At 38.2% G+C, this 144,179-nt stretch overlaps 2 protein-coding genes across 2 annotated transcripts; one reads left to right on the top strand and one right to left on the bottom strand.

Annotated features, from left to right (window-relative positions):
• Positions 1 to 53,041: 53,041 nt before the first annotated feature.
• On the bottom strand, positions 53,042 to 69,763 carry ANXA1 (annexin A1). Its single transcript, XM_062641150.1, has 13 exons — positions 69,667 to 69,763; positions 66,116 to 66,194; positions 63,907 to 64,000; positions 63,006 to 63,100; positions 61,349 to 61,462; positions 60,678 to 60,768; positions 59,600 to 59,679; positions 58,590 to 58,646; positions 57,228 to 57,321; positions 56,532 to 56,627; positions 55,421 to 55,479; positions 54,744 to 54,866; positions 53,042 to 53,415 (listed from the first exon to the last, which is right to left on the bottom strand). The coding sequence occupies exons 2-13, from the start codon at positions 66,179 to 66,181 to the stop codon at positions 53,356 to 53,358; spliced, it is 1,029 nt and encodes a 342-aa protein (XP_062497134.1). The 5' UTR covers positions 66,182 to 66,194; positions 69,667 to 69,763; the 3' UTR covers positions 53,042 to 53,355.
• A 12,455-nt stretch (positions 69,764 to 82,218) lies between these two features.
• Positions 82,219 to 106,093, top strand: LOC134174728 (uncharacterized). The gene is made up of 15 exons (XM_062639946.1): positions 82,219 to 82,255; positions 84,364 to 84,468; positions 91,627 to 91,836; positions 93,368 to 93,472; positions 94,254 to 94,378; positions 96,437 to 96,517; positions 98,160 to 98,282; positions 98,940 to 99,032; positions 100,473 to 100,533; positions 101,006 to 101,154; positions 101,601 to 101,804; positions 102,202 to 102,368; positions 102,783 to 102,934; positions 104,526 to 104,603; positions 105,871 to 106,093. Exons 1-14 carry the CDS (start codon positions 82,219 to 82,221, stop codon positions 104,588 to 104,590), a joined length of 1,677 nt encoding a protein of 558 aa, XP_062495930.1. The 3' UTR covers positions 104,591 to 104,603; positions 105,871 to 106,093.
• The last annotated feature ends 38,086 nt before the right edge of the window (positions 106,094 to 144,179 follow it).

The following is a 144,179-nucleotide window of genomic DNA, read 5'->3' as shown; positions in this document are numbered from 1 at the left end:
ATATATTTGTACAGATCATTTAAAAGTCGAGATAATAAAATATTTCATAGAACTCCATATCTCATTTACACTAATTCTCATCATTATATACTTTCAAGGTAAAGAAAAAGCTAGCTGTTAAAAGCTACTTTCTAAGATATTAAAAGTTTATCAATGTAATGTAGATAGAATTTTAACCATAAATTATAATATTCCTATATTTATTTGTAGATTTTTGGATCAGTTTCAAATATTCAAAGCTTTAACTCTTAAATACTTGATTTTATCATGGTTATTTTTAACAAAACTGGTTTTAAATATATGAAAACACTTCTGAGGAATTTTGTTGAGGTCAATTTTTACAGGATGTTGAAACCACTCTTTATTTAAAGCATGCTTTTAAGCAACAAAACTAGCAATAATCTTGATAAAAATCTTAACTTCTCAATTTGGCAACATGAAAGTATCACGGTAATTTTTGTCCTCTGGTTTGTAAAACAACCACATTTTACCACTCCTGATACACACCAAAAGTTTCTGGTTAATTTTTGGATAACTTCCAAGTGTATTCAAACCTTTCTCTTACTATTAAAAGGCTCTTCTAAGGACTTTGGCTCTCCATCACATACATGGTATTTAACAAAGGGCATTTATACATCCAGTTTTCACCATCAATGTCAAAACAATTGTCATAAACTGGCCCAAACAGGAAAGTCTCAAAACCAAAAAAGATAAAATAAATAATAGATAAAAGAAGTAACGAAGCAGTCCCAAATACATTGCAAACCAGTGATTCCTTCTGGGAAGGCATATGGACAAGCTACAGACTGGCTTGAGTTTTGTGATCTAGTGCTTCCAGACACCAGGCAGAACAGGGTAGAAGGTGGCTGCTCCTTCCTGAAAGTCTTCCCAGTCTCTTAAGAGCCACAGGGTACAGTTAGCTAGGTTGTAGGTAGTGATACACAAATTGAAATTGAGCAGCTTCAGTAGTGCTTGACTGTGTATGAGCAGTGCAGTTGCAACCAAGAAAGGAGTTTTTCAATAATTTCCAAAAGCATACAATATCTTTTTATCCACCTGTATGTTTTTTACACGAATTGTGTGAGACTAAAAAATATTTCTTATAAGCTGGGACTTTGATATTCTCAGTTCTTGCAAGGGTACTGGTTGCCCCTGTATGTGAATCATGAAATAATATGGCAAACTTTGAAAATCCATCCAGACTAAGGAACAATAGCTCTTGATGCATTGTCTTTCAGCATCCTAGATCAGTTCACAGGTCTGAACTTCTGAGTTCACCCATGATTCTTTCAGTTGTCTCTGGGAATAGGTGCAACAGCAGCTCAATCCAAACCATTACAAACAATTTACATTACCAGTCCAGGAGGAGATTTTCTTTCTTTTCAAGGTGAGATAGGGCAGGTCACTAAGACTAGGAATTCTATGGTTAGTGGTTGCACTGTAGTGTGGTGTTTTTTCTAACCCCAGTGAAGGAACAGAAAGCTTTATTCAGTGTGCAGGCCAGTGTGCTGCAAAGCTGTGTGTCCAAAGGACCAGAGAATGTAGTTCACATGAGGTGGTAAATTCCACTGGGAATTACATATTATTATCATTTAGGTGCCTGTTGCACTTGGAAAGGATGAAGTAAAAGCACAAGTTTTTACTTATCTCTTTGTTTGTGGAAGGGTCTGAAGAGACAGGATTTGCTGAAGATAGTGGCTTTCTGTAGCTCTGATGTCTTCAAACCATTCCATGATGACTCTTCTGTCTTTACTTACAGGTGGTCAATAGATGTGTAATTGAGGCTTTGCCTGTAGCATTATGCAAATTTTTTTCTGCCAGGGATGGTCAGTCCTGTTGCACAAGATATTGGTCATGCATTTGAAGAAAAAATTCTACTTTAGAAACCCTCCTTCCCAAGAAGAACATGGCAATACTTGAAAGCTGAGAATTGGCCGTGTCTTCATTAATCTTCCACAGGTATGTCCCACCTAGTCACTGCCATTTCCATTTCTAAGCTCCTCTAGAGCATTGCTGCTTGTGAGGAAGGGCAAAGCCTAAACATAGACCTTACTCCCCAGCCCCTTCCAGTTCCTGAACATTGTAACAAGGTCTTACATGTTGGTTTCAGTATGGTGAGGACTTCATCCTAGCAGACTCAGGACTTGTGTTCATGCACATGGGGCCCTGTGTCTTGCTGCAGTCAAAGGAAGATGAGGATGCCCTCTCATTCCACACCCTTATTTCATGAATATAAGTGACATGAATATAAGTGAATATAACAGGTCATATATATAATTTTAGAGATAGATATATGCAGTGTGTCTATCTCTAAAAAGTATATCTCAAGAAAGTTTTATGGAAGGTGTGCTGAGAACTTCATAGTCCTTGTCAATAAACAGGCCAGCCTTGGAAATCAGTTTTTAACAGTACAAAATGGGAAACTTATTCCTGCATTACATATGGGTACCAATGTGATCCTGCAAATAGAGTGAATCCAAACATATTCTTTACAAGACATACAATAATAACTACAATCAAAACTAATATTTCCACAACTGTTTATGCTAATGTTTTCTTACTGTTTTCTTTCTTAGAGTTATTGGCAAAGAACAAAATAAAACCATATTTAAACAGAAAAAGACAACAGGCTTATCATAATGTGGTGCAAGTTATCCTTGTTTGTAGCAGAATTTGAAACCCCTTCTGAAGTCCTGAAATACTGTATTTAAATCATAGTGTTCCCTGCTGGCTTCTGTCAGCAGTGTTTACATCTCAGTATAACATTTGACTGAACACTGCACTTCTGTAGCTTGCATAACTATGCATTCAGACAGACAGATCCAGTCTAACAAAGACAAGTGTCAGGACTGTTGGAAGAAAATTCAGCACTTACACCAGATCTTTGGAAATATTCAAGAGTCAGGGGATGTCACTGTGCTTCTTATACCCAGTTTTTACAGAGCAATGAGTGCACTAGGGATAAAATCCCTCCAATGATATCAGCAGTACACCTCCAAATTTCACTACGGCCTGGGTCCCAGTCTCTTTGAGAATTCAGCTGTGGACCTTGGTTCTAGCTGAAGAGAGATGCATTGAAATGCTAGTCCTTTATTGTTTTACATTCTTTTTTTCTAAGTCTGTAGTGAGACCATAAAAACTTCAACAGCACAAATCTTATGAGTATCCTATTTATCTTAAGCAGTGCTTTTAAATAATCCGCTTTTTATCTTGTTTGTCAACACTGTGTTTGATGCCCAAAAAGATTTACTCGAAGTGCAAACATTATCAGATACCTACTGTTCCTCTGTAGTACCTCAGGGGGGATTCAAAAATGGCCAGCTTAGATCTCTGTACTTCAAAGTATTTCCCCTGAAACCTTGTTTACAGCATAAGCAGAAAAACAAGGTCCCTTTCCCCTTTTGTACTACCATTAACCACATTAAAGCACAACACTCCACTAAATAATTCCTCTACAACATGCACACAAACTCCACCACCATCTAAAATAGGTCAATTGCTTTCATTTTAGTATGCTAATTTACCACCACAGAAACGTGATACAGGGAGAGACAAGAATGTTTTACAGTAATTTCTGCCCCATCCCCTGCTGATCTCCTATGTTATTTCACAGCTTCCCAGAGCTTTATGGTAAGATACAGTGATACCAATCCTGCTTTAAAAAATTACACAAAAGTAGAAATTTTAAAAACTTCCTCTCTTGTTCTCATGTCTTGAACATGTCAGAGAGATTTATAGCAGTTAATCCAGTATTTTATTGATCATGTCTTTCTTTTGAGTTGTGGTTTCTTTGTTTTGTTGAAGTGGAGGCTATGGCTGAATTGGATTAAACAGCACATCCTAATGTGCTTCAATAGTTTTAAGCAGAAATCAAGAGGTGTGTACATAAATATGTACACTCTGCGCTCTCGCCAGGTGTACACACTTTCCAAAAGCCAATTACAGGAGTAACTATTTTGCTGGGTTGACTGTGGCAGGCTACCAGAACCCTGTGCAGGTGCTCTCTCACTCCCTCTCCTCAACACCACAGGGGCAGACACTAAGATGGACAAGCTCACTGGTTGAGATAAAGTCAGCTAAATAACAAAAGTAAAAGCCATGCATGGAATCAAAGAAAAGGAAAAAAAAAACAAACAAGGAAAAAAATTTAAATTAAATTTAGTCTCTACGCGTTGTCATCAAGCAGATGTCCAGTCACTCATTGGAAGCAGGGCCTCAACATTGCTTGGGAAGACAAACATCAGTAACTCCAAACTCCTCCTTCCTTCTCCCCAGTTTTTATTGCCACTCATGACATGGGGTATCCCTTTGGTCATTTGGAACCCCACCCAGCCTCTTACCACCCTCACACATCCTAGCTTCGTAAGGGAGAAAGAAGTGTTTGGTGACTCAGGGTTGATGCTGAGGGGACACTGCTCAGCAATGGCCAAAACACTGGTGTATTGTCAACACTGTTCTAGCCACAAATGCTAAGCACAGCACTATATGAGAAAAGTTAATTCTGTCGCAGCCATACCCACTACCCTGTTGAATGGTATCACAAAGTATATTTCTTTTTTAGCAACAATTTGTAGCCTCATCCTTCTCATCTGCTTGTAGCAATCCAAAATTATTCTAAGACATAAATGAGGTTATACTTAGGGTATGGAACTAAGGTAGATTAAAAAAACATAATGTAATTTGCATACCTACAAACTTGCAAAGTTCCAGCAACATTAGAAACACACTTTAAAAAAAAATTATCTTCTTTTTTTAATTAGGTTCTCAAGCTTATAAAGTGGAAATTCATGTCTCGAAAGAGATTTCAAACACTGCTGTTTACATTCTTTCACAGCTATTTTCTGGGTTGCAAAGGTAAGTATAATTTTAATGAATGACTTTGTTTTCATAGTGTTCAGTGTTTTCATGAAGTGTACTTAACTTTAAAGGAACCAAAACCTTTGAAAGACCCATTAAATTAAACATTTCTGTTTCTATTTCTCAATTTTATACTTGATTGAACCTTAAAAAAAAAATTGTCTTATACCAAGGCAAGTATTTGCTGAATTTATCTTGTTTTGTTATGCTGCAACAATAATATTATTACACCCTCAAAACCCAGTGGCCCTTCTTACAGACCACATAGTTTGTGAAGATGAACTCAGGACAAATCTGTAACATTTCTCATGGTTATCTTAAGTATTATTTGAAAGCTTGTTTCTGCTGTCTTATGGATATGAAGGGAACTGTTAAAGGCAAATTAATGCATCTATTAAGCACAACAAATCATAGCATAGGTAAAATATATCATTCTATCATTCATTTATGGCAGATGAAAGAATTTGAATGCTTTCGTCAATATTTCTGTGGATTTGGAAAATACAAATTTTTGAGCAGGTCGCTGCCAGATAAATCAGCTTATAAAACAGCCTTGAAACTCTTTGTCCTGGGTTCAGCAGCAGCAGTCATTTTCCTCCTCCTTAGTAGCTGGTGCAGTGCTGTGGTTTTGACTTTTGGCCTGGGAGCAGTGCTGATAACACCGATGGTTTTAGTTGTTGCTAAGTCATGTTTACTCTGACCAAGGACTTCCTGAGTCTCATTCTCTGCCAGGGAAGAGGGGAATCTGGGAGGAAGCAGAGACAGGACACCTGACCCAAACTAATCAAAAAGGTATTCCATACCACAGCACATCATGCCCAGCATGTAGACCTGGGGCAGTTACCTGGAAGGGCTAGATCACTGCTCAGTCAGGCTGGTTATTGGTCTGTGGGTGGTGAGCGGTTGTATTCTCTTCCTTTGTTATTTCCCTTATTATTATTGGTGGTAGCAGCAGTGGTTTGTGCTATACCTTAATTACTGGACTGTTTTTATCTCAACCCATGGGAGTTACATTCTTTTGATTCTCCTCCCATCCCTCCAGGAGCCAGCTGGGGGGGGGCGGGGGAATGAGACAGAGACTGCAGGGTCTGATTTATGGCCAGGGTTAAACTATGGCAGTTCTTTTTGGAGCCCAACGTGGGGCACGAAGGGTTGAGATACCAACAGATCTGACCAGAGTGTATCTAATCATATTTGTGATAAGCATTCATTGTTTCAGATTAATGGTCACTCATGACAATGCTGATTTTTTGGCTCTCAAAGTTGTTGCTCTTGATCTCACAGTTTCAGCATGTCATACCTTACTTGCATCTGGTATTTGCTGTGTTAGTGTTTATCAGCTGGGGCCTTGGGCTAAGATTCTTGTTTCATTGTACTTTATGGTAATGACTTGTAATACAATAGAATCATTGATCATGAAACTGATCTGGCTTAGGTTCCCATTGTGGACACCACCTCTATACTTTGGGAGGTATATAATGGAAGTGTTTAACAATTACGCATCTTTTTTCTCTTCCTCGGGTGGTCAACCCATGAAGGATACATTCCCTCACACTCCCAGCCCCACCACCAGACTGTTTACTGCATTGTTTGAGAGTTCTGAAGGTTTTGAATGGCCTTTAGGTACCCTTGAGACCTGCCTGCTCATTGTGATGGGGATCAGCATGTTGGCACACATACAGAGTGTGTTTTACCCACAACCATTTTGTCTGATATCAAGAGCTGAGCAGAGTTGGGTTTGGGCCTTGTCTAGGGTTAGACAGTAACATAGGAGGAACAGGATATTTCACCTGAGGCTGAACAGTCATGAGTGCAGGATGTGTGGGATAGTATGGGCAAGTATCTAGGCTAGTGGGCCCCTCCAGTGCTTTGAAATTTCACCACTGAGCAAGTGCAAAATCCAGAAAAATTAGTAAAACACTTAAATGAGGTGTGTTGTCATTCTGGTCATATCAGAGAGGGACAAATCATGGCAACATGGCCTATGCTTACAAAGCCCTGTTCAACACTATCCAGCACCTTCAAAATAATAAAAATGTCCCTGGATCTGATGGCAGAACAGCTACACCAGCCCCAGCGACAAGTACAGCAGCTACCCAAACTTCAACCGCAATCGACAGCGCAGCTAATCCAGCTCCAAGCACAGCAGCTACACCAGCCCCATTGACAAGCATAGCAGCTACCCAAACCCTGACAACAGATACTGCAGCTAAACCAGAGGACCAATTCGTACCAATATTGGTTACTCCTGTACACAAGGGGGAAAGCAAAACAAAGACAAGATGAAGGAACAAGATGAAGAGGCAATGGCAATGCACTTTCTACCTAGGACAGCATCTGATCAGGAGTCATCATCACATGATGAAGAAGAAGAAGAAAAGGTGACTTCTCAACCTCAGACCTCCACCGAGCTATGGAATCTGAGAAAAGATTTTACCTGTCAACCAGGGGAGCACATCATCACCTGGTTGCTCCGATGTTGGGACAATGGGGTTGACAGTCATGAATTAGAAGGTAGGGAAGCCAAGCAGCTGGGATCACTTGCTAGGGAAGGGGGAATTGACAAAACAATTGCAAGACAGAAACAGTCCCTCAGCCTTTGCAGGCAGCTCTTGGCAGCTGTGAAAGAAAGGTTTACATGCAAGGATGATGTTAGGAGTTGTTCAGTCAAGTGGACTACTCTAAAGAAAGGCATCCAGTCTCTGAGGGAATCAGCCATCGTAGAGATGATCTATCACATCAAGCCGAATAACGGGGATGTACCCATAGATCCAGATGAAGTCGAATGTACATGACCCATGTGGTGGAAATTTACACGGAATGCACCGTCATCATATGCCCATTCATTGGCAACAGTAACCTGGAATGACAGAGTACCACTAACAGTGGATGAAATGGTTCAGAAACTCTGAGAGTTTGAAGACGATCTCACCCCTTCCATCATTTCAGCTGTGGAAAACCTGTCCCAGGACCTCAAACAATTGGGGGACGATCTATCTGATCTATCCAGCTCCTCACATGTACCAATCCACATCTCAGCTATGAACAGAAGGCGTCCTACTGAGAGAAGATACAGAAGGCCATACGCCACGGGTCACCCTATGGTTTTACCTGCAGTATCCTGGAGAAGGCATGATGAAGTCAGATGGAAAACCTACCTCAGCTTTGGAGGAACTGGTGCATGAATTGAAGAGGAGAGCAAGGGTCAAGGCTGATCATTCCATGAAAGCTGCAGCTTCAGTCTCTGGTGAGCAGTTTCCCAGATGGAATGGAAGAGCTGATTTTACTCCAGCTCCTGTGATAAAGAAAAATAATCCCTTTCTACAAAACTTAAGTGTCCAATGCTGTGATGACTATTAGAGGGGCCCTGCCTCCAGACAGGTGGAGGTAGAGGACAATCAGATTTACTGGACTGTGTGAATCAGATGGCCTGGCTCATCAGTCCCATAAAATAGTAAGGCTCTAGTAGATACTGGTGCACAGTGTACCCAGATGCCATCAAGCTGTCAAGGAGTGGAACCCATCTGTATTTCTGGAGTGACAGGAGGATCAAAAGAATTGACTGTACTAGAGACTGAAATCAGCCTGACTGGGAGGAAGTGGCAAAAGCACCCTATTGTGACTGGTCCAGAGGCTCCATGCATCCTCGGCATAAACTACCTCAGGAGAGAGTACTTCAAAGACCCAAAAGGCTACTGATGGGCTTTTGGTCTTGCTGCTTTGGAGACTGAGGAAATTGAGCAGCTGTCCACTTTGCCTGGTCTCTCAGAGGATCCTTCTCTTGTGGGGTTGCTGAAGGTCGAAGAACAACAAGTGCCAAACTATCTCGACCACAACAGTGCGCCGGCGGCAACATCGCACCAACCCAGACTTCCTGATTCCCATCCATCAGCTGATCCGTACACTGGAGAGTCAGGGGGTGATCAGCAGGACCCGCTTGCCCTTTAATAGCCCCATATGGCCAGTAAGAAAGTCTGACGGAGAGTGGAGACTAACAGTAGACTATTGTGACCTGAACAAAGTCACACCACCATTGAGTGCTGCCGTACCAGACATGCTGGAACTTCAGTACGAACTGGAGTCAAAGGCAGCCAAGTGGTATGCCACGATTGATATTGCCAATGCATTTTTCTCAATTCCTATGGCAGCAGAGTGCAGGCCACAGTTCGCTTTTCTTGGAGGGGTGTTCAGTACACTTGGAACCGACTGCCCCAGGGGTGGAAACACAGCCCTACCATCTGCCATGGACTGATCCAGACTGCACTGGAACAGGGGCAAGCTCCAGAACACCTGCAATACATTCATTGTGGAGGCAGTGTTCTCACAGGAGAATGGATAATTGGTACATAAACTCTGAAAACCCTGAAAGATACAGGAAGGCCATGAGAGGCCCAAGGAAGCCTAAACAAGCAAGATAAGAAGAAACTAGATTTCACCAAGTTAATGAGAACTGTGGACTGTTGGCAAACTTTCGAGGTCAAGTTCCCACACCTGTGCTTAACCAATTACATGCTAGTTGCAAAGGCTCTTCAAGACATGTTCAATCATAATATGCCAAATCACTGTAAGTGCATGTAAGAAACAGTATTTAAGGGGTTAAGGCTTTGTAATAAATGGCTTTTTGTCTGATCATATTGATCTCTGACTGAGTCCATATATATTCTGTAGCAACTGGGGCCCGAACAGGGACCCCCCTATTTTTTCATATTGAAGCTGAAAGAATTAAAGCGCGTGGCACCGAAGAAAGTGGAAAATGCAGAGCCGCAGGGACATCGGCTGGATTCGATCCGGCAGGACCAGGATCGGGAGGTAAATGCCTCAGAACGGACCCTAGTGAGCCTGGAAGACACTGCACAGTGCAAATAAGGTGACAGCCTACTGGGTCTGGAAGAGGGTTAGGATGGGGAATCAATTAAGTAAAGAAGAAACGACCATCCTTAATCTCTTCCAGCATATCCTCTCCGCGAGAGGGATAGAATATGATGATAATTTGTTAAGAAGACTATTGCTCTGAAGTAAAGAAAAAGAGCTGATCAAGGGGGTTACTGAAGCTCTTGATCTCGGGACTTGGGAAAAAACTGGGACATGCCTGCGGGATGAAGTTACCTGTGGGTCTAAGGAGGCGAAATCTCTTGCTGCCCCCTGGTGATTAATGAAAGAGACTCTAGCCGCAATAAAGGCTGAGAGAGAGGCTGGAAAATCTGCTTTTACAGTGCTCTTTGACTTGCCTTCACAACAGCAGGGTGCAGCATCTGCATTAGATTCAGCACCCGGTGCTACACCCATGGTAGTGTCGTCTGTTTCGGGCACGAAATATTGTGGCCAAAAACTGGCACGCAGTAAGGTACGAATGTTTGAGGACCCTGTGCCTTTCCCCTACCCTATGTCAACAACGCCTTTATAGGTGGTAGCTCCAGTTGATACTCGGGAGCCTGTAGGGGCTGCTGAGCAACCGAAACAAACTGATGTTAACCCTTTTCGTGCTGCTACTGCCCCTAAACTTAGTCCCCAAGAATTTTTGCAGGGGTGGGAGTCTCCTAAGGAGGAGAGTGTAACTCCGAATAAATACCCACCTCCGCCACTGCTTACATCGCTCCCACCAGAGCCTCAAAATGAGTGGAACTGGGGACAATGGACAAAATCCTTAGATAAACAATTGCAGAACTTGCAGGACTGTCTGGACAAACTGGGGGAGGAGAGGGTCAAGCCCCAGAAAAAACGGAAAAGACAGATAAGATCAGTCCATGTGATATGCCGTTACCACCGACTCCTACATCTAATAAAGCTAATCCGAGTGCCATGAGATGGCGAGGCTGCATTCAGGATGCAATTATAGACGGTACTATCTTACTGATAATTGGTGCATTCTCTGTTATTATAAATTCTCAGGGACAGTCTGTCTGGACTCCTATGGACTGGAAAGCTATGAAAGAAATTAAGGGAGCAATTACTCAGTATGGGTTGTCTTCTTCATATACACAGCAAATGTTATCTGCTTTCTTTTCTAGTAATGTTCTAACTCCAAATGATTGTCTCAGAGTGGCTGTAATTTTATTAACTCCTTCACAGCTCCTACATTTTAAAAGTGGGTTTGAGGAGTTTGCTGCAGGGGCTGCAGACGAGAATTCAGAGTGTAATCCTCATCACCCTTTGCATGGTGTTTCATCTGAAATGTTATTGGGAAAGGGACAATTTCACCCTGATGGGAGTACAAGCTCGTATGAAAATTGAAATTTTACAGCAAGCGCAGCAATTGACTTTAGCTGCTCTGAAAGCTGTGCTGGAAGCAGGAAAGCCTAATCCTTCATATACATCAGTAAAGCAGGGACCTACTGAGCCCTATATGCAGTTTATTGACAGATTGACAGAGGCTATCAAAAAGAATATTGATCTGGCATCTAATGCTGAAGAATCGATGCTTATGTCTCTGGCTATGGAAAATGCTAACCCAGCTTGTAAGCGTATTTTGCAGGCTTTGACAAAATCTGCTGGTCTTCAAGAAATTATGGATGCATGTTCTAAAGTAGGCACAGCAGAGGAAAAGGCTGGATACATGGCTACTGCCTTCGCCGCTGCTGTTAAACCCCTCCTACAACAAGGTCAGGGTGATCATGGGGGTCCTAAAGGTATGAGATGTCATAATTGTGGACGGATGGGACATTTTAAAAAGCATTGTACTGCAAAGAAAATTAGTTCAGCAACCTGCCCCCCTCAGTGTGGTGTTACTGATTTTGCAGACAAATGTATTAAATGTGACAAATTTGACCACAAGACAATTGCCTGTCATTCAAAGTTTAAAAAAGACGGAACCCTGTTGGGAAACTTGAATGTGAGCGCGATGCCACCCCATGCGACAACACAAAATCAGGGTGTCTGGACTGCATCCCCTCCACCACTGCAGGGAGTGCCGGAGTGGATGTGGTAACAGCAATAGATTTTATTATAACTGATACTTCTATTCATTGTATTCCACCTAAATTAAATGGGCCTCTTGGTCATGGGTTATGTGCTTTGCTGCTGGGATGATCATCAACATCAAGGAAAGGAATCTTTGTATTACCTGGTGTAATTAATGCTGACTATACTGGAAATATTGGGATCATGGTGCAAACACATGCTCCTCTGGTCAACATCCCTGAAAATTCGAAAATAGCTCAATTAATTCCATTTGAAGCAAAAGTCCCTCAGACGGGGCCAAAAATTAGAGGAAATCAGGCCTGGGGTTCCATGGGAATACCACAAATTTTATTTGCTTTACACATAGCAAAGTACAAACCTGAGGACAGTCTCTATAAGAAGTTGTGATAATCAAACAATTAAGTTGCTTATGTTAATTGATACAGGAGCTGATGTCACTATTACACCATATCACCAATGGCCAAAGACCTGGCCTTTGGAACTTACCACAGCAGGAGTTGTTGGAATAGGGGAAATGCAATCAACTCAAATCAGCAAAGAATTGGTGGATGTGTTTATGTCTGATGGAAGTCATACCCGAATTAGACCATATGTTATGCCTTCTCCTATTGCATTGCTTGGACGAGATGCTCTCAATCAAATAGGAATGAAACTGACCACAGGAAATTTTTAGTGGCGGACATTGAGGGATGGCCAACCTATAAATTGCAGTGGCTTACTGAAACGCCTGTCTGGGTTGATCAATGGCTGCTGACAAAAGAAAAGCTGTCCCATATTCACCAATTGATCAATGAACAGTTAGAAACAGGCCATATTGTGCCATCCACTAGTCCATGGAATACTCCAATATTTAACATTCCTAAGAAAAATGGAAAATGGAGACTGCTACATGACCTCAGAGCTATCAATGCAGTTAGGAAGGACATGGGAGCTTTGCAACCAGGCTTGCCTAGCCCTTCAGTGATACCTCAGGGCTGGGATTTAATAATAATTGATTTAAAAGACTGTTTTTTCACAATTCCTCTACACCCAAGCGATTGTGAGAAATTTGCTTTCTCTGTCCCAGCAATTAACAAAGGAGAGTCTGCTAAGAGGTATGAATGGGTTGGTTTACCTCAAAGTATGAAAAATTCTCCTGTTATTTGTCAACTGTTGCCTGGGCATTGCAACCAATCCGGTAAAAACTGCAAAAATGTGTTATCTATCACTATACGGATGATATCCTAATTGCAGGCAAAGATCTAAATAAGGACCATCTGCTCTGCCTGCTACAATCAGAATTAGTGAAAGCAGGACTGGTAATTGCACCAGACAAGGTGCAACGTGAAGCCCCTTGGAAATATTTGGGGTGGATCATTTCCAGAACTGCAATTAGGCCTCAAAAAGTTAAAATTACCACACAGATAAAAACCTTGTCTGACGTGCAGAAATTGATGGGTGATATCCAATGGATCCACTCTTTGTGTGGAATCACAAATGATGATCTGACCGATCTCATGCCCCTTTTAAAGGGTAACTCAAAGGCAGAACAAAAAAGAGTTCTATCAAAAGCTCAGTATGAGGCCTTAGATCACATCATGACAAAAATCACTACCTCTTATGCTTCTCAATGGAATCCAGATTTACAGGTTATTCTGTTTATTGTCAACAGTGAGTATCATCCATTTAGTCTACTAGCACAGTGGGATTCAAAAGACTGCTCCTTTATGCCTTTTAGAATGGATTTTCCTGTCTTATCGATTACGTAAAACTGTAACTACTCAGTTAGAAGTATTTGCTCTTCTGATTGTACAAGGTCTTTCACATTGTCAGGAAATTATGGACTGTGATCCATCACAAATTTGTTTGCCACATACGAGGGTATGGTTAGACTGGGCACAACAATCTAGCTCTGCTTTTCAGTCTGCTCTGATAGGTTTTGTTGGTCCTGTTAATATACATTTTCCACCTCATAAGATGTTTACAACGCTAAAGAATAATCAGTTTGAAGATGTTACCTTTCATTCTAGTAAACCTGTTGTAGGATTAACTGTCTTTACAGATGCAAGCAAAATCAATCACAGAGCCGGATATGTTTGGCACACAGATGATGGCTGGAAAGAGCAGAAAATACTTGGTCATTTTTTCAATTCACTACAAACACTAGAGCTAGGTGCTGTTATTGCAGTATTTCAGCGATGGCCCCTCTTAATATTGTCTGTGATTCTTTATATGTTGTAGGCATTGTTCAATGTATAGAAAGGGCAATTTGACAAGAAGTCACTAATCACAGGCTGTGGATCTTGTTAAAAACCTTATTACATCTTGTGAATACTCGTAAATGTACATATTTCATTATGCATATTCACAGTCATTCAGGCCTTCCAGGAGCCTTAGTGAAGGCAGTAACAAAGTGGATAAATTAGTTGCCCCAGCATGGGCAGGACCCTCTGTAAATATTTTTCAACAAGCTCGAGCATCTCATGCCTTTTTCCACCAATCAGCAAAAATGTTAGTTCGACAGTTTGGACCGTCCCTAACAGATGCCCGAGGCATTGTGCAGTCTTGCCCCGATTGTCAAGGCCAAGCAGTAGGTATAGGCCTTGGAGTCAACCCTCAAGGCCTCCAGCCTCTTCAGCTTTGGCAAACGGATGTGACTCATGTACCCTCTTTCGGGAAATTGAAATATGTCATGGTACTATTGATGCTTTTTCTCACTTTGTCTGGGCCACTCACCTGGCTGGTGAGACTGCACGTGCATCTACGCGGTTGTTTTGCAGCTATGGGAGTACCTTTACAACTAAAAACAGACAATGCACCTAGCTATACCTCTTCAACACTTTCGAGATTTTTGAATACTTGGGGTATTTCTCATGTCACTGGTATTCCTCATTCTCCTACAGGACAAGCTATTATTGAGCGAACACATCAAACTTTGACACAACTGTTGGGAAAAAAAAAAACGGGGGAAGAAGGACTTAAACCAGTAGCAAGGATACAGAAAGCTGTAAAGGAGACTTTAATGACCACCTGCCATAATACATGGTCAAGCATTAGGTTCAGGTTATATGACTAAAACTCTGGGTATTCTGGTCCAGGATAACAATTTGGAAACCGGTATTTGGAAAGGTCCTGCAGAAGTAAAACTAACTGGTTGAGGTTATATGTATATGATTACAGATTCTGGTCTGTGGTGGGTGCCAGCTCCATGGGTGAAACTGTGGAAAGAGCCAGCACCGCCCCAGGGCAACCCCTTGTCAGTGACTGAATTAATTGAAATTTGAGCTTAGGACTTCCATTTTATGGATGTTTTCAGTCCTTCTTAAAGTGAAGGGAGCAATCTTTTTTATGTTAAAGTAAAAAAAAAAAAACAAAAAACAAAAACCATCCACACACACCCCCCACATCCCCCCGAACCTACAGCAGGACAAACACGGGATACAGGCGTATTGTGTGCATTTCTGGTGGTGGGAAGGTCTTTTGTATGCTCTTATCGGGGTATTGGGCACACTGTGACTCATTTAATACAGTCTCTCTGTGATACTCATGAACTAGAAGTTGGTAAAAATAAGTATGTCCAGGTTTCTATCAACCTTTGGAGACCTTTATAGATATTGCTGGCCAGTTCTTCCAACATAGGCTGGCCACCAGTGTCGGAATGAGTGTGCCTTTTGGTCAGTATAAAAGCCGAAGCCTCATGAGCTGTGGGGGAGGCAGAGCCTCTGTGGGGATGCCCGCTAAAGTTGAGCCTGCCACCTTGCACTGCAATGATGCTTCTCGGAGCTGGTTCCCTGTTAAGTCTCCACAGGGTCCTTGTGCCACGTTCTGTACGTGGGACTGTGTAGTGGGAGTAATAATTGTCTTTTTGTGTTTCAAACATTGTAGTTGTGTGGAGTGTGCTTGTGGGATCCTGTATGTGTGTGTGTGTGTGTTGAGGGCAATCGGTGTTTTGTGTATGTTTTTTGTTGTTGGGTTCATGTAAAAGTTTTTAACGGGCAGCAGTTTAACATTTCGGGCAAGAAAGGGTTAATGCAAAAGTGCGGCTGCCGGCAGGTATTTATGGCTGCTGCTGAAGCCGGCAGGCTGCGGTAGCTGCTGCCGAGCAGGCCGGCGTTTGCAGGGTGAGCAACTTTGTGTCAAAAAAAAAAAAAAAAAAAGAGGCAATGATGCAGCAAACTCCTAACAATGTGCAGTTTAACCTGTCTGCTTCTCAAGAACTGATAACCTGGGGGAGGGGGTATATTTGTGTCCTCCTGCCTACAGGTCCATGGTGACTGCCTGCAGTTTGTCAAGCCTTGCCATGAGCTGGACAGACGAACGGAAAAACCTGATGCCTCAGCTACAGGAGCTGACCGTGAATACCCCAAGCAGAATAAGTTAGAGGAAGAGAAAAATGAATGACTGCAAAACATCACTTGGGGGCAAATGAAAAGTAACATCCTGAATATGTGTGCTTGTAAAGTAGCTATTATTAGAGGCTGTAATTTTGTGTATAAAACCACCTGTATTTACTAGCCAGTTGCTAATAAGAAACTACACTTTGTATTGTATAGATTTGTCACTTGTAAAAGAGATGTTAGAGTATGGAAATTTGCAGTAGCTGCTAGAAAATGCTAAGGCAAAAGCTGGAAAAATTCTAATACAATGGTAGTGTTATAAAGCAGGTGATGGAACAAACTAAGAGGGTGGGAGAATTCCACTGGTAAGAAATTTCTTTGGCTAGTCCCTCGCTGCCATCAGCATCTTCAACATGCTGCTGCACCCTGTAGTAGTTACTCTGCTAATGTAAATTTGTGTGTGCCTTGCTGTAGTAGCGACTTGTTACTGGATGAAGCAGGTGAAACTGTGCATTGACAACAAGATGCAAGGACTGAGGCTGACAAAATGCCTGCTACCACAGTCAAGGGCAAGACTGGGTTGGCCTCTGTGTTTGCCACCAAGAAGAACCTTTAGCTCCGCTGTTGGCTGCGACCCAGCAGGCGTGGAGCGGTGGGGACACAAGCCATGCCAGACCTTGATGTGAAGGATGGCCTCCCCTGTTATCAGAGAGCCATACAGCAGAAAAAAGGGGCAGGCCCAGCAGCCTGTAGTTGGCATATATCGGAGATATGATCTAGCCCAAATCCCCTGCTTAATAAGGGTCATCCAAAACATATATAAAACAAAAAGGGGGAGATGTGGAGGCAGTGTTCTCACAGGAGAATGGATAATTGGTACATAAACTCTGAAAATCCTGAAAGATACAGCAAGGCCATGAGAGGCCCAAGGAAGCCTAAACAAGCAAGATAAGAAGAAGCTGGATTTCACCAAGTTAATGAGAACTGTGGATTGTTGGCAAACTTTCGAGGTCAAGTTCCCACACCTGTGCTTAACCAATTATACGCTAGTTGCAAAGAGTCTTCAAGATATGTATCCAATCATAATATGCCAAATCACTGTAAGTGCATGTAAGAAACAGTATTTAAGGGGTTAAGGCTTTGTAATAAATGGCTTTTTGTCTGATCATATTGATCTCTGACTGAGTACATATATATTCTGCGGCAATTCATGACATTATCGTGTGGGGCGATACAGCGGATGAAGTCTTTGAGAAAGGGAGGAAAATAATCCAAACCCTGCTGAAAGCCGGTTTTCACATAAAACAGAGTAAGGTCAAGGGACCTGCATGGGAGATTCCATTTTTGGGAATAAAATGGCAAGATAGACATCACCAGATCCCCACAGATGTGATCAACAAGATAACAGCAATGTCTCCACCAACTAATAAGAAGGAAACGCAAGCTTTCTTGGGTGCTGTGGGGTTCTGGAGAATGCACATCCCAAATTACAGTTCGATTGTAAGCCCTATCATGTGACCCGGAAGAAGAATGATTTTAAATGGGGCCCTGAGCAACAACAAGCCTTTGAGCAAATTAAACGCGAGATAGTTCATGCAGTAGTCCTTGGACCAGTCCGGACCGGGCCAGATGTAAAAAATGTGCTGTATACTGCAGCTGGGGAGAACAGTCCTACCTGGAGCCTCTGGCAGAAAGCTCCAGGGGAGACTTGAGGTTGACTCCCCAGCTTTTGGAGTTGGGGATACAAAGGATCTGAGGCCAGCTATACCCCAACCGAGAAAGAGATACTGGCAGCCTATGAAGGGGTTCGAGCTGCTTAGGAAGTGATTGGCACTGAAGCACAGCTCCTCCTGGCACCCCGGTTGCCCGTGCTGGGCTGGATGTTCAAAGTCAGGGCCTCCTCTACACATCATGCAACTGATGCTACATGGAGTAAGTGGGCTGCACTAATTACACAACAAGCTTGAATAGGAAATCCTAGTTGTCCAGGAATTCTAGAGGTCACCATGGACTGGCCAGAGGGCAAAGATTTTGGAATGTCACCAGAGGAGGAGGTGGTGCGTGCTGAAGAGGCCCCACCATATAATAAACTGTCAGAAAGTGAAAAGCAGTATGCCTTGTTTACTGATGAGTCCCGCCGTATTGTGGGAAAGCATCAGAGATGGAAGGCAGCTGTACGGAGTCCTGTACAACAAGCTGCAGAAACTGCTGAAGGAGAGGGTGAATCGAGTCAGTTTGCTGAGGTGAAAGCCATCCAGCTGGCCCTGAACATCGCTGAACAAGAAAAGTGGCCAGTACTTTACCTCTATACTGACTCATGGATGGTGGCAAATGCCCTGTGGGGGTGGCTGCAGCAATGGAAGCAGAGCAACTGGCAACACAGAGGTAAACCCATCTGGGTTGCTGCACTGTGGTAAGATATCACTGCCTGGGTGCAGAACCTGGTGGTGAAGATACTCCATGTAGATGCTCATGTACTCAAGAGCTGGGGCACTGAGGAACACCAGAACAACCAGCAGATGGATAAAGCTGCTAAGATTGAAGTGGCTCAGATGGACTCAGATTGGCAATATAAGGGTGAATTATTTTTGGTCTGGTGGGCCCATGACACCTCAGGCCATCAGGGCAGAGATGAAACATACAAATGGGCTTGTGATCAAGAGATGGATTTAACAATAGACACTATTGCCCAGGTTATTCATGACTGTGAAAAGTGCTGTAATTAAGCCAGCCAAGCGGTTAAAGCCTCTTCGGTATGGAGGACGATGGCTGAAGTGCAAATATGGGGAGGCCTCGCAAATTGATAATATCACACTCCCACCAGCCCACCAAGGCAAGCGCCATGTGCTTACCATGGTGGAAGCAACCACCGGGTGGTTGGAAACACAAACTGTGCCTCACGTCACTGCCCGGAACACTATCCTAGGCCTTGAGAAACAGATTTTGTGGCGACACGGCACCCCAGAGAGAGCTCAGTCAGACAATGGGACTCATTTCCAAAACAACCTTATAGACAGTTGGGCCAAAGAGCATGGCATTGAGTGGCTATATCACATCCCCTATCATGCACCAGCCTCTGGGAATATTGGACAGTACAAGGAGCTGTTAAAAACTACACTGAGAGCAATGGGTGGTGGAACTTTCAAGCATTGGGATTCACACCTACCAAAGGCCACCTGGTTGGTCAACACCAGAGGTTCTGCCAACAGGGCTGGCCCAGCCTAGTCAGAACTTTTACATATTGTAGAGGGGGACAAAGTTCCCGTGGTGCACATAAAGAATTTGCTGGGGAAGACAGTCTGGGTTATTCCTGCTTCAGGTGAAGGCAAACCCACTCATGGGATTGTTTTTGCTCAGGGACCCAGATATACTTGGTGGGTAATGCTTGAAGATGGGGAAGTCCAATGTATACCTCAAGAGGATTTGATTTTAGGGGAAAACAGCTAATGAACTCAATTGTATGCTGTTGCCTGCTATGTAGCACTTTTATAGCCCACCAACTAGATGTCTTCAGGTCACCAGCAATTGTCCCTGACTTCCTTCCGACCATCATCCCAACAAAGAATGAACTTTGATGAACCTAGATGAGTTCTGCCGTAAAAGAACGATCAGCATCAGCAGGCAATGAACCAACACTGCACACAGCCTCTCCTGCTCTGAAGGACTGTTACAAGAGATGGAGCCCAACATCATGGACTGGATGGACTCAGCAGCTTTACAGGGATCGGTCCATGCACTAAGGAATGATATCTCTCTCTCTCTCTCTCTCTGTGGATGTATATATATATATATATACATACATATATATATATATGAGACAAGAGTGATAGTATAATGAAAATGTGGGATCTGAACATGATGTGAATGATATGGAATAAAGGGTGGATACTCTCCTGGGTTCAGCAGTAGCAGTCATTTTTCCCCTTTTAGTAGCTGGTGCACTGTGGTTTTGACTTTTGGCCTGGGAACAGTGCTGATAACACCAATGGTTTTAGTTGTTGCTAAGTTATGTTTACTCTGACCAAGGACTTCCTGAGTCTCATTCTCTGCCAGGGAAGAGGGGAAGCTGGGATGAAGCAGAGACAGGACACCTGACCCAAACTAATCAAAGAGGTATTCCATATCACAGCACATCATGCCCAGCATGTAGAACTGGGAGCAGTTACCCAGAAGGGCTAGATCACTGGTCAGTCGGGCTGGGTACCAGTCGGAGGTTGGTGAGCGGTTGTATTCTCTTCCCTTGTCATTTCCCTTATCATTATTATTGGTGGTAGCAGCAGTGGTTTCTGTTATACCTTAATTACTGGACTGTTTTTATCTCAACACGTGGGAGTTGCATTCTTCAATTCTCCTCCTCATCTCTCTGGAAGTGAGTGGGGGAAGGTAGGAGTGAGAGAGGGACTGCGTGGTTCTGATTTACGGCCCGTACTTAAATGTTGGGGGTCAAGCATGGACAGTCGGACAGGTCTACAGCAAGCTGTGAGAATATGAACTTATAACCCCGAGTCAGGAGAAGAAGCAATGTCGAAATCAGCAAAACAAGAATGCAGTAACAGGATACCAGTAACCGCAAAACAGGATATAATGCCAAGCTAACGCAAACACCTAGGGCCAATCAGAAAAGGAATAGCGGCGCGTGAACACTTCATGGACAAAGCGAGACAGCCAATCAAGTAGTGCGTGATCGCGTGTAAGGAAGTTTATAGCAGTATATTAAGAGCAGCCTTGTAAGCAATAAACGGAGCTTTTTGCAAATGTACATCGTGTCGGTGTTTGCTCCCCTTCACCTGGCCGCTGCATTCTGGTGACCCTGACGTGATACCAGCAGAGAAGAAGCGGACGAGAGAAGGTGGAGATCCCGGCTGCTCGAGAGAAGCAGGCAAATAAGTTGAGTTACGTGGCCACGGCTGACTGGTGAGTCAGGCAGACTGCGGTCTGGTTCGGGATGGGTTCCGCTGTATCAGCGATAGAAAAGGCTATGATAGAGGGACTGTTAAGCATAGCAAAGAAGACAGGGTATTCGATACCCCGGCAGGAGCTTGTGGACTTTCTTTTTTTGGTGCAGGCGAAGGGGATTGCTAGAATCTACAGGACAGTTATTTTCGAAGGATCAATGGCGCAAAATAGGGGAAGAATTATGGGAGAGCGTTCAGACAGGGCACAAGGAGGCAAAGAAGCTAGCACGCACTTATCGCTCCGTTAAGCTCATGATCGACCAGGTGCATGCAGATGCAGAAATTGCGGCTGCATTGCAGGATGCGTTGAGTGGGAGCATGAAAGACTCAGACTTAAAGGGCTCGGATTTAGTCGAGTGGGGTTCTTCCCCCGACCCTGTGCCTCCCTATAGTCCCCCTGAACAGAAAGTTGCGGCTCCAGTGAATAAGAAAGGGGAGTTTGATGACATAATCATCCCCTGGGACCCTTCAGAAAGGTCTCACATGCAACCATCTGCACCCCCTGAGCCCGAAGCTATGGAAGTGCAACCTGAGAACGTACCGCTACCACCCGACGAGCACGGTAACCCTCAGGAAAAGTCACCTTATGCCGAACTTTTAGAAGAATTACGACAACACCACCGCCAAATGACAGAGTTAATGACAGCCATGCAGGAACTGAATAAGGATGGGGACAAAACCAGACGGCGAAACTTGTATGAGAAAGCTATGGAAGCAGTTAAGGAAGGGATAAAAAACATCGAAAGGCAACTAGATCAAAAGGAGAGGTTGGAAGGGGGAGGGCGAGAAGCAATTAAGAAAGCGATAAGGCAGGGGAAGCTTTCGATTAAAGATGGGCATGAGGAAATAAAACGTTTATATGCGGTGGGAGAAGGGTTAACAGAAAGAAAGGAATTGCAGGATGAGTTAGATGAGGGAATGATGGAAGATGAAAGAGAAAAGGGATATATCCCTACTGGACAGGATAAATATATCCCTACGGATCGTTCTTTTGATATGGGGCGAAGGTGGAAAGGGATTGTTACACAAGCTAACTTGAGTGGAGAAGTCACTTTAGAACCATTGATCTCGGCCCCGATTAGAATTACGCAAAACGGGGCAGAGTGGATACCCTTAGAATGGAATCTGGTTTCGAAATTGCAACAAAGTGTCATGGCCTATGGAGCCACTAATTCTGCTGTAAGGTGACAAATGACAGCATTTATGAAATATCAAGAGCTTATTCTGGCAGATATCAGATTACTTACGGAGACCCTCTTGGGGGCTACTGCATATACCCTGTTCCTGATGAAATGGCAAGAGAGGTTAGAGCTAAAACAATTGGATAATGTCCACTTGCCAGATGGAGATCCACTAAAATTTGCTACCCTAGAGATGTTGATGGGGAGGGGAGGGTATAGGGATCCACAACGGCAGGCTGCCCTTCCTCCCCGGGTGCTTTCACAAAGTAAAGCTGCCGCCCTGGAAGCATTTCATGGGAAAGCAGATGGGAAAGCCAAACCCTCCCTATTTACAGATAAAGCAGGGGGATAATGAATCATTTTTAACCTTTATGGATCGAATAAGAGAGTCAATCGACAGCACCCCCGATATAGATCCGGCTATTAAGACAACCCTGTTAAAGGAGGTGGCTACTCAGAATGCTAATCACACATGTAAAAAACTCATTGCTACTCTGCCACAGGGAGCATCCTTGGTTCAAATGATTGATATATGTTCGAAAGCTCCCTTGGAAGAGGAAAAGCAACGAGATAACATACATGCTGTTGCTCTAGTGGCGGCACTTAGGCAGGGTGGCTTAGGGAAAGGAGACCGGGGCCCTGGGGAGGGGAGATGTTATCAATGCGGGCAAATGGGACATCTGAAAAAGAATTGCCCACAAAAGAAAAAAGGACCATCTACATCTTTTGCAAATGTGTGTAACCGTTGCGATAAATTTGGTCATAAAGCTGCAGATTGCAGGTCAAGATTCAAGAAAGACGGGACGCCGCTGTCGGGAAACGCTCAGTGCCGCGAGTTGGGCGCAGCACCGAAATACCCAACAACACAGCGACATGCAATGGCTGTCTCTATGAACTCACAGCAGCAACCAGTGGAAGTGCAGGCGTCGATCTGGCCGTGGCAAGAACAGTAACTATTTCTAATGGAGAGGTAACGGTGGTAGACTCTACTGCCACTGGACCCCTAGGGGGAGGGTTAAGTGCTTTATTAATCGGTCGTTCCTCCTCGAGTCGCCAAGGTATTTTTGTCCTGCCTGGATTAATTGACTCTGACTATGAAGGCATAATTAAAATTATGATTAAGGTGTTTGCCCCCCCAGTTACTATCACACAGGGAAGTAGAATAGCACAATTAATACCATTTTATTCCCAAGTGCCTGTATCTCACGATCAAACTAGAGGTACAGGAGCTTTCGGTAGTACTGGAAGTACGGCAGGACCCGTAACGATGTTTTCTACTATTATCCAAGATACAAGACCCATGCTTAAGGTGCTCATATCCTATGGGGAGGAAACCCTGGGTAATGGAACTGTGGAAATGATGTTAGATACAGGGTCAGATGTTACCATTATTCCTGCTGTATCCTGGCCAAAGAAGTGGCCATTACGGAACACGTCTGCGCTTGTTAGTGGAATAGGAGGGGAAGTCAAAACACTACCAAGTGTTGACCCTGTGTGCTTTCGGGATGTAAGTGACGGAAACCGGGCTTGGGTGCGACCATACGTTGTGCATACTCCCCTCTGGATCCTAGGAAGGGACGTTATGGCACAATGGGGAGTAGCTTTAAGGACACAGGATTTTCATTAGTGGCTACTGAGGGGCAGAGGCCACCCGTTTTAAAAATTCAGTGGCAATCAGACTCTCCTGTTTGGGTGCCTCAGTGGCCTTTGATGGATGAAAAACTTGAAGCTGTTGAAGAATTAGTAAAAGAACAATTGCGGTTAGGACATATAAAGCCCTCTGTTAGTGAATGGAATACTCCTATCTTTGTTATAAAGAAGAAGTCAGGAAAATGGAGATTGTTGCATGATCTTAGAGCTGTCAACGCTACCCTGAAGCCTATGGGAGCATTGCAGCCCAGTTTACCCTCCCCAGTGGCCTTACCCAAAGAATGGCAATTATTAATTATTGACTTAAAAGACTGTTTCTTTTCTATACCACTACACCCCTCGGACACAAAGAGATTCGCTTTCAGTGTACCACAGAAGAATGTATCTCGGCCTTCTCCGAGATATGAATGGGTTGTTTTACCACAAGGTATGCGTAATTCCCCCACCATGTGTCAATGGTATGTTGATCTAGCTCTGCAAGAATGGAGAAAGAAATACACAGAACCACTTGTGTATCATTATATGGATGATATTCTAATTGCCACCCCCGACAGTTTGTCAGCAGAAGCAGAAAAACACCTTATAAATATACTACAACAATATGGTCTACAGGTAGCACCTGAAAAAGTACAAAGACAGAGTCCATGGTTGTACCTTGGAATGATGGTAACAGAGACGTGGGTAAGACCAGGAAAGCTGAAATTACATTCGGAAATTACTACAGTTAATGATGTACAAAAACTCGTAGGTGATATAAAATGGATACGCACCTGGTGCGGGATAACAAATGAAGATCTTGAACCATTATTTGAACTTTTGAGAGATTCTGTGGATCCATCAGAACCACAACAACTCACAATTAAAGCAAAAAAGGCCCTTGAGAAAATTGGGTATCAAATAGGACAGCAGCAGGTCTATAGATATGACCCTAGCTATCCAATTATGGTTTTAGTATATGGATCAGAACAGAATAGGTCGGCAATTATAGCTCAACAGATTGAGCAAAACTTGGCCATCCTAGAATGGGTGTTTCCCACATATTTACCCTCTGCATCTGTTACCACATTCCAAGATTATATAGGATCACTGTTATTAAAGGCCAAAGAACGTGTAAGACTAGTGTTTGGTGTTGACCCTTCTGTATTTGTATTACCATGGAAAACAACTAACCTAATCCAAGAGTGGTCATTGTGTTCTATGACCTTTGCTCTCGCGGTCTATGGGGTGCAGCTGTCGGTACATTATCCTTCTCATCCATTATTTAAAACAACCTCTGTCATTATGAGGGAACCCATTGTAAAACAGAAACCAATACCTGGTGCACTTACTGTCTTCACTGATGCAAGTGGACGATCCGGGAAGTATGGCTTCGCATGGCAAAGCAATCAAGTCTGGGAAAAACAGCTATGGGTTGACACAGGGAAGTCAGTACAGATTTTAGAATTACGGGCAATTGTTGAGGCCCTTATTTGGTTTTCTTCGGAATCTTTAAACATTGTATCTGATTCAGCTTATGCGGTTAGTTTATTCAACCGCATTGACTGTGCGAAAATTGGTAAGATCGGTACAGCAGAAATTGAGGAACTGCTAGTCCGCCTAAAAGGCATAATTCAAGAACGAACAAAACCCATACGGTGTTGTCACATGCGCAGTCATACTAACTTGCCTGGTATATTTGCACGGGGTAATGCTGTTATTGATCAAGCGGTGGCAGGAGGAGTTATCTTGCAGGACCTCGAAGCAGCTCGACGATTGTATGACTTTTTCCATCAGTCGTCTCGAGGTTTACAGGAAGAATTTAAGATATCCAGGGCCCAGGCCCGAAGCATTGTAGCAGCCTGTCCAGACGGTGCCCGAATTGCCCCTCTACAACATCAAGGAGTCAACCCACGCGGATTGGGCCCAAAGAAGTTATGGCAAACTGACGTTACTGAATATCCTCCTTTTGGCCAACTGAAGTATTTACATGTTTCGGTCGATATTCATAGCCATGCCGTATGGGCTACCGCTTTAACGACAACAGCCTTCAGGGCAGTTAAACAACATTGGCTACAGGCCTTTGCTGCCCTTGGAGTTCCCGAGGTCATTAAAACTGACAATGGCCCCAGTTATGTAGGGCACTGGAGTGAACAATTCTTGAAACAATGGAATATTCAACATATTACAGGAATACCCTATAATAGTACTGGTCAAGGTATTGTCGAAAGGTGACACCAAGATATAAAACGTTTACTTCCAGCATTGAAAAAAGAGGGGGAGATAACCCTCTCACCACATGATATGTTAGCTAAAGCATGCTATGTACTAAACTGGAAAAATCCTGTATCGATCAATGATAAACAAACCGCTCTTCCGATAGACTTACATTTTGCCACCAAAAATGCTGTTCTAAATGTGCCTGTTCACATTTGGGACCCACGAAGAGGGGTATGGGGATCAGAGAAAGAGATCCTATTGACCTGGGGTCGGGGCTATGCTTGTGTCTCAACAGGTGGCGGCTCACCTCAATGGGTACCGGCTAAATGGGTAAGGCCATGGTTGAAAAAGGAAGGGGATTCGAAGGAAATTCCGGAGGAGCATCAGACGGATCCTTAAACTAATGCTCTGGGAAAAGGGATGTCTCTGTGCTTTTGTCTTAACAGGAACAACTGATTGTCGCTGATGCAACATCATCTCCCTCAGCCAATAACTGGGGAAACGAAAAGGAGAATCGAGCAGAAGTCGAAGCTTATTTTGATACCCTTACTATCACAATTGAAGGGTTATCACAAGCGACTTGATCAGGATATTGTGCGATGTAAAAATTTTGCCAGCCTTGTTAAACTGCTTGACTCTTTACAGACTCTTAATAGGGAAGGACCAGCATATTATCGTTGTCTTGACTGTGGTCGAGAAAGTTGTTCTGCTTGGGTGGCGTTATTGTGTGGAGGATGTGCTCAGGCCTTTTGGATTGAGCAATCCTTGTTACAAAATTTTTGGTGTGGAAGTTGTAATTTTGATTATAATTTTGAAAGTTGGCAAGGAGAGTTGCGACAATCGACTGGTCTTGGTCTCTTCGAGGCTTTGCAGCTATTTGAATCCCCTGAACAAAAGGTTTTGGCATATTATCGGTGGGAAATAATTCACATCTTGAGACGAGCTAAAGCTCAGAACGAATCCCAGATCCTATTGGTGCGATGCCGATCGGTAGTGCCTTTGACCCGGCATTCGCTATTGGGACCATTAATCGAAGATCTGGATGAGGAATTAGATAGGTGTCTAGGAGCTCTTGGACGGCTAAGCTTGCAGGGGTCAAGAGAGGTCCAAACAAAGAGAAACAGACCTATCGCACATAAGCTAAAAAGGAATAAAAGGAAGAAGTAAAGCTAACTGTATTTCTGATCTGTGACAGAGCAAGGAAGCATGATGTTCCACAATATGTTAATTTGTTCACTTATGTTAAATATGAACTGTGTAGAATCTTGGCTCCTATCACAACCAAAGACTAATGTGTGGGTGACCTTGGCTAACATGACAGGTCAAGACTCCATTTGTTTGGCTACAGCATCTCCAAACAATCCCTTTTCAACATGTTTAGTCGGAGTTCCACTTGACTCCTGGCCTATTCCTCCAGAAGTTGCCGTCTTACACCTCAAAGGTCAGAATATAACAGATAACTGGGATGGATGGGTTGTGCATCTTCCTCAAGGAGGCTTAGAGCCTCAAGAAATTGAATTGTTAGGATCAGTAAAAATGGATTATTGTGTGTATTTTAATTATTCAGGACAGAATTCCTCTTTTATGCAAATAGTGAACGCGTCCATTCCGCAATACCACAATCAAAACACTTGGTGCAATTATACTAGCAGGAACATCTCAAAGTCTGCTAATATGCCTTTAAAATTACCCTATGGGGTGTTTTTGATTTGTGGCGATAGAGCATAGCAAGGAATCCCTTCACATATAAGAGGAGGACCATGTTCTCTGGGGAGGCTAACGCTGTTAACTCCCAACATTTCTACAATCCTGACGCAAAGAAGAAAGAATAGAGAGAGACGAGGTATTCATGCCTTTAATGAAGATTGTAAAGACAACATAGAGTTCTGGGGAATAGGTGTGACTGTAGTGTCTTCACTGTTAGCCCCAGGAGTTGCCTCTGCTCAAGCTTTAGCAGCCCTAAAAAATTAGGATGTTGGCTAGCAAAGCAAACTAATGCTACTTCTGCCATGTTATCTGAGCTTTTAGCAGATGTTGATTCAGTTAGGCATGCTACGCTTCAAAATCGTGCTGCCATAGATTTTTTGTTATTAGCACATGGCCATGGGTGTGAAGATTTTGATGGAATGTGTTGTATGAATCTGTCTGATCACTCAGAATCAATTCATAAAGCGATAAAAAGGTTAGATGACTTAACTATGAAATTAGCTGTTAATGATTGGGGTTTGGATACATGGCTGAGTGGCTGGGGAATTACGGGATGGATCAAAGATATTATCAAGGGTGTTTTAATGATATTTGTATTTATATTTTTATGCTTAATGATTATTCCCTGTATCTTGCAATGTATCATGCAGCGTGTACAACAAATAACTAATGTCTTATTTGAAAAAAGAGGGGGAGATGTTGGGGGTCGAGCATGGACAGTTGGACAGGTCTACAGCAAGCTGTGAGAATATGAATTTATAACCCCGAGTCAGAAGAAGAAGCAATGTCGAAATCAGCAAAACAAGAATGCAATAACAGGATACCAGTAACCGCAAAACAGGATATAATGCCAAGCTAACGCAAACACCTAGGGCCAATCAGAAAAGGAATAGCGGCGCGTGAACACTTCATGGACAAAGCGAGACAGCCAATCAAGTAGTGCATGATCGCGTGTAAGGAAGTTTATAGCAGTATATTAAGAGCAGCCTTGTAAGCAATAAACGGAGCTTTTTGCAAATGTACATCGTGTCGGTGTTTGCTCCCCTTCACTTGGCCGCTGCACTTAAACCACAACACTCTTATAAACCAAAAACCTGAAGGTTGTGTCTGCATGTCAGCTCTCTGCCTTATGCATTTCACAGAATCATAGAACAGGTTGAGTTGGCAGGGACCTCACAGATCATCTAGTTCCAGCCCCTCTGCTGTGGGTAGGGACACCTTCCACTAAACCAGGTTGCTCGAAGCCCCATCCAACCTAGCCTTGAACATTTCCAGTCATAGAGCATCCTTGACTTCTCTGGCAACTTATTCCAGTGCCTGAGCACCCTCATAGTAAAGATTTTTTTCCTTATGTCTAATATAAATTTACCCTCTTTCAGTTTAAAGTCTTTCCCCCTTGTCCTGTCACTACAAGTGCTTGTAAAGATTCCCTCTCCAGACTTCTTATAGGCCGCCTTAGGTACTAGAAAGCTGCAGTAAGGTCTCCCCAAAGCCTTCTCTTCTCCAGGCTGAAGAAGCCCAACTCTCTCAGCCTGTCTTCACAGGACAGGTGCTTGAGCCCTCTGCTCAGATCTGTGGCCCTTCTTTGGACCTGCTTGAGCGGATATATATCTAATATAATGTTATGTAATCAAGTCAGTTGTTTGTTCATTTGTTCACTTTTCCTAGAAGATTCTCATTTTAGAATTATTTTTTCCACAACAGCAAATAATTTATCCCATCTTTTGAGTATATTATATATCATAATCTCTTAATTTTATTTTAATCAAAGCTTCATATTTAAATAAAAGTCATTTCTCCAAACACCTTCTGGTTACAATGTCTTTTTTTTCATTAACAAATCCACGTAAGGTCTACTTTAAGAAGTCCTTGAACAAGCTTTATTCACCTATATGCTCTTGTTTTACTGTGTTGTGTTTTTTTTTAGTGGTTTGTTAGTTTTTTATATTTTCAGTTACATACTAGGGGAACTACCAATATGAAAAATGGTTTGTTCTATCTTTAATTCAAATCACAAGGCAGGAAAATAAAAACCAGAAAAGATATTTTCATTTTCAGGTTAATTTGTGGTAAAACATCAGACTATACTTGTCAGCTAGGAAGATTATCCTCACTAAAGAAAGGAGAAGGATTTAGTTTTAGTGAGATGGGAGTCATGTCGTGTGTTACAGTCTTGGTGGTATTAACTGAATTTCACATGCCAAGATTCAGGATATGTTGTCCCACAACCTCTGAATAATGACAGTGAAAGATGTTTTGCACTTGGGAGAGCTGATGCAAATTTGTAACCAAAGTTCTCTACAAACGAGAAGCAAAAAGGGGATAAAATCTTTACCTCATCCATTCATCTGTGCTTTCAAATCAGAAAGGGTCTTTTCACCCACTTTGCGGCTACAAAGTGCTGCTAATCTTTGATGAAACACTGACATTTTACCAATCTCAATAACACCTGGTAAGTACCTCCTGTTGATAATAGTACTGTGTTTTAATGAACAAATAAATGTCTTATCTACCATTCTTGGCAAGAAATGCCAGCTTTTGAGGCAGAGCACCAGCTCTCCCATTGTTACTTGGGCTAATTGACTCATTGGATGAAGTTAAATCACACTATCCCCAGTGGGATATATGTTTGCCAGCAATCAATAGCTCAACAAGATCCACAAGGCAGGTAATTAAGTGGAAAGTAATTAATACCCATCAAATGTTTTATTAACTGTTTGCCATTCCTTCACTAAGAAGTACCAGTGTACCGAAAATAAGGCTATGAAGAAAGGGATAAATATGATCTGTGTTTTCTAATAAGCTAAGAGTTACTGCTAAATTCTTCACTGATCTGTGCACCATTTCAAAGTAGCATCTCATACGCATGGATGTTCCGGTCTTACACGCCAGGAGAGACTCTCAGCTGGCACTGGCCTACAGATTTGGCTGATGCCTGAAGAAAATAAGTCATTTCAGTCTAAACCAACAGAATTACATTGCATATGGTAAGTATTTTTAATATTCCTTTTTGCAGTAACATTTTATCTGCCATTTAAGTGAGACAAGACACATAAGGGAATGTAAAATCTCTCATGTTCACCAATGAAGCTGGGAAAGCAAACAAAAAAAAAATTTGGCACAAAACCGTAGGAACAGTTATTCCCAACTATATCAGCAGACACCCACCCCCATATTCCTTGCCCCCATAAACTTATTACTACTTCTTTTGTGTATCTTGAGCACTTTACTGACTGTCTTTAAAATGATAGACAGTAATGCTTCATGGCGACTAAGACAGGGATGGATTTCTGCTTTAGAATATTTCCTGAGTGAATTTTCACCTTGTTCAACAGTCTGCAAAACTGAAAGACCACTGAAAAGAAAGCTTTCTCTCATTACAAGGAGCCTCCCTTCATTCTTCTTTATCAGCCTTTCCAGCAGCAGAGGTTAGGCTCACCATTCTTTTCATCTGTTACTTACCTGGGTTTTTATTCAAGATTTTCTTTTGCTTATTATTGTCACTTATATATAACTCAGAAACACTGAGACAGCAGTAGTCCTATAACCATTATTTTAACAATAAGTAGTCACTTTCCTTTCCAACACTAGGCACCTTCACAGAACCTTTACCTGGCGCTATTTCAGGGACAGAGTTTGGCATCTCACAGTATGTCTGTAAGAGGACTCAGCTACTGGAGCAATTGACATTTCTGGAGATTTATAAATATCAGTTCTTTTCCTGTATTTTGATTCTGAATGGTGCATCCTCTGCAAAATACCTCTTCTAAATTTTACTCCTGAACTGAGGCTGCCTGTTTGATTCAGAATCTAGCCCAGACTTTTAAGACTCCTGTGTTAGAAACCTTTTCTCCCTCAAAATATCAACAAAAGTGTAAAGGCTTGGGAATAAAGTGGAGGTACAAGGAAACAGGTAGCTGTGTACACTGGTGGGCATTACCAGTGCCTTTTATCAAGACATAAAGGAGCAGAAATCTTCCTTAATGACAGTGTTTCCTAATTCTTGCAGAGGAATTAGGAAACAGAGTGGTGGGAGAAAGGTTTGTCTTCCCTGACTTTTGGTAGTGGTGCCTCTAAACTGTACTCTTCTGCCTATAAATATTTTTCCCCTCCATTACTAAAACTTCCTGCCCATCTTTCCAATCAATTTAAGATACTAAGTAATGCCTGTCTTTCTGCCTTTGGGAGGATATACCTTTTTTGTCAGCTACAATGGGACTCAAACCAAAAAAAAAACCAAAAAACAGCTTTTCATTGCGGGACACAGCTTCCAGTCTGGATAGACATTCGTACCTGGAGAGAAAGTCACTATATAATAATAGTTTCCTGATAGCCTTGCCAACAGGCCCCTTGCTCATGAGGTAAAACAGGGTGAAAATATAAAAATGAAGGCAAACAGCAGCTTGTTGCTTTAGCAGTAAATAGATTTAGGTACACATTCACAGATGGCATTCATAATTGCAACCAGAGTCCTTAAAGGAAAACATAGAGAATCCAAAATTACCCAGTGATTTATTCAAGATTAAATTTTCTGCTGGTCCAAAATCCACTCTTTTGGTACCGTTTTATTCTGGTACAACTATTCCTTGCCAAAATGAGCCTCACATAAGCTCTTTTTGTGTTCTGAAGATTGATGTGAAGAAGACAGACTCAAACATAGTAAGCATTTTTAACATATTTTTTTTGTGTGTGTGTGTTATCTCTTAGGGTTATTTTTCAGACATTCTAAACAAAGCTGAATCTTATGTTGCTGTGCAAGCAAAACTTGCTGTCAAAGTCTGAGGGACTAAGAATACAGTCCAAGAGGAAGGAATAAAGATCTATAATATAAGTACAGAGTAATAGTAGAAACTCATCCTCTATTTTCTGCTATAAAGTATAACAAATAATATAGATTAAATATGCTGTGTGTACTTTTATATATGCTTATTTTAAATCTGTACCAATGTGTATTGTATTCATGTGTTTTGAATGCCCCAGTGCAGTCAAATATACACAGCAGGACTAGGTGGATTTATAGATTATATCACTATTCTGAACGTTTTCGATTTCTTATAATCTGTAGATCTATGTATACTAAGTACAAAACATTTGGTTGAACAAAAAATCTTCTCTGATACGTACACAAAGAGTTCCCAAATGATTTCTGTGCTGCTGACTTCAGTGGGAGTAGAATGTATGTATTGGAGGGCAAAAGACAGCTATTCTATTTATAGTCTAACCTTCCCAGACAAAATGAGCTGGCTGGATGTCCTTTAGTCTCTCATCTACAGTCCCTAACACTTTCTGAATAATCTTTTATCATTTAATCTAATCTGTTAACATATAAACTGTAGCAGAAGACATCATTTAATGAGTAAGTGCAACAAAATAAAAACGGAAAACAATCTACTAATCAGCTACTTTTTAAACACACAAAAATTATAAACCTTTTCCCTTATTTCTGAATAATTCATGTCCAAGTACTGTTAATTTATAAAAAAATAATATGTTGACTAGTTATCTACCAGAGATATCTTGGAATTTCCCATTTAGTACAGAAAAATTGGTAGAGTTTAAGAAAAAGCAGGGTTTTCACAACTTTTTTAAAAAGAGCAAAATGGCAAAAAAATCAAATCAAGCAACTTTATCTGTGTGTATTCATTTTTCTTATATTTTGAGACAGCTGTGTAGTCATACAGGTGGTCTGCTGTTTCATAATGACTTTTCATTATGTTTGGATATTTCAAAAAATCACAGAAAATCAAGTCGATTTTGGCATCAATAAAAAAGAGAAAGGGAATGTCCTGGGTTCAGCAGTAGCAGTCATGTTTCTCCTTCTTGGTAGCTGGTGCAGTGCAGTGTTTTGACTTTCAGCCTGGGAACAGAGCTGATAACAATGATGTTTTGGTTTGGCCAAGGACTTTGTGAGCCTCATGCTCTGCCAGAGAGGAGGGGAAGCCGGGAGGAAGCAGAGACAGGACACCTGACCCAAACTGACCAAAGAGGTATTCCATACCACAGCACGTCATGCCCAGGACGTAACTGGGAGTTAGCCGGAAGGGCTGGGAGACTGCAGGGTTGGAGGAGGTATCGGTCGGAGCTTGGTCGGGCTGGGGGGGGCGAGTTATCGGTCGGCTGGTGGTGAGATGTTGTATTCTCTTCCCTTGTTATTTCCTTTATCATTATTATCATTGGTGGTAGCAGTAGTGATTTGTGTTATACCTTAGTTACTAAACTGTTCTTATCTCAACCTGTGGGAGTTGCATTCTTTTCGATTTTCCTCTCCGTCCCTCCGCGAGCACGGGGAGGGCAAGAAAAGGGGGGGAAGTGAGCGAACGAATTACCTGACTGGGTTTAAACCACGACAGGGAAAAAGATGTATTTTATGAAGGGAAAGAAGAAAAAAAACATCTATACTGTTAAAACTTTACAATTAGAAAGGATCCACAGCAAAACACCTATTACGGGTTTGTTTTTTGTTTTTTTTTTCCACTCTCTCAGCTGTGCAAATAAAGCATGAGTTTAAATTGGGCTCAGGCCACATTAAAGGCATAGTACTTTCACACTTGAGGAAAGGGGAACAATCAAATTCAGCTTGATCATAACTTAGGTTCAGAAAAAGGTAGACATAAACAGTATCAAAACAAGGTCAAACTCCAGTTCAGCCTGGCTGAATCTGTGACCTCTCAACCTGACTTAGTTTTTCTTTTTCTCTTAGCCATAGAATACCTTCCCTATCTTCCTCATAATGGTTCTGGTAATATTTGAGTTTGTAATTCTAACACCTTATTGAAATAGAAAAGATTTTGGTTCAGGATTTGGCCATAGGCTTTGAAAAATACTATTTTTAAAATTCTGAGTATCTCTGTGGAGTGGTACCACCAAAAACTTCATATTAAACCTTCCTCCAAAGCCACACATTTTTCTGGGCTGGGTAACCTAGCAAACAAAACTCCTGAGCCTGATGCTAGGCCTCCCCTTCCGAGAACAGTGGAGGTGTGCTTGAAGAGCCTGCCTTCAGAAACTGTAGCCTTGGATCTGCTCTCTGCATCTGTGAGTAAATGGTTGTTTCCATCTAGAGTTGCCAAGAAAATCATAATCACCCTCATTTGACAGATGGTCACTGGATAGCAGTAAAAACAGGTACAGAGGAAGCAGTGGAAATGTAAAGTCTTCCGGGAAAAAAACAAAAAAAATAAGTAAAGAAGAAGCGCTACTCAAAAATATAAATGAACAGTGTGAAAGGGGATTCTCTCTAAAAGACTGCAGCTCTACTGAATGTGTTCATTTCAACTCTGTCTGATTCCACCATAAATCTCTTAGCACACATAAAGTATCAGATATTTAAGGACTGGCCCTTCTGCCAAATGCTCACCATCAAAATCACTTTTGTGATTCTGTATGTTAAAAAAAAGAAAATATTTAAAAGCTGGTAAGCAATTGGGTTTAAAAGTCTGCAGGATAGTCACATACAATGCTTCAAGTGGTAGCAAAAGTATAGAAAAAAAAAAGTGATTCTTTCTGCTTGTTTGCCAATTGGGACCCCGTGTTTCAGACTCTGCAGTGGAAGACATGGATATACTGGAGTGAGACCAGCAAAGCTATCAAGTTGGCCAGGATGCTGGAGCACATGACTTCCAAGGAGTGTCTGTGAGCTAAGTTTGTTTGGCCTCAGGAGAAAAAGAAAGTCTGAGAATTGGTGGCTGGCCACAGGTCCATAATGGAGACAATGTAAGAATAACAAAGCTAGAAACTTTGTCAAGAAATGCTGGGTATATCCTAGGAAAAAACTTTTCATCGTGAGTATGGTCAAGCAGTAGAAAAGATCACTCAGAGACAGCTTGATATCACTTTCCTTACAGATACTCCAAACTCAATTGGACATAGCCATAAGCATATACTAACTGGACTTCGATTCAGCAGGATTCCAACCAGGGTTCCTCCAGATTGCCTGTACAATCTAAGCTATTCCTTGGTTCTAAGTATTAGCATTCACTGTTAAAATGAAAACATCAGGAAAGGTTTCTCAGGTCTTGGTTTCTGATGGAAAGACAGAATCCATTCTTTCATTTGAATAAGTAACTGTTTAATAGTTAGGTGCTATTTATTTGCAGATAATTCAATGCCTATGGCAGGCCAGAAACATAATGGAATTGAAAGTAAGGCAGATGTTGCTGTGCATATAATTCTGAGTTTTAAGTATTACTTGTATAATTTGTGTTAGAGATATTTTGTATTGTCTTGAAAACAATCTCTATTTCTTGATCTGGTTGTGAATCATACAAAGCTGTTGGCAGAATTTTCTTTTTTGTTTTCTTTGATGAAAACTCTTGCTTTTTTTTTCATGAAAAAGGGGGAAAAGAGAATGAAATCTGTTTGGGAGTACAGGAAACACTTTACCTGTATTATACGGGCTACTTGAGGATCCTCACTGTGAAATGGAATTCATGTTTATCCAGAGTTGTTACAAACCTCCTGAATAAAAGCTCCATTCCTAGTCATCCCCTGGGATTCCCACTACTGAATATCACCACAGACCAGGAATTCATTTAGCCTCACATGCAAAGGATCTGATCACAGCTTCTCATGTATTTTCACTTTAAGAATGACACTTTTCAAGTTGATAGTCTGTTCTATCCCTAAATTTTTACAAACCTACAATATTTTATAATTAAAGTAACCTACATATTTTTTGATTGAATGAACAAAAATCTGTGCTTCCTCTTAGTGTAATTTTCAATTTATAAACCAGAGAAATATGAAAGACTCAAAGGACATTCTGTGATTGTGTGATATTGTGACAAGCAGAGCAGAAGAATCTGCAAAAATCACCTACCTTATCTTCATGATATGGGAGTAAGAAAGGAACATGGACTAGAGAACAGTGCAGCAAAGCCAAGCGGTGACATAGATGCTTTTCCCAGGTTCTTCATAGCTGCTTGAAGTAGCTGTATGCAAGACTCTTAAGTGAATAGCAGGAAAAAAAAAGATCAGCCTAGCTTTTGATTTAGGAGTGAGGGCAGAATTGTAATTTTGGTTTTATCAGTACCACTGGGCTCAACAGTAAGAGCAGCAGGAGGAAGCACAATGGAATCAAATTCTATTTCAGATTTTCTTGATGTTTCAGAAGTCTGTGTGGGGTTTTACATGTTGGTTGTGGTAAATTTTCTCATTTTCTGATTTCCTCTTAGGTTCCTGAGTCATCTTCTAGCCTAGTCACTGAGCTTTGGTGCAGACCTAAAGTCAAAAGTTTTTTTTCTTTCTGTTCTTGTGCTTGACTACTTTCAAATCAGATCAAAATGTATACTGTCACTAAAAAAAGAAAAGGTAAAAAAAAAAAAAGAAAAAAGAAAAAAAATCACCACACACACTTTATTCTTTTAGATTTTTTTTAAAGGAAAAGCTTTGGAAAATACTATTTGAGGTTCTTCCTTTCATGAGATCTTTTACAGTAAGTGTTTTTTTAATAGTGAGAAAGTGTAACACAGTATTTTTTGAGACTGTGTTAGCTGCATGTTTTTCCTTATGTTTTTCCAATTTTTTCTAGGCTTGAAAACAAAAGAATTTTTTTTCAGGGTTTCACCTGTTAGCTTTGATTATATGCTGTTGTACAAGAAAAGCTACAGCATGCAGAATACAAGTAGTTACTAGTCATTGCAGAGAGATGAGAGAGAGAAACTGGAGAAGACAAGGAATTCTATTTTGGGGTTGGTTTTGTTTAGAATTTGGGGGTTTTTGTTTGTTTTGGGGTTTAATGTTAAAACAGACAAAGTATGTGGTTCATAAAATAACATCAACATTATATAAGGCTGAAAGATAAACATAAGTGGTGACAAAGAACATTGCTAGAAAGCTTTGCGGGTCTTTATCAAAACATTAATAGTTAAAGATGAATAAATGTAGAAAAGCAAAGACAGACCTGTCAGGATCAGCGTGGAGGAGCCTGGCTGGTGTTAGGAGGTTAGAACCAGAAAAACTTATGCAGACTAATGGGAGAGAGGGAGTAGATAAGCATGATCCAGTTCATTACTTGAAATTGTAAAATTAAAAAGACCAAGTTGTAGTTTATTATTACAACCTCTGCTTTCAGAACAATTAATTCTTCCTTAATATGCAACTCTTTTCTGGCTTTACAACCGTTCCTTTTTCAGTGGTTACTAGTACAATACACTCCACCTTGCAATATTAAAATAACAACTAGGAAAATTTCATACTGCTGAGACGTTCTTGCTCTTCAAGTTATGTGTTTTGTCACTATTTCTATTGATTAGGTTTACTGCCAATGCACTACTATCATTATTATTGCTGTTGTGTTTTAAAATAAGCATTCTTTTGTAATAATTGTTATGAAAAGAATACATTAGGCAAACACTAATGAATGGATATATGGACATTACCTTGCCTGCTACTGCATGTAAGGAATCTGTTCAAGGCTGAAACTCTTCATTACTAACAGCAGTTGGAAATGTTTCTGTTAAAAAATCCATACTAATGGTTCACAAAACACATTTTATTAGGACTACCACATTTTCAGCTAAAATGTTAAAATGTTTCTTTGGAAAAACAAATTTCAGTTCTGCGTTTTTGAGAATTTCTCACCTCTTTCCCTCCTTTTTTTCACTAAAAATGTTGTGAAAAAGCAAGAGGCTCTACAATTAACCAATTGTAACTTCAAAAAATAAATTCAGTTAAGAGTATTAAACCCTCCACCCCGAAACTACTTGGATTTGGTTACATTTTTGTTTTTCTCCACAGGTGGACGAATTCTGTGAAGAAAAATAAAGGGGTGGGGGCAGGGAGAGGACGTGGAAAAACTTTTGGGGGAACTTCTGGGGGAATTTTGAAACTATGAAAACTAATTCAATTTGAAGTGCCTCTTAAGTGCCCCCCCTAATAAAGCTAGACTCAGTCTGGAAGAGTTATAATGAAATCATGTTTTTCAATTTTGCAGACAGCTTTTTTTGATAACAGCTGCACATTTTTTATTGATTAGAGTCATGCTGTGGCCATACCAACTCTTCACAGCTGCAGAATGCTTAAATGAAAGAAGCAATTAGAACAGAAGTGGTCAGCAAATTTTTTTACTTGCTCTAACAAGCCCCACTAAAATATATAACTGATGTATACCTGAGAGCATTCTTACATGATATCTCACATTTTACTGCTCACTTCAGAAGATTGGTTGGAGTTATACAACTTTTCTAGGATTCATAGCCATTATCTACTTTTTTTCCTGACTTATATTGAACAGATATAGCACTTATGGATGAAGGATCTTAAATTTCACTTTATTTCTCTTTCACCATGATATACATTTTAATCTTTTATAAGATAGATCATTTAAATGATGGTCTGAAGTTAAAACACACTTGGAAACCAATCTGTAGATATTAAACAGGCTAAAAAGGTGTGTTCAGGAGCAGAGTGGGAATTCCTATGGTCTTAAAGATAGGTTATTTTAAAACTTTACATACAAAAAAATGTCTGTGAAAAGTCAGCTATATTAAATCGCGATTCAATGGCACCATAAGCTTTCAGGATAGTTACACCATAATATTCAGGGACAGAAACTTACAAAATGCTGGTAGAGTTGGAACTGTATATGGTGTGCTAGAGATGAGTGAATGTAAGGGGTAACTTTCCCTGTTGTTCTAGCAGAGAGAAAAACAGAAGAAAACAGTGATATAAAACAGAACCTGAGGAAGGTGGAGAAAAAAATCTTTTTAGATTGCTTTGTAGTTTTTTTGTCTCAGCTATAAAATAATATAAAATTTCAACTAAAAAACATCACCCTGGTAGCAGCCATACAAACAACAGCAATTTTCAAATGCTGCTTTTGTAATAATATGTCATTTAAAGGTCAGAAATGTGATTCCTGCATAAGCTTTGTTGAATGTGATTTACATAACAACAGGAGACTCTGCTCTTAGGTTATAACAGGCTTTACTCCTACCAGGGACAACCAGGAACCTGCACAATGGTCCTCAGAATGAAATTGTGCAAAGCAAACAATTACTATAACAGCATAGTGAAAGATGGCGAAATGCAGAAATGAGGTGAAAAGTGTGATGGGAGATTGCTTCCATCTAGTATTTAGGAAGGTTATAGATTGCATTAGCTGCAATTCCTAACGAGTATTTTTGTAAACCTATGAGTCCTTGTACAATACAGATTTTGACAATTCCCATAATATAAAATGGCTCAAACTACCATTACAATCAACAGTCATTACAATCAACTGCAGGAAATGACAGGAAGATGCTGAAAAGTCTTTTCTGCTGGTTGTCATTCACTGAAACTGACCTCAGACCACTTTTTTCCTTGCTGATTAGACCATCCCTTACTGCAGCCAAAACTCCAATTTGCTACAAAAGAATAACACAGTAATTCTTTGTTGCTGGGATTTTTTGTTGTCTTGTCACTTTATGCAGACTTCTAACATTTTGCCAGTGACAGGAATACAGATCAAAGATGTTCAGGGTGTTTTAACAGATTTTTGGGTGCTGACTGACTACCACTGTCTTTGCTTATTTTATGTCACTATAATTACAAGCTGAAAAAAAAAAGGACAGCCTTGCCTCTAAAAAGATGCTAACAAGGACTTTCTACCTGAAAAAGCCCACAACTTCCCCCCTTCTCTGCCGCCCTGAGTTGTCACATTGCAACCTGCTACTCCCCTGGTTTGCAAACATTTCTGTTGTTGTGTATGAAAACAATGTAGTAGTGACAGGTGTGCCTGTGACTGGCTGTTGTATTATGCTATTAACAGCTTCTGCAAACTGGTATTTTATTTGCTTATGAGTAGTCTCACATTTATCTCTGTGAAGGTAGCAGACAAGACATAACTCAGTACAGCACAGCACAGTACAGTGTTCCCCCAAGCACACTACAGAAGGGTAATAACCAAATGAACTAAACCGCGCTACATGCTAGAATGTGTAGTCTAGCACTTTTTTGCTAACAGCAGAGTTACGCAAATGCAATTCTGTTGTTCTCAGTGAGCTCAGAGAAAGTGGGAACAGAACTGGGAATTTCAGCTCTAAAACCGGAGTTGGCTGTTTTTACCTTTGCAAACATCACAGCAGAGCTTTCTTTAGTATTTATCTATTGTAAATTAATTGCTATTATGGCTCACCATTGGATTAGAAAAAGCAGCTGGCTTGAAAGAGCAGGTGGTGTGAAAAGTCTGAGTTCAGTAATTTTTATTCATTTTTTTTTTAAATTTTCCTTCCAGTGGCTGGTCAAACTTTAAACAGGTTTTGACTTTCAGAAGCATGTGTTTGTTTGCTCACCAGTAAGTTGCACATAATATTTGAAGACGTATTGTTACAACTAATTATGTTGGCTTTCTCACACCAATGCAAAACTTAAAATAAGACCTAGATTACTTCAAAAAAGACTTCCTTACAAATGTTTTGAAACATCCAATTACCCATCTTTTTGGGAAAGGTGTTGGGGGGGAGGGAAAATTGCATATATAGCAGAGCAGCCAGACAAAGTGGACAAAGCAATGCATCTTTCTCACAAAGGCACTAGTAATGTTAGCTACTTATGTGCTCTGTTGGCATCATTTGTCTTAAACCTGCCTTTCAAGAATGTGAGAAAGTTGTAGAATGACAAAGATCCCTTCTGGCAGTTCTCGTTTCCATCAGGACATTTTTTAGGTTTTTTTTTTTTTTTTGAAAAGAGAAAATTAATTTCATCAGATCCATTTCATAAGTAACAGTATTCAGTATCATGTTTTTGTTCATTTGTTATTTCTATAGCTAAAAGACCATAGAGTTAAGGATCCTAGCTAAAGGGACAGAATTAAATGAAAATTAATTTGAAGCATCTTTCCTATTCATTAGCACCTGCCAAATGAGTTATGGGAGTAGTCGTATTTCTCCAGCAGCAAAACATACAGCTCCATTTAAAAAATTATGAGACAGCTGTTGTCTCTGGAGTGTATGTGTGCAATGGAAATTAGCTCTTTAACTCTTATGTGATTTCTAGAAGACAATTACCTAGAAGGAGTTTGTATTCCAAAGTAAAGGTTGGGCACTATAAGAGTGCATGGAGGATTCAAGGATGATTTCCCATGATTCCAGAAAAAAGAGGGAAAACATAGCCTCTACCTTTCATATCACTTCAAATGGTTTCAGCATGTGCTCTAAAATTGTCGGTGGAAATAGTAATCTTTTTGAAAAGGTAAGTGTAGCAGAAGGTAAGACATACCAATGGCCATTCTGGCCTCTCCTTTGCAACTGCACTCACCTGTGGCACTGGCCTTAGTGTCAGCCCTTAGCAGAGCTAAATAGCATGTGATCCCTTTTATGTTTTTTGGATTTGAGTGTATTATCACGCTTTCAGGGACATTTTCAGTGAAATTAAAGTAATTGCACTTTTTGCATCACACAGCAAGCAACATGCTAAATTGTTTCATCCTGAAAACTGAAATATTTTAAAGTACATGCTATGAAGGCTTAATGGGGGTCAATGGGCTGGCAAGACATGTCCTCTAGGCACCTCTAAGGAAGGCGATAAATGATGATTAATAGTCATTTCGGGGATACAATCTGTAAGGTACCGCCATTGGAATAACTACTGCATGTGAGCACATGCTTAGTTGTATTATTAACAGAACTTGATACAATGTTGCTGTGCTCATATTTCAGTTTGTTTTTCGGATTTGCCTATTTCGGTGTAGGAACACTATAAACTGTACTGTGAAAATGTATGCTTGATAATACTCATTTAACAGAACATGGTACTTTCAGTTTTGACAAATACTATTTTTTCTAAACTATCACCTACAAAAAAAAATGCTAATTTTTATTTTACTTGAAATATCTCAGCCTTCTTGTCATGGGGATCTACATTGAGTACATGTGTATGGGCAGCTGATTCCACATTGAACACCAACAGCCTCATGCTTTTATTAATTTTTTTTGTCTTGCGAGACATCTAAAATTTTTGACGGTTTTAAAAGGCACTTCACCGACCTGAAGATTATTAGGTCTAATCAAAAGGGACGTATGTGGCAGCAGGGTATTTGAGACTATAACAAGGATAGTTCCCATCCTTGTTGTTGAAAGGGTTAGTCTAAGTTTCTAATTTAGGACTGCTTTTTGAACCTGGACTGTTCATGTATTTCCATTTGGTTCTCCTGATTGAAAGCATTTATATTGACCTGTATCTGACGAGCTTCTCAAGGGTCATGCTTTCCACAGTGGGTCAGGCACATGTAACTTTTAGACCAAATCACTTTGGTACTCTCTGCAATATCCTCAAAAGGCTTTTGAAAGCTCTGATGCTGGATGCAGCTATTAAGCTGTGGCAGCTGTAAAGAGATCACACTACCTTCATCCTGCTTGTTCCCACCAGCAGTTCAAGGCATTGACCACAAGTGCAATACATGCATCCAGGAGTCCTAATGTACTTTGCAGGTGTCATGAATGAAAGGGTTACCTAACCCAGCCCAAGGGCCAGAAAAATAGCAAGGGACAGAGTAGACCTTCAGCCATATTCCCTGTTGTTCAGTAACTTGCTTACATACACAGAACAGACTTCCCCTGTTTCCAGGTGTGTGAAATACATTTCAATGCTTGTTTTGAACTGGATCAACCAAGCCATTGTAACCATAAACAGCAGGCTAAAGAGGTTACAGACATCTAGTCAGAGTGAGAGAAGAGAGTTAAAACAAATCAATGATGCTGGTAATGCATTATATCATTTGCATTTCTTTTCTAAGAGAGCACCTTCATATGGCGGCAAGCAACTCACATTCAGAATCATTTCTACAGTATCTAACAAGGCATTTCAGATTTCATAATACAGACACTTAGTGGGAAAAAAATAAAAATACAAAACAAAACTAAAAACTAAACCCAAAACAAAAGAAACAAACAAAAACAACAGGAAAAAAAATAAAGGGAAAAAAACACAAAAAAATCACAAGAAACAAAATAAAAGAATAAAGAAAAGAAAGAAATTTGGATGGGGTTTGTTAAGCTAAAAGTTCATTTAGTGTAGAATGTGGGTTTGGGTTGGTGTTTTTTTCCTTTTTTGTGTCAAATGACTGAATCGTTGCTGGAATTTTTAAACTACAGTAGTATACTTTGCATTTTCAAGTATCTTGCTGAAAATGTGCAAGTCATCCATTCTAGTCTTTAAATCTTCCTGTTGACTATACACAAATGGTATGTACACAGATTGCTTGTTTTCATGACCCTCTGTACCATAAACATGCAAAGTAAAACTGTTTTGTTGTACTTCTGGGAGGGGCAGCCCAGAGTTCATGGCTCAAAGAAAGCAGACTCTTCTTATGAAGCACAGATTAGATATAACATGGGAAACAAACAAAAAATTACTTTTTCTATCCTACTTCACAACTTTTGCTTGGCATACATTTCCGAGATTGCTTTTGTACAACTCTTTCTTTAGTGTGTGTATGAAATTTGTAATGCATCTTTTTAAGACCTGGACTTTCCAATGACAGTAGCTCTCCTGAACATGATTTTAGCTGTGAAAATCATATGTCTAGCTACTGTCACTGTAGAGGAAGTTAGCAGCCCTCAAGCCCTGTTAAGACAAGTAGCAAAATAGGGTAGATATGGGGGAAAATTACCCCCAAACATGTAGAACTACTGAGAATTAACAAAGACATTCCTACATACAGCGCCAAGTTATAGTTCTTTTTTTTGTTTGTTTTTTTTTAACTAAGAAAGAAACAAAAAAAATCATCAACAATTAGGAACTAAGAATTTGCTTTTCCATACATTCTAATGCAATTTCATATTTTCCATGTATAGGACAACGAATATTGCAAAAGAATACCAAAAGTTACATATAAATATGAATATTTTCAGTGAAAATTTGCCTAATTTGGAGAAGGCTTTAATCCTCAGTAAATCAATGGGCAGATATTCTTGTTTCTGTTACAGTACGAGTGTTTAATCTCCACTTTATATAATTACCAATTAGATATAACAAACCAGATTTTCACTTCCAGGATAGGAACTTTGTTAGCTTAATTGTTTTCTTACAGAGTGTGTGTAAAGAGAATTCTTGGCTTCATAATAAAAAAAAACATAACATTCATCCCAGAATGGATCCAGAGAGATCTAACAGAAACTCGTATGCAGAATTTAAGGCTTCGAGGATACACAAAATTCTGCCTTAAAAAGCACCTTTGTTGGTTTCATGTGACTAAACATCAGCTGAGAGTCTTAGCCTCAACGTACAACCCACAATTTATTTACCCCTAAGAGAAAGGAGAGGTTTTGAAACAGAGGTGCAGAGTTACTATTCATAATAAAATGCATCTTATAACAGCTCTTATAATTTGTTAAGAGATGGCTTATTCATCCTGCACCTGCCTGGGGAGACAAGGGTAGAGAAAAACAGAAGGGAGAGGAGAGAGGAGAGAGGAGAGAGGAGAGAGGAGAGAGGAGAGAGGAGAGAGGAGAGAGGAGAGAGGAGAGGTTGCCCTAACACCTGTGTCAGGGTAATCCCAGGCACAGCTGTAGGTTAGGCAGAGAAGAGATCCAGAGCAGCCCTGAGGAGAAGGACTTGGGGCTGTTGGTTGATGAGAAAATGAACATGAGTCAGGTTCAGTGCATGCTTGCAGCCCCGAAAGCCAACCATATCCTGGGCTGCATCAAAAGGAGCGTGACCAGCAGGTCAAAGGTGATCCTGCCCCTCTACTCTGCTCTCGTGAGACCTCACCTAGAGTATTGTGTACAGTTCTGGTGTCCTCAACATAAAAAGGACATGGAACTGTTGGAACAAGTCCAGAGGAGGGCCACGAGGATGATCAGGGGACTGGAGCACCTCCTGTATGAAGATAGGCTCAGAAAGTTGGGGCTTTTCAGCCTCGAGAAGAGAAGGCTGCATGGAGACCTCATAGCAGCCTTTCAGTGTCTGAAGGGGACCTACAAGGATCCCTGAGAGGGACTTTTCATCAGGGACTGTAGTGATAGGACAAGGGGTAATGGGTTCAAACTTGAACAGGAGGAGCTGAGGTTAGTTATAAGGAAGAAGTTCTTTACTGTGAGGGTGGTGAGGCACTGGAACCCGCTGCGCACAGAAATGGTAAATTCTCCATTCCTAGCAATGCTCAAGGGTAGGTTGAACAGAGCCTTGTACGACATGGTATAGCGTGTGATGTCCCTGTCCATGGCAGGCAAGTTGGAACTAGATGATCTTAAGGTCCTTTCCAAGCATAACCATTCTATGATTCTAATCTAGACAGATTACTGGCAGTCTTCTATATTTAGGCATCCATCTGGTACTGCGACAATTGCAGCTGATCGGATTACTGCTATATCCTAGCTATGTAAAATACACTGATGCTGTAAGAGTAACCTGCACTCTACCAGTCTAGTTGCAATGTCAGGCCAATTGCTAGAAGTGTATATCATAATTTATTTTCAAACAACACTATTTTATAGTTTATGTGAACAGTCAGGTCATCTTGAATTTTTATATTTTATCTTTTTATATCACGTCTAATGGAAGAGGGACAGACAAATTCAGTGACTGTGAAAAAAGTTCTCTAATATTTTAAGGAAAGCCACAATATGAAGATTAAAAAAAAATAAACCCCAAAACACCAAAAGAAGACACCCCACCCCACCCCTAGCCAAACCAAACCAAACAAAAACAAAATCCAAAACCAAAAAAAGCCCAAACAAAAAAACTAACACAAACCCTACTTTCTGAAGTGGGGCGGAGGGTGGCGGACCACATGAAGGGGGGCTGACGGGGGGAGTGCCTTTCTCCTGCGAGTGACAACAGCTACATCTAGTGGTTTTAGGCAGTATGGGCAATTTTTGCCACAGCTAAGCCGTACCTTACGGAAGCATTCTGCATTGTGCCGTAAAGAGAAAGGTAAAAATCTTCTCCAATGTACAGCTATGTAATTAACAGCACTGATGTTTCTTTCTTGCTGTTTCTACGTTTTCTTCAGTTTATCTTGCACAAATTAATGTATGGGGGCTGGGGTTTCGTTTTCATTGTTGGTTTTTTGCGTCAGTTTCCTATACTACTTTAGTATATTTTCCTTATTAATAGGCTAAATACTTGTTTAGACAAAATGAATTTGAAATTATAAATCCAGCTTCTAAGACTTACATATTGTGGAGTGGGATTAAGTAAATTCAAGTAATTTGCCACATGTTCATATATGTATTTGATAAAAATTAAAACACCAACTACTGCATTGTTTCCAGACATGGTTATGTACCATGGATTAACCAAGTCTTCTGTTTTCCACAAGGCCAACGATCACATTTTTTAGACACTTCAGAAGAATTCACCTCAATCAAATAGAGGCAAATTTGATACATTTCAAACAATGCCACATACTTACATTTTCAGAAAATGCAACAAAAATTCCATGCATAATCCCTCCAGTCTTTTCTGAAGAAAAGAATAATATTGGCAAGAATAATAAATTATGTATGGTGTTTACTCATATACACTTATTACTTGGAATAAACAAGTCTGGAAATAAAATCATCAATTCAATCATATTTATGTCAATAGCTTCATGCTAAGTGAAATGCAAACCACTGAGAAAATATATTAAAAATCTCATAATAATCTTCATAATCAAACATGCATGACCACAAAGAGTAAAGTACGTGGCTGTAAAATCAATAAAATAATGCAAGAACTTTTACAATTCAATTGGACTTGAAGTCTGACATAGCCATCCAAGAAACTAATTTGTCAGTAGCTTAGCAGCCAAGTTCTGGCATAGGTTAGAATATGGTAAAAGGTGGTGGAAGAAAATGAAAATAGATTCAAATGAGCACTAAGATGTCCAAACTTTCTGTTCATTCATCAGTTTACATTCGTCAGATATTTGAAAAAATCAAATGGCAATTTTTAACAATGACCCACATCATTTAATATGGAAAGGAAGAACGGACTAAGCAGTTTGAACAGGCATAGTAAAAGCCATTCCCACTTGTTCTGTCACTACATGCCCTTGTAAAAAGCCCTTCTTCAGGTTTCTTGTAGGCCTCCTTAGGTTCTGGAAGGCTTCTAGAAGGTTTCCCTGGAGCTTTCTCCTCTCCAGGCTGAACAAGCTGAACTCTCTCAGCCTGTCTCCATAGGAGAGGTGCTCCAGCTCCCTGATCAACTTTGTGGCCTCCTCTGAACTTGCTTGAGCAGGTCCACGTCCCTCTTGTGTTGGTGGCCCCAGAGCTGAATACAGTACTGCAGGTAGGGGCTCATGAGAGCAGAGTAGAGGGGGAGGATCACTTCTCTCTACCTGCTGGTCACGTTTCTTTTGATGCAGGGGACGGTTGGCTTTCTGGGCTGTGAGTGCACACTGCCAGCTCATGTTGAGCTTCTCATCAGTCAACACCCCCAAGTTCTCTCCTCAAGGAGAAGGTTTTGATTGTTTTTTTGTGGGGCTTCTTTTTTGTTGTTGTTGTTATTGTTGCTGTTGCTGTCGGTGCTCTGAGAAACCTCTCTTTGTATGTCCCCTTAAGAGTACATCAGCTAGTCTTAGTACATCAAAACAGATATCGAAGCACCGGAGAAAAAAAAAAAGTCCTGTTTTCCATAAGAAATTGAACTATTTTAGTTCTTATTACTCCAGCAGCCTGGAAAACAGTGCCCCAGTAAGTCCGCTTCTTTGCAACCGAGTACTGCCGGACCACATTCCCTCCTCCTTGTTCTCAACTTACCCACGAGGTGGCGCCAGAGCTCAAATTTTTGGAAATACCATTCGATGCCTATGGATGCCTTTTTGTAGCCTCCTGCAAATTTATCATTTGTTTTGTGAGGCCAAAGCCAAAAGGGTCAGAAGAGTATTCTCAGTGAAAAAGGAAATGGGAAAGCCTGTCCAGTTTCTGCACATATCCCTAGTGCAGGATATGTCTGATTATAAAATAATAATAACCTAAATGTAACAGATTTAACATTTCCAGTGCATTTTATCGAACAGTAGTGAAAGAATTAGCGATATTTGAAGGAATGTTTTTTCTAACTGACTAAAATTTTGCCATCCATTAAGAAAGCTTTTCCTGCCTTGCATCACTGAAGACGAAGGTTGATTCTTTCACATACAAGGCTGCTTTGAAGCTGAGTCTTTACAATACATTCCTGCTTATAGGCTACAAGTGTACAACGATGAAAAAATACCACATTTCAATCCTCCTGTCACATTTTTTATGTCCCCTTCATTCTCTTCTTTCCCATCAACTTACATCAAAACAAGGAAGCCTTCTCATGAATTTCACTATAGCCTTTTCTGTAACATACTGACATTTCCTTTCCTCTTGGTTTCATCCCTCACCTCCCTTTTATAAGTTTTAAAAAGCTAGATGGCCATTCTCCATTAAGTGGGTGGGCTGCCATTCTTCAGAAGTCTTAGCTGAATGCAAAAAGCCCCATGCTACTGTTAATCTAATATATTCTTTTACAAAAAAGCACATCTGTGTTCAAAATACGATGGGCTACTTTCCTTCTATCCCCTGTTCATGCTTGATGAAAGTCATCTTTCTTTTATAAGCTGTTATGAATTGCTTTCTCCACATCACAAGAAGGATTTTAAAATTCATACATTGTGTTTCACTAATTAGTGGTGAAAATTCCAGCACACTGACTATGCCCCAGCAAGCCTTCCTTCAGATAGCCTGAGTATTGAGCGATGTTTTACAGTTGAAATTTGGTGTGGTTGTTTTTTTATTTGGTTTTGAGATATGTTTAGAAAGACTTGAAAATAACTTTTTATCCCCCCCCCCCTTTTATTTTTACTTGTACTGGTGCTTAATTTCTAACATCGGTTAGGAAAACAGCTGCACAAATTTTGCAAACATCCCTCCCTTGTAGGAATCTGTGGACGTCCCATGCTTGAAGCTCAGCACAGAAAGAAGCATGCTGTTGAATGCAGTCCTTACGATCTTGCATTTCAAACTCATTTGCAGTGATTTTATCTTTTTTGTCATTTGATAGGCAGAAAGACAAGAGCAAACTAATACAAAATACCTTTGTTTACTTGTCTTCTGTGGTAACTCATTTTCCCTTAAGAATATTCTAACTAGAGTGACTTACACTTACAGCTTCACTTGTATTGCTCTGTTGATGCTTTTATTAGTTTACATAAAACCCCACTGCCTTATTTCTGCTGGTCCATTTAGTTCTCTCTCTCCCCTTGATCGTACAGGATAACTCTTTAGGACAAAGACTGTTTTTCTTCATGCCAGGAAACCACCTTGTCTCTTAGGTGTTGGTATAACTGAAAACGGTATTTTTTTTAAGTTTAGAAATATTCTTCCCTTACACTCAGACAGTCAGGGAGCCTTCTGGCAGTAAAGTAGATGGCACAATCACTCTGTTTCACAAGTATTAACCTAAGCCCTGTTTGTTGCAGTACTTGAAGAAGTTTCTGCACTATAACAGTTGGCTACAAATTTGCCATGGAAATAAGGAGTCATATAAATATATTCTAACATTGAAGACACTTATGAAATGGACACATAAGCAGAACTTTTTTTTTTTTTAAAAAGGCCTCTGTTTTTCTTTTAAATGCATGTACGGAATGTGGGCCTCTCAGAAAGAAGTGAATGCCTAAGGGGACTCCGATGGCTTCCAAATGTAGTAAACCTGTGATTCCTCACTGATACACCACCACACAGATCTCCACTTATCCTTCCTCTTCAAAACAAGTGGCATTCACATATTTAGAAATAGACACAAACAGAATAGAATTAAAATGCAACTACTCTTGCCTCAAGCAAGGTTACAAATAAAATTATAGTGAGGTATCTTAAAATTAGGAGAGCTGTTTTGAATGCAGCAATATAAAGTAATCTTTTCCTTCTGTTGCACAGTCCTGCAAAACTCATGATCAGGTAACAACCATTTTTCTATTAATAGCACACTTAAATTCATAACATCACATCTTTTAAAATGAAACTTTGCTAATTTGCTCACATTTTGAAATTGAATAGTTAGGCTGTGCTCTCTCAAAGAACATGCAGCTGCTGAGATTCTCTTGAACTCTGGCAAAAAGAGAGACCAAATCAAATAAATTTAAATTTTTAGTCAATCTTTCAGCTTTAACGGGAAACAATTTTTTAAAAACTGCTGACTTTTTAATGAATTTTTGGTGAACATAGGGTGAACATTTTTCAACATTTTGGTGAACATTATTCTCTGGTAAACATAGCTCTTGAAAAACAAATTCTTCCCTATGCTAATGAAATCAGATTCTTTCCCATTGTATGGTTACAGCACCTTTCAATTTCACAATGACTGAAACAAGTTTCACCGTTAAACATAATAATCTGCTTCTAACAAGTTAATTAGTTATGATCCATCCACTAAGTATAGGTTTGCTCTGGGTATTTTTCTCCAAGGATATGGCCAGCAACACTGGTAGTGCTTCAAAATCCATTCATTGAAGTTTCATCACTTAATAAGTTGTTGCCCACGTCAAAAAGGTTAGTAAAGCATATATGCTTTATATGCGTACATATTTTACATATATATTTATGTGCATATAATCAAAACATGTATGATTATTATCACAAGTTCCAAAGGAAGCCACAGCTGCAACTAATCATTCCCTTCTATGCATTTTCTTAAATGAGAAAGGAAGATAGGGGACTCTGGTACAGAATCAAGATACCATCTTCATTTCATATTCAAAGAATCATAGAATTGTTAGGTTGGGAAAGGGTCTTATGATGATGTAGTTCCAACACCCCTGCCATGGGCAGGGACACCTCACACTAAAGCATGTCACCTCACCCAAGGCTCTGTCCAGCCTGGCCTTAAACACTGCCAGGGATGGAGCACATATCACTTCTTTGGGCAACCCATTCCAGTGCCTTGCCATCCTCACAGGAAAGAGCTTCTTCCTTATAACTAACCTCAGCTTCTCCTGTTCAAGTTTGAACCCATTACCCCTTGTCCTATCACTACAGTCCCTAGTGAAGAGTCCCTCTCAGGGATCCTTGTAAGTCCCCTTCAGATACTGGAAGGCTGCTATGAGGTCTCCACGCAGCCTTCTCTTCTCAAGGCTGAAAAGCTCCAACTTTCTGAGCCTATCTTCATACGGGAGGTGCTCCAGTCCCCTGATCATCCTCGTGGCCCTTCTCTGGACTTGTTCCAACAGTTCCATGTCCTTTTTATGTTGAGGACACCAGAACTGTACACAATACTCTAGGTGAGGTCTCACGAGAGCAGAGTAGATGGGCAGGATCACCTCCTTCAACTTTCTCATTACATTCCTTTTGACGCAGCCGAGGATACGGTTGGCTTTCTGGGCTGCAAGCACACACTGAAGCAGGCACATGTTCATTTTCTCATCGACCAACACCCCCAACTCCGTCTTCTCAGGGCTGCTCTGAATCTCTTCTCTGCCCAACCTGTAGCTGTGCCTGGGACTGCCCTACCCAGGTGTAGGACCTTGCCAGTTGGCTTGGTTGAACTTCATGAGGTTGGCCATTGGCCTACCTCTCAAGCACATCAAGGTCCCCCTGGATACCATCCCTTTGGTTCAGTGTATCTAGCAAAACACACAGCTTGGTGTCATCAGCAAACTTGCTGAGGGCGCATTCAATCCCACTGTCCATGTCTGAAAAAGTTGCTGAACAGGACGAAAGGTATATTCCATATTATGTGAAGTCTGCTCAGCAGTAAAAACCAAGAGAAACATGGGAGGGTAGGCATTTTTTATTTACAACACTGCCTTCCAGAGCAACCACTACCACTACTCATACTGAAGCCCCCCTTTCTGGGAAGTGGCCAGCCATCACCTGCTGATAGAACATAGAGAAAACAATCTTTGGTTTTCTTTCTTCTGTGTATGACCCTTGCTTTTGCTTTATTAAACTGCCTTTATTGATTGTAGAAGCAGTGATAGTAAGTTTTTTTCACCTTAAAGATAATATAAAATGTTACACAACTTATCCAGATAAAGATAAAAGTCCTACATAGGCTATGAAGAGGGTTTTTTTCATTTTTTTTCCTGTGAACACAACAGGTTTATTTACTCTGTAATTCAAATGAAAAAGAGCAAGAGAGATAACATAAAATTTTTTATATCATTGAATTTTTTAACAAGTCATCTTTAGTTATTTTTCTTATATCTGCCTTACATAAACCCTACGTGTAGTGAAATGGAAAGGTATACAATCAGCTATACTGCCTGATATTGCTACATTATTTTAAGATACTTACTGATTTTCTCTCATGCACTGTATGCAGAGAACTTGAAATTAAATGCAGAAAAGCGACAAAGGACATACATACAAAGTTCCACACATGTTAATTTTCTTTTGAAAAGTTTATTTGCTTAGCATATATGAAAACTTCATACTTTTTATTATTAATCAAGCAAATACAATGTGGGGAGCATTTATTTTTTGATTTTGGGCAAATAATGGCAATGAGTTATTAATGCCATTCAAAATAAAGATAATGAAAAAATACATTCCAGGTTACATATTTTCAACATTACACATATGGATTAAGTACCTTTCCAGAGAAACCTCACTGAGTAAAGACTGTATTTTATATAGACAACTGCGGCGAACAAAAAGACCTTCAGCAATTTGACGTGAGTGCATTGCAGAAACATGAAACTTAGTTATCATTTCCACATAAAGCCACCATGACGTTTTCATAATCCCCTTTGAGTTCATCCTGTCAATTTAAGTACAAAAAAACCCCACAATTGTTAGGATAATGGTTTCAAATTATGTGAATTTCAGTAAGCATTCAATATATAGGTACTTTCAGTCCTTCATCTAAATAAATTAATCACTTGATAGCACATACTTTAAACACAGACTGAGCTTGAACTGGGTACCCTCATGGAAGTTATTCATATGACCTAGAAATAAACACATTCATTTCCAGAGTGGAGCAAAGGTAGACAAGGCTAATAAATATCCTGGGTGGGTTTCATGGCATAAATAAAGAAGAGAAGCACAGACAATTTCTGTTTGCCCAGAAGCTTAAGCTTTTCTTCTCCAGATAAAGAGAAAATGCCTTCATTGACCAGTGATGTCCAATGTTCATTAATATTAAAACTCTATATACATTGGATCTAGGATTATCTACAACACAGGCTAACAGTAAAATTCACCATAGGATGGCTTATTCAGCTTGGAAAAAAAAAAAAAAATGTGTTAAGTATGCAGTGTAATTATTACATGCCATGTTTTCCCAGATTTGAATCTACTTTGTCAAGATACATGAATTGTTTATTATAGTGAAACTATGCTTCAAGATCTTTGGATGCAATCATCACTTTGGAACATTATGAAGTGATGTAATTACATACCAAATTACAGATCACATATACTTATTAGGGAAGAATAAAAGTGATCTTTGGCACCTAACTGAAAAAGTAGCAGACACCACTAAAAAAAAAAAAAAAAAAAAAAAAAAAATCAAGAAAGTATTTTGATACATGTAGGAAGTATGCTTCTCTGCAAACAAGACTCTTGTTTTTCAGTGTTGTCTACTACCTTCCACAAAGCTGCTTTGCAAGTTTAGTTTTCCTCTAGTACTTCACTGATTTAAATTTTCTGGAAAATATATTGGGTGGTCTAACCCCCATAAGTAGATATTTTTGTTATTTAACTCATTTACTTAAGTGACCTAAAAAGCAGGCCAAATAAATTTCTTCTTAACAAGGTATTTTCAGGAGTACCCCAAATGTCAAAAATGTGAGTTGCATCCCATAGAGTTCATAGGGCAACCCTCTCTACTCTCCTGCCAGTGTACCTTATGTCTGCTCAAGTACAAGAACTTGGGGATGCTGGAGTCCCCATTCAGCTCTTGGGTTTTACTCTTAGGACAATATTCTGAGACTTGTACCACTACTAACAGATTGCCATAGCTTTCATAACAAAGAACATTACTCCAGAAAATGAAATCATTCTACCAGCATGTGCATCATTGCTAACATGAGTTACTCAGCTACCATGTTAAAAAACCCTTACTCGACTTCCAAAATCACCTACCATAATGGCTTGGCGGAGAGAGATGCCATACAGCTTCTTGTAATAGCCTTTGATCTCATTCATATCTATTTCTTGGCGTGAAACCATGATTCTGATGAGGTCTTTGTGCCGTGTCCCAGCACCCTGTTAGCAAAAGAAAAAAAAAAAAAAATAGAAACAAAACAGCAAACAGGAAAAAAAGAAAAAAAAAAAAGAAAAGGAAAAAAGACATTACAGATCTGGACCCACATACTGTACTGTTTCAGCATCACCAGCTGCCTTTCTCAACTCAGCTTCAAAAATTGACAAAAGGACCATGGATGCCTTGACAAAGATTAGGCTTCTACAAGGTTCTTGTCCAGATCTGTAATTGTGTTCCTATTTTCACTAATATTTTTGTGGTTTCACAAGCAAGAAAAGGTCCAGTTAGATTTCTGTCACTCTCTAGAGTAAAAGATACATGCGTGGATGGACAAATACCTTCCTGAACACACTACTAGAAACAGATAGCTCCTCCTATGGAAAGACACTCAGAACTTAAAAAGGAAAAACAGACGAAGAGAAAGACATACACCAAATATCCTTCCGCAGTGACTTTTTTTATCACGCAAAGGGCTTACAGAGCTCTAGGTAGCTTGTTATTTTTCAGCTTACAAAGTACCCCATGTTTACAAAGGTGACTTTTTTCTTTAGATTACCTTCATCGCCAAGTGGAGTTTTTCAGCAAAGAAAGCTGGCTTGCTTGTAGCACACTTCACTGTAATGAAACAATGTGATAAGTCCACATTGCTGTGCATGTAACAACTAAAAAAAGGCTAAAGTCTGGAAAGAAAACACTTTAAAAGCAGTCTCGGTGTTCCTAGCAGTATATCCTTTTTATCTATGTTTTCGTACCCATCTTCAAGATATGGGAGCAGTAGCAGTTTTTTACATGTGTTTATTCAGAACAATTCAGCCAGGAAAGAGTACTGGAGAGACAACACTGCGCTGCCTAGTTTCCTGACACAAAACTAAGAAAAATGTTGCAGTTTCCACAAAGAAAAATGTGAATGCATTTGTTATCTTCTGCAGGAGGGCTAGAGGTTATGATTTGATGTTTTGCAAACCAAATCATACTACACACTTGCCCTTGACTTCTGACATGGAAAAGGTTCTGATGGGACTCATTATTTTATCCGAAGTACATTTGACTGTGATACAAAAGCTGAGAACAAGATGGGTGTCTGTTTCCAGATTTCATCCCTGATCCACTGATAAGAATGATATAAGAGAATCACTGCTTCACCTTACTGTTCATGAGGAACATAATGTTAATGTTCTTAATATACACCTTTACTACAAACCTTATCAGAATATTTTAAAAAAATGCAGAAGGAAATTTGTTCCATTTTTAATAACCATGTATTGTAAATTTATTTGAAAAACAAAACTTGGAGATAAGTGGGTTTGGGTTTTTGTGGTTTGTTTTGTGGTTTTTTTTTTTGAAGATAGGTTTAAAACTACTTGATTTGTGCGCCTGTTCTGACAGCTGGTTTTGGCATACGACCTTTCTGTAAAGGTCTTCCTATGTTAATGACACATCTGTTCTCCTTGGAAGACTTTTCTACATATCAGGATGTGTGTCTCATCAGGTTTAGCCAAATTTAAAGACCTCAAATACCTATCTTTGTACCAGATTTATCCAAAGTTTCTGAATGAAGCAGGTTAAGCCCAGATGGTCTTCTTATCTGAGCAAGTAGGACAGAAGTAAAAGGTAGATTTCCATACAGTCAGTATACATGGTAGGTTACAATCTGCAGAACCACTCACCAAGGGCAGTCAGGCAGTTCTCAATATCACCTTTCAGCTCCAAATCAAGCACTTTGTTCATGTCATGCTTGCTGTATTTGGTGTACTTTTGAAAGACTAAATAAGGAAGGAAAAGTCAGTGAACAGTAATGAAAATGTGGTATTCTTCCAGCATTGCTTCTGCCTTATTCTGACCTCACTGCTTCAGCAGTGCACATAGTGGGCCATCTTTTGCATTTTCCTTCCCTTTTTCAGACACCACAATGTAAAGAAAAGCGTTACTGCACAGACTGGTGAAGTCAACATAAGGAATAGGACAGGGTTTATGTTCGCATTGGCAGGGGCTGAGGTGGTCCAGTGACTCCGCTCAAGCTTGTGACTGATATTCCTGATATTCCTCTACCAAGGGCAAACTGGCTGAGGAGCATGACTATGTTGGGAGAGCATTCAATGCCTGCCACACTGATCCCGTGGTATCGTGATCACTAGCCATTTACTTCATGGTAACAGTTAACCACCTAAATGATACTGCTCATCACTAGTATGGAAAGATCAGCCAAACTGCCAATTGCACTCCAAGAGCAATCATGTGCTCAATTACAGAGAACTTTGTAGTAGACAGATTCACATCTTGATAAACCATATTTTCTCCGAGTTCATGAGCAGGCCATGATCAAAGTACCCTTCGAGTGAAGCACAAAGTTTCATCTAACATACCTCTTCGGAGATGTGGGTAGCTTCTTGTAGTAAGAACAGTAACAAACACATTAGTATCTGTTCCCTTCCTTTTCTCTCCTGCTTCATACAAGGCCTGTCATAAATAAAGTAGTGAAGTTTACATCAGTATAGCAAAACTCAAGCAGGAATACTCTATTTTTGAAGCTACAAATGTAGGCCACTGCCTGTCAATAATGAACTATAACCCTTAACACAATCCCTAACAAAACTCTAAAACCCTCAAACTCTAGATCTGTTAAGTAACACTTCAACATTCACTTATGTCATACGAACCTAGAAAACACTGTGCATCTGAAAAACATATTTCCAGATATTTTACGATAACCATCTAGTGTCCTGATTATATTACATTCTTGAATCAAGATATTTTTCATATACCATTATATGTTTACAGTCTGCACAGAAGTCTAGGACTGGTAGGCTTTCTTCAGACAAACAGTATTATCTCAAATATTAATTGGACAACCGTGAAGAAGGAGCCTACGCACCAAGTGTTTCTTGTCTTTTTAATGGAAAGTAAGAACCAAGCGAGTCTCCTTCATTTCCCTCACCTTCTCCAACCTCTCCAAAAGTATCAACTGGAGACCCCCAAACAGTAGCAAAGAAGATTTAACAACACTCTTTAAAACAAGACAAACGGTATTCAATTTCTGAACTTAAAGTATTAACTGACCTTCTGTATCTGACAAAACTAAACTCCTAACATAGCAGGGATAAAACCAGTATTTCTCGATGGCTTTTTCTTGGTTAGATTTTTTTTATAAACCAATTTAAAGCCAGTCCACATTTAAATTGTAACAATGATCAAAACTTTTGTATGTGAAAACTCAGGAAAGCCGGCAAAATTTACCAAGATTTTAAAAATAGCCAGTCTAATTGGGGAAGAAATAAGAAAAAGATGAGTGGTTTATTTCATAATTATTCTGAAAACGGCTGTGAGATTGACCCAGCAATTTTCAAAGGTTAATCATTGTAAAGCAATAACTATAGCTAATATACTGCACATTCATGAATACACCCTCATCTGTAAATCTGTGTCATAAACAGAAGGAATACTGTATCTAATTTCTCCAGTTGTTGGCCTGAATGCTGTACATGACCTAGAAGAGGGTTTGCAGAAATGCCTCTGAAACTAGGTATTATGGGTAAGATTTAGCTTCCTTCAGATAGTGAAGCTTAAGTGAACTTTGTAAAATAGTATCCACTCAGAAAAGATTGCTACGTAAAATACAAATCTCTTAGGTCTGCAACCACAAGATTCAGCTAGAACATTCACAGCCAGAGCTCGTAATCTCAAATTTAGCCAGATGAAGTTCTGCAGAGTGCCAAGCATGACCTTACCCTGGCATCACTGTCAGCAAGCTCATCATTCACATAAGAATCTTCACATCGGTCAGCCTACATACATAAATAAATAAAAATTCACTGGTACTCACAATCATTCAGTTTACCAGAGCTCACAATTTTATAGTTCAGTCCTACCGTTCTCATACATAATTTCATAAATAATTGGAAATAGGTACAGTTACATCAATCATTCTGTCAATAAAGCAGTTTATTTGTAATCATAGAATCATAAAATGGTTAGAGTTGGAAAGGAAAAATCATTCAGAGCTCACACTTCTAAAGCCACCAGCAACTTATTTCTGAAGTCCTACATTAAAATCCACAGGAAGTATTTTCTTAATGTGAAGTTACAGGTTTAGAAGCTGTGATTTTCTCCCTAATTAAAATGTTATAGATTCCCAAGTTGATTTTAAACCAAAAGTGAAAATCAAAACTATTCATACAGATGTATCAAAAAACAATCCTGCACACATGTACAAGCTTCATATACAAGTACTTAACAACTGCAGAATCATTAATGCATTTTAATGGAGTCTTTTTATTGGGCAACTCATCTGCTTTTGAACACAAATACATAGAATACTTTATCTGCATGTTAGCACCCTGCCTGCCCCATTATGTATCTACCTACTAGAAACATAACAGCAACACAAAAGATTTATTTCTTTAACTGTAAGCATTTCTTCTTTTTCTATTTCTAGTCAATTGGTATGACATTATGCCTGTTGCTTTTCCAAGTGCTTACAGACAGCTACCACAAAAAAAAAAAGTCTTAAAAGCAGAAATGATAAATAATAATAAACATCACTGGTTTTTAAAATGCATTTGAGACAAAACTTCATCATAGCTTCTTTAAGAACAATTTTATATGATCTAAGATAGGGAAGTAAAATTGCAAATAAATAAACATTATCTAAATCCTTATTTATTATTTCTCTGAAATAGACCTGACAACATTAATTTATTACAGATAATGTCTCTCTAAAGGCTTAAGTACAGTGTACCTTGGCAAGAGCAACCAAAGCCTTCTGAAAGTCTCCAGACGTATCAGAGATAATGTCTTGTATCAGATCTCTCTTCAGCACTGAAATCAATAGAAAAAGTATTCATAGTTTGCTTTAAAGTTATCAACTAGGTTTACTAGATGATCTTTAAAGATCCCTTCCAACCAAAACTATTCTATGAGTTTTTCACTCTTTTCTTAATTTCCCACTTAAATATGACCACTAGAAATGCAGTTTTGTTACTTTCCCTTTCATCTTCAAGAGAAGGGTTCTATCTCTAACATGTCCTCTAATACCCAAGATGTGCTAAACACAAAATCTGCTGAAAAATTACTTCTCAAAGGTCTTGTGGGTGGCACTGTCTCAGACTCTTGTTCGTGAATTACAAAAAAAAAATAAATAAAAAAATGCTTAAACTTTTTCTGAACCATCTGTGTTTCAATCTTATTTCTCACTGTTCTTAAAAGCACTGAACTCAAACACAGAACTCTCCCCCAGAATGCAAACTATTAATCTGGGCTTCTAAATGAGACAACTTGAGTGGAAACCTCTTGGAAAAGTTAGCACATAATCTCAAAAACATGATTTAATTTGACAACATTCATTGACTGCAATAAACTTTACATATATGAAAGAAGCCATGTTATACTCTTGTTACCTATTCAAGGATCTTTGCCGTTCAGTTCACTGGTTGCTCCTACACTAATGTTATCTGTGTTGTAAACTCAGTAAGGCATTTTTTACAAGCCTAGTGAGACCTTAAGTCAGCTAAAGCTTAGTTACAAGAGAAGAAAGGCAGCTGCGTTTTGCTAGCATCCTAGAAAGCATCTAAATACGTGGCCCATTCTATGAGACATTGCAGTTCTGGCAGTAATGTGAGACTTTTCCTTCTATATTGGGATCCACATAGATCAGAAAAAGTCAGTATGACCTCTCTCCCCTGCAACTGTTTGTATTTCATGTGAAGCTTTACTTGCCTCCTACAATGTCATCTCAGCTTCCCATACTGAGAAGTAGATCTGTGACTGCAATGTGTCTGTAGTTATGCCATTAATACTTCTTTCTTGCTCTGAATTACCTTCTTTGTAGTATCTGCTGGCTTCTCTGATCTCCCTGTTATTTCTTGAGGCCAGAATTTCAATTAGGGTATCTTCATCAGTTCCAAGCCCCTGATAAAAGTAATTAAATTTTTAGAAATGTTATTTGACACAGTGAACTCAAAATTTAGAAGAACAGATGAAAATCACAGACTTGCCTTTGAAAGCCCCATGTGAAACATGAAAGGAAAATCGGAACCATTGTTCTTCTATACAATATTGTTATTTCAGCTCTTTTGGAATTAATTTGTTATTGCATTTAGTATCAGTGGTACCCAAAAGAAGTGCTAAAGAAGCCGAGCAGTGCACATAAAAGGATGTGAAATTTATGAAGAAAACTATCCCTGTTCCATTTTGTTTTCTCTTATGTAAATATACAAGTAAACATTACAATTCTACTGCTACATCAGCAATCAGTTTTCAGAAGGCAGAAAGAATTTCTTCTTACAAAAATACTTCCTCCAACTCTGACATTCAGTGGAAATTGAGTGGTGTTCTTCTCAGAACAGGGATTACTGGTATAGATTTATTTTACAAAATGGGGTTAAAATGAAGACAATATAAGAGCTTTGAAATCCAAGTTCAGTGTCATTTACAGGCCCTGATATTTGTTTATGCCCTTTAGAAAATTTTTTTCTCATTTTTACTTCACCTTCATAGAGGCTCTTAGCTCTTCAGCATCAAACTGAGCTGGAGTTTTGAGCAGAGCCACAACAACATCTTCCAAGTGGCTTTTCAGAACTTTTTTCAAGGCATCTTCCAGACTCTGTGACAGGAAGAACAAGAAATACATTAAGCCAGTGAATGCTATAAAGCTACTGTTTACCTACATTGCAGAAATCAGTCTCATTTCTGATGAATCTTGGTCCACATAATTTGTTTAGCTACTAGAAAGAATTAAGAAGCCCTTACTGAAATTTTAAATTTGTAACTTTTATGTTAATTGAAGTGTCAGGTATTTTCAGTATGCATTAAGGAATGTTTTCACACATTGCAATTCAGCTATATTCACTTTTTTACAGTATCAGAAGCAGATTTGAAATACACTGCTTGCTTTTTTAAGTGAATGTATATTGCTCTTATGAGTATGACTGGATTGCTTATCTGGATACCAGTTTAATTCATTCATTTATTGAATGAAGGATACAGAATCTGCAGTGGAAACTCTAGACATAGTGTAATCTTGCTCTACACAAAACTGCAAGTCCTAAAGTTATGATTTCAGCTATAATGTAATTTGACCTAAATTAAAGTTAAGATTAAAAATATCTTATTTCTTCTGCCTCGTCTCTAGAAATGCTAAATAGTGTGTTTTGTTACATTAAAATTTACAGCCCTGTTCTCTACCAATATGTTTTCAGCCCTTTGTCAGGGTACCTAAACCAACGAGATCATTTCAGAAGCAAGCACTATGTCCATAGTTAGTGCTGTTCTGTTTTTGATGGTGCGCCAGGAACTAGCATATCTAATAATCTAACAGCATTAGTCTCACCATGTCTTTGAAGTTATATTTTAATTTAGTTCTTTAAAAGATATAATTGCAAGGCTGGAGTTTCTTTTGAGCAGAGAAGAGGGCTGTGAAAACCTCAAGTGAGGTTTCCTGAACTGAAACAGGAAATTTAGGCTAAATGAGTTATTAGTTTATTTTCTAATTTTATTAGAAAATTCTAATTTTATTTTTCAAATATCAATTAGAAATTCTAATTTTAAAAGTTACACTCAAAAGAATTACTTTCCAAGGAGGAAATGCTCAGTATCTCTGATATACCAACTATGCAATTGTAACTTCAATTTAAAGTTTCAGGTTCAACTGGAGAAAAATTGTTATAGAGAAAATTAAGAGAATTAAAACTTTTTTCAGAATCATGGTAATTTCCAAGCATCTCAATTCCAGTGACTAGCAGTTTTACCACTCAGAGGTAGAAGGTAACACTCAGAGGTAGGTACACCTACTCCCATACCAGTGTTACTATACTTGTGGAACAGTGTTACAGTCCTACAACTTTCATATCCTGTTTAGTATTATATCTGCACTGAAATATTCAGAGAGATGTCTCCAAGTCCCTTTCTTCATCCCTCCCTTTCTCTCAGCAGACTGCCTCCCAGGTGAAGTTTGCCTTACCAGTGATTTAGCAATTTAAAAGACCTCTAGAGCATTCAAAAAACTGGAAAGTCAGAATTCAAATTTTTTCCTTTCATTTAAAAATAGTGGTCACTGTATTCAAGGGCTCAGCATTGGCAGTATAGTTACAGGGATTTATCATTCTTTTTGTTTATATAAATTTAAGTTTGACTTGAATATACTTTACCTTTCCCTTAGCCTGCTGGTAGGCAGCTTTGATCTGCTGACGCTGAGCATTTGTTCTTTTTGTCAAAATGTCAATGATGGTGGCTTCATCCACACCTGTGAGTCAACAAACAGCAAAATGTCTAATATATTTGAAATACTATAGCAGTCTGTAGTGCATCATTTAGCTAAACAATATTCTTAAATATTTTTTATTATTTGCGTTATGTCATAGTTTAATTTCTTGACACACTGAAGCTTAACCAAAGGAAAAACTGTAATCATCTACTGACTTACAATTAGTGAGGGAGTGAAGAAATAAATAGATTCCCAGAGAACATAGAAAAACTATGTTTCTACAACTCATATAGAAAGTCTTTAAGTGTTCTGAGTGCAGAACTCACAATACAGAGTAACTAAAAAAAAAATAAAATAAAATTAGGCTGCATGCTCATTTAATCTCAGTAAGTCAAACTGAAAAATATTTCAAAGTACAGGCAAATTGCCAAATAGGAATTTCATCAAAAGAGAGAAGCACAATATAAGCATATACTACATTACCCTTGTCTTTTGCAGGGATTTTATGGAAATCAAATTAAAAAGTATTGGTATGGTACGTTACAGAATTTTTTATTGCCTAGGAATTTAATGTTTACAGTCCTTCCTTCAGCATATTCAAGTACCTGTGTTAAGGCCTGAAACTATAATACAACATTAGGGTATCAAAGAGTTGGGATTCTTCACCAAGTGGCAGAATTTAATGTATGCCCAGGCTTTTAAAAGCAGAGGCAACCCTCCTTCTTGCTATTACCTCTCATGTTTTTTTGGTTGTTTTTTTTTTTTTTTTTTTACAGTGTTATGCTATTTTCAAAATTTCCTAAGAAGAGCCCTAATGTAGAAGGTTAAATATTTACTCCTCTTACCCTTTACAGTAATAGCTCTGTCCAAAGCAACAACATCAGCTGATGGATCGAAGTTAGGGTATGTCTGTACTCCAGGGCTACCTTTTGCACTTTTCTGCAGAGAGGAGTAAAAAAAAAAAAAAAAAAAAAGAAAATTGTAATTGCTCATTCCAAAGAAGCAGTTTTAAATGCCTATATAAACCATGTATTTGTGTATTTGGGATTGCCTATTATGGCTGTCAAAGAACATACAAACTTTTGTAGCTACAGAGAACTAAACAGTCTCAGTAATATATATGCATTAGATCTATTCCTTTCACTTCTTTTATTAAACAGAAAGGGGCCTAGAGACCTATTTCTCAAAGCCAGATTCCACAGTAAAACACTTCTTAACTGTCACTTTCAGAAATTATGTCCAGTTTTAAATGCTCTAAACCCACAGTTAAATACTACAAGCATGGCCAGTAAAGTGCTACTGATTTCTGTGCTCATTTTAAACAAACTGACTGTGCATCACATTAAGTCATTTCTCAGCTAACCCATACCTAAGGCTACAAGCACTTCTTGTATGCAAGAACTTGGAACAAAGTTCAAACCTAATCCTATAAGGAAGTGGGGAATTGTTACCTAACTTCCTTGAAACTTGAGATGTAAGCCACACTTTCTTCACAGGCATTATCTACTGTCTGCTTTGGTAAATCCACTCCTAGATGGAGTCTAGGGAGTTGACTCTCTAATGAATGTCTAGAGGGCTCTGGGAATACCTAAGGATGATGAATTCCACTACACACCATGTTGCATGGGTTGCCCTAAGTCAGCAACACGACAAATCATGTTACTCTACTGGCCTATGACCCAACAGCATGATCTAACCCGTCTACTTCTTTTACAGAAGCTATAAAATACTGCAAAATTCTTGTATTAAATATTTATAGAAAATTGACATTGGAATGATACATGCTGAGATTTTTTGTTTAAAAAACAAAACAAACCAAACAAACAAACAAAAAACACCAGAAAAAAAAACAACAAACCAAACAAACCACAGTAGATTCTAAGCATTTTCAGAATCACCTTTTCCCTGTTTCAACAACTCCCAATGTTGTTGGGTTGGTTTTTTTTAAATGTTTTGTGTCTGAAGTTAAATAGCACAAGAGAAGTGGCTTATGATACATGTTTTGCCTACAGCATTTTGTACTGAATTTTGTACACTTCCAATGCCTGATAACTAAATATTCAACACCCCACACAGGGAGTAAGAGAGCAGAGGGACTGTAAACTAAAGCAATGTCTTGCGTACTTTCAGCCAACAGAGAAATAGGACTAGTTAGCTGCCTGTTTCCCAGGTTAGTCTTTGGATACTGGTTTCCATGACAAACTAGTGGCAATAAAAAAAAAAAATCTAACCACCATAACCAGAATGATTCAGAACCTTGGGAGTGCAAGGAGGATAGGAAGATGGAGCCAAAGGTTTATGCACAAAATGCTCTGGAGACAAAATTAGTGAAATTTCCCCCCTGTGTTCAACTTCCTTCTTTCTGGACCTCCTGGGACTTCACAGTGTACTGCTTTACCTTTCCTGACAGTCATTTCAGTAGCTTAATTTCAGTATTATAAGACACTCCTCATCATCCTAGTACACTAACTCTTGATTTCTCACCACAAGCCTCCCTTCTAATCAATATCACTACTGATCATTTGAGATGTCTTAACACACTGTGACTCTGCACCATAAGCATGACATATGACTCAAAAGCTAGGACATATACTAGTGACTTCAGTTCCTCCTTTACATTTCTGGGCTCCAACTCATGGCTTCCTGTAACTCAGCCTGAGTCCCTGATTTTCTCATGTACGTCTCCTGAACATGCTCACACCCATTCACACACTCATGCATCAGATTACGACTTTAAAGCGGAGACTTGAGTGAATCAGTCATTGGTCACTGGAAATTACAGTTTCACTACAGTAACTAGTTCTGCCTAGGAACTGATAACTGGACTCATAAGTGCATATAGGGTAATTTTTTATCTGATAGCAGACTTACTAAATTATTAGATTCCATTAGACTATATGATGCAATAAAATTGGGTTCCTCTTTAATCTGCTGGACTTTTGCCATTGTTCTTCCTTTGAGTACATTAAAGATGTTTGGTGGCCTATGCCTTTAAATCAGTTCTGAAAGTACTTGAAAATAAGCATGATGCTCTCAGAAGGTGATAATACTTACAATACATTCCTGCTCCTGGTTTTCCATGAACCATGCTTGTTTCAGAAATTCTGATACCATAGCCATGTTGACAGAGTTTCTGTGAAAAGATGCACCAAGTAAAAACCCAATTTTCCATCAAGTTACAAACTATCTCTCACCATTTTCAGTACCAGTGTCACTCAAAGTCTCCTACTCTCAAAATCCTTTCCCTTCAACTATGATATGCAGAGGTTAGTTTCCCAAGCAGCAATTGGCCTGTTCTACTTGAAGGAGGTAATTTTGTGTTTGCCAGGTGATGCAATACTCCACAACTGTTTGCTCACCCCTACAGCCTTAATTACTTGCAGGAGTTTTGATTAGGCAATACCTAAGGATTAGCATTGACACGAAAGTTACCAGAAACAAATTGAAGTCTGACTTTCCCTATTAGTTATAGCATCAGTTATGCTCATTTAGCTTACTGAATATTTGATTCTGTTCAAAATCAGCGGTGAACAAGTATTCTTGTCTGATCATTTACTGTGGTTGGAGCTTTTGTGTGTTAAGACAAAAGATATTCCCTTTCATGTAATTTCTTTGACCAACCCCTTCCTAAGGAATACACGTAAAATTAGATAATTTCACCTACACTATTCCTTATTTCTTACATATTTCCTCTGATTTCTACAAAAGAATAGAGTATTGCCCATTTTAGAAGGGAAAAGGGTAATTTTTTGCTTTTAAACACTCAAAATGAAAATCAGCCCAGCTTTCCCACAAGATACCATGCAGAATGGGGAAAAAAAACTAATGGTGATGTGATTTGTCATTGAACATCCAAATATGAATGAATAAACTGCTTCATAACAACTTTGGTGTTAGGAATATTCTGTTTGCTAGTAGACATAGAGAGGGAACAGAGAAAATAAATTCATGTTTTATCAAATACAGTACTTTTGGTCTGCTAAAAATACATTTTTTCCCCTAACACACTTCCAGAGCAAACACTATGGAAAGCTTGGGTTTAAAGAATACATATAAATAATAAAGAAAATGCTGCTGGGTAGACTACAGTGTCTTTGAATCTAGTGTGAAGAGACAAGATGCTATTTGCAGTTATGATGCAAATCATATAATGCAGATCATATACATAACTATAAAAAATTATGTTGCTTATACTGCAAACACACTTCCCTTACTTCTGCCCTGTGTTCCATACTATGGGCAAAGAGCAGTCATTTAAAACAGCACACACTTAGGAACCAGCAGCGTAGCTGCAGGCCAGCTGCTTCTTTCCTCATAGCAAAACTGTAAAACTTACTTCCATGTTCAGCTGCCAACAATGCAATAGCTTCCTCCCACAGTCCTCCTCCAGCCCAGCTCCACCCTTCCCTTCCCTCTTTAACACAGAAGCCACCTTCACTCCCTCTTCCCCAGAAACCTCTTGCTTTTATGCCTTTCCCTCAGCCCTAAGGCATAAAATTCAGCCCTGCCTGTGATGCTAGAAAAAAAAACAATCTGCTTCAAATCTGTATTTGTATGTCACTTAAAGCAAATCCTATGCTGGTAAATAATGGTCAGAATATTGTACAAGTTTTAAGGCCAAACTTTTATATATGTTTTGCTTACTGAGGATCAGAAAAGCATACTTACATTGCTGTTAAAACCAGCATTTTATCAAAGAGTTACAGTGATTCCTGTACCTCTCTTGTATTGACAGAATAAGTATATGAGGCCAGATGAAGTATCAAAGAGTTACAGTGATTCCTGTACCTCTCTTGTATTGACAGAATAAGTATATGAGGCCAGATGAAGTGTATGGTATCTAAAGTTTTGCTGCATTTTATAACAGCACACATAAAGGCCATATGCAGCAGAATGAAAACATTTGAAAGACTTCATACTAGGGGTACTGAGTCACCAGCAAAGATGTACAGAAATGTCAGTCGACTGATAGATTTACAGAGTGTATAATCATTTAAAACTAACAAGATTTAGTCTCACAGTACCAGATTTGACAAGAGGTGGGACAAAAAATGTTTTGATTGACAGAGTAACACTTCTCAGGGAGAGCTGGCTCCAGGTAGAACTGCTAACATCTCAGTTTCTTCTGCCTGTCACCACAGCCATGGCTCTCCCCCAGCTCTACAGATTTTACTGCCCTTGCAGATGACTAGAACAGGCAGCTGCTAACCTACACTGAATTAGGTTTATTAAGTCTCTAAACCTTTATGTCTACCCTAATTTAAATTAGAGATGCAATAAAATAATTCTGTGCCTTAAAAACTGTCCTTTTTTCCTCCTTTTTTTTAAATAAGAAACTTTGGCACATACATCCATTTGTATATAGGAAAAAAAAAAAATATGTGCCTGTGGAGTGATGCAAACAGAAAGCGTCGTAGAAAGTTATGACACTTTTTTCTAGTTACTCCATAAAAATACCTATTTCAGATTAATAAAATTCTAATAAAATATTGTCCATGCCTTTTCCCAGACTGGAATGTGTAGATGTCAAATCAAAAAGGAAAGAGGATCAAGGCCATTCCAAATTGGAATGAACAACATTGAAACTGAAACAAAAATTCAGACATCCAGACTCAAAGCCCTAACACTTGCTTCACAATAATTACTGCAATTGTTTTCTGTCTGGTTCCCAGTCCCCAGAAGAGGCACCCTAATCTACACGTGTAAATTCTTAGGTTTTGAGAAAATACTCAACATTTATTTAAAAAAAATTAAAGACACAGATTAGACTTTACAGTCTGTTAAATGACAGTTTCTCCATGCTCATTTAACCATATCATATATATCATCCTGCTTACTGTCTAATCCTAGTTATCAGGACCTTGACATGTAAGTTAGAGTCATTACACCCAATCAGAAGAACAGGCAGCAGATTTAACACAGGAATTTAATTTACAGTGGAAAGTCTACTGAATATGAATGAAAACATCAGAGAGAAGAACAATCTCATCCTTGGAAAATTCAGTGGAAAGTTTTAGCAGAACAAACCCCAGCCCTTACTCATGTGGCTTTTCCATGATACAGCCCTTACTTATGTGGCTTTTCCTAAGTTCTCAGTCACAAAAACAGGGGTTTGTTTTTGTTTCTAAAAGTTTGCTTTGCCTCATTGTCATCGCTTTCATAAGCAAAAACCCCTCTACAGTCCCAAAGCACCAAACTGTTGTTGATGTAACAACAGCTGTTTGTTCTTTAAATCTCCATACAAAACACACTATTTCTCCAGGAAACTACAGTTTTACTAGTTTTCTACAGCAGCCTACTAGAAGGGCAAAGAGAAATCATAAGAAACTGTCAAGTCCAAATAAGTTTGCTTTTAATCTTTTAAGGTGTTTCTTTTTGTTTTTTTCCCAATTACTTAAGTTTATTAAATAAAAGCAGCAGCTGTCCAAGCCCTTCTATGTACATGAAATGCTTGAAAATGGAAAGAATTCCCCCTGCCCACTTCCATCTTTCCCTTGCCAGTAAATCCAACTCACAGAAAATTCCACCAAGTCACTTAACAAATTTAGCATACGATTCTTAAAGTTTGTCAGATCTATAGAGAGCAGCAAACAATAAAAACCTACCTTCTTGCTTCCAAATACTCTTTTCAGGGCAGCACAGTCAGCAATACGAGTGCAGAAGGCTCTCTGCACTTTTATAGCTTGGAGCCGGAGACCCCACCTAGCAACCAGAGTGTTTCCACAGGCCAGCAACCATCTGCCTTTGCAGCAGCTGAATCTGGGTGCTGCCCTAAACACAGAACCACACAAAAAAGTCATTGCGAAACTATGTGCTGGAGAAATCGAGAGCAGATTTCAGAAGGGAAGAGACAACAAATGAGCATGCCATGGTAGCTCCCCTCCCCCCCATGCCATGGCTACATCCCTCGCTGCAAGAAAATTGCCATAAAACTTCCAGGGTCATAGATCAAAATGGCAAAAAAATAAACCGACATTTTTACATGTCTGATACTACCTCAGAGTATGTATGTTAAGATGTATCTTTGCCCAGTGAAACTTTGAGAGAAATAAAAGTGTAGAGGAATTAACGTAGCTTCCACATTTCACTGAGTTCCAGCTCTTCTGTACAGAAGCCTACAGTAGAAATGGCCCAGGAACAAGTCTAAAACTTAATATTGGTACCTTTTGTTTGTTTGTTTGTTTGTTTTGGATTTGGGTTAGTTGGTTTGTTTGTTTTAAGAAACACTTCGAAGGTGGCAGGCTTGATAGAAGAGCAATAACTAGCACCGACATAATTAGAAAGAGGTTGAAACATTCAGATTAAACTCTGAAGTTCAAAGTGAGAGTGGTTTGCACAAGACCAGGGAGTTCACCAGCCTGCTAGAAGCAGTTTTCTACAAGCAGTTCCTCACCAAGCCAGCCAAACACATTTTTCAGAGCACGTCCAGCACATCACCACACAGTGTATCACTAGCATCTCGGATTAGCCCAGAGCACAATGCCCAGTGAAGAAATACCATTTCCTGAAACAAAAGGATTTGCATCTAGCAGATTGGCCTCCCGGGTGGCTTTCGCCCTGCTTTCTGCTGACCTGGACCTGCTGCAACACACTCCAGAAGTATGGCTAATATGTCTTTTGTGAACACACATGAAATCCAGCATGCCCTTGAAACCCAAATGTAGCAATTAGTAAAATTAAGAGGAAGGGGAACAGAGCGCTGAGAGATTTTACAGGGGATATTCATAATTACTCATACAAAATCCAGCATTGGTAATGCCTTCCTCAGTTTAAAATAGCTCTGTAGAAACTGTTGGGTCCATAAAAGCATTCCCCCCCCCCCCCAGCAGGGTTTGGTTGTGAGTCTGGGGGATAAGCCCAGGATCAGCTCTGCCAAGGATGCCCCCATCCCAGTGAGTTAAGGAGAAAGCCCTCACTAGTGCTACGGGAGGCAGTGGCTAGGCCTCCCCAGCCATGATACTTGCCTTCAGCTGCAACCCCAGCACTTGGTTCCTGTCTGAGCCCTCACCCCACTTCCTTGCAGGTGGACTGGGACTGGCTCTGGGACCTGGGCTGATTCCAGCCTGTGGTCTCATGCCCTGTTCTATCCCATCCCCATCTCCACCCCCAGGGAGGTGTCTGATGCCTAGGGCTGGGTCTGCCACCATTGCCCCCCAGCTGTCTTGCTCTTGGCTGGGACAGTGGAACAGGAGGGGCTGCCAGGGCCCGCCTTGCCAGCTCCCATGGGAACCTCCCCTCCACAATTCTAGACCCCAGCCAGGAGTTCCCCTGACTTTTGGGCAACAATTTTCCCCTGCATGTAGTCTTTCCTTTTTTATCCTCTGCACATTTGACATGTTATTAGACCAAGGTATTTAATATACTTTCAGGGACCTACCAGCTGATAGTGACATGGTGAGCAAGCTGTCAAGTTGATTTTGTGTTTTTTTTATTTAATTATCATGTATGAATTTCAGATAACTCCCACCCTCCTGACCTCCATGTCAGTATGACACTACCAGTCTTATTTCACTGCTGAAGGATGTTATCCAAAATCTCTGATTACACTCTTTTTCTGGGACTGTTTCCCTTGTCTATTAATGAGTATGACCAATACGAATCTTTTTATACTGACAATCTGGGAATCTGTGGATATCCCTGGTACACCTAGATGAGTCTTTTGAAGTGCTTAAATAACCTAGCAAACTGGGTTATACAGGCTTACTCAAATGACCTTTATGAGTTTTTAGCATTTTCTCAGTAAACAAAATAGCACAGCATCATTTACTGCAGGCCTATGGGAAAAAAAGTGTGTTACAATTATTAAGTAAGATACTCTTCTACCTCGACTCTTTTTTCTAATATGCTTTCTCAATAATTGGACTATTATCCCATTTTCATCATAGCAGTTTTTAATTATTTTTTTTCTTTTAATTGTATTATCTTTCAGGCCTATGTTTTCGTCCCTGGCAGTGTTCAAGACCAGCCTTGGGTGAGATGGGTTAGTGTGAGGTGTCCCTGCCCATGGCAGGGGGGTTGGAACTAGATGATCTAAAGGTCCTTTCCAACCCTAACCATTCTATGATTGATTCTATGATTTTATGATCTGACAAGAAAGTATTGTGCTACAACTCATTGTGGGAGCTGTTTGCTTTTGCTGTTCCTCCTTTTTAACGGGCAGGGAAATGTCAATTCACTGCCTTCCTGAAGCTGGAGTGAGTCACCGTCTGCATTTAGAGAGCATCATTGTACTAGATACTTACACATTAAAAATGCAGTTTAATTGGAGGGAGCTTTAGTGTTTATTGGTAACTGAATCTGCATCATTAGTTTGTACAGTAACAGTTTGTATACTGTTTATTGTTGACCTGGTATTGTTTATTCAGTAGTAGCAAAGAATGCAGCTATTACTGTCTTAATATAAAGAAGGCAAAAAGAAACATTTTTCTTTTATACTCAGTGTGACATCTCTTAGATACTGCTAGTATTGCTATTTTGATACAATAGTCAACATATAGTATGGAATACAGTTGCTGCTGAGAGAAAAGGAAATATTCAGAAAAATAGAAAAGAAAATTAGTAATTTTTTAAAACTGCCACATTTTGACCTGACCAAATATTTTTCTTGACACTGATGATAACATCTTGAGTAGACAGATGGAGTTCCTGCAAGTGATTCATCTTATACATGATAGCAAAATGAGTCTGGAATTCTATTGGAAGCTAGGAGAAAGACCAGCAGCCCTTACATCTATTTCAGAGTCTGATGCCCCCCCATGCAGTTGCTTTGTGCTCTACCATGGGTGCCTTAAAGAAGATTTAAGCTTCTGGGATTTGGGAGAGGACTGTTCTACACACACTTACCCAAAGAACCCTATTTTGCAAGTCACCTTCAGATTACTTATGAGATAAACATTAAGTGGAAATTGATGTTAACAAATTGCTTTGTTATGAAATAGCATTATCCTGCAGGAGCTCCTGAGTGTGTTAATTTAGACAATATGTCCTAAAACACAACTCTGCCTATATCCCGACAAGACAGTCATCCTTTCTAAGACACCTGATAGCAAGCCTAGAATCTTCCTCTCCCACCTTTTGTGCTTTGTAACCTTATTTATCTTCTGTAGCTTTTACCCACAAAACTGAGCAGAAACACATTACTGCATTTCCTTAGACAGCCAGGAACTGCAAGATAACCAGCTGTACTCAGATTTCAAGTAATAAAGTTAGTAATATAGATGATATAGATTTAAGAGCATATAATGTCACCACTCTGAGTTACAGCAGTCCTACTGAAGGCAGTAATACTTCCAAGATATTTCAGAGCAAACGCAGTACTACTTCCACTACCACATCTTTACCAATTGCTGTAGAAATTTTAGGAAGCAAGGTTTAGGAAGCATGTCTCACTTACATTAGTCAGAAAAATATCTTTTCTGCATGCTCAAGTATAGTGCCTCCTCAGATCTTCATATCTTCCTTTGACATTACAACAGATCAGATTTGAATTTCAGTGGAAGCAGCTACACTATCTATTCATTTGCACCTCATCTGCATGATTCTAGATAAGTCCATCTAGAGTCAGGTTGTGATCATGGATATCTCTTTGATGTTATGCCACGAACTAGGTGGCACAGAGTTTCTTCAATGTAGACAAATAACTTCTTTTTTAGTGTCATGCTTAAGGAAAATAAAAATAAAAAGTAAAAAAAAAAAAACTCCAGAAGATATTCATAAGACATGTAATCAGAAATGTGTGATATCTTTTATGGTTTCTCTGTTAAAGGATTTCCTTTCATTAATGTTAGAGCATGTTTCAGCTGCAGACTTCTGCATGTTTGCAGATACTGAAAAGATTGAACAACATGCATTTGTGTCTTAATACTGATTCTAAATAGTTTATAAATATTTTTGACAATTTTTTTTTTAACTGAGATTAATTGCATTTAGTTTTGTGCTGCACAAATTATTCACCTCTCTTTTTCATACTAAGTTAACCAATATTTTGTTAGTGCCTTATGAAATACTGAATTGACATTGATCATTTGGCAACAGAAACTCCATGCTTTAAACAAACATGCAGCTGCTTCTATAGTTAGCTTTAACATATTTACTTAGTTGAAATAAATAACCTTCTATCATCAGAGAGTTTTAGAAGTGTAAAGGGATTTTCTGAGTCTGATGGTAAGCCAAAGCTTGGCTATCCAGAAGACATCAAATCTTACTGAACTGCTTTCTACACGAAGAAATAAAAATATCCCATTCTGTACCAGAGATAAGCAGAATAGCTGTGTGTGAAGTCATGTCAAGATGTTTTCATTTTAGGAACTAGGAGTCCCATTCAGCTTAAATGAGCTCAAGTTTTGTCATTCATTTTCATGGAATCAGGTATTCATCTTAGGGATACATACTGAGAAACACTTCCAGAAGCTTTTTCAACTTGTCAGACTGCCTTTCAGGCATAAGCCCTGACTCCACTATGATTGAGTGCCAAAGTCATTTATATGAAGAAAATCTGGATCTTCTAGGAAGCCTCTAGGAAAAAAAGATTTGGAAATCCTAGTTATACAAATCCTCTAAATCACACTAGAGCAACGCATATCTGTAGGATGAAGTGGTGATAAAAATAGGAAATCACTGGGGAAGACATAATTCAGTGCACATGCAGTGGGAAGTATGAAAGGAACAAAACAATGAAGTGGGAAGACATAAATGTTTTACTGCCCTATATAATGCTAATTAGAATGTGTATTTAAGTGGCATCCAAGAGAAGGGAAAATAAATGACAAGAGCCTTACTTTAAAAAGTTGAACAATACATGACTACGGTGGAAATCTCAGTGCCCTTCATGGAGAAAAGTCTTGTGAAAAAGACACACAGGAGAGCTGCTGGCATGTCTCAACTGATCCCAGGAGGAGTGGAACTGGGCAGTCTTCCAGTGAGATCAAGAAGCAGGATGAGTAATCCTCTCTACCTCAAAAGATCATGAACCCTGCTACAGAATTATGTTGTTGCAACTTCAAAGAAATATGAGACAACACCAACTAGCAAAAAAAATATTGAGCAGATGAACCACCTGTGGTGTTGCAATATGTAGGTTAAATTTAGCTATCTGGGATTTTAATGTTTATTTGACATTCTGAAACTTATTTGATTCTCCAAAGTAGCTTTATATCTACTGCCATTTCTGGGTTTCCTTTATCCTTTGAACAAAATTAGTGTATTGAAGATTTCAAAATATCTCCTTAGAAAACTGTTGTTAGTTTGTTTTTTTTTTCTGTATGTTGAAATGAATACTAGTATGTGGATCTATTGCCAGTAAACATTCAGGTTAAAACAGCAAAGCATATCTTACTCCATATTTACAATGAGGACCATTTATCAATCAGTATCAAATTCTGAAGCTTCAGAATCACTTCAGTCAAGCTGAGATTTGTCCAGAGTAAGATACTCCTCGGTTGTCTCCCACTACCGCAGAGAACCAGGAATGACATAATAAATGAGTAATAATAAATTATGTTTTGCTCATTGTCTGAATTCAGGGTGTGAGAAGAGCAGCCAGAAAAAAAATGAGGAAACTAGGCATTCCATTTTTGTCTTGTAATACCTGACTGTAATTGTTCCCATCATTAGTGGGCGATTACTGGGGTTAGGAAAAGTTGTCCAAGACAGTTTTACTGAGTAGTTCACTTGAAAATGTTAGGAGTGAAATTTCTGTGCAGAACAAACAGAATTAATTCATAATTAGCCATCAGCTGCAAACCTGATTTGCTTCTGTGGAGCAGGGAAGATGTTATAGCAGTCTTCGAACACATAGAGGGGGCCTACAATCTGGAGAGGAACTTTTTACAAGGGCATGTAATGACAGGACAAGGGGGAATGGCTTAAAGATGACAGAGGGGAGATTTAGAGATTAAGAAAAAAATCTTGATTATGAGGGTGGTGAGGCACTGCAACAGGTTCCCTAGAGACATTGTTCAATGACAGGAAGTGTTTAAGGCCAGGCTTGATGGAGCTTTGATCAATCCGGTCTAGTGGAAGGTGTCCCTGCCCACAGCAGGGGGGGTTGGAGCTTGATCTTTAAGGTCCCTTCCAACCCAAATCGTTCTATGACTCTATGATTAAGGTAGTTTAATCTCAGACCAAATGAAGCTTTTCGTGTGGCTTTTCCTCAAATTATCACATAAAAAAGGTACAGATAGAGAACTGCAGGGTTCCATTTGAAGTTGTATTTCTTCTGGCCTCCATTTTATGTGTTTTCTCCTCAATTTAAATATAAGATCTTTGTTCACTTTCAGCAAAATAATTTGCATCCATGATGTTTGTTACAGACTTCTGTATTCAGACATTAAGCAGCAATTGCTTGTTGCATTTCCGTCTAAAAACTCAGAAAACTTCTGTTCTTGTGTTTCAGTTTTACCCTAGACTGGGCTGATTCAAGGCTGTTGCTGCTTAGGAAGAAATGCACATAAAGCACAATGGGTGACATGGTGCAAGTCATAGCTATTAATGAGAAATTTTAGCAGGATTAATCTTGTTTCTGTTTCAAAGAGAAGAAATTTCAAGGCATGTTTGTAATTGTAATTTGTCCCCTTATAGAATTGACTAAAGGTACATAACTCGGAGCTTGATTTGCATCTGAGTTTCCTCAAAGAGGAAAGGTGAAGTTGTGACATTTGAAATTTGGCCCAATTCTATACTACAATAAATTATTTACCTCAGGGCCTGTTACAAGTTTTCAAGGGAATCAAAGTGGTTGGGAGTATACAAAGAAGAACACGAGATTCTTAGCCCTAGAAATTTGTCTGCTTGCAATTATGCATGAAATATTATTGTTAATGAAATACTGGAACACGAATGAATAGCGAGTTCCCAGATTTTGGTGGTTTAAGAAAAAGTCATATAGTGTTATTGATTACTAAAGAGATTTTTTGAAGGGTGTTTTAAGTAAAAATGTAAAGAAGGTTTGTCAGGTAAAAATTCTACCTAACATAGGATTAGCAAAAATACCAACCAAGTACTAAAGAAACAATGTTAAGATACTTATGGCACAGCCAATCTATTGTGCATGTTTAAAAGCTAGCACAATGAGGTTCTAAATAAGAACTGAGGCTACTACACGCACCTTAATAGAGTAAGTAAAGCAAGAAACATTGCAGTGAATATTTAAAAATTCAAATAGAACCCTAAAGTATCATAGTTAAATATAACTTGAGTCAAATCTTTTCCTATTTTGCCAGTTTCACTTTTTTAGCATTAGTTGTAATGCTAATTGTATTTCATATATCATTTTCTTGCAGTAAAAAAAATATTTGGAAATGTAATCTGTCAAAAATGTTTTTATTTTTATAAGATTGAAATTTTTTAATAGTTGAATACCCTCAATTGTTCAGATGGTTGTTTTTCTCTTCCTTCTTCTCCATTCTTGCTTTTTCCCCCCACCTGTAGCAGTAGGCAAAAGGCAAGAGGGATGACAAAAGTGCACTTTTATATTTTTTGTTTTCTTAAAAAAATAAAGATACAGAAAATTTCCTTTTATATAAGGAAAGTACCCTTTCAGAGAAGTCTTTTATCTAGGTCCCATATCATCTATATTCTTCACATCTCAGTGGAGCTATAACATATTCAAAATAGAACACTAGGGAAGCTAGTCATGCAATTTAATTAGTTGAGGTTTAGCTGGAATAAGATCCCCAGTGAAGCTGCCTCCTATAAGCCCAGAGTGAAACTGCTTGTTGAGTTAGTGATACCAAAAGCCTTCCTTTTAGACTGCAAGATGAAGTTAAGCTCTTGGTTTTAATCCTTTTTGACAAAAGGGTGGGGTACAGAACAATAGCAATGAAGTAGAAATCCTGAGCCACTGGTCTCACCTGCCTAAGATGGATCACACCAGCCTGCGAAGTTTATTCTTCATTTGCTTTTGCAACTAGTTCTCCCAGTTCCTGCTGCTGTATTGTTCACATTAATATAGGAATATATCACAAGTTGTGTGCCTGTAGTTATACCAAAAGAATAGCACATTTGACCTACAGTTCAAAGCAACCTGCCTGTCTCATTCGCTGAGACAGACCAGTTTCAGCATAATGGTCTTGGCAATGATAACTACAGGGCTTTACCTTTAACTAGCAGAGAAGGGAGACAGCAATACACTTTCATGAAATCATCTTCCGAAACACAGCAAATTTTGCCCTAAAATAACGTTTAATCTGGAACCATTTAAAATCTCTTATTTATGTGAAATGAGGGCTAAAATTGCATAAAACCTCTCTTATATCTTTATCAGTTTCACCACTGCTGGAAATGTGCCCATAGTGTCACATTTCACATTCTTCCAGGTGATACAAGGAAGTGTGAGTATTTGTAAAATATTCTAATGAAACCCTTCTAATCTTGTGAGCATTTATACTTCCAGGTATATAACATCAACCTGTAGGTTTTTTTTAGTCATATTTAAGTCCTCTACAGATTTGAGTTTCATCCAGTAAGTTTTGGTCTCCTGGCAAAACAGATACTGCTAGCCGTAGGAAACAGTGAGAAGAAATCTGATCCATATCTTCCATTTTACTTTCTGCAGGTATTTTGTTGCCTAGTGAAGCTCTTTTTTTTTTTACAGATCAAATATTTATCTACATAGTGTGGGAGACTGTCGGAAAATACCAGAAGTTAAGTCACCTCTGTGGAAACACTGGCCTGGAGAAACAGTCTTATTCCAATGGATGAAGGTAATTTTTAAGACATACTGTTTATTTAGTTAAAAAAATTAAAAACTGTTCATGCATGCTTGTCCTGGATTCAGCTATCTTATGGCACGCACTTGTGTGGAAGGGCTGAGCCAGGCCTCTGTTGTGTTAATAAGGTGAGTGAAAAGTGTGAAGAACCCACTCATATGAAAGACATACTAAAAGAGCGGTTGTTTATGTGGTAAAAATGATTAACAAGTGAATGAGAATAGTTTTAAATGCAGATAATTATTTTTTAAAAGCCACCTTGCTTATCTATCTATGAAAATGCATGTTTGAATGCTAGTAGTTGGAAAGCTGTGTACACACCTTCATAAACATTTAGAGAAGTGTGATGTTAAGGTCTTCTGCTTAAAGGCATAAATATTTTGTGAATTTTTAGAAAAACAGAATTGAGTTTCCACAGCTCAGCAAAGTCATTGAGTATTATTATTTCAGCCACAGTAAGTGGTCATATGTGCTCATGTTTATGCACCGTGTCTTTTAGGGATGTCATTTCAGGAAGTACAATGTTAGGAGATGAACAAGAAAGGTTGTACCAGGAAATTCTGAAAGTAGCTTCTGGTAAAAGACTTGAAAGTGAATCTAATAATGTACATTCTTTCTCAGAAGAATGAGTTCAGAAGTCTTCAAAAATCTTCAATTGTATCATAGACCAAGACTCAATGAAACTAAATTTAAGGGGAGGGACTTTCATTTGGACTTTAATTAAAAAACATGCTAACTAAAAGGACATTTAACAAGATATTAGATAAATGGTAAAAAATGGGTAAAGTAGGGCCTACTTTCTTTTCTATGACATATATTATTTAGGAATATTTTTTTTTAAACTTAGACTTTTGCTCAACTTCTCCTGTTGATGCTGCTTATTTCTTCCATGAAATCTTAAGATCTTTTGCTGAAAAAAAATCGTTTGCAAGACAAATAATTTTAACAGAGAATTCTGCCTCAAAGAAGAGAACATAATGTCAAAGCAAAAGGATATAAATTGTATATTGCCAAATTCTGTGGGTTCTTTTCCTACTAGATTTTCCCTATATCCTAACTGTAAGATCTTTAAATTATCATTAAACTGCACTGACTTTTATTATGTAGAACTCCTATTACAAGATACTCTTGTGTGTGTTCAAACTTCATTTTTCTCTATTACACACCCTGAGGTGGCATATCTGGGGCTAGTGTATAACTAAGGTTGGGCCTCAAAAATTAACATGGAATCTACAGTCCTTTTTAGCTCAAGACTTTTATTGACTATGGATTTAGGGGTTTAGATAAATGGAAGCAGAAGGCCAGAGTATGTGAGTGATTTTCAAGGGTGTGTAATTAAAGAATAAATGAGCAGCCTATAATAAAACCAGGGTGGTTTGCCTTGCCTACCTTAGGTAGCAGGCTGCTGAAAAGCTGTGTGTTTGAAAGATGAGGAAGTTTTGTGCCACACAACTCGAAGATCCTGTCCATAAATCAGAAGTCTCCTTTTACCAATGTTAATGAACATAGTTGAAGCCTTCCCACACAAAGTAATATTTTTCTCAGGTGTCAAATATATTTCTTAAGCATTACATTTAAAGTTTAAATTCCTTACTAAAGGCTAAAATTAAAGGAAGATTGCCATGGCTGATTTAAAGATTAATGGCACTCCATTACTGGGGCACTGTGATCACAGAATCACAGAATCCCAAGGGTTGGAAGGGACCTCAAAAGATCATCTAGTCCAACCCCCCTGCAAGAGCAGGGTAACCTAGAGTACATCACACAGGAACTTGTCCAGGCGGGCCTTGAATATCTCCAATGTAGGAGACTCCACAACCCCCCTCGGCAACCTGTTCCAGTGATCTGTCACTCTCACAGTAAAGAAATTTTTCCTGATGTTCACATGGAACCTCCTATGCTCCAGTTTACACCCATTGCCCCTTGCCCTATCACTGGACATCACTGAAAAAAACCTAGCTCCACCATCCTGACACCCACCCTTTACATATTTGTAAACATTGATGAGGTCACCCCTCAGTCTCCTCTTCTCCAAGCTAAAGAGTCCCAGCTCCCTCAGCCTCTCCTCATAAGGGAGATGTTCCATTCCCTTAATCATCTTTGTAGCTCTGCACTGGACTCTGTCAAGCAATTCCCTGTCCTTCTTGAACTGTGAGGCCCAGAACTGGACACAATATTCCAGATGTGGCCTCACCAAGGCAGAGTAGAGGGGGAGGAGAACCTCGACCTACTAACCACACCCTTTCTAATGCATCCTAGGATGCCATTGGCCTTCTTGGACACAAGGGCACATTGCTGGCTCATGGTCATCCTCCTATCCACCAGGACCCCTAGGTCCCTTTCCCCTTCACTACTGTCCAGCAGGTCAGCCCCCAACCTGTACTGGTGCATGGGGTTGTTCTTCCCCACATGTAAGACTCTGCACTTGCCCGTGTTGAATTTCATCAAGTTTCTCCCCGCCCAACTCTCCAGCCTGTCCAGGTCTCGCAGAATGGCAGCACAGCCCTCTGGTGTGTCAGCCACTCCTCCCAGTTTAGTATCATCAGCAAACTTGCTGAGGGTACACTCAGTTCCCTCATCCAGGTTGTTGATGAAAATATTAAACAGCACTGAAAATATTAAACAGCACTGATCTATTTATATTCCCAGGAAACTGATTAATGAATGAGCAAAGACTGGGAATACTATGGAATGTTAAGTCTAATCAGTACAACAGAATAGCTGTGTCTACAAATAAACGTACAAACACACATCGCTTTCCAAGGGACACTAAATCTCGATTCTTGTCTTCGCTCCAGTATTTTTGTGGCTCATAGTATGAAATATGTGCCTTTAATTTTCAAAAGGGAAATTGCAATAACATTGACAGAACACAGCAAGTGAAAGCTCTGCTGTCTGTGATAACAAGCTGTAATATAAACTGTTGATATAGAAGTTTTGTTCCAAATCATCAATTTATTAGTTGGTAGCTTCTGTGTAAGTTCCTCTTCATGCCAATGTACTATATTAGGGTAATTAAGGATTTTTAATGTTAAAAGAAGTCAACTGACTGCCTAACCTTCTCTCACACCAGAAGTTAAGAATAACAAGTTAAACCAATTCTGTTAGGCAATGCCATTAGTCAAGGCTGCTGCTTAACGCAGTATAAACTGACAATGTTAGAGAAAAAATGTGGTTTGACCAGAATGAATAAGAAACGGTCTGCATAATGCATTTTCTTCTGGAAAAAGTCTGAGTTTAGCTTGTGACATCATAAACAAACCTCTACCTGTAAAATACTCTTAGAGTTCTTTGTGAAGTTACTTTCAGGGGATGAGATGGATTTATAAAAGGTACCCTTCTCAGAAGATGAATCTTCCTATTAACAATACAAAGGCTGAATTCACGTAACAGCAATCAATGCTAAAAATGTCATGGAACAATATCAATGTGATTTGCTGCTCAGTGAGAATGAAGGACCAGACTACTAATACCACCCAGCCTTTAGGTAAATAGAAGAGGCAGATACTATTCTATCCAAAAACAAAAAAAAAAAGAGGAGACCCCAAAGGGCCCAATTTCCAGCCATTCAGCTATTCTGAATATTGCAACTACATTCTGTTACTTGGCTGCTTGTATGAGTGATCAGTAGAAGCAATCAAAATGATAAATTTCTCCTTTTTTTGTAAGCAACAATGAAAAATAATATGGTCTTGATTATCAGCGCCCATTTTTTCAGGGTATTGGGAGAACACGGATTCTTTATCCACAAGTTTCATTCTTCTTTTTCCACATAATAAAGGGGTACAATGCCCAAGTCAAAGAAACAATCTTTTTCTCTTTCACTATAGGTCTTCTATTGAACCATACTCTAAAGACACTCCCACCAAACCCTGAAAGTCTTCTCCCTCACTGCCCTTCCTTGTCTTGCATCAGAGCACAGACAGGTTCTATTCAGCCCATTGATGCTTTTATAGGAAAGCCTAGTATATGCACTTGCATTATGGATAATATCGAATAGCAGAGTGTCTGTGTATTGGTAGGACAGTACTGTAACAAGGAGCAATAAAATCCCTTAGGCAGCCCCTCTTTAAAAAAGCTGTTATAAGCTGTTTACATATTATATATATTCTTCTGCCATTGCAAACAACCTTTTTTTTTGTGAGATATTACTAACTCGCTAAAAATGAATGGGAAAAATTAGAGGCATTTCTCACAATACAGGGGTGTGGCCCAGAACAAGCACCAAGTTAATTTGCACCAACTGCTCCTGCTCAATTTTTTGAATTCTCTGATTTCAACAGATTCCTTCCTGGTAAGGTCTGAGAAATTGCTGTTAATGCTAAAAGACACTATTTTGCCGTTTTAATGACAGTTGCAGTGTTCTATGTCTTGGCGTACCTGGGTCATACAGTAAGACATACAATGACTTAAATACTATTAACAAGAAACACACAAAGATGTTCTTGCTTTTCCATCTTCTTTTTCTGTCGTAGGCTTGAAATTTCTGTTTTTTACTATAAAGGAATTAATTTGAAGGGGATTTATCATACTCACATAGTGAGATGCATGAATATATAACTATGTGCATTATTGACTCCATTTGCAGAATAAAGGAAAGATACCATAAAAAACTGGGTGATTTCTCCATCTCTTTGAAGCATCATTTTTTTGATGTCTGGAGCACCTCCTGGTAGAATAAGCTGTGCCTTGTATTCCAGCAGTTTCCAGACATGTCACACATTTGCAAAACTTACAATTTGAATTAATTACATATCTGATGATTTACAGAAACTCTCAGTCTCATTATCAGAGCTAGTCTGGATTGGTTCTGACTGTAACTAGAAGCCAAGGAAAGCTCATTCTGATTTTAAGAGCACAGGACTCTTTTAGCTGTTTTCCTGTATCTTGCATGACACTTAGCATGCAACACTGGTATTGCTGCTAACATTCAAGTACTAAGATTTGTTAGAATTTGCTGTGCAGCGAATCTCCAGTGGAGCAACCCCATACATCCTTGAGATGACTCTTAATCCCTAATATCCTAAGAATTTCTATATTGGGTCTTTGGTGGTTTTCGGGTTGTTTTTTTTTTTTCATCTGAAAGGCATTAATCTAATTAATGCTATAGCTGGCAATACTCTATGTAAAATTTCCTACACTGTGGACTGAATACCAAGGTATTATATTGGAATTGGCCCAAAGATATAAAAGCTGTATGTGAGGTTACCACACTGATTTATTTTTTTTTAGCCATATGTAGAACATGAACATGGCCTGTTAGAATAAAATGACTGATTTTAATTTATCTCTATGAAGATTTTCCTTAAATAGTCTACTTTAAATACTAGACAGTGTGATACTCTTTTACTATAACATATGATAAGTAGGACTGCCTGAGGATCTTTCCTAAATTGTCTTAGATGCATTGCTATCTGTACTGCACATAATAACTGATTATATTTCTTTTTGTTTTGTTTTACACTTTAACCAAAAGCTCCACTACCCACTAGAATAACAGCTACATTTTCATAATATGTGATTTGGTGGTTTTTTTTTCCTGTTCCTGGCATGGTTTGGTTTGTTGTTTTGTTTTTTTTTCTCACTGTTACTTAGAACAATATTCCTATTCTGAAGAAAGTATTCCTCTGTCACTACAACCCTGGTTCTGGAAGAGGAAAAATTCTGTTTCTCCTGCTGCTAAATGCCAAAGCAGAACAGGTAATGTTAGCCTTTTCTATTTGCAAACATTGGCACACAACAAATAGTTAGGAAATTATTAAAGGGTATATGGCAGCACTGTAATGGAGTTGTGGGGTTTTATTAATTATCCACAAACTTCTTAAGCAATAAGATAGAACACATTGAAGCACAGCCTTTGAGAAAAAGGTGTCAAGCTGTCTCACTTGGCTGATGATCTGAATCACTCCTTTCAGCAACTGAACTATAGTACCTGTTTGCTTTAATTATAGTTGTAATACGTGGAGATCCAATCGGAAACTTTTGATAGGCCACAAAAATGGGACAGCTTATTTCATGTTTCTTTTCCCTTACACTGGATGTAATATGGTTGAGACAAAGGCACATATGACTTTTTGGAACATTACTGATACTAGTCAGTATCAGTAATAAAAATTAAAAATAAAAATAAAAATCTATTCTGTTCTACATTAGGTGCAGGGGTCCAAGTAAATTCTCAATCTTTCTCCTTATATTTTAATGTGTGTCTGAGAAGGAAAGAGAAAAGAGTGTTAGAAAAAGTTGACTCCAGCACATCATACCAATAGGTAGTTTCAGGCATGACCATAGAATTACCCTGACTGTCGCACTGCTATTGTGATAAACCAAGTGCCTTTGAGGTCGTAAGACTAAGGGGGTAACATCTGCCCAAACAGGGCTTAATATACAGTAGTCCCTGGCCCAATTATTTTTATGTGCCAGCTAAATCTGAATGTATTATGGTCAGATAATTGTATGTAGGCAATTACTGTGTCACTTGAGCAGAAAATTATGGCACTGTATGAAATACTATCTGTTTCAGTGACTAAATGCTTGACTTGCTGCAATTAGTCAACCTAGGTGGGTCCCTAGGTAGTTTTGGGACAGAACATGAGTATACCTGCCACCTGTGTGAACATCAGTAATAACATTGCAGTAGCCTTAAAACCATAAATAACACACCTATTAAACACATGGCTCCACCCTCCCCCCAAGGTCAGTTTGAGACCTACAACTGCAGCTGTAGAAAAGTGGCTGACCTGAAAAGGTTCAGACTAGCTTAAAGAGGAAGGTGTCATACCTCTGTTAATAAGTCATTTAAAAAAGAACAGAGATATTTTCATGGGGTTTTTCCATTTTGTAACTCCATGAGACTAAACTTAATTTTATACTAATAAAGACATGATCCTTGTATCACTTTTTCTCTTCCAAAGAGGAGAAAAGGGAGATACAAGAGGGTTTTTTAGATCTTGAACTGGTACTGCATTTACTAGAGGTAACTGATTCAAAATACAGTCCTCTTTGCTGGGTAGTTAGCAAATTTAAGAACTCAAGAAATAATTGCTCATAAACTTTGCAAGATTCAACATGGTCAGCTGCATAAAAATCTCAGAGGTAAGGTACCAAAAGACAACTGCATTAGTTCAGGTCCTACCAGAGTTGTTGGGAATTGAAGTTATTCAGGATATTGAATTCTAATCTTTTAATTCTTTAGGAAATTTGAGTAAAACCTCCTAGTCATCCAATATCAGGGACAAAAGACATTTTGCTATTTTTTTATTTGCAGGACTTTTCTTCTTGTAGTTTAGATACAGCCATGGTAGGTTGTTGAAACAGTGATTCTTGTTATTCTGATTACTTCTGATATCTGATCCAGAATAAAATCAGGAAAAAATTACAACTGACTAGTCTGATAAAATTTTCACAAGGAAATGTACAATGACAGTGTCAGTTTATCAAAATCAGAATCTTGCTTGGGGATACTGGAGTGTACACAAAAACACTGGAGTGTACACAAAAACACAAAACAGAGTTCAAAGTGAACCTAGAACAGAAATCGTCATAACAAAAAAATGTTCATTATTCAAAAAAGTTAAGGCAGGCACTTATGTTATCATTGTACTGGAGATTAGGAAATTGAGTATCAGATTATGCTTCAGTAGACTAGCACACATGAAGGAAAGCTCAGACCCATTACACCTCTTTTTTTTCATTACTTTGCGTGCTGAAGCTTTCCATGCTCTGCTGCTTATCCATCAGCCAGCTTCCTTACAGAGTTGCAGCCTAAGTCCATTTATGAAATTTTCTGAAACTAGTTGCAATAATGCGGGTATTATAGGTTTGTGGCAGGTTCTCATGACTGCTGCTCGCATGTTTGTATTATGGGGCAGCCACACCCCACAATGTTTGGCTTGCCTGTGCTTTTTGTACTACTTGTGAGAATTAAAAATATCAACACTGTAACTACATGAGGACTACCTGTGTGTATGTTGCCTTAAATTACAGCTGCTCTTACCTCAAGTAAACCACATATTACATAATAATATTTCTTGACTGCAAAGAAAGGAAGTGCCAGAACAGTTTTCTTTGAGATCCTCTGGAACATTCTTCTTATATAACAACACACAACATGGCACATCTGCTTCATCTTTTATCTCATCTGTTTTGAGGGGGGATTAGTTACAAGGAAAAAGGAAATCAAGTGTGTAGTGCAGTAATGGGTTTTATGTTTTACTGTATTTTTAACACTTTAAAATCCAGGTTTTAATATGCAAATACTTTTGCTGCGTGACAAAAATTTTTCCTTACAATGCAATATAATAATAATAATAAAATAATGATAATATAGAAACATGTTTTTCCATGCTGGCATGCTTTGATATCTTTTTTTTTTTTTTTTTTTTTTTTTTAAGTGAAAAATGTTCTCTGGTACCGGGAAAAAAAAGATAAAAACTATGAGTTACATCCCCTGAAATAAGTAGTCTTCTTCTATCTTATTTGCCTGTTTTAAGCAGTATCTGGCCACGTCTATAAAAAGAAAATGACTTCCTGTCATAAAGCAATATATGCTGATGCAAGGCATAAAAAAGAAATCAGTATAGCAAAAGAGTAGCTAAATGGAAACATGGAGTTGGCATGAAGCAGCACAGCAGGATCAGCTCTTTTCAGCTAGAACTGCATCTGAAGTGCACAGTTAATTCTTAAGCATAAAATAGCAACAGGGTGTTGCCTAACTGTAAACCGAGCATGCTATAAATCAAGAGACTGCTCCTATTTTGATTTTTTTTCATTAAAAAAACAACAACCAAAACCAACAACACAACCCTCTGTGCTTCCCATGCTTCAGTTTTAATCTCAGATTTAATCTCAACCAAGCAGATTTCTCAGCACAGCCTACTACCTAGGTCCTCTAATCATCCCAGTGGAAATGTAGCCAGACAGGTGTTCGCTGTTCATTCTGTGACAGCTGGTTATGCATTGATGATCTGCATTGAGGATGATTGACTGTGTTTTCCATGCAGACTGCATAAGGTTCATGTTCAGACATCACTATGAGGGTTATGAATGTGAGAACATTTTGTTTCCCATCAAATGTTTACCAGTTGTACATACCATATGGCAACAACACGCTAACACAAGCTAATGCTTGAAAGAATTATAGAATCACAAAATCATAGAATAGTTAGGGTTGGAAAGGACATTAAGATCATTAGGTTCCAACCCCCCTGCCATGGGCAAGGACACCTCACACTAAACCATGTCACCCAAGGCTCTGTCCAACCTCTGAAAACCCCCAGGGATGGAGCATTCACAGCTTCCTTGGGCAACTCATTCCAGTGCCTCACCACCCTCACAGTAAAGAACTTCTTTATATCCAATCTGAACTTCCCCTGTTTAAGTTTTAATCCGTTACCCCTTGTCCTATCACTACAGTCCATAATGAAGAGTCCCTCCCCATCATCCCTATAGCCCCCCTTCAGATACTGGAAGGCTGCTGAGGTCTCCACGCAGCCTTCTCTTCCCCAGGCTAAACAGCCCCAACTTTCTCAGCCTATCTTCATACAGGAGGTGCTCCAGTTCCCTGATCTTCCTTATGGCCCTCCTCTGGACTTGTTCCAGCAGTTCCATGTCCTTTTTATGTTGAGGACACAACAACTGTACACAATACTCCAAGAGAGATCTCACGAGAGCAGAGTAGATGGGCAGGATCACTTCCTTTGACCTGCTGGTCACGCAAAGTGAATGAGTGACGTGAGTGATAAGAATGAGTGATAAGAGTGCTGTGTGCTAAATTTTCATGGATGGATGACATGAAGAAAGTTCCTATGTTGACAGAGGAACTAAAACTTTGCATGAAAATTTAAACTTTCAAATAAAAAAGATACCCCTCTGAGTGTCAAAAATAGACTGGTACATGGAAACAGTCTGATCCAGGAGTTAAAGCTGGAAAGAAATAACATAATGAGATCCACTTTTGTAAGTGGGTGTGACATGAAAATTAGTACTAGAATCATAGAATAGTTTAGATTGGAAGGGACCTGTGAAGATCATCTAGTCCAACCCCCTTGCAATGGGGGATTCCAGTAAATCGTTTTAATAAAAAAAAATAAAAAATCTGTTCAGGTTGTACCCCAAGGAATCTGTTGGCCTCCATTTCTCAAATTGTAAGTCTTTCCTTTTACATCTTCAGTAATGCTAGGCAGAAATAGGCAGTATCTCAGGGAAGGAAGGGATGATAAAATGCCATTTTGTAGAATGATCTAGTCCCTCAATCCAAACCCTAAATCTAGTTATGCCATATCTAAAATACTACATAGAAATGACTGCAGGTTAAATGAAGGTCGAAACTACTTCTAACATTCCATTACCAACTACTGTCTGCACTCTTGCTGTAGAGATGAAGCATGTATTTTCTTACTGCTCATTAGAAGCATCTGTTATTAAAAGTCCTGCTCTGACACATCAGGCATAGCTATTTCTTTCCAGAAGTCTTCAGTGTCATACCCTAATCACAGAGGAAAGATTGGGGTAGAGTTCACTGTCAGTAAACCTTCGTGGTTTATTTTATATGGTGAGCCTCTTTCCAAGTACACAGGAAGACACTAACCTAATGAAGACCTTACAGTCCGAAAGACTTTTACTAGTAAACTTATTAAATTGTGAAAGTACTTTCATTTAGACTGAGTTTTAATCATGAGATGAAGTTTTCAGGGAATTACTTCCATTAGGTTGCAGGCCGGTTAGCCTGGCCATAAAGGCAGGACTTCTAGCCTCAGTCAAAATAGGTAGTGTCCTGACTGCATAAATGAAATATCATCAAAGCTTAATAGATTTAATCCTTTCCTTCTAAATCACTGTTATTTGAGGTAGATAGCTGAAACTGATGATAGATTAAAACACTTTATAGTATAATCTTATTTACTAAAAAAGAGTGTGAAAAATCCTTGTTTACATCCCAATCAGAATCAAATATGTGACAATTTTCCCTTTACAGATACAAGTGCCTTACTAATAAATGCTATAGTTCAATAGCTGCTCTCCAATCTTGGCTTAAAACATTTATAAATATTACTATGATGCTTCCTTAACTCACCCAACTCCTTCAGACAAGAGGTTTTTTCCTAGGAATTCTGGTCAACAGTGATAAGCTGGTTTCATGTCTCAAAAAGGTCTTAATTTCCATCACTTATATACACCAAAGAAAGGAAACACAAAGAGAGGAATAAAGTCTGTTGGCAGTGGAGCCTGCTATACAGGCTACAGGTGAATCCAAGTTTGACCTACACCTTCTGCATAAAATGGAGAGCTGAAGTTGTTACAGGATATACTGAGACATGAAGATAAAATGGCAATCTAGGAAGTTCTTTGCTTCTACTGCTCTATACTGCAAGGTGTAGAGTAATATTTTTAACAACTGCTCTGGTATTTCAGTGTTCTGTAGTGATGTGAGATAGATTCATTCCATTCTCAACAGAAAAGCACCTAGGCAAGAAGAAGATAATTAAAATCGTTATGACTTTTTCCTATGGGAAAGGAACTCAGGAATAAAGAGAGCATTACAAAAGAAAAGTTTATTGAGCTTTGCCATTAATGTTGTTACCCTTTGTAGCTGAGAAGAAGGTCAGATGAGAATCCTTCATCCTTACAAAATACAATCCCTGCTCAAGGTGCATTTCTCAATCTGTCCTATGAAAACATTCTGTTGGGTTCATTAGATATATACAACTTCAAACAGTCCATGTTATTTTCAGTAATTACTTTGCCAACATCATAATTTTTGATTACCTCCTTAGTTTCTGGAAGTGTAACTTTTAGGCCTTCACAGTGTGTATGAGCCAAGATTTTAAAGGCTTTAGTCTTTTAAATGCAATATTGACTGTCAGTGAGCGAGCAACAATGGTAAGACCCATAAATAGCTGAAAATTCTGTAATGACATGAGTACAGCTGCTGAATTTATAGCCACCTAGATTTTAATTCCTGTTCATGTGCTCTGATTGCTTCCTGAAAAGCTTATCTTTTGTATTTCAGGTTCAGAATGAAGTATCTGATTTTATCCTCATATGGGAGTTTATGTCTGTTCTTTTTATCTTTCCATACACCATGAACAGCTGAAAAAGCAGTGTCATTCTCTATGGAAATTATGAGTCTGGCAAGGCCAAAACAAACAAACCAACAAAAAACAACAACAACAAAAAAATTGACAAAACAAAACAAACAAACTCCCCAAACAAACAAACAAAAAAAAAAGGAAAAAAAAAAACCACCATAAACGGAGAAATAAAACACCCTCCCACATGGAAAAGAAAAAAAATCAAAACCAAACAGGGTTTCTGCTACTAGATCTTTTAGTTTTATTTGAAATCCAGGAAAAAGGAAAATTTTTTGTAAGTACACAGTGGAATTTCATCATAATGAGAGAATAGACATCTTAAGGAGATCCAGAGACAAAAGCTGTCCAAGAGTTATGCGTGGAAGAATGTGTCTGAGATGTCCTTTTGGGTGGACACTGAATGAGACTTGGCAGGTTTTGCTCAGGGTAGATGGTGAATTCTGGAAACTATTTCATGGACCTTGATGTGTTTTTTTATTTCAGCTAAATCTGGCAGTCAAACTAAGATTAAATTACCAAATCATATTAGATTTCAAATGAGACAGAAAAGATCAAAAACTATGGGTTTGTTTTATTCAATTTCTAAGAAACTCATACAGGCTTACTTCTCAATTGGCTGAAAGTTTGCAGTATTTTTATCTTAAATTCTCTTTCAGGTATGATCTTTCAAATTTCAACTTTTTTAATGATATCTGTTCTCAAATCTTTCAACTGAATACCTCCTTCTTGTATTTTATTAAAAATAATTATTTGGCTTGTTTTTTTCCAGGAGCATGGAAGCGATCAGTTACACCTTCAGGTTCTCAAATCCCTGAAGATTCAGTAAAAATTGATCCTGAAACTAAACCACAGACCACCAATCAGTCACCTGTTCCTCTACCAGGCAGCATTATTGAGGGAGATATGTATTCAGAGGAGATACAAGACCATCCTTCATGTGTTATTAAAAGTGTTTTGATTGAAGACACATGTGAAGAGGGTAAGCAGTGTCTCCAGTATTCTGAATGAGGGTGTACTTGGCTATTTTCTATAAAAGGCCAGATTGATACACCATTACTATATTGTATTCTCACTGAAGCAGAACTGCTACAGTCTATATTGCACCATCAGTGATGACACAACTCGAATAATAGATGAATGTGATTGTGGACTAAATGGGAGAGTCCCTGTCATGATTCAACATATAGGTAATAAGCCCTCAACTTCCTCATGTTCAAGATACACCTCCTGACTTTAACCCATTAACACTAAAGCCAGCAATGTTTTAGATCTGTAACTTCTGTGCCTCTTAAAACAAGGTGTGCAACTTACCACGCTGTCTAAACCTGTCAAAGCATACAGTTGCAGTTATTCAGAAATGGCAATGTGGCTGCCTAGTCTGTGCCATATGCTTTGATTCTAGTTGTAAACTGAGAAAGGAGAGATGTGTGCTTTGAGGAGCCTTACATTATAGAGGGATTAAACTGAAAGGTACTGTGGTGGCTTGCATGCCTTTTGAGAGCCAGTCTGACTGATGGCATTGAAAAGACAAGTACAGAACTCTTACAGATGTCTTGTCCTTACCATGCTAGAGAGTTCTGCATAAGTTAAATCACAAGAGCGGTGTTAAAAGGCATATTCAGTAGTTTTAGGAGTCATATGCTCTATGAGATGCTAAACTAAAGAAAAGGCATATAGACTGATTTTTATCATTAATGAATTAACTTGTAGGAGTTCCAAATATATTTCCAATGGACTGTAATAAGCTGATGGAGAAGTCTGCAGTCATTTCAGCAGATTACATATTAATTCATTTTTTTACTGTAGGAAACTATATCTGTATATTTGCTTTCCAGGGTTTAAGATTAATCTTTATCCTAGATGGAAAGGTAAAACCTACACTCTTGGCCTGCAAGCACTGATGCTCTAGAGGATAATTTTGTTTAAAGTACTTACATGAAGGGCTTTTTCAGGAACAACTGTGGCTTCAGATAGTTTCCAAGGTGGTGGAAAGAAAGCCAAATATGAACCAAAAGGATATAGACATAAGAGGTCCAGTCCTTTCAGAAGCAGCTCTTCTACATAAAATTTAACATGTGTCCTTCATTGACCTAATTCACAGAACAAAAGCTGATATATATGTTTGTAATATACAGTGACGAAGTAATGAATTCAGAAAAAAGAGTAACTTGATCTAAAGATACTCTTCTTGACACAGATTTTGCAGATGAGAAACAAGTCTGAAGTACAGCATTTGGATTCAATATATCTGTATTTTCAGGATCAGGTGAAACCATTCAAGTCTCAAACAAGTATTATTTCCTTCTTACACTCTCTCTATAGTCTCTTAATGACTTTCCAATCTCTCATTCTTTTGTATTCTTTTGTATCCCTTTTACTCATATAAAATTCTTCTAGTCCCAACAGAGTTAGTGTATACTGCATTTAAATTCAATGAATTAGTGAATTAACAGAATTCAGAGAATTGCAATTATTTTCACCTGATTTTAGCACCTGAATTTTGTTAACAGATGGAGAGGAAAAATCATGGCTGCACAAGCTTGGAATGAATATAAACAAGTGGTCATTTCTGAACTCCCTGGTTGGATGGAGTGAAAACACAGCTCTAGAAAAAGGTATATTTAAGTAGCAAATGTTATTCGTGCTTTCAGGAACACATAATACATTGCATAAATGGGGGAGGTTGTTCTTTTTTTTCCTTTTTATGTGAGCTCTGATTGAATGAACATGTATAGCTTTGATTTATACAGGGCAGCATTCTAGGTAATGAGATCAGTCTCTTTTAACCTTATACACCTGTTAGTTAATTAGGATACTTAGGTTAGGATTATGATACCTAACTTTCCAATAGGAAGTCACCTATTGTGTTAAGCCAGGGAGATCCAATTGGGAGAAAAATGCATTTTTCATTAATAAAAAACAGGATAAAAATAGATTTTAAAATTTTATATCATACTCCAATAACTGGGTCTATCAAATAACTTGTAAAAGGTAGTTTTTAAGGAGATTTTAAAGTGCCAAATTCTTAGCTGTGACGAAAGTTAATTTTCTTAATAGGCAGCATATTTCTGCATGATTTTTTAACCCAAGCTGTTTGTTTTTTTTATTTTAATGACATAAAAATATGTAAGTAATTAACATCAGAGTAGTCATGAACAAATAATCATCAAACCACATAACTATGTGTGATTGTGTTCATAGATCAAAAATGAGAAGTCAGAGTTACTAAAATTTTTCTCCCAAAGGTCCATTTTCTTTGCTATCAGAAAAAAAGATATGTTTAAAAAATATATTTGATTTTTCCAATTAAAAAAAAATGTAATATATACATCTGGGGTTGCTGTGCATTTTAATTCTATACTTCCAGCTTATAAAGTAATTTTTGTTTTACAGTAGGTCATCTGAACATATCTGGAGTTTGTTCTGATGCTGATCACAAAGGAACAGAGCTGCAGGAATGTACAATCAAAGAAGAAGAGCCATATATTCCATACCAGTTAGCTACATTATTTGTCATCAAGGTAAAAAAAACAAATAACACAAAACAAAACACCATTCCCCCCCCCCCCAAAAAAAAAAACAGAACAAAACCCATCATGAATGAATAATTTACAAGACAAAAACCTTTTAACTGAATCAAATGCCTCTTTTCATAATGAATTGTGATCATAATTTTCAGGTTATAAATTCAATTTATGCACTCATTGCGTAGGAGGTTTCTTTTTCACATTTGGAAACCTGAATTTAAACTTTGAATATTGACATGAAAATCCAAATGTTAAAATGGAAATACCATCTTAAGTTAGGATTGAATAGTAAACTGCTTAAATTTGCCTGTTCCGGGTGATTGTCTAAAAGTAAAAATCTCACTTGTAACTGAAAATGGAGAAAACCCTTGCCTTTCAATGTATTTCTCATCCTGTTTCTTGATGGTTGGAAGTGGCTTTTCACTTGCAGTGAGAGGTTGTGGTGGTTTAAACCCAGTCAGGCAACTCGTTCACTCACTCCCCCGCCCCTTCTTTCCCTCCCCCTACTCCCAGAGTTTGTCTATATTATGCAACATCTGTGTACATATATGTATATATATATATATATATGTATATATATATATATATATATATATATATATATATATATGAAAAGAGCTGACCCTGGCTTGTTGGTTTCATTGGCTTATTTATTCCATTAGACATGCTCTTGTACTCTTGTTTCATTATGCATCAGTAAAGTTCTATGGTAACTTCTGTGGTATAGGGTACAGACCCATCAGCTAGCTACAAGTTCAAATAGCTGGAGCAATCTCGTTAAGACACCCAAGGGATCTGTGGGTGATAAGAGGAATAAGCCCATCTGGATCTTTTTGGTCTTCTCTTAGAAGAGGCCTCTTATATCTTAGACTGTGTCTTTAAAATTTCTCTCCAATACTGTTCCTTCATGGGGGTAAATAGGACAGTATATGTCAATACCATGTAGTTGCTTTGCTACATTTGTATAATTTGGACTGTGGCAGTGTCAGACAGAAGATACTTTTTACTTTTTTAGTTCCATGTTAACTGTTTGTAAATACTCACAAAGATCACAGACCAATGCTAACAGCCACAACTTCTTAAAAATAATGCATCAGCCACCACAAAAAATATGAGATATTTTTCTTTTTTTAATCTGTTTTCAGCTGAGCTCTTTACTGCCAGCAGAATCTGCATCATATTAAGCTTATAAAAAAAAAAAAAACCTCAAACCAAGGACATTTATGGAAAGCTTCTAGATTTTTATAGTATACATATAATCATGTTCATTAATGCTGTAATTCATCCTGTAAAGCATCTGTATCTTGCACATTTAAGACGCACAAGTATCAGCATTGTGTAATTTGGCATTGCAGCTACCAGAGAAATATGCTAATAAAAAAAGCAGGCAGCAAAAATTGGATAGGAGATCATAGATTTTTCCTTTTGTGACTATTATGAATTGGATTAATAAAATTAATAAACTGAAGTCATTAAGGATCCTAATAAAATTTTAAGTTTAAATGACTCATTTTCAAACAGGAAAGTCACTTTGCCAGTTCTTTAAGTATACATCTGGTTTTATTAGTCATGAAATATGCATGTAGTACACCTTATAGCACATATGCAGGTTTTCAAATTATTTTAATTGAATACAAAATAAAATAGAGTGTATTCTGTAACCAGTTTTTGTTATCTAACTCTTCAGTGAAAAAATGCAGTCTTCACCCCTATCTACCTTTTTTTCAAGAGCTGTAGAATAATTTTAATGTCTGCTTCCATATTCAATTTGGGTCACTACAGTAAAAAGGAAGAGGTAGAGATGCCATATTAGGACTGGAAAAGAAAATCTAGTTCATGTACTGATTTTTATTCAATAACTTAACATACTTTCTAGTTGTTGAACCCTGAAAGCTTTCACCTGCAATCCTGTTGGCTATTTATCTGTTTTCAAGATCAAAGTTCAATGTACTGTATGTGTCATTTTGAGAAATGCACCTCAAGCTGTTTGATGGTTCATTATAACTGGAGTTACTAGCACTCTGACTTGATAATTTCTTTCATGCTCTATAGATTGCAAAAGACATGCAGAACATGAAAAACAAACACATGAAGATAATAAAAGAACTAGACAATATAAGGAAAGAAAGCCAGGTAATTATTCTGGAGCATTAATATTGTTGTGTCACACCATTAGTCAAATTGAGAAAGATAGATAAAATCTATTTCATTCTCATTTCCATCTGTGTTCATGAATCCATTCCAATCTCTAGAAATAATTACAATATATCTTTAAGTGTAATTGATCTTACGACTTTGTGAAATGTGGTTTTACTTTTTGTCTTGTAGACTTGCACAGATTTAGTAACTTTATTTTTTACTAAATTTTTCTTGTAAGTGCCACCTTCCTCTAATGACTGACTCCATAGAACATTTACATTTGTGTAGGTTGTGCCTTTCAGGAACGGTCTTATTGTGAAGGGCTATGCCAAGTTGCATTGCCTTCCCTCACAGCTGAATTGGAAAGTTTTACAGCCTTCTGCTCTGTGGCTACTTTCTCCTCTACTTTGCAGTTAGCTTTGTTTTAGTCTTGAAGTACTTTGTCAATATGTTTTGTGGAATGCTGAGTCCTTCCCATGACCATAACCCCACAGTGTCTCAATTTTCTTAGTGGAAGCATTCTTACATTCCATTAGTCAGTAATTCTCCAAAATACAAAATTTTCCACTTGATTTTTGCTACACTGTTCTGAAAACTTGCAGCCAATGATTCTTCTTTATGCTTATCTGTCAGATCATTCTCCTTTTCCAATCCAGAGTAAGACAGGAACATATTTTTCCTATGCAGATGTATGTTTTCCACACAATTAAAGTTTATTCTGGGTGCAGAGAAGAGATTCAGTAATTCCTCTGGAAAGTCTAAAAGGTAGTGGACAGACTGTCCACTGTCTTCAGACTGTCAAGCATATCTGAGGAAGTTCCCTACCTATAGTCTACAGATGCTTGGCGTCCTTTGGTAGGGAACAGGAATTCATCTTATTCTCAGGTTATCACATCTGCACAAGCATTGATTACCCGTGTAGATCCATTTCTGTGCTTCCATAGGAATCTAACCCTCACACAGTCACATTTTACACTTTCAATTGACCCTGTAGATATGGGGATATGTAGATACGATATGGGGAAAAAAAGAGAAACAAGAACACCATTAGAGAATAAGACAGAATTGCCTGCTGGGCTCAGATGCAAACACAGGGATGGTACTGATCTTTCTTCAAAGAATTTCTTTCATTTTGGCTGTTGCAATGTATTATTAATTAAAGCATTTGAAAGAAGAAATAATTCCTAGAAGCACTGCAAATATCTGTGCATTTAAAAGATTCTGGTTTGTTTGTATTTCTCCTAAAATTTTCTTGCCTTATTTAGATGATTCCTGTTGCTGAGAGCTATTTTTTATGTTACTTCTATTTTATATTAGCAAGCTATTTTTTACTGAGCAAAGTTTAATTTCTTTAAAATTACTTAGCTATGCTCAAAGGGAATTCATTGTTTCCTTTCAGAATGGCTCTGCAGGAAAGCAAGAAAGATAAATTATTTTAGCAGTAAAGTTTTGCTCAAAATCTGTAGAGGATGAAAATAAAAACCTCCTGTGACGAATAAGAAATATTTTCAGACAATGAAAAGCATTGAAGAAAGAGAACCAAGCATTACCTGTTGCAGAAACTGTTCTCTTTATCATGGTTGGCTTTCATGTTTTCACTCACTATTTCTTTTCTCAATAATGTTTTGTAATACAGGAGCAGACTATGACAGCTATAAAAAAACATTATAGTGAGAAAATGAGTAGTCTGAAATCCCATTTAAAAGCTTACCTGGAGCTGATGAGCAAGAGCAACAGACACTGGCAAGATACAGCTAAGGTAACCAATTTTTACATGCTGGTAAGAATGGCAGATGCTTCCAAAGGTTGCATGAGCAGGCTGCAAGGTAAGTAATGTTTTCCTCCTAGGGAGAGACAGTCAAATGAAGGCACACAGACTGTGAAAGTAATACAGAACTATGTCTGTCTCTTCTGGAAATGAATAAAACCTTACACAGTATGTTTCTACAGTCTTCATAGCCTGACTTATCTTTGTTCCCCTGATGAAAACTCGTTGGGTTCTGCTGTAGTGTCTGTGCTTATGCACTTGCAAACAGCATTATTTTTATGAAAAAAAAGTGTAAAGATATTCACAGAATATATAGGGCATGTAATCCTTTTCTGGTGATGACAGATATTAAGATTTATCCTGTTCCTTCTCCTGTTCTGCTGCCAAAGAAAAGGTTCAGCACATTCATGCCTTTCGGGAGGCTCCTTAGAATCAGACCACTTCTGGTCCCATGCGGTCATTGTAACTTGGTAACTTTTTATATTTAAATGAAATATCCCTAGGTCTAAGCAACCTAGTCCTAATGTTATGGTTTTGGCTTCTCAACATGGGTGGAAAAAAACCCAAACCACAAACTATAGGACTTTTTTGAAAACGGAGCACAAGGTAGAAACTGTAATCCCTTTTGCCTTATTCTACTGCCTTCAGAGCCTGAGGGAAAGAAACAGACAACTGATCCAAAAGAATGAAGATCTTCTTCACCAAATGAGGCAACAAACAGAGAAATGGGAAGAAGAAAAGGTAAACAAAGCTAGTTTGTTTTTTAGTTTTTAGACAGTGCTCTTATCACCATTTCCAGTGTGTGCTGTCTCCAGGAGGCTAAGGGACATGGAAATCACACTGTCTGCCTTCAGATATGTAAATCTAAATCAGCTAAGTTTGAACTGCTATGCATATGCCTTCCCTTTTTTTCAGAGAATGCAAGTTGTTTTTCAGCCTTTAAACATCAATGAAGATGACATGTATTTTTTTTGTCATACTATACTATTCTTTCTGCTAAAAATTTTTAGATTGTCATTTTTCTTTCTCATTTCACATTTCATGTCTTTTGAAGAATCTTAAAATTCCAGTAGGCACATTGGTTATTATTTTATTTAGCAATTGTATTAAAAATTAGCAAAAAACTTTGCCTCGTCTACGCTGTTACAACACTGAAATGCAAGTAGCAGCAAAACTACCTAATTTGGTAGCCCCTAGGAAAAAAGGATGTACTTAAAATACTTTAAATTTTCCAAATTTCTTTGTAATAATGCAACTTCAGTGTACTAAAGATCTGAGATGGCTACAGAGGTAGAAAAACAAAGTCTTTTTTTTATAGATAGCAGCTGAGAGCATGGTCTGATAATTATTTTCTGCATAGTATCCTATTCCACATCTTTCCTTAATTTTGTAAATCTTCAATATAGCTTTATAACAAGACAGTTTTCATAGCACTTCTCCAAGACATGTATTCAGCTAACAGTGTGGTGGTGTTAGGAGTCTCAGAAACAGATTCTGTTCCAGATTTCTGTAGGATTTCTGAGTGAAGATCTGAAGAAAAGCTATTTTTTTCTAATGATGTAATACCACCTTCAGATTAACTTTTACATAGTGCTTGTATTTAAAAATAAGGTTTTCTCTTTTCAAGGACTTTCAATGTCTACTGCAATACCCTGATCCTGTCTGACAAACTGAGTTTTTCCTAATCTGACCTAATTGTTATATGTCAGGGAAATGTAGCAAAAATATTATAATAAAGTGTATGAAGATACAATGTTTTAAGGCTTGTAGCAATAGGGAATAATTTCTATTACACCAAATAATGCTGGTAAGTTTCAGTGAGACCATTTTCTTCAGGGCTGCCTGAGTACTGTGCTTCCAAAAACTTTTGTTCTTCAACTGTTTCAGGAGTCTTCATAATCTTTGTCTTGTCTTTCACTCCAGTAATAAGGATGAATGCTAAAGAAAATATGAGCATAGGACATCTTGGTACAGGATCTTGTGAAACTACTAGGATTTGAGTAGCCTATAGCTTATTTATTTCTTTTCTAGTAGCAGCGAATTACTGCACAACAGCCCATATGTGTAGGCTATGCTTATAACTGGCAACATTAATTCACTATTACTGATTTTTTTCACGAAGGAAATATAATGAAAACTAGTAACATTAATTTCCTGCTAGCTTCTTTTGTTGTCTTGCAGGTCTGGATTCTAGAAAATTTGTGTAAAAACAGAGATTACCTTTATACCCAGCACACACTGAGTGAGTTTTTTATTTCAGATATGGGGTTTCTTGATTTCCCTATTTTCTTTCATGTTTGGTTTTTTTTTTGTTTACACTGAGGTGCTTATCATCTGAGGTCAATGTAAGCTTTTGCATTGCAGTACTGTATCACAGATGGAATAATACAGGAATGCTGAATTGCCAAAGAATGTCTGCATGACTCCAGACTCATTACCATAACTGGCTTATTACAATAAGCATCTGGTTTCAGTGGGTTTATTTCAGCATTTGCAGCTTTTCCTTTAGAACTTAAAATAAGGAATGACCTCTTTAAAATTCTTTGCATTTTAAGAAATGAATGTAATTCTTGCTTACTAAAATTTATTAGTTCTTTGGAAATTCTTCATTTCTAAATGGACATAATTTGGCTTGTCTAGACAGCATTCTAGGAACTGCAGGTTAGAAACGCCTAAATTGTTCTTACCTGGTTTTCCTATTATTTTCAATTCAGCTTTGCAGGAACTTCACATCATCAGTCTATACGTGGAAAGAATGTGTAACCTTATGAATTTCCAGATGAAAAACCTTCAGCAAAAGTCTGAAAAGGCAGAAGGAGAGAAAGCAGATGTGTCAGAAGTTTTAGAATTAAAAACAGAACAAGTGAGCACAAAAATGAAAATGTAACTGGTTGTTTCTAAGATTATTGCAGGTATTTCAAAGGCAATCAGGCTGACACTTGCAAAGACTGAAATAAGCCAGGGACTAACTGATAGCAAGAACTGTGTGCAAATATATATGTGGCTTGAGAATGATAAATTGGCACAGTAATGAAATCAGTTTTTGCTTTCATGGAACCACTGATAGTACGCTATTGTTCTCATTATAATAATAGTATTAACTTCACTGCAAAATCTGTTAAAGATCTACTTCTTTGAATTATAGAAAATACATTCTAAATGTTGGAACCAAGCAGACCTTTACTGAATGTTTCTTTTGCTTTTCTTCACTTTTGCTCTACCTCGCTCATTAAAATCTTGGCAATTTTGTTCAATAATGAAAATCTAGATACTGGCTTGACATGTAAGAGTTGTCTTTGTTGTCCTCAGGTAGCTAATGAAGAAGAAAAGCCTGAATGGTCGATGGAAAAGGGATATCTTTGGCAAGCATACACCATGCTGGAAAAGATACAGGAATCTTTATGGAAACGAGAGAGAGAAATCACTGAGCTCCTACAAAGTGAAAGAAGATATAACAAGGCAATGAAACCTCAAATCACAGTGCTATTATTCTTGAAAACTCTTGTCAAGAAGGTAAGAATTCAGTTAATGTAACATTGAAAAATTATTTACTGAGTTTTCTAAAAAGTTCAATAAGGAAAAAAGTGCAGTTTTTTATTGTTATTGTCTTGAAAAACTGGGAAAAGTTTTTCTGCATACATTGATTTAAAGGCTGCAGATAAAATCTTCAAAATAGTTCATGGAATTAAAGCACCATAAATACCCATTAAACGCAGCCTAAAGAAATCTGATTAGACTGACATGCATATTTCTTAATCAGCATTGTTTTAAAAGATAAAGTATTGAAGCATGAGAATGTCATCATGGAAATAACATGCTTTTCTACCCTTTCAGTTATGTGAACTACATGAATTACAAACAGCTGTGCCAGCTTTACAGGAAATAAGTTCTAATTTTTGATCCATGGTAGGTTCACACCATATATTGTGATGTCCCAGAGGCAAAACAGTACATCAGTCAGCTTATCAGGAAGAACGAGGATGAAAAGTCTGATCGGAAAGAAGCCTTTAATAATGCTCAGGCTGACATTCTGTCCTATGAAGTATTATATGGAAATGAGCCTACGGATGACAAAAGGTATATTGGATAGTTAATAAAGCAAATATAGAAATAACACAGAAAAATAGTCAGCTGTTTTCACAGAGAGAAAATAGATTTTAAAGAGTACATATTTGGGAAAGTGAGTACATTAAAGTAGAGGCTACATTTATCTGAAGAAAGAAATCAGGGAACTCCAAAACACCAGCAAAAAAAAAAAAAAATCCAGGAAAAGGTTTCAGCCTGTCTTATGCAAGTTTTATCCATTGTGTTATAAAATATGCTGAAATAAGCTTACTTGGCAAACCTGTGCTACATCATCGACATCTTTTTTTTCCCTACAACTTTACAGGCTGTTTCTTGCTCATATTCTGGGTAATTGCATCTTTCCTTTAGTTTAAGTAACCAGTCCTTTCTTCTTTTCTCTTTTTTTTTTTTTTTTCTGCATGACAGAACACAGCTCTCAATGAAGCTTTTCAGAAACCTTGGGAAAGCAAAGTCTGATTTAGAATGTGTTGAAACAGAGAAAATTGTGTTTGATTCTATCCAAACAGGGGAAATCCCCAACTGGATTAAGAGGGATTGTCTTTATGTAGCCTTGACAGGTGAGAAATCCTCTTGTCAATTCAGAGAACCCTAATTAACCTCAGCCAACTCAGGTTTTAATAAAGGAAAAGAGCACAGCAGTAAAAAGTATTTGTATGCACACTGCTGCCATGCCATAAAGTCGCCTATGAAACATAGAATAATAAAATCATCTAATGATTTGGGTTGGAATGTACCTTAAAGATCATCTAGTTCCAACCCCACTGCCACAAGCAGGGACACCTTCCACTAGACCAGGTTGCTCAAAGACTCGAAGCCCCAAAGTCCTGTCTAGCCTGGCCTTGAACACTTCCAGGGGTGGGACATCCACAACTTCTCTGGCAACATGTGAAGCCACACTTGTGCTCCAAGCTACGCTTGGTGGTGAAGACCAAGGCAAAATAGTTGTTGAGTAGCTCAACCTTCTTCATGTCCTGAGAAACCAGGTCTTCCATATTCTTCCAGAAAGCCCCTACCCTTTCTTTTATCACCAACATGCCTATAGATGCTTTTCTTGTTGCCCTTAATCTCCCTGGCTAGATTTAATTCTACCAGGGCTTTAGCTTCCCTACATCTTTAGTTATGTTCATTTTAGTGAATCACTGTATAAATGTTAATATTGGGTTACGGCTTGCAAACACATAGTTTCCACACTTATAACCCACTGTTCACCTTTTCTTTGACATCCGTTGTTTCTTTTTTAAATCAGGTGTCTTTTGTATATTGTGTCTAAATATCTGTCATGGTTTAAGCCAAGCCGGCAACCCAGAACCGCGCAGGCACTCAATCACTCCACCCCGCTTTGTCCCTCCACTCCTGGAGGGATGGGGAGAAGAATCAAAAGAATATAACTCCCACAGGCTGAGATAAGAACAGTCCAACAACTAAAGTATAACACAAACCCACTACTGCTGCCACCAATAATAATAATAAGGGAAATAACAAGGGAAGAGAATACAACTGCTCACCACCCACTGACCGAGATCCAGCCCGACGCGAGCAGTGATCTAACCCTTCTGGGTAACTGCCCCCAGTTTATATACTGGGCATGACTGTGGTATGGAATACCTCTTTGGCTAGTTTGGGTCAGATGTTCTGTCTCTGCTTCCTCCTAGCTTCCCCTCCTCCCTGGCAGAGCATGAGACTTAGAAAGTCCTTGGTCAGAGTAAATATTGCTGAGCAACAACTAAAAACATCAGTGTTATCAGTGTTGTTCCCAGTCAAAAGCTTAGCACTGCACCAGCTACTAAGAAGGAGAAAAATGACTGCTGCTGCTTAACCCAGGACAACAACAAAGGTAGAATTCAGAAGGAAGTAACCTCTCTTGAAGAAAACTTAGAATATCCATTGCATGGATTTAACATATGCATTGTATTTAATTGTATCTAACAATACATTTTGATAGTCCTTTTGAGAGGATAGTAAAATCTTTTCTTAAATATTTGGCTTGCTATTTCACTGATTTTGCAGCACAAAAGCTGGTTTGGTGTTGTAGGCAGGGAAAGGAAGGTGGTTGTGAACTTCTGTTGGAGAAAGTGACTATTTCTAATTTACAAGATTTACTGGATTATGTTTATTATATGTAACTATATAATTACTGGAATTCTTCAGAAGACCCTGCAACATGTTCTGAGGAGACAGAGACACCATTCAGAGGAACTCATGCAGAACTTTGAAATTATAATCAAGGTAATATATTATAGTGTATCATACCACAGGTTTTAAAAGAAGGTATTAAAAAATGCCCTCCTTTTCCTAACTATTCTTAAGGGATATGAGATTTGCTCTGGATTATATCCTGTGATGCCTGTACATGCATTTTTTTTCCGAAGAGCAAATCTCAACGGGAATTGCATACAGAGATCTGCAGTTATATACCTGTAGCCCCTAAACACATTTACATTAAGGAATAGCATAACTTTGCTAGCTAGTGAATAATATGGTCACACCTTTCTATGTATGACAGATTCACATTACATCTGTATATCTATTTTACTATTTAGACACAAATCTTTTTACACCCCTTGATTGCATGCCTGTTACAAAGCTACATTAGTATCATAGAACCATTTAGGTTGGAAAAGGTCTTCAGGATCATCGAGTCCAATCTTTAACCTAACACTGCTAAATTCACTACTAAACCATGTCCATAAGCATCACCTGTACAAGTCCTTTAAATACCTCCAGGAATGGTCATTCAACCACTTCTCCGGGCAGCCACTTCCCATGCCTCACCACCTTTTTCGTGAAGAAATTTTTTCTAATATCCAATGTAGGCCTTTCCTGGCACAACTTGACTTTTCCTGTTGTTCTGTAGCTTGTTACTTGGGAGAAGAGACCAAGACCCACCTCACTACAACATCTTTTTCTGGTAATTGTAGAGTGAGAATGTCTCACCTCCTTTTCTACAGGCTAAACAAGCACAGTTTACCCCACTACCACTCACAAGACTTGTGCTTGTGAGTGCAAGCACACTTTTCACCAGCTTTATTGCCCCTCTTCAGGTGTACTCCAGCACCATAACATGCCTATACCTCTAATAATTTGGGATGCACAGATTTCCTGTCTAGCAGCAGGTTTCAAATGAATTATCATCTCATTTTCATTTACATCAGAGTAAATAACAGAAATAAATAACTTTGATTTCTTTTTTTTTCTGCTGAAAGGGACCAAAACACATACTTCAGTGATGCAACAAAACCTGAAATGTAGCAATGCATTTATCATATTGCTGTTGGATCTTAAATTGAATAAACCCAAAATAGCCTGAAATCATTATCTCCCTACTTAACTTTAACACAGCGGCCGTCATGCCAGTCAAGTTAATGTATAAAAAATCTGTATTGATAAATAATGAACCCAAACTGTAAAAATATCTTTAGTGGTAATTATGAATTAAAACAAGGGCTGCATTTTTATTTGTTTGGTTTGCTTTTGCTTTTTTAATATTTACCAGAGGACAAAGGAGCAGTAAGAGAGATCCAAACACTGGAACAAGGTCCCAGTTTTAGAGTGGAATATTGGAGAAAGCTGGAAGCAGAAAAGCGCTTTCTGTGGTATCTGTGGAGTGTAAAATGAGTTGTAAGAATTAAAAGCCCTTGGCTCACTAAATAGCAGAACACTTATGCAAGCATTTAAGAGTTTTGAAAATTTTATCCCTTTAAGCAAACAAATGAACAAAAAACCACAAATAAAACAAACAAACAAACAATCAAAACTTTTAACTCCATTCTGTCCCACTTCAAAATATTATTCAGTGATTTTTTTTGAAGTGCTGGCTCCTGTACCATAATAATATTTTTAACTTCTCAACCTCTTCTTTTTTTCCCACAGTGAAAAAAAGAAATTGAAGAAATCATAGATGTGGTAAAAAACTTTAAAATATTAACTTTGAAACCATAGTTCTAGTCAACCAAAGCACAAATGGAAGTCAAGATGACAGTTGTTGTAGACAACCACTTGTTGTCTGTAGCAAATACTGGTTGAAGACAATAATATCAAGTTCCCAGAAGAAAAAGGCACACTGCAAATTAGACAGCAAATATACACTCTTGCGGTAGAGGGTTTTTCAGCTGCCAAAAATAAATACCTGGAGGTATGAGTGGCTTATTTGCACTAGTCAACTGGGACAAGTCACTAATGTTACTGCCTGCTAAGCTGGAAGCAAATTCTATTCCAGCACTGACATGACCTAACATTCAGAAGGTAGCATACACAACCTTTACTTTTTATCTGCATGCCTGTTCATTGTGTGCTTCTTCTAGGTTTGCATTACTTATCCAGAAAGAACATTCTTACCTATAATGGTGCTTTTATACTAACAAATGGATAAGTGTATTGTAAATATGTACTGCTGGGGACACAGTGCCTGTTCCCGACTGCTATTAATGTATTTATGGCCTGTTTCAATTTAGCTGTCAGTCCACTTTTTGAAGAAGAAAGAAGAACATTGGAAAGGAATTCAAGAGAAAAAGAACAAGGACATGTCACTAAAGTGTAGATGCATTATGGTGATGATGCCGAAGAGAAAAACAGTCAGAATGGGTAAAGACCATAACTATGAGTGTTTAGTGATGAAAACATCATTTCAGGACACAGCACTGTTGCCAATGAGTCCAAGCACTAGACAGGACTGTATCACTGCCAGTCCACCACAGGGACAGTAAAAAATTAAATATTTGTAAAAATTATATACAGACTATGTGTAGGATGTGCACACAGATCACAAATTGATTTTCTGCTGCACTTTAAATTATTATGTATTTGCTGATAATATAGTTAAGGGCAGGTTTAAAAACAGCTTTAAAGAATGGAAGTCATGTAACAAGCCAGAGCTCGAAGTCAAAGGAAATTTTTGAACTGTTGTGCAGCTATCCGTCTAGCAGTGTAGACATTCATTTATGGTGTTCAAAACATTAAAGGCTAATTTCTGACACAGTTTAACCCTTCTTACAGTGAACAGAAATCAAGCCTTTGCCTGGTGGCAGAACTGTTAAGATAAGTTAACTAAGATATATATAAGATATAACTCCCAGATAAATTTCTGTTACCATACCTAAACTAAAATTCACCTCAGTGGAAATAGTCACCATCTTTCATGGAAATGCATGCCTTCACTTGGATGCTTTTCTGCTGAAACAGGTTTCCTACTGAGCCTCACCCTGGTGCAAGAAAATAAATGGGAATTCCTTTACAGTACTGGCTTCCCTTCATCTTTCATCCAGCTTTTGGTTTTGCAGTTCACATGAAAGTCTTGTACCTTTTCAACAATTAGACAGCACAACGGTAATGCTACCTGGTTCACCAGAAATACAAATGTATGTGATAGATGTCATCTGAAGGTACAGAAATAACTTCTTTCTTCCTAGAAAAGGCAGCCTCTAACCTGAAGTTTACTGTTGATGTCTAATTTATTTGAAAATAAAGTAGGTCACTTTTTTTTTTTATTTGGAGGCTGCAGAGAAGTAGTTGCTGGTTAAAGGCCTACTTAAGACCATAGATAATTACCATGCAGTCTAATTTGTGTGGTTATGAGCCCAGTTTTCATATCTACTTTAATATTTCAGTGACCATAAATTTAGATAGTGCATGCGTTTAACAAATTGCCTGGACCCAAGTTTTATTCTGTTCAATTTGCCTAATAATTAAGGAGAAAGTTGTCCTTGTTTTGCAGTTGCTCAGTTAAGGCTCATCACATGCCCCACATGTTGTTTGCTGTGTGATCAGAAATAAATATGCTGATTTCTCGTTCATTGTAAAAGATTAAGATTGAGTTAACCAAGTTACCTATTTTTAATAAATAAGATTTTTTCATCCTGTTAAAATGCAAGTGAAGTTTTAAACTTCTCTGACAGACTGAAAAATATTTTACTGTAAACAGGAATAAAGAGGTTTGCAATCTGCTTTACATTTAATCGCTCATGGAGCCTAGGGTTGTGTGTCTGCATGGTGGTGGAGCACAAACTGTCTCCCTTCCCTCCCTGCCTCTTCAAAGGGTGAGAATTGTCAGGACAGCTGTTTTCACCTATGAAAAAAAAAATCAGAACAAATTGATTTATGAACAGACAAGTGATGTGATACTGGCTCTGGTGGCAAAGTGCGCTGTGATGTCTGTGGGTCTTGGAAATGGCATAGATCAGCTCTGGATGAAAATGTCAATGAAAAAGGAAGACCACAGAGTATTTTTTCTAAAACTCAACTGTTTCAGGTGAACAAGGTCCTACACCTGGATCAGGGCAATCCCAGGCACAGCTACAGGTTGAGTGGAGAAGTGATTCAGAGAAGCCCTGAGGAGAAGGACTTGAAGGTCTTGGGTGACGGGAAACTGAACATAAGCCGGCTTCAGTGTGCGCTCACAGCCCAGAAGGCCAACACTATACTGGGCTACGTCAAAAGAAGCGTGACCAACAGGTCGAAGGAGGTGATCCTGCCCCTCTACTCTGCTCTCCTGGGAACCTACTTGGAGTATTGTGTATAATTGTTGTGTCCTCAACATAAGAAAGACATGGAGCTGTTGGAGCAAATCCAGAAGAGGACAAGGAGGATGATCAGGGGACTGGAGCACCTCCCGTATGAAGACAGGCTGAGAAAGTTGGGGCTGTTCAGCCTGGAGAAGAGAAGCCTGCATGGAGACCTCATAGCAGCCTTCCAGTATCTGAAAGGGGCCTACAAGGATGCTGGAGAGGGACTCTTCATCAGGGACTGTAGTGATAAGTCAAAGGGCTCAAACTTAAACAAGGGAAGTTGAGGTTAGATGTAAGGAAGTTTTTTATTGTGAGGTGGTGAGGCAGTGGAATGGGTTAATGCTCCATCCCTTGCAGTGTTCAAATCCAGGTTGGACAGAGCCTTGGGCAACATGGTCTTGTGTGAGATGTCTCTGCCCATAGAAGGTGGGGTTGGAACTAGATGATCTTATGGTGCTTTCCATAACAAACTATTCGATGATTCTATGATTTTAACTTGAAAGCACCCATATTTCCTGTACTGAAGTTATTCTGAATTAAAATGAAGCAGTTTCAGTTGGTGCTGAAACTGGTATTCCTGGGGAAGCTACACTCAGAGTCTAGCAGAAAATATTTCTCTTTGCAGTACCTACTTTTCTCATTTTTCTCGTTTTTACTCTGCTTTTTTCCTGTATTAATTTCTTCACTTTTTTTAATGTATTTTTTTATCTGTGTCTACTAATGATGATTTTTACTCCATTAGCTAATTTTTCAGAAATATGTTCCTTAACGCATAGTAGATGTTTATATCTTTCAATAAGTAATGAATTCTGATAATTGCTGTTTCTTTTTTTTTTCTTTTCTTACAGTGAACTTTTTAATTATAAATAACTGATCAGGGTAAGACTAATATATAAAAATTATTTAGACATATTCTCCATTTAATCATATGACACAAATTTCACACAAAATTCTAGTAACACTGCTAGTTGTTCTTAGTAATATAAAATCTACATAGCCTAGTCTTCTTTATTTCTGCTTATATGAAAGCATTTTTTCCTATGCTAGACCTTTTTGCTCCTTGTGGGCTGTTCTAAGATGAGTACATCAGTAAATACATATTTTTAAAACAGAAAATGAGATAAATAATTGTTGCTCAGCTATGACATGAAATAAATATTGAAATAGTGAATAAATACTGAATATCAAAATATTGAAAATTGAAAATTGCTGTTAAATGAGGAATCGTAGTCCCCTTGTTTCATTCAGCACAGCCAAATCTATTGCTTCCCATTATATCCAAGTTACAGTAAAAGGAATTTTTTCACAAGCTATGTATCTCAGTAGTGTCATACAATGCTGTATACATACACTGCTATTTCTTTATCTCCTCTCATAATGGTAGCTGTAGATGCAAGAGCATAACTGAAAATTATTATTAGGCATATCAGTTTGCCCAAATGCTGTATTGTATTTTCTTTATTACAAATATAATTCTGAAATGAATGGGAATTTTTTCCTTTCTTTGTGACCATGAGCAGTGATGGTCCTGATGATGCAGACTGGCTACTTTAGTATCCCCAGTTTTAGACTTAATAAACAGAGCAAACAGTTGCATCCAAACATCAAATTTGGGGCAAAGCTCAGCTTTGCCTGTGCTAGCTCTCTTTGTGCTAGCAGCACAGTGTGACAGTGGTATAGGCAGTGTGGCCATGGGCAGAACCCAAAGTATAACCTTGATTCCCAGGTGAACAGTATCTAGATAATGGGGCAAACTCAGACATCTCTGTTACTTCAGCACAGCCAGGATTACTGCTTCCCAAGAGATTACGGTATGACTGCTCTTGTGGTAATTTTTTTGTTAGATACTCAAGTCAATATGAGAGGTGCATCTTCCCAGCCTTTAGATTAAATCTGTGCAATGACTTTGAACTGAGCCCATTGGAGCCTTCTGCTCCCACCAATACCTCCTCTGTCCCAGTCTCATTATTTCAGTGTCTCAGATGTTTGTCTTCTCTTTGTTTACCAAGGTCCTGTTGTTGACTCCATTTCATTTCCACCAGCTGTTTTACTGATTTGTTCCTCCATTTTAGCAACCCTTTGGCAAAACCACACATGCAGCTTTGGCACAATGATTCAGCTTTAACTCACCAAACACAAAATTTAACCCAATAATTTGAAGTTGGCTCCACGCAATTAGCAATTGCCAAGGACCACTTTCTGGTCCTATACACTGTGACCAGAATGCAGACAAGTCCTTTGCATGATGAACAGAACATTCTTTGTGAAACTGCTTGCTTAGGTACTTCAAGAGGTTGCATACCTCAGTTCTACAATTTGCTGGCAATGCCAGGGAAACTAAGAGCTTCTTACTGTGACAACTGCATTTTTTTACTGGCTTTTAGTATCTTTCTGTCCTTTTAAGTATCTTTGATTGCCTCTCCTAGATACACAGCTTCATCAAATGAAGCTACTTTTTTTGTTGTATCCTTTCTGCTGTATTCTAATGTAATAAAGCCAAACCATTTGACCACATCCGCAGTGGTCATGGGATATGCATTTTGTTCCTCATTTTTCTTCTGTTTGCATGATCTTATTTTACCAAAGTCTAAACAGAGGCTACAGGCAAGTTCTAAAAAGGAGGCTTGACAATGTTTTGTGTGATCACCTAAAACGTAAGTTTAGAATTCGGATTATTTTTTGCTTATGAATGCAATTTATGCTACAGAAAGTGAGCTCCTATGTACTGTGTAAAAATAAACCAGGGAAATATCAGGAGAAAATACAGCATTCTCTATGATGCTACCTTAATCAAATTGTCCTTAAATTATAAAACCAAATTAGAAGGCAACTAAAAAGGAAAAAGGTCATTTGATACAAAGATTAAAAGCCTATCATTTCACACTGAATCAGAGATTTGCAAAGATACGTATATCTGTGTAAAACATTTGGCCAACATATACTGAAATTAATGTTTTCAGTAAGACTGAAATTATAAAGTATTTAGGTTTCATTTCAAAACAGTCAAAAGAAAAGGTAAGAGATTGCAAACAAAACCTGTTTCTATGGGATTATCTTTGCCCAAATAATTTGGCTAAATTCATCATGATGCAGAAAGACAGAACCCTTATGTAAGCACTTTCTATGCCACACCACATATAAACATATTTATGATTTTGATTAATTAGAATGTCATTAAACATCGTATTTCAGTGAAAGACAACAAAGTATCTTGATTGAAAGCAAATTGTGAAGTTAGTTCTCAAAGAATAGCTTCAATTATTTTTTGCATTAAAATGTCATTTTAATTACCATAACAAATAATATAAATAAATAATAATATAATAAATAAATAATATGTACTAGAATACATAGAAACAGTGTAATAAGTTATATGTTAAAAGGTAATTTTATTTTTAAGTGTGTTTTTAAGGCAAAGAGACCAAATGAAAGCAATTATGCTTGATTTATGATAATATAATTTAATTAAGCTGCTATTTTTAATATTCCTTGTGTTACAAAATCATAGTTGATCTTAGAGAACTACGACTGCATGAGCTCCTTTTTAAAAATAGGCATTGTTATTATATGGAAAAATGGAAGCTTCTATTTTTAAAAATATGATGGCAAGACTATAGTAAATAAATTTATTAAATTTATCTTTCTGTATAGTACTAAAACTGACTGTAATGCCTCCTTTACACTTTGTAGTCATTGTAATTTCATGAATCAGTAATGAGAAATATATTGAAAAGTCAAGAAAAGTTTAAAACAAAGCTCATATCAGATATTCAGGAATGAATTAAACTGCTATTACAATAGACTTCTGCTGTTGCCATCAATTAGCACTAAAATGGGCTCAACATTTTTATTTCACCATTTCTTTATATCTTAAGGTATGAATACCATGATACGTAATATTACTAACTTATTAAAGAATCAAACTGCACACATTCTTTAAAAGAGCTCTTGCTAATAATAAAACACAGCAACACTGCAATTCATTTTTAGGGTAAATTTTGCCAGGTGTTTTTTTGTGTGGATTATGATAATTTGTCTTGTACTTTACTGTATCTTTCAAAAGCTGAAACACACAATAGATTGCAGGTCTTTAAATTCAGAATTTCTTTTAAAGATAATTCTTTTTTTTAAATGGAGATAGGCTAAATGAGATCCAGAACAGTGCAGGGTTAAACATTTAATGGTTAAGGTAATGGAAATTCACACTCCTCTTTGCCCTCCCTGAACTTTCTTGAACTGCAAATTAGAGAAAATCTCACAGAAACAGCCATTCACATGAGTAATTGCACTTCCATTAGTACAGATGGGAATTATGTCATTGATATCAATGTAACAAAGATCCAAACCTCCTAAGCAGTGCTTCAATCTTTCTCTTTCCTCATGTCAACCAAACAGTGAATTAATATCTCCTAGAATATATTTAATTTTGATTGAATATGGCAGTTATTGGGTAGTAAACTCAGGAGTTTTGAGACCTAACAAGATGATAGGGATGCAGGGACCTAATAAACCCTTCCGCCAGCCTTTCAAAAGCTTTCCAGTTACGGGTAATTTTCAGATGATTGCATGTGTTCTGTTGTGAAATTCAGATGAAATTCTTATTGCTGTGGGTGAGAGCTACAAGCTTATGACATTATTAGGACAGTAAGTAGGTTAGTGTATTTAAGGTGGTGCGTACTATTCAGGGCTTTTTCCCACTTTCTGAGTGCAAATGGGTTCAGACTGAATACTGGCCATATAGACTGAACTTCAAGAACGAATTTGGTTTGGATCATAATGCATGCTCACACAAAATTTGTACCTGTTGAGATTTAAAACAAAAGCTAAACAATAGTTAAACAAGAATACATCTCCATTTTTTATGAAACATATTCCTTTTTGTTCTGTGGTTATTTGTTATTTCTTCAGGACCATCTGGCTCTCTGTGGTTCCAGATATTCCCTATTGCCCATTGCACCATTAGCTTTCCTTCACTGTACAGTAATGTTGAAAAGTTGCACTTTTTGAAACCAGTAAGCAGTACTTTGCAGGAAAATGTCTACAGGCTCCAGGAACAGAAGCTGTGGTACTCAACCTCATTCTGTGTCAGAAAGTTAATAGCTGAAAGCTTTGTTTAGCCAAATCAAAACACCTTTTCTGAGCCATATAATCAGACCCAAGTATTTAGAACTTTGTGCATCTTCCAGCCTGCAGATAAAACATGTTATTTTTTTCCAGTATAGCTATTATACTACATGTTGCACAGACTAGGGGACAAACAAGGGACAATGTAATATTTGGTATTTGTATGTTCCTCTGAATTTGCTTAAGGTGGTTATTGCTGTCGTAATCAGAAAAAGGATGCATTCCATATGTAAAAAAGCTAACAACTTTTTGTTAGCTCTTAGCAGCTTTGGAGATACTCCAACAAGTACACAAACTTAACAAAATTAAAATTGACAATAAAAATATCAATATCCTCAGAAGAAGAGCTTTTCTTGACCTGAAATATTTTTTCTTGTTTTACAATCTCCCCATAGTCCCAAGATTGCTATTCCTTCAACCCATTCACTGTTTTGTCTGCCTTTTCCATCTGCCTTAAATGAGTTTTGATTTGTTCTTAAGGATAGGAAGTGTTTAAAAGAATTAATTGTCATCAGTGTTAGCTGTAAAAGAATAGGTCTGGTAATGACATATTATCTCAGCTTCTTGATATTTTTTTCTGTTTGATATTTGCTCTCTATTGAATGGTCCTGGCATATGCTAAAATATTAAAGTAATCCCACTATGCGTTCTCATGCTTTCAAATAGCGAGAGCAGGAAGAAGAGGGAAAGAAATCGAAGACACAAATAATTGACAAAGCACTAAAGAAAGCTATACCTTTCTGAAATATAAGCATACATACCCTAACTATGTCACTGGCAGTAGAAACGATCTCATTTTTCAACATGAATTTCTGGCCTTCAAGCTAAGATAGGGGAAGTTCAGGTTAAACAGAAGGAAGACATTATTTACTGTGAGGCTGGTGACGCACTGGAGCAGGTTGTCCAAAGAAGTGGTAAATGCTCCATTCCTGGCAGTGTTCAAAGCCAGGCTGGACGGAGCCCTTGGTGACTTGGCCTAATGTGAGGCATCCCTGTCCATGGCAGGGGGGTTGGAACTAAGTGATCTTAAGGTCCTTTCCAACCCTAACTATTGTATGATTGTAAACATTGCTGCAGAAAGTTGTAAAACCTTTCTTTAGAAAAAGTCATTGCCACCTGTCATGGTTTAAACCCAGCCAAACAGCTCATTCACTCACTCCCCCGCTTCTTGCCCTCCCCCTACTCCCCCTACTCCTGGAGGGATGGAGAGGAGAATCAAAAGAATGCAACTCCCACGGGTTGAGATAAGAACAGTTTAGTAACTAAGGTATAACACAAACCACTGCTGCTGCCACTGATAATAATGATAAAGGGAATAAGGGAAGAGAATACAGCTCACCACCTCCCGACAGATAAGTCGCCCCCCCCCCCCCCCCCCCCCCAGCTCGAGCAAGCACAGACCGATACCTCATCCAACCCCACAGTGCCCTAGACCTTACAGGTAACTCTCAGTTACATCCTGGGCATGACGTGCTGTGGTATGGAATACCTCTTTGGCTAGCTTGGGTCAGGTGTCCTGTCTCTGCTTCCTCCTGGCTTCCCCTCCTCCCTGACAGACATGAGACTCACAATGTCCTTGGTCAGGGTAAACATTACTTAGCAACAACTAAAAATATCGGTGTTATCAGCACTGTTCCCAGGCTGGAAGTCAAAACACAGTGCTGCACCAGCTACCAAGAAGGAGAAAAATCGACTACTACTGCTGAACCCAGGACACCACTTTACCGAAGGAAAACTTCAACTGAGCTGCAGAAATTTTCATATCCAAAAATACAATTAGGGAATTTTATCTCCCTTTATTAAAAGCATTTAACTGAAGTGTCACCTCAGTTGTGAGAGCCATGTTCAGCCTTCACCTCCACTGGCTGCATGTCTAAACAACACAATGCCTTACAAAATTATTCTAGACAAGTGAACCATGTTAAACTTTCCCTCACAGCAAATATGAAAACACTCTGTTTAAAATAATATGCATTTTCAAGAATCCCTAGTCCAAACACTTAACAAATCAATTTACAGGCGTACAGCATATGCATGCCAAAAGACCTACAAAGATGCAGGGATTCATTGCAGCAACAGAGCTATGCACAGCATATGTGAGCTGAAGTCAGTATGCCAACAGACACTGGAGACAAGAAAATGGCCTAAACTGTAGCATCTAAACAGTCCTTCAGTCTGAATGCAGTTCTGCCTGAACAGATATTTTAATCTCTTGGCACTGAACTTGGGGCGATTCTAAATTGTGCACAGGTGAAATTTGTGCTTGTAGTTTACCTTTATGGCACAAATGAGAGACTAAAACAAAACAAACAAAAAAAAAACCCTACCTTTCAAACCATAAGGAAGATCTCAGCATGGGCTTGATGCCCAGCTAAACTCCAGCTTTTCCTGCGGGGATCCCCTGAAGTGTGTGTCCAGATGCAGTAATACCCACAATCAGAAAGGCTATGGCTCCCTCTCATGTTGGTTTTTCACATTTTTTTGTACATCGTTGGAAAAGAATGGGTAGTGTCCAACCTTCACTTTTAATCACTTAGGTTTGAAATTAAGTGCACTCAGCAGGTGCCTATGCTCATGTATTCCATGAAGCACAAACCCCTTTTCCTTTTAAAATATAAACAACAGTGACACATCAGCCCACCTTGATCCATAACTGTCATGGTTTCAGAATAAAGCCAAACCACAACATTGCACTAGCTACTAAAAAGGAGAAAAATAGCTGTTACAGCCGAACTCAGGACAATCACCTGAGGAAAAATCTGTGAAGGATGAAATTACTTAAAGCATAGGCAAACTTTGGAGCTGTTCAGGCTGTTCAGTTTGAGGAAAGCCATTACAAATTTGATGATGGTAGTATTTAAGCCTGAAGTACCATCATCAGCAGTTATATGCAGAGCCATTTAGTTTTCTACTGACAATCAAGAAAGCCCCTCAGTAGAACCAGTATGACTGTATAGCAAATGTGCCTCCACAGGAGGATCCTGGGCTCTTTTAGTTTGAATCCCTCACAAGTTTTCATTTGTGCAAATGTTTGTAAATAGAGTCTTCTAGGAAAAAACACTGCTGAATTAGTAAGAGCGAATTTTGATCAGACTGTAGAAAGATCAGTCAATCTCAGCTGAAAGCTCCAAACCCTTAATTTTTTATATCCAAACCATGCTCAAAAACCAAGTTATGTCCATTGAATGATTGCTTCCAAAATAAGTCTCAGACAGTATGACAGCTGCGGTGTTTAACCTCCTGAATTAGCACTAGATAACCAATATCCTCATATCCACATTCAGTCTAGGGCAAATATAGAGAAACTCTTTCCAAAGCAAGAGCAGACTCAGTCATTTCCTCTGAGATTCTGTAGTTAATTTGCACACATGTTATTTATAATCTGTCTTACCACAAATAAGGTTTGCACACTTCTGAATATATTTTACAGTGTTTTACAAATACAATGAAGTATCAGAAAAACAAAAAGATATTTTGAAATACAGAATTTATTTCAGCATTTTTGAGTTACTTTTCCAGGTAACAATAATTAACAATAATGGAAGAACAATAATCTGCCTGGGCAGATTTCTATGGTCCTTACTAATTTCTCAGCCCATGGAACTCGTTTTCATGCAATAAAGTTTCAATATCTTAATGAATTATGTTAGAGGTATTGATTTCACCTTATTACACCTGTACTACCACCCCCCCTCCCCCCCGGTACTAAAGAGATAACGCAAACCAATAATGTATTACAGATTTTAAAATCACTATACATTTGTGTACACACAGGATCTCAAATGGAGATAATCTTCTTGAAAAGTCTAAGACCAAAGTAATTGGCATAGCCCTGAGTGGAATAAACAAACAAAGAATAGGAGCACAGAAAAAAAACTGCTGTGGTCCTTTTAGTTGCTTCCAACTGCAGAACACTTAAAAGTTGAGGTTCAAAGCTCCTGAAACTTCTGGGTGTCTTTTTTTTTTTTTCTTTCTTTCTTAAATCTCACTTTAGAGGTGCTCCAGTTTTTCATTTTCTTTATTTCTTTTCTTTTTTTTTTTTTTTTTTTTTGAATGGTTGGAGCTACTTTGGGAGGGTAGTTGGTTGGGTTTTGGCACCATCCCAGTAAAACACATACTTGTTGAAATATGCTGAATATTGCTTAGTTACTGCACCCCTTTGGAAAGAAACAAATTGTCCAGAGACATCTTGTTCCATCTTTGCTTTGTTCACAGCTTGAAAGGTGAAACAGCACCAAAAGCACGACTGGATAGAATATAATCTCTAAAGGAGAGCAAGATGAACTAAGTAGTCAAACCTTAAAGAACAAAAATACATCTCTGAAGAGATGCACTTGGGCTTTTTTCTTTGTGTAATTTCTAGGCGTATAACCAAATAGAACTACCTTCATTGTCTCAATTCAGAAAAAAAACAACTACATCAAAGACACCACAAGGAGGCGCAATTGACCTTTTTTCTTTTTTCTTTTTTTCCTTTTTGCTTTTATTTCCTTTTTGCTTTTATTTCCTTTTTTCTTTTTTAAATGTCCCATGAACTTTGAAGTTTTTCTTTGACATTTCCTTTTTTGGTCCTAGATGTAGACAGGACACAGTTAACAGTCCTTTTGCTGTTTGCTAAAGTGACTGTGACTTGTCCTTTGGGAAGCACAGCTACAACAATTTCTCATCAGTACTTCTGTTTCCTTGCTAACCTCACATCCCATGCACTGCTTGTGCTGATGCATGAAGAAAAATAGATCGTTACAAAATCCCAAAACCACACTCATGATACTGATTTTTTTTTTTCTTGTAGAAAATGCAGAAGTCACATTATATTGAATTAGTATAATAGAAGATGAATTTCATGAGATAATTCTGCACTGTAAGAACTGAGTATAAAGAGCATTGCTGGCTGCCAATTCTGTTGAACTTACTGATAAAAATCTACATTACGTATTTTAGATCAGTTGTTATCCAGCTTGCTCTTTGGAATTGTAGGTAAAAAGCACTTTCCATTCAACCTTGGTAGCGTTTATCATTTACATTATGGAAGTGCAATCAACTACTATTGTGATTTAGCAAGTTTAAACTGTATTTATGCATAAAAATGTTGTTATAACCCACCAGAAAAAAAAAAAATCAGTCATATTTGTATTTAACTGTATAATGCATCTTGTGTGATAGGAATAAAATAAATTCATTTCCTTTCCTGTTTTTTTTCTTACACTCATTCATTTATTAATATGGAAAACACAAGATCAAAACATAATGTCCAAAAATATTTGCTGCTGATAACAATACCGAGTTAAAGACAAGCACACAAACTGCTTCACAGTCTCTGAGGTGATGTCAGGGAGCTCTATGCTGTTACTGAGAGTCAAATTTTCATACTGATGCACAGTTGCTATTTCTTTAGCTTCCTTAGCTGGCTGCTGAGAATCTCTTTTAAACTCAACTTCCCATTTCCTTCCTCTGAAAAAGTGTGTCCTTCTTTCACTCTGAACAATTAACTGATCATTATGATTCAGCAATTATTTTTTACTATACTGATGTTTTCCAGCAGGGAAAACCTGAAGGCAGAAGGCAGACCTGAGTCTCTTTCTTAGCTCTTCCTTTGAAACGTGTACCAGCAAGACTAATGTGACTGACATGGTAATATCATTGTCCCAAAACTCCCTTAAATAGTGCTTTAGTTAGCTCATTTTTCTATCAGTGTTTAGGTCACTTACTCAGTTTCTACTGACACCTCCTCACGTGTTTGGAGTGTGCTGGCTTTCATTGTTTCAGCTATCTTTTCTCGCAGCTGAGCCTTATTTTTCTATTTACTCTGTGTGAAGAGGCACGATTACTTTGCCCTGTGACTTTTCACTCAGCTATTTTATGCACTAAAGCTACACTCCCTTTTGTTCCTTGCATCTGTCATAATCTGCTTATTACCAGTCTTCCTGAGGTTAATAGACTACTGGTTTGCCCTCCCATGAAAGGAAAAAAAATTAAGTATTCTTTTGTTTTCAGATTTTATCTTGTTGGTTAAAAAAAATAATAATAGCTGGCTGCATTTTTCATTTTCTTACTCTCAAAATACAAAAATATATTTAGAAGAAATATGAATTTTTATTTGTCTTTTTAAGGAGTAGGTAATGATCCTGGACATAACAAAAAATTCATCATTCGTCTGGTAAACAAAGGACAAGAACTGAACTCTGGATCCTTTTCTGATGTAATATTTTGCTCCCTGTCCCTTCATGATAAGTGCCACTCTGAAGACTTCTTTTATGGAAATCATTTATTTATTCTCTATCTAGGTAGTAATGCTGGATCCATCCTTATTACCTGCCCTGCTGTACAACAAGCTGAGCTGATTAATCTGTCTTAAAAGCCAGCACAAACCTAAGGACTCCTTAACAGTGACAAATGCTGGTAATCAGTGTACTGATCGCTTTGCCCTGCAGAGAAAGGCTATCTCAAAAGCAATATGCCTGTTGTTGTTTGCTGCCTCAAAATGAAAATAAGGTGTTTGCAGAAGGCAAAGACGAATTTGTACTTGTAACTCCCTATCTCAGCCTTAAAAGAACTGGATCACCACAACAAACCAGAAATTCTGCTACTTTCTTTCAGAGATGTGCTTGCTGTTCCCTTACTGAAAAATGAGCACCAAAGCATAACCTTGAGGGAGACACGCAGAACTGCTCACTGGACACCACTTCAGTGATACTTCCTGAATAGAGCTAGGAGCTTCAATTACAGGGGAGGTACTCCTACTCCTCCTGGTGGCTCCTGTCATTGCACATGCAGGCATATTCGGTGAACAGGGTTGGGGAAGTAAGTGGTAGTTGTAGCAGTTCAATACTCCTTGCAGTTGCAGTATGATCATTTTTCAGCCAGTTCAAAGAGATGCTAATTTTTGTTTCTCATTGAAATGGCTGAATGGCAATCAATTTTTGTAAATATTATGAATAATGAGAAACCAGACAGATTAACCATTTTATGAACACTCCAACCCTTAAGGTTAAATAATTCTGAGGCAAGGGTTTAATGTTTGGAAATAAATACTTCTGTGTCATATGAAAAAAAAACAACTCTGTTGAAAAATGAGTGGTGAAGTAGAAAACAGATGAAGTTGATATTAAAGTAAATTCACCTTATGGAATATGGGTCCAGAAGCAATCTTTTGAGGTAAAACTGCGCAGGCAAAGAGCAATCTCATATACTGTGAGAGACACTACACTTGTTACTTTGTTTTCAGTTTCTAGTGAGAAGCAAACTGCTGAGCTGCTTCCGACAGAAAATTCAGTTGGGGTCTGGAATACATTCTTCAGGGGAAAACCTTGTAAAATTGCGAAGAAACTACACTTTCAGCACTATCTTGTCAGGCTTCATTCCTCCTTGGAAACCATCTGTGCCACGGATAACCCTGGAGAAAACAGCTTCACATTATTTTAAGTTTGGACTGAAACGGCATGCAAAACTCAGCTGTGTCATTCAATTCCAGGGGCCAAGGTTGACTTACAGCGTCATGACACAGCAAAAGCAGGTTTAGGGATTTGCAGATTGTAGCATTCAGAAATATAGCATGAATTAGCCCATTCTCTCTTCAGTCAGAATAAACTGTGGAGTATGAATGGGAGAATGGGGGTAAAATAGAGGAAAGAGTTGGAAACCTCCAAGTTCTCTCCATACCATGTTAGTTAAATAGAAATACTGAGCCTCCCAACTGAAGGCTTTGACTGAAGTCCCAGGGACCAGGATTTTCAGTTTTTCTTAACTTATTGACTCAGCTCTTGCAGGATTTTTGACTATTAAGACCATGGAAATCTGAGTGCTCCAGCAAGCCAGTAGTCAAGACTCCAGGCAGGATTTTCTTCTTTCTTTTGCTTTGGTAAAGGTATTTTGATTGACATGCTTTCTTTTGCCAAAAAATTCCTTATAAGGCCAATGCATTGCTGTGGAGAGAACTCTCCAGCAGGAATTCAGACTCAGGTTAAATTCTACCCCTAAACTAGAAATGCAACTCAAATGCTTCTAAAGGCATGGTATACTTATTCCTGTGTAGTCAAACAGCCCTTTGTCAACTGTAACTCCTTAACACCTTGTTCTGCATCTTTAAATATTACTGCACTGTACTGGAAATACATGCTGGAAATGAAAGCAAATTATTTTTACCTAGTTCTGCAGTCATGTTGGTAAAAGGGTCACAGTATGTTTTGTTACCCACCTTCACTGGAGTCTGTTCTCTTGCATCCTCAATGAATGAATTCCAAGATGTTCTTATCTTCTAACTCAAATGTCTTCATACGGAAATTATTCCTCATATTAATGCAATAAAGATCGCTGAAATGAAGTACTACTTGACCTTACATTCTGCTCACACCTAACCACTGTGAAAGAGAGAAAGTATAACAGATTCTATATATCCTACTTTGCATTATTCCTGGAGAATTCCCATGTACTTGGAGAAGAAACACTGCAGGAGTTTTTCCCTTTGAAATTACCCATTTGGAGTTGCCAAATTCCCTCAATTTTTGTGGTATTCATAGACTAGAGCCCAAGGTTGCATGGCTTCAAGTCAAGCAGTAATGCATGTTTAACTTCAGCATTTAAGCGCAGATAATTTTAAATCTCTGGCAATGTCTTCAAAAAGCCTGTGTTGCAGGAATCCTAGTTTCTGTTGACTTCTATGTATCTCATTATCTCAGTTTCTTATTTACTTTGCCACAGATCTCCTCTAAGGTTTTTGGTCCACCACAATGTTACATAACTTCCATAATGAATCCGCCAATGTGCTTAGAAAAATGAATTAACACAATGGCATTTTCAATTTTTTATGAATTTTTGATTTTTAAACATTTGAATAATGTTATTACCAAGTCATTTAACACATACAAGATTGAAACACACAGACAAGCCTTATGCTGAGTTTAAGCCTGGAAATGTACCACCCTGTAAGTTGAAATCAAAGCTTTATAGCTCTTAGTGGTATAACAAAAAGCAGATGCAGAAGACAGTCCAGCAAGGTGAGTAAATCATTAACAGTCTGTGAGCATGAAATTGCTTTATGAGAAGATTAAGGAGCTCCTAGGCGTGCTCATATAAAACACCAACACAATTCTTAGCAGAGAAAGAACAAAGTTCATTCTTATTTATATTAGCACCTGAGCTTAAATTACAGTTAAAATCATCACACCACCACTACGTTAGTATCACTTCATGATGTATCATTTATGTGAAAATCTGGCTAAAAGCGTGATTTCCAGGTATTGCTCCTAAATAAAGGTAGTGTTTAAGCTACATAACAACACAAAGAATCAGCTTTACAGTTCTGCAGTATCTGCATAGTCTTAAATAGGGTTATAGACATTTCTCATACAGGTATAATAATGACCACCACAGTAAGCAACTATGAATGACCAAAGAAAAACTTTCAGACAAAATCTCAATGTATACATAACAAAACTGACACTTCCACAGGAAGGACAGAAAATACTTTCAATAGCTACCATTTAGTTCATATCAATTCTGAATTTCTAAAAAAGAGTGTTCCAACAGCCTAGAAATACAATAATACCCTTAAAAGCAATGAGAAAATGTAGCTGATGAAAGTTCCAGTCAGGCTTGTTTTTCTAGAGCATGCTCAATCTGGTGCCCATGAAATCAGAATCCAGACTTTACCTTTCCTTGGAAGCAGTGTCTCTTCATTGCGTCCTTCATGGTCTCATCTGCCATGGCTCCTTATTAAGGTGAGGTTCTTGCCATGATGAAAAACTGGCAGTTTTAAACTATATTAAAGACATGGGCACAAGGTGTGCTGGTCTGATGGACAAGTTGTGTAGGAACTTTTGTCAATGATTGGACAGTCCCCCTTCCTCCCTCTCTGTCTTAGTGAATCCTAGAGCAAACAATATTCAGAGGCATTGCTATAAGCAGCTGTGTAAAACATGATAGAAAAATGGTGAAGGGCACAAACAGCTATAACTTGTAATCTCCAGTTTATTTTTTTATTGTGTTTGATGGCAGATATTAGTTTTCTCATTTCACTTTAATGTGTAATCTCACTCCACTTTACTCTTCCATGTTGAATAGAAAATGATTGTTAAAGCATTGTTAAACAATAATCTCCTAAATTAATGGCAATAAAAAGTATGGTAGCCTGAGTTCAAAAAACCTTCAGGACTTTACGAGCTATCTTTCTTATGTGGTGTTTATGTGTTTGAGGGAAGGAATTGTGAAGTACCTGCATATTACAGAGATGAGAGGTTTTAGTACTCCAGAATGAAAGATTTCAGAAGCAATAGGCTAAGGGTAGGAGGAGCTGAACACCCATTCAACTTTATCTCCGCTAGGATTCCAGGATCACAGAAAGAAACAAAATAAAAAAATTAATCTTTCACAATGTTGGTTTTTTTTTTTCCCATGTTGAACACCAATGTACATGAGGCTTTTATTAACAAAACAAAATTTCCATACTCAGTGATCTTAAATACCTGATATTAATGACCTATGAGTCCTGCGGAACTCTGCCACAGCTGCTAAATAAAATATAAAGTTAAATCAGTCTGGGAATTTGAACACTTTAGTTACTTGCTGTATACTTACATATGATAGGCTAACTGTGCCACTGAACTATAGGGGCAGAAATAAACCACGATGCCAGTTTGACATGCCAGATAACCACACTTCTACTCGTGTCCATATAGCCAAGTTTTCCTGTTGACTTTCCTCCTACATTTTTTAATATGGCATAGCTGTTGCAAGAATATATTCAAAATGTAGTTGGCAACCATCTGGGTACTTTAATGCTTCTAGAACCTCTGAAAACTTCCTAGCAGAATAGGGATGATATAAAAGGATTTTATTATTTTAGAAGACATTCTCTAATATACTGACTTGTGACCTGATTTAAGTGGTCAAGCCATGCTGAATTTCAAAGGAAATAGAATACAGTTCTTTCCCCTACTGATGCTACTGCTGACCTATACAGCTTGTAAAAATATGCAAGTGTTTCCTACTGGAATGAGAAACATCAGAAATCCATATAGTTTTGTGCTCCAGGGAGGGCTCTGAACAATAATCAAAACTACAGACTTATATCTGAATAAGCTCTGGGAGATAAGTGGATTGAAAGCAGCAATGCGGAGAAGGACTTGAGGGTACTGGTGGATGAAAAACTGAGCATGAGCCAGCAGTGTTTGCCCGCAGCCCAGAAAGCCGACAGCATGCTGGCCTGTATCAGACAGAGTGTGACCAGCAGGTCAAGGGATGTGGTTCTCCCCTCTACTCCACTCTCATGAGACCCCATCTGCAGTACTGACTGCATCCATCTGTGTGGCCCCCAATATAAGAAGAACATGATTCTGCTTGAGCAAGCCCAGAGGAGATCATGAGGATGATCAGAAGGCTGGAGCACCTCTCCTGTTGAAGACAGACCGAGATAGCTGGGCTTGTTCATCCTGGAGAAGAGAAGGTTCCAGGGGGTCCCTATAGCAACCTTCAAGTACCTAAAGGGGCCTACAAGAAATCTGGAGAGGGACTTTTTATAAAGGCAAGCAGCGATAAGACAAGAGGGACTGCAAGAAAGTATATTTAGCTATTAGGAAGAAGTTCTTTACCATGGGGGTGATGAGGCCCTGGCACAGGTTGCCCAAAGAAGCTGTGTTCAAGGCCAGGCTGGATGAGGCTTTGAGCAACCTGGTCTAATGGAAGGTGCCCCTGCCTATGCAGGCGGATTGGACTAGAAGGTCTGTTCCAACCTAAAACATTCTATGATTGTATGATAATAAGGAAGAGGCCTAGGAGATTTGCCTCCAAAGACCACACAAACCAGAAGGATCAGCAAATGGCTCCTGAATCAGAAAATTTTATTTCAGGTCAGTTTCATGCAGAGAGGGTGAATGGTGCAGAATTCCCCTTGTCCATGGCTGTGGGGAGCCTACATCTGCCCTTGGGAACGCGGTACGGTGAAGGCTGACCCTGGCTGTGTTTCCTTGTACTTGAGTCAATGGTTTTATTGGAAGCTATAGAAATCTCTGGCTGAGTGGCTAAGGAGAGAAGGGCGCAGGCTTGCTATGGTCTGGTCCTGGCCTTGTCTGCATCTGCATACTTCAGGTAGTTAAATTTTCAACTGTGTAATGTCACTGCAGATACACTCATTCTTCTCAACAGTATGAAAATAAGCTGATTATCCAGTCTGTGTGTGTGAGGACAGGAGCACTCCATGGTCCTGTCCATTTGCTGTCCAGGCCTGTGTCTACAAAAAGAAGGGTAACAAACTGCACAGCAGCTACACTGGCCCACCATGGGCAACCCCTGCCCAGAGCTCTGCCAGACTCCATGACTTAACTTGTGTCCTTGCAGCAGGTGATGAGTGGCTGTCTGTGTGTCTGAAGTCAAGAGTGCACTGCATTCTGGTCCTATCTTTGTGTGAGCTTCTGGCTCCGGAAGTCAAAGGAGGCACAGCCACCATCTGCTGCACCTTCACCACCCTCCGCCTCTCTGCCAGGGCCCAGCAGCCCAACCCTCCCCTCCCTGCCTTCCTCCTGCCCTCTCACCTGAGCCCAAGGACATAGAAGAGCTAACATTTTACTCTTCAGGTTATGGCAATGGCTGTGTGGGTGGACACGGGACATAGGAAACTGGTCTTCTATATCTTTACATGTCACTGTCTCCTGGCCCTTGGTCAGGTAAGCCACTGTCGCCTTTCTGTTTATACACATTCAGAAAATCTGGACTTCTTTAAGGTTAAATGAATTTTACCCTCACTTTCTAATGAGATTGAAAGCCTGTGTGCTAATATATTACTTGCCTTAGTACAAAGGCAATTTAGAAATACAGTTTAATGGAAAACAAGGTTGCCTGCAGAATCCCTTCTTTTTTTCTTTTTTCTTTTTTTCCTTTTTTCACCTTTTTGTTTTTCCTTTTTGTTTTTTCCTTTTGTTTTTTCCTTTTTTTCTACTGGCTTTCTTTTTTCTTTTTACCTCTTTTTTTTTTTTTCTTAAAAAAAAAAAAGAAAACATTTTGCCTTTGTATAATATTGGTACTTGGCCTTTATTCTTTAGATACCTTTCTCAAACAAATGGTTTCCAAGCATTCCAAAATCTTGCACTTGATATAACAAATATTTATTGCCTATTTAACTGCAATGATGCATTTATAGAAGCTGCTTGGTTACCTAAGACACAAACTTCTGTTTTTTATGCAAACATATGCTTAAAAATCTATGCAAGATTTTATTTTAACAGCCCACTTGTTTTTTTTTACTGAGAATGGCTATGTCTGGTTACATTGGCTTTCAAGTTAATTTGAAAAATTTTTATTAAACTAGTGTTCATTCAGAAATCACTTCTGATTATTAATGCCTGGAAATCTGACCAAAGAACTTTTGATAACGTAGCAAAAAATATCCGACCAAATCTACTATCATAACCACAAAGCCTAAGGGCGTAATCCTGATTACACATGCTGTACATTGAAATGATTCCACTGTTAGCCTGAATTTGGTAAGCATGGATGTAAATTACATGAGAGCTGAGCCATAAATTACATTTTTTTTTCCTTTATTCCAAGAGAGACTGTTTACAAATACTGCCCTGATGAATCCTAACATGCTACTAGCTTTTCAAATGGTCAAAGTACAACATTAATGGTAATGAATTGGCAAGACTATTTGCTACTACAATCTTTCGAGTAACTTGATCAGATTTGAGGGATTTCAGCCATAAAAGTTAGGTTTTGAATTCAATAAATTTTTAGAAATGGAAATATTTAATGGGTAAGAACCCAAAGACTTAAACTTTTGCTAAACATTTTCCAATGATCTATTATGTAATATTCATAGTAGACACTCTTAATTTATTAGGATTTATGGATAAATATGTTTAGATTAAAGATAGGCTGCTTTACTGCTTTAATAGCTTATAAATGCCACTTGAGAGAAAACATAATACAAGAAGTACAGAGGATTAATCATGTGTATACCAAAAATCTGCTATTGGTACTTCAACCAGGAGTGAAGCAGCATATAGTACTTTTGAGAATGAGATTTTATTATGAAGAACAACATATTAAAATGTCTATCAGAGAGCATTTTATGTCAGCTAAGTATGTCAGCTAAGTATACTGTTTAAAATTCTTCGGGACTTAGTCAATAGTAATTCAGTTCGCATGTCCCTTAAAAGCAGCAAAACATCTTTCAGTGAAGAAGTTTGTTTAATGCAGAAAACAGCTGATTTGAGCTGTCATTCCGAAGAGAAACTTTTCTGAGAAAGCGTCTGTCTTTGGACCCAAAAGAATAACTAAATAGTCAGCTAAATTGAATCTTTTTGCCCAGTAGAAGCTCTTCTTCAGGTTAGTCATCCACAGAAGAAAACAGCAACAGAAAAGGTTTTTTTTTATTCAGATACACTGCTATCCTCAAAGATAGCAAGAATTAAAAAGGCAGCCCTTGAAAAAAAGCATGGTTCTTTTGTATGAAGAAACAGAAGACAAATCTGCATGTGATTCTTTACAGCTTGGTCGGCTCCAATTCAACCAAGCTCACCATGACAAGGTGCAAATACACCCCTCACAGTTAACTCCTTTATTCTTAGCAATAAAGAAGTCAGAAACAGCAAACTGCAAGGCACTACTTTAAGACAGTAATTAACACAAACACTTCCAGATAGAAGGAGAGACAGATCCCACCTTCCCCAGGCAATTCCAATTCCCCAAGCAAACTTATTCTGGGCTTCCCAGGGAATCACACTCTTCAGAGACAATCTGTTGGCCCTGTTGTTCAACCTGTTATTCAGAGACAACCTGTTGTCCCATATGCTGCAGCAGTCTGAATAGTGCTGCACTTCAGGGTCTTCATCCTCTACTCCGTAAGTATCTGGAACTTTGTAAAACTCAGCTATTTTCCTGAATGCTCTGGTGCTGTTCTTTTCATCTGCAAGGGCACATGTTTTAAAAAGAGCACAGTGACTAAACCATTTCCCATAAAATTGTCTGCTGTATTAGTTTTCCAACAGCTAGCAAAGACTCATCCATTACTCTTTTGATTTTTTTTACAGTAAGAGTACTTTTTATGCTGAATACACATGATAAAATGCATACTTTCTCACCAAGCTGCAACAGACATGTAGTAGCTCACTTCAAGAGCATTGTTTATCAAAAAAAGATATTTAATAATGGTAGTATACTGCAACTGATGCATCTCCTCCAAAATGACATACATTGTTTCACTGCCATCAACATGGAAATGCCTAAAATAGGCCTGTAATAAATGACAAACTTGTGGAATCATGCCAGACACCATTTAGAGGATGAACTTTTCTGAAGTCACAAGGCTACTTTTAGCCTGAATGGGCAACTGCTACTACATTTTACAACAGAATGAAGACCAGTATTGATGGGCAAGTGCAAACAGTGCTTCATTCTCCACCGATCTGCAAATGGCTGAGTCAAAAGGTGATGAATAAATAGGACAATTTCTCCATATGTTAACATACTGCTTCCACCCTGCAGAGTGCATTACCATCTGCTGGGAGATATTCAGCTTTTGTGAGCATAATATTACAACACATTAATGTTTTTTGGGAATCCACACTGGAATTAACAGAGACACAAAAGGTGTTAAAATATTTGGAAACTGTAAAAACTGTGCAAGCCCAATAGCAAAAAAATATTCCCAAAGTGTAAATCCCTTCTTGTTGAACTGCTGGAGTAGTTTGAAAGTAATGTGATTAAATTTGTTGAGTTGTGCTGATGTAAAGTTGTTATGACATTGACTTCAGGCATAAGTCTACATTGAGTTCTGATAACTATTTTAGAGCTTTCCATGTTCCAAGACTAGAAAAAGAAAATATGGAAAGGGCTTACATGCAATGAACAGACCTAAAACCTGGGGGTGGGCTGCCAAATGCTGGATCATTTAGGTAACCCATGCATACATGAGTGGGTAGGGTAATCACAATACAGACAAATGCTGATATGATTTATGCAGGTTGTACATAATTTCTAGAAGTTGCTGCTAGGGTGGCTGGCTGATATGGTGTGTTCACAACTTCCTGAGCACTAATGCCTGTGCTAAACAACCTTTTATGACAAAAACTGTCAAAGCAACAGCTTTAGGAAACTCCTGCTAACACACAGCTGTAGAAAACCTAATACTGGTTTATTCCAGTATTTAAAAAGTGGCTACAGAGAAGAAGGAGAATGTCGTTTTTACAAGGATTCACATGGAAAGGGAGAGGGATAAGGGACACAAGTTACTCCTGGAAAGATTCTGGTTGCACACAAGAGGAAATTTTTCACAATGAGAACAAACAGCCATTGAAATAATCTCCTGGGAAGTGGTGGATTCCCTGGGATTTGATGCTGTTAAGATGCAGTTGGACAAGGTGCTGGGGCATCTAGCCTAGGTCATGCTTTGCCAAGAAAGGTTTGATCAGACAGTCCTTGAGGTCTCTTCCAACCCAGTATTCTACAGCTCTAAGATTCTATGAAAACAAAACGTGATCTGTGGCAGCAAAATGGAATCTCTTATGATCCAAATCTATTAACCCAAAATAGAAGATACAGTTTTCTGTGCCATCTTCATTTTTTAAATGAAGTTTAGATTTGTTGTCTGCATAGCCTCATAAGTTATAAAACACTAAATTGGATAGTGTATGCTTCTCACAGTGATTTTTTGGCATGCTTTCTGAATTCTCAGCAACATAGAATCATAGAATCATAGAATAGTTAGGGTTGGAAAGGACCTTAAGATCATCTAGTTCCAACCCCCCTGCCATGGGCAGTGACACCTGACGCTAAATCATACCACCCAAGGCCTCATGCAACCTGGTCTTGAACACTGCCAGGGATGGAGCATTCACAACCTCCCTGGGCAACCAATTCCAGTGCCTCACCACCCTAACAGGAAAGAATTTCCTCCTTATATCCAATCTAAACTTCCCCTGTTTAAGTTTTAACCCATTACCCCTTGTCCTATCACTACAGTCCCTAATGAAGAGTCCCTCCCCAGCATCCCTATAGGCCCCCTGTGTAACACTCCTACTCATAGACACTCAATGGCTTCCAACAGGCAGAGGTTTCAGAACAATGCTTTTTTTAGTAAAATGTAAAATCCAGCGTTAATGTGGTTGGTGTGTAATCACAATATCTATGGAACTTAGCTTACTGCTCAGTAGGATACATGTTGAAAGTGGGTTTTTGTTATGATGGGGGTTTTTGAGAATAAATTCTGTTAATAATTTTAATGCACTCAGAGTATATATGGCCTTTTGAACGAAAAACCTAGCTCTGAAATGATTTGCCCAAGAAGTTTATGACAAGTACTATGCAGAAAACATTAATGACTGGACTTTGCACCCTTCTTCACAAACACAGTTTTAATAACTTAAAAGATAATCATACAATAAATACTTTGATATAAAGGGGAAGAATGAATAATTCTATATTACTCATTAGAATTCATGCTACAGGTAAGTGTGATTGATAGAAAGCTTTTAGCTCATGTAACTTACATGATTTCAGCACATATCATTTATCTGAATGTAATTTGTCATTTATTTACAATGGGATAAAAAATATTCCTTTTTTTTTTAATCAGATGACACCGAAAGTGCACTTTTCTTTTTTTTCTTTTTTTTTTTTTTTCCTCTCTCCCTTTTTTCACAGAATGACTTTGTATTTTGTTTTTTTCATCTACATATTTTGGAAAACATTTTGTTCTCAAAAAGATAATTTTTATTTTTCTGCAGTCATTCCTATTACTAGTTCAGTTTGGAGAAGAACAAGGTAATTTAAATCTCATTTTAGCAAGGTATTCCAGCAAACAGACTGGCTCAAGGTGCAACGTGGGGCTGTATCTTTTCCTTATATCCTCAGTCCTCTGTGCTCCCTGACCTTGACCCAGAAGATACCATACATACAACCTTCCTGAAAACTGAAGCGATCAAATACTTTATGCCTAATTCTATGGCACTCTAGTTTCCAAAGTCTCACAGCAGTTGTAAACCTACATTTCTAGCAGCCTTTTCTGCCAGAATACCCATGGTTAGAGCTGTCTGTACAGCTTCACTCAGTCAAAGAAGAGTTAAACACTAGCCTAGTCTAGTGAGACAGGGCTGTCTGCATTATCCTTGTGTAAATATATAGCATAAAGTGTATATGTAACAGATTTAATGTCAGTTTTCTGCAGAGTTTTGACAGTGTATGCTGGGACTTCAGCCAAGGTGTCATCACTTTTCCCTTTTTCTTCCGTTTTCTCATGAATGCAACTTTTTCGGTGACATACAATATCCATCTGAATTTATGAACGTTCACAAAAGTCTCTGATAAAGGAAAAAAGTCATTATACACTGTAGAAGACCCATTTCAGAAAGATAAGCAAATATACATCTTCATAAATTTGATCTTTCTCATTTGCTTATGTGCGCACATAAGTGCAATACAGGAGGGTGTGACGGTTAAAACTGGCAAAAATAGAGGCCCAACTGTTCTCCTTTTTTTTGTCTTTAAAAATCTCTGTGTTCTTAATAATTATTGGGAAACACAGATTTCTTACCTGTTTTCCAGTGTGAAGAGAAACAATGTTGGCATGAGCACAGAGGTGTTATGTTCGAGATAATCAACTATAAAAATAGTAAAACGGTTGCCTTCTTGGCTTCCTGCACCCAGCTGACTGCCTTGAACTCCAGGCAGCACTATATGTTAACCATAATATGGCTTCTGTAAAATGCTAATCCCTGGTGTAGATTTACACAGTGAAAAGCAGCAGCCTAAACCTACCCACTATTATGACTTGCTCTTCTATTTTTGAAATGTCACTGTAAGATGAAAGTCAAATTTACCCTGCTCAGCACAAAAGTTTATTCAACCAGTTTTGCATTGCTAAGGGCAATGACCTCTAGTATGTAGACTTCTTTTTCTTTCCAGTAATCATTTACCTTATTATTTTTTTATTATTTTTTTGTTTAGGAAATTACAGTAGTGGGAGATGCAAAACACATCCACCCTCTTTGCCCTCTTTGCTTGCTTCTAAACCCTAGTAACAGTTAGTCGGTAGTTCCCATGGGAAGACCTGTTTAATAGTAATCAGAATAATCACTTCATAATTTATGATTCTAAATTGAAACTCACATTTTCCTTTTTCTTTTTTCTTTTGACAAACAGCTAGACCAAGGCACAGGTTAAAATCGTTTATCCTCAAGCGTATGTCAACAGCTTCTCCTTAAAGTTTTCAAGTGAGGTACATTTGTACGTACGTAAATTATCCCATGTGGACCCAGATATGCAAGTATATCCACAGAAGAAATATTTTCATAACTGTAGAAACACGTGGTCCACAGCATGTTCATCTTCTGATCTGTTGCAGTCATGTCTCGCAATAGTTTGACAATGACGCATGTTAATACCTTTGAATGCACAAAGTCACTTAGTGATTGCTAATATACAGGTGCTCATATACCTAGGGCCCAGAAGTCAGGATGTGTATTATTTGGTTATGTTGTTGAATGCACTTTGAAAGCTAACGTTTGCACCCCTGTCATACAGCACATACTCCTCTCCCTGCAAATAAACCCTCCTCTGTTGTTAATGAGATAAAGATGTGAGAATATTTTTAAGTTATTTTTTCCCTTTGTGTAATGGATGTCTCAAAAATATCCTTGGAAAAAGGAAAAAAAAACCCAACCTTGTTGCAAAGTTCTGTGTCCTGTTGACTGAGTTTATGATTAAACTTGTTTTTGTGCTCAGTCTAGAACAAGGTGTTGCAAGGCCCCCTTTCCTGCCCTCCCTCTTCACCTCCTCCCCTGGGCCCAAGCCGGGGCTGTGTCCTGGCACCCTGCCCTCCCGCCAGCCCTCCCCTTGCTGTCCTGAAGATGTCCGGGGTGGTTAGGATTTGTCAGGTCACACCTCCGCCTGTCAGGACACGGCGCCTCCTTTGCCCTGCTTCAGCCCATCGCTTCATTTCATCTGCACAGAGCCTGGCGACGAGCTGTCCCTGTTAGACGCAAATAACCACAGCCAGCCAAAATGAGCCAGCTGTTTTCTTCCCGCTTACCTGTCACATCCCATTGGCTTTTGTTAAACCAGCCAGGGCTTTTATTCAATCCTGGCCATGGGAGATAGGCAAGAATGTGCATGCATGCATGCATATATATATGTGCAGGCACATGCAGGCATGGAGTCCAACAAAAGCTTCAGGTTTTGGGTTGAAGGTGGTGGAGGCCAGGCTATACTCCCAGCCCTTGCCTCTCCCAATGCACTCCTTTCCCTCCTTCCTCCCTCCACCACATGCTGCCTATGGAAATTCCTCCTCATCCAGCCCTGCTGTTTTCTGCCTCTCCCACCTGTTCACTTGTTGCTTTGTCAACATTTGTTTCATTTCCCTAGCATGAAGATTTGACTCCTTCTCCCTCTTGCTCTGCTTTGGTCTGACACCATTTTCTTTCAACTTGACTCACAGTGATTCCCCCCAGCCTGCCCTTCTCCCTGTCATCACCAGCTCTCCACTTCTACCTGCACTTCTCCTATGTTTCCCTACCTTTTACCACCCCTCTTTACTCCTGTCCAGCCTGAATGTGGAGTGGTGATATGGTCTGAAGAGATCAAGTCTCAACTGTGGCAAGCCCTACAGCCTCAGTTGAAACCACAGCAAACACACTCCTGTGATCCATCAGGCTCCCATCCCCACCTCCTCACATGGAAAGTGGAGACCACAGGCCCAGAAATGTGGGACTGTTGACCAGAGTCTTCTCCTGGGGCTGGGGCAAAAACATACCCCTCTAAACATGACATTATGCACTGTATGCTCGCACTTGAAACCCAACTCTTATTTCATACTTGCTCTACATTAAAGTTGGTCGCTGCCATGTTGCGATATGTTGTACTGTCAAATCCAGCAACCATCCTACTGGTAAATGCAGTGTGAGAGCAGAATCAGGACAGCACTGAATGTATGTAACAGCACTACAGATTCAGCTTCATGTTTTTACATGAAAAATATTCCAAAGAAAGTCTATCAAAAAATGTGTTGCAATATGTTCTATGTAACAATGTCTGCAGACAAAAAGAATAGTAAAAGAGTGAAAACTTCTTACGGACAAACATAGAATCTAGAAGTTATTCTATTCCTAACTGAGAAAATAACACATTATTTTACGCCAGGATTATTCAACTCTACCTTCCTCTTTGTGCATGTGTGTCTATTTCTAGCTGCTAGCATAAGGAAAAGTACGTTTAATTTGCTTAGTATGGTACAAGAAACTTGTCACTTCCCTGCCATATTTTTGTGAGGTTTAGAAAGTACAGAGTAGTTCTTCCATGAATAGTTTATATGGTATTTTCTTGGCAAAAATACATCAATAAATTGTGAGTACATGCCAGAGAATGCAGATGGCAGAGCAGTATCTGAATTTTGAAATCTGAGCTGTTCTCTAGTGGGTGCTGAAGCATTTCCTAACAAGAAGCAAGAATCTGACTTCAGCAGAGTGTTGGACTGGTTGTATTTCTTTGGTGCTTTCACAAGGCATCTTTGCCTTTTCTTGGAAATGAAAGACAAATCTGTTCTCACACCCTTCTATTCCCTTACTTTGCAGCCTAACTGTATCTGCAACTCCACTCCCTCCCTCTTTCTTATTTTCCTTTCTCCATCCCCTTTAAGTTGTAATTCAATCCCTTCCAACTCATGATCTCCTTTTTTTTGGCACTCCCTCGGCTCTTTCTCTCTCATTAGTTTGAGTTAATTAGGAATAGTAGGCAGCCCTCAATCTGTTGTGTGTTAAGATAGAACAATCCAAAACAGAGGCACAGACGGAACTATGTGATTTCATTGTCTAAGGGAGACAGAAAACCAGTGGGGATTCTCTTATCTAGACTAACATCTTCTCAATGGTTAATATAACTGGCTTTAAAATGTTCTGCAAATGCAGATCTAGGATAACAATCCTTCCATGTTTCCTTTCTTTTTTCTTTTTTTTTATTTCATCATTGGCAAGAAGGAGTGAATTGGATTGACATAGAGGTGATAGCAGAAGAGAAATAGTCTACACGTCAAAATGACAATGTATATTACATGGTTAACAGAATGAGTGGTACGTGCAATGGCTGTGGGTATTTTCATCTGCTGAGTTGTACAATAAGCTCCTTTTTTTTCCCAAGTGTATCATCAAGATCACTCCCAATTCAATGCAGATTAAGTTTTTGCTTGAAGGATCTCTTTCTATGAGAAGTATCACATGATAAATGTGGAACTGAAGTTAGAATCTATGTATCTACTTGCTGTTATTGCTGAATTGTGTATATATATAAAGGTTATGCCTGGCATTCTCACTGTAGCATTGATTACAGACCTTAGGGCAGAGTGCGCTGTGGAAGTGAAATATAACAGATCTAAGAAATCAAGTCCTGGTTGTACAGGTAAGGCCTTGCATTTTTGATTGACTACATATGGTACTCTATGGATTAAATGCATGCTCAGAAAAAACAGGTATAACTGTGCAAAGCAAATATGTATGCCTGTCTGTGTGTTCTTGTATGTTTATACATGCATGTAAATACATAAATAAAGTTTAAGCCTTCAGAAAGAATTGCGTAAGATTCATGGACTACGAACAGCCAAAGTCATAGCAGTAATTACATTAAATTGCTAGTTTTGTATGTTTGTGCCTGCATGCATATGAAGATGTCTGGCAGTAATTACTGCTAATAATTTATCTATTAATTAACAATGCTAATGTAAATATGCTTTGAAATGAAAAGAATTCCAATTTTTTTTTTTTAAATCTGATCTCTAACAAACAGAATGAAAAATTTGTTTGAAAAAAGGGAAGAGAGTCATTAAAAGTAGTGCAATTAAAATGTCATTTTGTATGTTAGAAAAATTAATCTCCTTTCTGCCAAAATCATCTCTTCATGACAAACAAAACATCAGACTAATGGGGCAGAAAGGAAATGTCTAAGAAAAGACAAAGTATAAGCGTGATTATCAGAACTTGCAAGAATATTAAAGCACTGGGGAAGATAATTGGCAGTTTCTTTTGGGCTGTGTGAGGGAATTTCTAGCTAGACAGAATCAACATAAGACCAAATAAGGAGATGTTGCACGAAGTTTAGGGCTTTTTTACAGTTTTGTACAATTATGTGTAAACTGTTAGATTCAGTGATAAGAGGTAGATTTCGCCCTTATAATGATCCACTGTATGATCTTTGCTTTATACAGCAAATACAGCTTTATGCATACAAAAACCAGTGGGTGCTGGTGCATTTTACAAGACAAGAGAAAAAATACTCGTCTTTTTCCATGGAATTAAAAGAACCCATAGTAACACCTCTGTTTCAGTTCTGACAATTAAGAACTTTTAGTTTACACAGTCATTTTCTTTCTATAAACATTATAGATCACAATGGAAGGGTTGCATAAGAAAAAGGTATAAATGTATGATTTAATAAAAATCTAAAATATTATAAATCTATACACTAGATAATAATAATTCTACACAGTTCTGAGTTCTGGGTTTATATCAGTTCTAGTTCTACATAGATGCTGTAGCATCTTCAGTAAGCCATAAACCAGGTATGAACTCACACATGAAACCATTTTTTAGTCAAAAAGTGAAATAGTAGAGTAAAACAGTAGATGTAACTAAATCTAATGTCTATCCAACAGATCTCTAGAAAGTGCATACCTTTAGAAAGGCACAAAATAATCGCACATGTAGGAAAAATCCTGGTGATTTTACAAGAGTAAACATATTTATACCCCTACATGCAGCAGATTAGAACAATAGTTTCTGTCAGTCCTTATTTTCCCCATGCCAAACTGGTGTGCAAGCCCTGAAAATGCTCTCTGCCTGTTAGCAGCACACTTTTCAGTGCAATGCACACAAAACCCCTCTCTTCCATCAACACAGATACTGGCATGACAAGAACAGGAGAAACATAGTGCAGTGGCCTGAGAAGAATTGCTTTAGTAGCTAATAAACTATTAATAAACTAGGGCAAGTATTTGTCACAACCTGAATAAAATGACTGGAATATTGCCATACAATGCAAATAGGAATCTGCAGTCTGAGTGGTTTTGATCCACTGGTATGTATGAAATTTAGTCTGGACAGAGTTTCTACAGCAAGCTGAGTTTCAGCTATACTGAGTACAAGAGTGTCGAAGCTGCAGAATGCAAGACCAGATAATAAACAGTTACAGAACCAAGAGAAAGTAACTTTTAAAATGCATAGTTAATGCAGTGGTGGCTGTATCCTAGGGGCTTTAGTGGCATGTAGCTGTTCACACGTGGTTATCTAACCTGAAATATTACAAAAGCATAAGGTCAATAGCTTAGGAATTATCCTTTAAGAAACACTGCTTCAAGTGCATTAACAACTGTATTACTAAAATCTGGTGCAAATCATTTTGGGGTAATGACAGTTTATCATGTGTTATCAACTGTTTTTTTGCAGTTGATTTTTCCTTATTCTTGAGATACACATAGGTAGATTCAGAAAAATAAATAAGTAAACATGGTATTTTGGCGCTTAATGGTATTTTTTAATTTGATATAGTGCTAAGATTCATCTCAAAACTAGAACTCAGACAAATATTTTAAAATGCATTGGTCATATGCAAGATTGCTGATAAATACATCTAAACCCATACTATAAAGATCTATAAGAAAAAAATATTAATCTTTTACCCAGAAATATTTCAGTGCTTTTGTATTTTAACCATGGAGAGACACCTGAAATTCTTCAGACAAAAAGCAGACAGATTCTTACTGTAATGGAGTGACCCATCCAAAGTATCCTTTCCTTGTTTGAATGCTGACAAATCGTTTCACAAACGCTTTGTTTCTAATCCACTGCATGGCATTACATAGAGTCTCTCCTTCTGCAAATGCTCACCATGAGGCAAGGCATTTTTATCATGAATATTTATGCTGAATTTTCTATATTGGTTGTCCAGCTACATGCACAAACCTATTTGACAACATACCTGTACTCAGATTAGTATTTTTTCTTGATTGTTAGCATATTGCTCAAGCCTGAACTTGAGTAGATGGATTTAATCTGCCTTGGTTTCTAACTTTTATTAGCACTAATAATTATTCCAAAACCTGTAAAGAAAATTTGGAGCACTAAGAAATGCATCCTTTTACATCAAAGCAAGCAGCTTTTCTTATTTTGTGTTCACATCTAGTGTAAAATGAAAAGAACTCTGAGAATTTTAATTTGGAGACAATTGTGAAGTTATGACGTTCTCATGTGTTTGGAATTCTAAAAACTTTTCTAAAATGAATTGCCATGACTCATTTTAAGAAACATTTTTTGTGGTCTTTTTAGAAACGGAGCAATGAAATCCTGTGCAAAAGTACAAAGCCTTAACAATACATTATTAGTGTATATTACTTAACTAACGCTACACTTCAGTTCATGACAAAATTGGGGATTGGATAGCACAGAAAGGGAATGGATGTGAAAGGCCTTATCAAAACTTCATTACCTTAAGTTTCCTTCTTGTAGCTTCCAGAGAGGTAGCATGACCAAACAGCTATTCCACTACACACATTAAAAACAAAAAACAAAAAACAAAACAAAACCCATCACAAAAATTAGTAGATTTGTTGTTGACTTGCATTTAAATGCATTATTTGTACAGCTGGAGTTACACTAACCCAGACAAGACACTACAGTCCAATCTAACAAAATGTTCTTCTGGAAGAGTTTGTTTTACCTGCTGTCCCAGAAAAGAAATGGAAAATATATCATGAGGCTACAGTCAAAACAACTTGTTCACTTTGTCTTTCAGAGATTCTTACATTGATTACCCTTGGATCCAAACACTGTCTATAATTAAATATTCTTAACTGTATTAGTAAACTGAAAATGAGGTTCTCCAAACAGAACGTTTCTGAACTGTGAATACTAAATGTACCAATAAAATTATTTGCAAACTGACATCTGAATAATTCTTCGGCTTAACATGAACTTGCACAAGTTTTCTAGATAGATGAACCTGCTCTTATCTTACAACTGCTCTTCCTCTTCATTGTAAATTACAGCACTTGAACCTCATGTAGTTTCTCCTGAGAGTACAGATATTCTACAGTTTTTCCAAGAATGATCCTGAGTAGATTTTTCTCTGCTTTTCACAGAAATATGGCAGTATACACTTTCACTATTAATAAAGTGTCCTTGGCAATGCAGAGCACATCATAAACAAGATAAGTTTCTGTTTCTAAGAACTTAAAATTCTGGGAAGGTATTAAACAGATATTGCATAGGTATGACGCAGTTATTGCAACTTGCTTTTTAATTATTATTTTTTCATCTAATTTTCTGACAAGACATCAGCTACATGGATATTGTTGGCAAACTGGAGGCTGAAAGAGCTAGTACTGATGAAAGATTGAAAAAGAGGAGTAAGTCTTGTGAAAAACATGCCACAAAGCATAATGATTCACAGGCAGTAAACTCCATCCTGATACTGCAGTTGCATCAGCTACCTGTGAGACAAGAACAAAATGGAACATATTCCAATGCACAGCATATTTTAGCTGCCAGATCTACCACTTATACTTTTAGTGTAGTAATTTAAAACAAGACAGAGGAAGAGCAGATTTATTAAAGAGCCATGAAAGAGAAAGTGAGAAGTTTCAATGTTAGAAAGAAGATCAAGGGCTCCTGTGTGGCCTCAACTACGGTGATTAACTGATTAGAGGAAAATGGAAGAAAATTGGGTTTAAAAATTCACTTGCAGCAGTTCGAAATCCAGCTCCAAGCAACTAACAAATTTTACAGGGCCTTTCCGAATATTTCTCTTCAAAAGACACATCACAGAGGTATGGACACATATACACTGAAACAGAATGTGAATTGTCTGCTTGTGCTCTCACTGAGGTATTTAAAGGATAATTCAGCCATTGTTAATCTATAATGGGAAAATAAGAGTGCAAACTAAGTAACCAAAATTACCTATTGAGCTCCTTTCCTAAGGATTTGTTTATGCTTTCTCATCTTGCTTAAATTGTTTTATATAGACAATTCTTTTTTATTCCAGTTCATATTTTAGCCCACTGTAACTAATTCTTCATCTCATAAACCCTTTCTTTACCTTCATTAGTGTTATGACTTTTAGCTCATATATTTTGACAGTCTCTTTTTTCTCCTCTGCTTCTCCCTTCAATCTATCTCCTTTTTTACCTTCTGGTTTTGTAGAAGTTTTATATTTACCTATGCTGAATAAGTACGAAATTCAAGGTGAAACCTCAAGATAATGTCAGAATTTTACTTAGTTTTGAAATTGTAAATCTTTCCTGGCAAAGTTAGGAAAGGAATAGTTTTATGCAAAGCCTATCCTGAGCAAAATAACTGTGAATTTATGTTGGTTGTGAAAGATTAAATACTGTCTCCCACATACTGCAAAACTTCTGTGTCAGTGAATTTTGGCAAGCTAGCTAAACAAGAAAGAGTAGCAATATTTTCATTTTTCAAAGAGAATTTATAACTTGAGCCACATGTAACTTGTTTTTCAGGGAAAAAATTATAAGGAATAAATACTAACTCTAACTTCGACCACTGTCTCCTCCATTTGACTCATCTTTGCTTTCTCCACAACCTGCTGATCTCCAGGTAAATTTTAGTTTACTATTATCACCATCACAGAATACAACTTTGGGTTAATATCCAGGTAATGTGTAATTCATAGAAATATTTAAGTACTTAGTATAAGCGTAATTATTGTGCATAGAATATTGTGCATTCTCATTACCAAAGCAGTATGCCAGAGGATACGTATTTGATAAACCTCAACAGAATGTTGAAAAATGCAGTAAAATGTTATAAACATGTACTGATTTCTCCTGGCAATAAGAAACGCTGATGTTCTCAGCTCTTGTATCCCTAATTACATGGAGTGACAGAACCAAGGTGTTTCTTAAATTACGCTGCTATCTAATAAATGAAGCAGTCAAACCATAATAGATCTCATTTTATTTTAAAACTTTAAAAAGATATTAAACTCCTCAAAGTCTTGTTTTAAAAACCTGAATTTTGAAAAACAGAGATCCTTCATAATTTTCAGCAAAAGTTTTATTCTACATTGGGATTTAATTCTGAGTCCTAGAGCCCCAGAGCACATGTATGAATAGATCTACAATATGATTAAAGTTCAATTCTCGTTAGAAGCACCAGCCTCTGACAGAATCCACAGAAACTTCCCTGAAATTTGCAAAGAAAGAGAGTCTTGCTTCATGTTAGTTGTTTGTTTAAGTTAAACTAAAGAGTTGGAAAATAAAGGAGTTGGAAATCCATCAAAATTCTCCACTGGCATTACAATACAGGGAAAAAAGTGTAACAGTTGACTTCATAATGTTATGTGGTGAATCACTGTGCCGAGTTGGCTTTTGTTTTTTCTTATTTTAAATAATTCATATGCCTACTGTCAGTATGGTTCTTTCTTAGTATTTCCCATTCCACTTCAGATATTATAAAGTTGAGGGGTTTTTTTACCGCTAGATTGCTTACCTGTATGGGTGGTTTTAGCCAACTCTGTGGGAACTTTCTGGGGAAAATCATAGTAAAAGCAAGTTAGGGAAGGGGTGGTGCAGGATGACACAAATGAACTCTTATTGATTTCGTATTAGTTTTACATCAGTTTAATTGTAACTTCAGTAGATATCGTTTTGAATTCTTCTACTAATAGCAGGTTTCAAATCATGTTCCAGCAGTTTACTACCATGATGTATGGAAAAGGCGCAATGGCTCCCGAGAGAGAAGGGTTTTCTTATTTTCACAGCAGAGATCTCAAGGCCTAATACATCCTACACTGAAAACTATGAAAGTAAATCCTTCAAAAACAGAGTAGTTATGCTGATTAATGTCAAATACTAACATTAAGAATAATAAAGACTGATATAAGGAAATTAAGGAATATACATTCAGAAAACTATTTTTATATATCAAATCAAGGTAGATTAAATATACTTCTGACTTCTTTTTCTTTATACGTGTACAATAACTTTTTTGGATGCTCTTTGAAACTTTAAAAGTAGAAAGAGTATTATTTTCACATGTGAGGCTTTTATAACCGAAGAATACAGTCACTACACACGGGCGTATAAAGCACATATAATAATTATGTAAAATCAATCAAGCTTGTCTAAATCTTGGCTTTGAAGCAAAGTTCATGAAGGAAATGTTGAAAATTACTTGTCAGTAATTGTTGCTAACAATGCAGGTTAATAACTAGTGTTGGGTCTGATTCTGATCTAACCGTGACTAGTTTTGCACTTGCATGAACTCTATTGATTTGCGTCAAATTATTCATGATGTTCACAGATAAGAGCTTTTATCTGTGACCTGTGGCATAAAATCTGCCTCCTTATTCATAACCAATTATTGGAGGAAACTTCAAACTATTTTGTTACTTATTACTTGCTCTCATTTGACCTATGTATTGAAAAAAGTGTTTAAAAATTTTAGTTTAATTTTTAACAGGGAAAACAGGAATAGATTTGTTGTTCTGACTCATGCAATATGAGTCTTAATGTTACAATTCTGAAACAGAGAATAGAGATAAGAATAACAGTATCACAAAAAGATATTCTGAATACAAAAGTTATTCTATGCTGCTGACTGAAGCTATAGACTACAAAACTGTACTCATTTATTAGCTAAGATGTTGTGATAATACTGTTCATTTACCAGTTCTCATTTTTGCAGCCCAGATATTCATTCCAAATTTCTGAAAGCAGTATTGCAAAGGAAATATAAATATCCATTAACTTTTAAAAAGCAATAGACCATTCTTAATGTTTTAATTAAATAATGTCCTGTTAATATGAAAACTAGCTTAGATTGAGTGAAAAAAGTACTTTTATCAGTCCTAATTTATGAATAGACTTTTTCTATAACCTTAATTTTACAAATACTTGATGTCATGATTAAATAATAAAGAGGAATTGATAGAATGGAAAAAATTCTATTGATAAAAGTGAAATACAATGCACATACAGACCTTTACAAGTCACAGTTACATTATTTAGTATGGTTTATCCAAGTTTTGTGTGAATTTCATTCATCTCCAGAAATACAGAAAAAAATTTGGTGCATCAGACTATAATGAGTTCTTTTTATTGGGATTTTTTATTGTCTTCTGCTCAATAACTATCATCTCTTTTACTTTTGTCTAATTTTTTTATGATAAATTCAAAAGGAAAGAAAAC

The sequence above is a fragment of the Pezoporus occidentalis genome, unplaced genomic scaffold (assembly GCF_034315485.1).
Source record: "Pezoporus occidentalis ecotype Australia unplaced genomic scaffold, CSIRO_AGI_Poc_V1 ctg117, whole genome shotgun sequence".
NCBI lineage: Eukaryota > Metazoa > Chordata > Aves > Psittaciformes > Psittacidae > Pezoporus > Pezoporus occidentalis.
The sequence above is the reverse complement of the archived record's forward strand: the minus strand, read 5'-3'. Positions and strand labels throughout refer to the sequence as shown.

Bases quoted from the DNA above. Each gene is read 5' to 3' on its own strand.
- ANXA1 (XM_062641150.1), bottom strand. From the start codon at position 66,181: ATGGCTATGGTATCAGAATTTCTGAAACAAGCATGGTTCATGGAAAAC. The intron at 64,001-66,115 runs GTAAGTATTATC...TCCTCTCTGCAG, and splicing joins ACCAGGAGCAGGAATGTATT to AAAAGTGCAAAAGGTAGCCC. The intron at 63,101-63,906 runs GTAAGAGGAGTA...GTTGACTCACAG, and splicing joins CAGAGCTATTACTGTAAAGG to GTGTGGATGAAGCCACCATC.
- LOC134174728 (XM_062639946.1), top strand. From the start codon at position 82,219: ATGAAGGACCAGACTACTAATACCACCCAGCCTTTAG. The intron at 101,805-102,201 runs GTAAGAATTCAG...GATCCATGGTAG, and splicing joins TGAAAACTCTTGTCAAGAAG to GTTCACACCATATATTGTGA. The intron at 102,369-102,782 runs GTATATTGGATA...TCTGCATGACAG, and splicing joins GAGCCTACGGATGACAAAAG to AACACAGCTCTCAATGAAGC.